Below are 104,099 nucleotides of genomic sequence, written 5' to 3' on the forward strand. Positions count from 1 at the left end.
CAGAATCACACTTCTTATTTTCATCTCTAATTTCAGCCTTCATATTTGGCTAGAAAGCTAAAGAGGGGAACCAAAGCAAGGCAAATTTGCTAATAGCCTAATTCTGGAATTCAGAGATAAAAGCATTGTGCTCGATGGCTCATGCTTAGTTAACTCCATAAAGATTTTGCTTTTCAACTTACTATATTCCAAAGATAAAAGAATTTCAGTTACTTTAATGATAAAAGAAGCCAGTGCAGCAATGTGGTCCAGTGCCAAAGGTTGACAACTGGAAACATTCACAGTACTTAGAAATACTATCCTTTTGATTGGATTATTTTCTTATTAAGATGAGATATATTAGACAGGAATTGATTACTCTGTGTTTTGAAGTTTTGTATGTGTTTCCTGGCTATATGGTGTTAGAAAAAGTTGCAAATTTTCCAGCTGGTGGACTGGCTGCAAATAAAAAAAGCAAACTCAATTATTCTACCTGCATTCTAGGTAGATTATTAGCACCTGTTTTTTGAAATCTTTGCTAAATACTTGTGTTTTATCAAAGCATTTTAAAAAATGCAATACGCACAATTTCAGCAATTCCCTGTGATGCAATTTCTTATCTATGGTCACCATAAACTATGAGGAAAATGCACTCATTAGTTTTCTATGGATCAAATCAACTGTCACTAAAGCTTATACAAATGATAATAATAGGCTGACCTAGGTAGAAAAAGTTGAAGGACTAAATAAGTAAAACTCAATTGCTTTTTCCTCTCTTAACTACAATCTCGGAAAATATTTTTTAAGAAGTAAGAAAAGGCATGCTTCCACTTGTTATACTGTGCACTACACTGTACTGTATGTGTTCTTGTAGGACCTCTCTGCCTCTCCCAACACTGAAACACTCAAATGCCTCGAGAAGTTGAAAATATTCCTAGTCTGTGAAATTACTTGCTATGTTCCTAAGTAATTCACTTAAAAAGTTAAGACAGTTGTACAGATTTGAAATGAATGTTGAGACACAGGGCTACATACATATCAGGTCACCACATGGTAATAACCTGTCAATATAATAGTTATTTATGTATGATCCTAGGTGTACAACAAAGTAACCTGGATTAGCTTAGCTTTTAAGAAAAAAATGTACATGTAAATGCATGTCACTTCTTTCCCAGGCAAATGTTCAGATTTTCAAGACTGAGTCCTCTGTAAGTTTCATTAACATTAAAAAAAATTTTAACACAAAAAATAAAACCATATTGTCATGCATACAATCTTACCCATGGTCTACTTTGAGAATTTTGTAACCATGAGCAATATAGCTAAGAATGTATTCCTATAATCTGTACACATGAAGTGTATTGATATTTTTTTCACACATGCATCCTATTCATTTCATAGTCATTCCAGGATGTCTCAAAATCACACAAAGCTAAAAATGGTTTCATTAGAATTTAGATTTTTGTTTGCTCAGCAGCTGTGCTTAGTAGCTGTACAGGCAGCTAGTCTCCCAAAGTACTAGTTCTTTTGGTCTTTTTCCATAGCAGGGTTCATTTTTAAAATAACTTCAGCATTTCAAGAATGATCCATGGGCTTGGGCTACCTTTAATTCTTTTCCATTTTATTGGGACACTTTTATTACAGGGTTTTTTTTATAGCTCCCCATACAGAAACTGCCAGCTTGACTCTACATCCAGGATCAAAGCCAATGTCTGTCATTCTATAATAGGAAGATCAAATTAAAAACAGCTTGCTCATCAGGATGTTTAAAACATCTCTATTTCACCTGCCTATGTCTTTTTAAAAATGCTTCTTTAAGTTTCTATGGACACCATAAGTTACCAACTTCTTTTTTTTTCAAGGTTATGGCCATAGAATTACATTTGATAAAATGAAAAAAAGAAAGAGAAATTATTAAGAAAAAAGCCTAGAATTTTGGCATCCTTTTCTTCTCAAATATTTTTAGGGACAAAACACTAACAGAAAAGAACAGAAACATTGTACTTAGTCAGGAAACAAAAAGTATGTAGAGGTCTTCAATACAATTAAATATATATTGTTCTGCTGTTGCAGAAGATGGAAATAAGATATGTGTCTAGCCCTCACAAGTTATACAGCATAATTGTATTATGTTTTTTCTAAGTTTGCACAACTCCTTCAAGATATTGCAAGATCCAGGAAGGCATATATGAGCTATGATCACATTGCTTTATACCAGCAGGAGAGCATTTTTTTTGTGCTAAGAGTGCTGTAGACAATTCTAGCTCTCTCAGAGTGGTACTATGAAATCCTTAATGTGAAAAACAGGATGCTTAAAGCATTCAGAGAAACAGACAAACCACGGAAACTCCATGGAGGAAGAAGTAAACTCTAACTTAATTTTAGCTAGTTTTCAAGAACCATTGTATTGCAGTTATTTCCTCTAGCTCACCAAAACAGCTCAAAAGAAAAGCAGAGTAGGTTGTAAGAAGGGATACATGAGAAAGCAAACAAGGAGAAAATTAAAGGAAGGCCTAAACTCTGAAGTTGTCTTGCAACTGGTTTTGTTGCTGCTGTCCAGAGAGGCACCACCTCCCTGCCTCCTGGGTCAAGTCAGACCTTTTACTTACTGAAAGCAATATCTGAGACTCCCAGTACATGTGTGAGGAAATAACAAATAAAATTACACTCTGTGGCAGTGAGAACCAAGGCCAGAGCTCTTTTGCCCAGGGTGAGCCTGATCCTGCCCACCCTGAAACCTCATGTGCCTTTTTCTTCCTATACCTCTTCAGTGCCACTCATACTTTGCCACATTTCTCTACCAAAGTCTGGACATAGTGATGGTGTTTCTTACTGTTTCTTTGCATTAGTTATTTTTTCGTTTGCTTTTTCTGTGGCTTTGTAACATGGTAGTATGCCAGCTTTCCTTTTAAGTGGTGTAGAACCTTTGATGATTTAATTAAACTAATATGATATTTAACTCATCTGCTTCCTTTCTACCAGTAGACTTCCTTTTTTTTTTTTTTAAATTAAATTTTCCTGATGGTGGCAGATACAGACAAATTACTGCATTTGCTCAACACATTTGAAAAATAAGGCCACTTGTTTAGGAGTCTCTATGTCTGGCTCTAGATTTTAACACTTGGGATAGATGATGGCTCTTGCTTCTCATCCAGGTGGATTTCCGTGCTCTTCCCTGCCTCAGCAAGGTACAGGTTTGTCTTTCCCCAAGCTGTCATCCATAACAGCCAGATCCATATGAAGAAGAAATGTGACAAGGTTTCAGTTGCAGTTTTTGCTGATGTACACCAGGCCTTAGCTACCCGGTCATCACAGACAGAAATCACGCAAACTTCACTAGCGTATATTTTGGAATGGATGGTGTCCAGTGCAATTAAATAGATTTAACTTTGTAGTAATTTTCATTCTGCACTCACTTTCATGTCATTCAGCAAGACAACAGCAGTCGTCTTTTTTTTCTTCTTACATTTACCAATTAATATCTAAGTTTGAAAATCATAATCAACAAGGAGTTGCATGGAGAAATAAATGTTTCTTCACAATTTTGGTATTTAAACTTCCCAGGATAAAACTCCAGCAGGAAATCCTACAAGCCGTTTCCGTACTCTCTACTCCCGATTTTCCCCCCAGGAGTACAGGGCAGAACATTGCCCCTTAATATTTAACCAGAGCTTATCCCCAGCGCAACCACTGGTGGCTTCCCAGCAGCCACCTACACCCAAGGACAACTCTTCTGCCTGGAGCTGCGGGCCTCCGACACCACCTTGCAGAGCACGGAGGTTGCCTGGCAGGCAGCGTGGCAGCACAGACCTTGCCATGGGACAAGGCATGGGGCTCCTCAGGCATCGCGGGGGCTCCTCGGGCATCGCGGGGGCTCGCTCGCACGCCTCTTCGGCACAAAACCCGGCGGACTGGGGCATAAAGGGCGCAAGAGCAGGGAAGCAAGCTGGGGCGGCGGGGTTTGGGCATGGCGCCCCACCGGCCACGGCTGCAGGTCGTCAGCCTTTGGCCGGTCCCACCAGCCACCTTTGCTCCCTCCTCCCCTTGCCCTGCCTCGCGGTCAGAGAGGTGAAGCGCTGCGGGCAGCGGCCCCGCGGGAAGGCGGGGGGTCCCCGCCCGCTCCCCTCCCCGGCCCGCGCCCCTGGGGGACGCTGTGCCCCACGCACAGCCCCGGCGGGCATGCGGGGAAGGCCGGCAGGGAGAGGTGACGGGCAGCCGGGCCTCACCCCCCCGGGCCAGCTGGGCCGGCAGCGGGGCGGGAGGGGGGCGGAGGGCGTGCGGCGGGGTGGGAAGGGAGGCGGGCGGGCAGGCCGAGGGGCGGGCGGAGGGTCGGGCTCTCCCGTTGCCAGGTGAGGTGCAACGTCTCCGCCTCCCCTCTGTAAGGGCGCAGCAGCGCGGAGCGCAGGCAGGCGGGCGGGCGGGCGGTTCGGCTCGGCTCGGCTCGGCTCGGCTCGGCTGGGCTCGGCGCCACTCGGCTCCGCTCGGCCCCGCACGGAGTGGAGCGCCCCAGGCCCGCCGCCCCCCGCTATGGCGAAGGCGGGCAGGAAGGGATGCAGCTGCCCGGGCTTCCTGAGGAAGAACTGGCTCCTGCTCAGCACCGTGGCTGCCGTGCTGATGGGTGAGTGAGGCGATGGCGGGGGAAGGCGGGCGGCAGGGTGGGAGTGCGGCGCCGCCGCCGCCCCCCGCCCGGCCTTGCCCGGCACGTTACGGCCCAGCCCGTCGCAAGGCCGGCGCGACGCCAGACCGGGGCCCGCGACAGAGCGCCGGGCAACGCCAGCGAGGGGCGATCCGCGGTGCCCCCCGCCACCCCCCCGATTCCGCCCGCCGCCGGTTCCGTGGAAGGCTAATGGCTCTAACGGCGGGCGAGGGGGGCCGGGCGCCCTCCCACGGCGGCGCGCAGGCCGGCTGAGGTGATCCGGGTCCGGGGCGTCGCGTAGCCGTGGCCGCGGGGAACAGGTCCGCAGGGGCACGGTGTCGTGGCGGCCGGTCCGAAACGGGGTTTCGCGTGGGTGAACGCAGGGCCCCCCGCCCCTGAGCGATCGGGTCGGCAGCGGGGTGCCGAGACGCGGGGTGCCCGGGTTGCTCTGGGCCAGGCCTCCCCCCAGCATGTGTCTCTCCAGCCGGTGTGATGAAGGTCTGGTAATTAGTAAAGTAAAAAAAACGTGTTACGAAAAATCGGCAAGTACACGGGATGACTGTGAGCCCTTCGTGCATGGGTGCTGCGGGTCTCCGCGGCCGCCAACCCACGGCGGGCTGTGCCCTGGGCCGCGCTGGCACACCCTGGGGGGGACCGCAGCATGCCGAGTCGGGACTGACCACGGGGGAACAGGGCGGACTCGGGGCGCCTTCGGTTAGTCTGCAGGTTGGAGCTCTGCTGAGATGGAGGCTGCTGGGCAGGAGAGCGTTGGTAGTGGCTTTGGGGTGCTTCTGATGGCCTAAGCGAGCAGTGCAGCTGGAAAAGTTTGGCACTGCCATCCAGCTTTCAGTGGGGTTTTCAGGGGTGTCATTGTGAAGACAGGAGGGTTTATCCTCTGCTTGTCGACAAGTTTCTGAAGGAGAAATGAGTTGAACGCCATCTTACTAAGAATAGGCGGGCAAGAGGGTGAAGAGAAGCTGTCCCATGACTTGGCCAAAGAGTCTTTTCCATGGGACGTAATTTTGGTCATAGTCACACGCCCTTTTAATTTTCTCCTGGTGATTATTTTGATGCTAGGCAAGGAGTGCTTCCTTCTCATTACAGCTCCTGTAGAGAAGTGCTGCTTTCAGTACATCATTAACAGCATTTGCTGTTTGGTGGGTCTCTTTCAGGTGACTTTTCTGCCGATTTGAATTTTGGCTGGAACATATCTGTTTCTGTGCATGTTTGTTCAGGAGAGAATTACTCTTTTGGAATTCTAGCCAGCTATTTATAAGATCAGAGGTGTACTTATATATACATGTGTGTTTTCCTCCACGCATTCAGTACTTGCCAGTTCTCAGTTCTTTTTCACCTCTTTAGTAAGTGGAAAGATTTTTGTGGAGTGTGTGTATGTGTCTGTATTTGTGTGCATACAATTGCTTTTTCATGCACTCCTGTCAGGTACACTTCTGTGAGTTGACATACTTACTTCCCAATTACAGAAGTGGTTTAGAAATATTCCCCTGTCATTATCTTCAATGAATGTAGGTAGAACTGAAGTGAGTGATGTAATCCTACAAGCTGATCATTCTGAAATAAGATTTCCCTGAGAGCCACGAAGCCTGGCAATGTGGGAACTGCGGGGACAATTTGACCTCGGTCCCCCTAATATCCAATGGGAATTCACAGTGAGGGGGCGAGAGGCACCCAAATACCTCCTGAGTCTTTGGACTTCTCTACCTGCTACGCTGTAATTAACAGTCCAGAACTCAGGGGAGCTCTGTAATATGGCAAATAGAGTCTTCATAAATATTCCTTGAGCTTTGGACCAAATTAGATTTTGCAATTAGCTATGTATGTGCTGCATTTTCAGTATTTCTTGGAGATGAAGTAAGTTAGGCAAGGAGAACAGTAAAACCCTTGTAAGGGTGGCCCAGTTGAGCTGTATCTTTTTATTACAGCTTGAGGAATGTTTGTAATATACCTGGAGTCCACAAAACCTTCATAATTAAATTTACGTATTTATTCTTTTTTTAATATACACTAGGAAATTGAGGTTTATTAATCTACTTAGTTTGGAGGAACAATTTAGCATTCATGAACAGAAGAGTGTTGCTTATCATTTTGAAGGCAGAAAATATGTTTAGACTTTTCAGAAAAGTATGCATGAGTGAGGAGTGGAAATAACAAATGCAGCAAGCTGTGGAAATCTACTGTGAAAGCTGTCCAGCTGTGCTGCAAAGTGCCTGATATTCCAGCACTATCATATGGAATCATGATTTTGCTCATCATTATCAGAGCCGTGTTTAGCATCCTAGTGAAATATGCTTATCTTTGCTGGTACCCTTACTAAGCTGAAAAATTTTCCTGATTAGTTGTTGTGTGCATCTCTGACAAGAGGAGAGAGAAGCAGACAGAAACCTCTCAGAATTCCAAACACTTCTTCCTTCAAGAGTAATTATTTTGTGTGTTGTATTTGAAGCATTCAATCATTGGCCTGTCATTTACATTTCCAAAAACATTGGAATTTCTTTCATAGCAGTTGGGGGATGGGGGATGGAATTATTTAAAATCCGTACGCAAAATATCTTTAGAATGTCACATCTTTTTGGTGAAAACACCTGTATGTATTATTCAAAGAAAACAAAACTTGAGACTCGAGAGGTTATTTTTCTTACCTTAGTAGAGATTCTGATTCAGACCACCAAAGGGCTAATTCTGAGGCTTGCGGTTGGTATAATTTTAGTGATAGGTTTGCCTGAATACTGGGCCTGAGAAGCGAGTTCATCATTCATTAGTTCTTGGTGCGTACTTCGGACATGCGGTCCGTCATCTCTGCTGACCAGAGCAGAGATTTGGGCTCATCTGCACCTTCCCTGTCTCACTGCCCTTCCCCGGGAGGCAGAGGGGCAGGCAATTAGCAGCCTCAGATAGGTAACTGCGAAAGAAGGGGTATCTTGCATCTTTTTGGTCCGCTGGCCTTACTGACCCCAAAGCGGCCAAGCTAAGAAAAGCAATTTAAAAGTCAACTTACTTCAAGTGCTTCTTCAGCCTTTAATAAAGAGAGTTATATTGCTTCCACTTTGTACAATCAAGTCAAAATAAACCAGAAATATCCCTGAAATCTACTCACCCTGAAACAGATTTCTAAAGGACAATTGCAAAGGGAGGGTTTAAGTCACACTTCACAGAGCATCTATTTTTTATCATCACTTTGTCTCTAAGAGGTCACTGCTGCAACACAACCAAACCAGTCATGAAGGTAAAGGGCTGATGATGTGTAAATACTTACTCATTCATTAGTCTGTAGGTCATAGCCTAATAGTTTGTAGTCCTGGTCAATTCTTCAGCAGAACAGCTTTCTTCTTACAGTGGAAGTTAAAGTGTAAGTGATTGGAGTACATACAGTCTTGGGCACTGAGTTGCAGTAGCACACTGTCCTAAAGCAGAGATCTTTTTAAGTACTCAGAGAGTACACACAAATAGGTTGCTTTTTTTTTTTTTGAGTACTTACATTTTTCAAATTGATTAGACCCGTGTCCTTTTGTAATGGTTCTGTGGTTGGGGAACATGATTCTGAGAAATTCAGGTTGCATAAATGTGCAGGTCACAAGTACTTTTTTTTGGTCGCTTGATGGGGTGTCTGTCTGTCACTTCCTAACCAAGTTCAGAACTTCAGATACCTGTGAGCCTGCCTGTGACCCTGAAGGTTTTTTGTTGGGGTTTTTTTTTTTTTTTCCACAGCACATGTGTGGGACACTGAAATTGTTCAGATATTCACGAGGGAGATAGGAGAAATGCAATGTTTAGATTGATACAGCCACCAGTAACCAGAGATTGTGAATGGCAGGTCTCCTTTCTTCAGGCAGCTGTAAAGCCTGTTTGCCAAAGGTGTATAAATGCTGTTTCGGTGTGAGGCGGTGATGAACGTTTTTGCGCTCTGCCATTAACTTCCTGCTTCGTTCTCCTCCCCACGGGTATGCGTGGCTCTCGGCACTCCCGCCGTACGTCTCGGACCTTCGGAGAGACGGGGCTTTGGTGTCCCGGCCCGCGGGCGGGGAGCGGCGGGAGCTGTCCGAGGTGGCTGCGGGGGGAGCCGGCGGCGGGGCGGCCGGAGCGCAGGCGGAGGGCGGAGCTGCGGGAGTCGGGAAGCGGCGGTGTGAGGCAGCCGGGAGGTGACCGGGAGAGGGAGGGCGTGGGTGAACGCCCCAGCGTGCCCCGATGCCTGATTTTTGCACCTCTGAAGTGAAGCTTATTCAGTCTCTGCGGGATCAGACATCTCGCCTGTGCAGTTCCCGGGTTGGAAGATTGAGGCTGGCCTCAGACCTCCTTTTCTCCCAGCATTTGAGAGTGACGTTAAAATATACGTAGTTCCTATCTGTAACACCAGCATTGGAGAAACTTTGAGTGGTGTGGCTGTTGCTGTTTGCCAGGATTTGATGAGTGCAGCAGCCACTGGAGCTTCTGTTTTGTGCTTTATGGTATCACCGCAGCAGTCCATATGCCAAAAATTTATTCTCTTTAATTTTAGTGAAAATTATTATTTTATATTGTAGTGTTAAGTAGTAATATCTCCCCACAAGAATATTTTTTGTTCACAGGTCTGTGTTGAAAAAAAAAATTGTCAGGTGCATTCACAGCTGCTAACTGAAACGTTAGGCTCCCTCTGTAAATAGGTATGAGGGGATTTGACAGCTGCTTTTAAAAGCACTAGTGCCTTTAAAATTCATCCATGGCAGAGTAGTGTCAGCACATGCTAGCATTCCTGGAAGCCCACTAGTGCATTCTTACACAAATGAATGTCTCACAGGGCGAAAGCAACAACAGAACAATTAGTAACCTATCACTCTGTTGACAGCCTCTCACCACGCAGAAGGCCACCCTGAATCCAGGGAGCTCACCATAGTCCTGAGGGTGGGAGTTATCTGTTGCAAATGTAGCCTGCAGCCTCTAAACCCCATAAACCTGTAAAGTCTTTCTCCCAGTAAGTTGTTTCTGTCTCTGACAAGTGTAATTTAGAAATAAAAATCCCATTCTGGATATGGAGTAAGGCTTCACTGTTTTTCATTTCCGCCTCCTCATACCTTTATGGAAAAGTGGCCTGTTAGCTTAGTTTAGGCTGTCTTTGCTACCATTTCCCTTTGCTTGCACAATACAGGGTGAACGTTGCAAACAATGAAGCAGATTAATTGCCTCTTGAAATACACTAGCAAAACCAGACCTCTTCACAGCAGGAAAAAAATTAAAGGTAATATACTGAAGCAAAGGAATTATTACCGTGTCAGTTTGTGACAAGTATAGTTGGAAAGCAAACATCTGATTCCTTTCTTGAATTCTGAAGCATAACATTTTATTAACTTGGAGTTTATGACAAGTGAAGTCCTGACATTCCGAATCAACTGTGCTAGCATGGAAATCTAACAGAAGACTCTGGTTTCTTCCTGGTGTGATTTAGAACAGCACAGGTGGTACTTGTGACTTTTTATGCCTCTTTAGGCAGTTGTGATGCTTATCTGTCTGTTTTGTCACACTGCATACAGCTCAGTACAGGATGGGATCTGTTCAGAAATGTGTGAAACCCAGCAATTCTGAAGGAATGGCTGAATTTAATTTTAAAGACAGGAAGTAAAATGCAGAATGGCTAACAGTTTCACCTAAGAGTTTCACATACTAGTGAGGATCAAAAATGCTCTGAGCCAGAAACTCAGCCAACAAAAGAAACCAAAGATAACTGAAGTTAAGCATGGTGCCTCTTTTGCTTTTGAGATGTTTTGAAGCAAAGAAAACCTAACTTTTATTTGTTCTTCTGGCATGTAAAGTGTTTTCCTGTTATCCATGTGTTTTGTGTCTTGTTTTAACATAGAGCCAGGGTTTCACTTTATGTAAATGAAGTGAAACTACTACTAGAGCTGAACTTTTAAATAAAGGGAGCTGTGGAAGGAGTGAGCCTGAGGTCAATTTACACTCTACAAAAGCCCAAAGCTACCAATGCCAATGAAATATTTCTTTCCATTTGAAACAATAACACCAATACTAATACCAGCAAAATATTTACTGTTTCTAGTTTCCCAGTATTACTTAAGGGAAAATACTAGAATGTAATTACAAAAATATTTTTTGTTTTCTGTTTACATCTTACAAAGCATAAAGACACTTTCTTCTTATAAACCCCAACAAATAGATAATGTTCAGGTTGAGACTACTCACAAACAACACTTGCACTGTTTGCATAGCTACCTTTTTTTTTTTTTTACGAAAGCCTCATAGGATTTGTGGAAAGCAGTCTTACTTATGGCTGCACAACAGTATCTCATGCTGTGAGATCACATCTCTATCATATATTATGCTGAAGATCAGGGCTGAATTGTATTTAGTGTTCCAGATTTATTCTTCTGCCTACCATTGTTCCACATATTGCACATTCCATGACAACCCTATCGCATGCCAGAAGATTAAATGTGACGTGATAACAATTTCTATGGATTATATATAATCTAAGTATATTTATGGTATATTGCAAAACACCCATTTCTTGGTCCTTTCATGCTTTTGGAACTACAAACAACCTGGCCTTGCTTAATCTGAAGTAATTTTCTAGGTCATATCTCTGATTTCTCAACGCTTTGATGTCTTCATTGGTTTCAGAATAATGATGTTTCTGCATGTCACTATCTGTCTCTCTTTAGTTTCCACTATATTGCCTTTCTGGCTGCTTAGCTCAATTTATTACAGTCAGAATCATTCCACTGCCCTTCCAGCAAGGGAATAGCTAGAACAGAATGTCCTGTTTACTGTCCTTTCCTCTCATCACAGTTTAAAACAGAAGCTGTAACAAGGGTGAGAATCTGGCAGATATTCCCAATTACTAGCCTTTCACCTTTCTTATACCATTGCCAACCATTTAGTTTCTGGTGTGTTTCAGGGGTCTTAAATAAAGAGGTATTTTTCCTGATGTGCTCTATTGAGCTAATATCTCTTGGGCTATACAGGATGTACAAAGGTGCTCATATAGCTTTGGGATAGCAAGCAAATATTGTGGAAAGAGAACAGAAGATCAGTAGGCTTTTATAAGAAAGGATGAGAAGCTCTAATTTTTTTGTCTGGCATCGGAACGGTGCCATTGGTGTTGTAATATGTTAGGCCATGTGAGCAAAACGTTAGACACTAGGAACACCAGAACTGGGGACATGACAGCATCTGAAATGAGTGACAAAAGAGGTCCAAGGGAAAGTACTATTTTGTAAAATTGAGTGGATTTGGACACATGGAGGAAACAACAAGACCTGCACATGTCTGGATGACTACAGAGGAGAGAGGTCATAATTAAGGCTCTCAAGTTGCAGATGGGCGGGGTGAAGGAGAATGGTAGTGGTTTTACGAGTGACAGCTGAAAGGGGTCATGGGGAAGGTCTGCAAAAGAAGAAGGGCAAGTTATCATTGCCATGTTACATTTCAATTTTACTGTAAAACACAGGAATATGAGATAGAAAGATACCTCCTGGGTTATCACATCTGGTCTACTGCTCCTTCAGGTTACATGATTTTAGATAAAGTTTTGTAACACATCATGCTCCACCTTAAAGCTGGATAGGCTTCTTGGTGCTGCATATCCTCCTAGGAAGCTATATTAATCAGTTTGATTGTTGAAAGCCTTACAATTTCCAGTCTAAATGTATCCAGGTTCAATATGCATCCATTTGTTAAAACACTTCTCTTTCTCTGCCATTCAACCATCTTCTGTATTTCTAGCTCACTCATCCCTGTTGGACAAGCCCAACTCTTTAATCTCCTTTCAGAAGGTAGGCTTGTCATTCTTTTCATCGCTCTACAGTCCTTCTTTGCCTGTGTTCCAGTTTGAGGTCGCTTTTTCTGAAGCCTTAACAAGTTTCACACAGTATTCCCCAACAGAACAGGTGCTTTCACCAGGACACATCCAAATTCATGAGGACATGCAGGTTGTATAGCTGCTGGGAAAGAACTGTCATTTTCCTCAGATTACTTAATTTATGACATAAACTTGATAATATGGTGTTTATTGTGTTAAGGTTGTAAGTACTGTACGTAACTTCACAAATCTAATGAGTCACCGAGTTGCTGAAAAGCCGTAAAAGAGGCAAATTTTATCTCTGATACAACTTAATTTATCTTAACAGACTTAAGGACTTACCAAGGAGGGTGTTCTTCACAATACCTGTCTGTATTTTTTCTGTATGTTAATGGGCTGTTCCTGTAGGTGGGTTCTGTACGGCGGTTCTTGCTAGTGTACTAAGATACATATACAGATGAAGCATGATCATAAACTTTTTTTCTTTCCTTCAACTGAATTCTTTTATCTTGGCTTTCTCAGGTAGAATTTACATCTGAATACTGAAAATATTTGGAAAATACATACACATGAAATTAATCTACAGCATATTTAAATAAATGAGAGGAAACTAAGAGTCTAGTAGGAGACACTGTTAAATTATCAAACTGCTTAGCCATCTGCATGTTGCTCTTCTGGGGGAACACTGGTTCAGCATTCAGCAGAACTGTGGTCACTCATAGTCAGAGGAGAATGGCCATCATTTCCCTTTTCCTGGCTGAATGAAATAACTGCCGTTGGTTTGATTAAGGGTGGGGTGGGTCCTGTGCAGGACTGCATTGCAGAGAGGCCGCTCTGGGTTACCAGTGACTGCTACAGGTTGCTCTGTGTTATAAGCCCTGCTACAGGTACCTGTGGCACAGAAAATAGCAGGAGTTACGTGACCTTGTCTGTTACAGCAGCCTTCACACCTGCTGTGAGTAAGGGGAGTACCCCACACTGGAGAAGCTGTTTTTTCACCCTCTGGTCAGTGCTCCACCTTGCCTTCATTCCTGAAGGTGCATCACAGGGAGTCACTGTCCACCCGAACTTCCCTCACACTGCAATCAGATGACAGCATGTCATTGGTGTGAAGGAATTTACAACCGCTGCACCCTCAACAGGTTAATCAGAGAGAGGACACAGCAGGTCTCACCACAGCAGAGGAATGAGCACACCTTCCTCCAATACATCCTACTGAATATTTTTCAGTAGACCAAGATCTGACTTAGGAGCTCTCTTCTGGAAGATTTCTGAGAGAACTTTTCTTCACATACCTTTGTAAGCAAGCTGGTAGTCTGGGCAACACCAGCATCCAGAGAGTTAAGAGCAGTTGCGATGCCATTGTACCCCAGAGACTCTAAGTCCTACCTCAGCAGTTGCCTGCAGTTTTCTAAGAATCTTGTTTTCTTCAGTCAACATCAGTATGTTTATTGGAAGGAATATTAATTGTCAAATAGAGTGTAAAACAGTAAATTGTGTAACATTAGAAAATATTAAAAATAATGCAAAGAGAGCTGAATTAATATGCTGAAATAATAAGTTTATAAGTAATATTATAAGTAATAATTTCTCCTACACCCTCTATTTTAGTGTTTTGTAGGTGGCACAGTGTATTTCTTTGTAGTTAAGAGACAGCCAGTGATATTACAGAAGCTCTAGAGAGAACAGAATCAAAATGGATTTTATAAAATATTACTAAAGGACTCAGACTGTATCAGAGACTGCAAAAATCTTGCCTGCCTGTCCTGCAATTTGACATGTGTATATTGAATGTTTTGTATTGTGTTTCAGATCAAGTCAGTGAACTTTGTTTGCCGGCCTTTTCAGTTCCGTGAATCATCTGCTGATAATCCAATTAAGACACACCAATATGATGGAAGTAGTTGTATTTTAGTCTGTTACATGAACAGCACGTGAAATTTTGAAGAGCTTAATTATTTTGTTAATAGCACAATCCATGTTGCTACAGTACAATTAAATAATATCAGGTTTGAACATGAGACATGCCCACATTTTTTTCTTCTTTCAATGCCATATCAAAACAAAATTCCTATAATTCCCCAAGCGTCTATCAGTATCAGCCAGAATCACTAACTCTGCTCCAGTGAAATGGAGTTCCTACATGCTAGAATTATATGAAAACAGGAAAAATAAATATCACAACTTTTTTCAGAGAGGGACATGGTATAATTCAGTACATATCATTTTACAAAACAGATTATTTGTTCTCAAAAAAGATATGCTGGATTTCTTTTCTCATTGTCTTTATGGTTAATTCCTAAGGATCATTCCCATAATAAAGTCAGCAGGATTTGAAGGTGATGTGCTGTTTCTGCAGTGTCATGCACACTGATGGAGTGAGAACTCCCTGCCAATTAACATCGTGCATCCCCTATCAGTGTTGTCATCCATGAGTGCAAATAACATGTTAGGGAGTCCTACCTGTTAGATAGCAATTTTATCTGGTTTATATTCTCTTTCAGTGAGAAATAGGACAGGCATGTCTATGTGTACACTTCAGTTACTTGTTTCTAAATCGTGATTTGTTTTACCAGTGAATGAAGTTAAAGAAAGTAAAGGTACGTAATATCATGCCATCTTGTTATCAAAGATGTAATTATGTTATGAAGAGCATCTAACCCACAATGGTAATGATGTAAAGCAAGTAACTAGTCACATCATACTGCATGTCTTGAACTGATTCAGCTACTCAGGGGTTCTGAGTTTTCAAATTCAAGATCTGAATTGTGTTTACCCCACATAAGTATACAAAAATGGCTTAAGGATTTAGCCATCACTCCCTGAAAAATTGTAAATAGTCTCCACATTTGGTTGCTCAGGTGCCTGCTGAGAGGGCAGCACATTTTTACAAGTTTACAATAGCTGTAGGACAATCTGTGACACTCCCCATGTCTGCTGGTATAGATAAACTCAGAGATTATGGAAATTGTTTGAACAGGATATGTGTTTCTTTTCTTACTCATTTCCAAATCTGTTACAAACTGCAGCACACTACTTGAAGAAAAATGTAGTAGCCCTGTAGTTGTTCCCATGCAAATAATTTGCCTTTTTCCTTAGACAACATTTCAGAAACAACAGCAATATGCCAAAAGACATACTCTAGATGTAGGGCAGATTGTGATTGTGCTGGTTTCAGCTGGGATAGAGTTAACTGTCTTCCTAGTAGCTGGTACAGTGCTATGTTTTGAGTTCAGTATGTGAAGAATGTTGATAACACTGTTGTTTTCAGTTGTTGCTCAGTAGTGTTTAGACTAAGTCAAGGATTTTTCAGCTTCTCATGCCCAGCCAGCGAGAAAGCTGGAGGGGCACAAGAAGTTGGCACAGGACACAGCCAGGGCAGCTGACCCAAACTGGCCAACAGGGTATTCCATACCATGGGACGTCATGCTTAGTATATGAACTGGGGGGAGTGGGAGCAGGGGGAATCACTGCTCGGGGACTAACTGGGGGTTGATCGGTGCGATTGCACTGTGCATCATTTGTACATTCCAATCCTTTTATCATTACTGTTGTCATTTTGTTAGTGTTATCATTATTAGTTTCTTCTTTTCTATTCTATTAAACCGTTCTTATCTCAACCCACAAGTTTTACTGATCTTCCCGATTTTCTCCCCCATCCCACTGGGGGGGGGGGGGGGTGTGAGTGAGCAGCTGCGTGGTGCTTAGCTGCTGGCTGGGGTGTCGTGGTTTAACCCTGCTCACACTGCGGTTAAACCACGACAGTGATAAATGAGTGTTCACCAGATACCCAAATGTGACAGAGTTAGCTCTGCAGATATGCAGAACCTAAAAGATAATGGTTTCCCAAGGCACATTTTATCTGATTTCTGTGGTTCGCTCACAGCACACACGTACATAGGCCAGACTGGTTCTGCCACCTTATTACACACAGACATCATCTCCTAGGCCCTGGAAAGCCTCAGGCTTGGCAGATGTCAAGTGCTACATGCAGTGCAGCCAGTTGCAGGTGCTATCCCCTTGCAGTAATTCCTCCTGCCCTTTCTCTGGGTAACACAATAAAAAATGGGTCATCCCATACAGAGGAAGCATGTGTTCCCTCTAACTTTTTATGCTGGGACTCCTGGGACTACCTGAAAGATGAGTGCCAACAGATTTCTCTTGGTATGCTCATTTTCAGCTGTTTTCTTCCACTCTGTTTTTCTTCTCTTGTTCTTCTCACGCTCACACCTCACTTCTCTTAGTCTGCATTTATGGCCTTCTTTGAAGGATTTTCTGTCCGTTACCAAGCTTGTAAAAAGACTATGTGCTACCTGGGAGAGTAGTGTCAAGGAGCCAAGGCATGTGTTGTTTCATATGGGCTCAGACAAGAAAATTGTCTTGTGGCCTATTCATGTGTTGCAGTCCCAGGGACCCAGACTGCATCTTTTGCTTTCTGTGTCAGTGGCTGCTGGGAGAGAAAATGTAGACACAATGCTACACAGGATGTGCTGTACTATGCACAGTTGCAAGGAGATATTTGCCTTAGAAAATTAAATTAAAGACATGGGATTATACTGTTTTTTCCACCTTCATTCTTCCCTTCTGCCCAGTATTGCAGAAGCCTGGACCTTAAGCAGTACTTGCCATTGAGCCGTAAGTAGAGGATTGCTCTTGTGGTAAAATTCATAACCTAACTTAGCCATGTGGGCAAGAATGAAAAGCAAGGAGAAGGGATGGAAAAGAAAGAAAAACAGTTTAGCATGGACAAGAAGAAAGGAGGAGTGGTTGAAGCTGAGGAAGGAGGAAGGGGACAAGCAGGAAAAGTGATGTTTTACTCTTTAAAAAAAGCAGAAGTAACTTAGTCCACAAATGAAAAAGAGAGAAATGAAAAGAAAGGAAAAATCCTAATATACAATAGAGGCCTTGCCTACTGTAGGGTGTTTTGTGGTTGTTAGAAGTAATTGCACATGTAAGAATTAGTTTCAGAAATGGTGGAGTATTAGTAGCATTCATGTAGAAAAAGTAACATTTCGTAAGACTTTCATCTGTACTTGCTTAGGACAGCTGTAATCAATGTGATATTAAAAGCACTGGTGACTATATGAAATATGTTTATGCTGGGCCACACTTCTTTCTATGCGTTGTAATTCCCAGGAAGAAAAATTCAGTTGAATTTGGTTATTGAGAGGAGGATCAAAAAGTTCTATATATGCTCATTTCCAGTACATAAGTAAATTAATTCTGCTTCTCTTGTTACTGTTACAAAATAAAGTTTCTTCTTATAATCCCATGCTAAATTCAAGCAGCATATGCTAGATGCTAGCTCAAATTAAAAGGTGGCTGCATTTTACTGTATTTTGGCATGCTTCACAAATTAATATGGATGTAAGTGCTGTGTCTGGTAAAGGAATAGCGTGAACAAGGAAGTGAAAGCAATAATGCAATTTCAAGAGATTGTTGGAATGAGGAAATCTATTCTCAGTTACTGCCACTAGATAAATAATATCCTTATAAAAAAAAAATTAAACTAAATATGTAAGTGAAAAAGATTAAGGAAACCCTGCTAAAATTTTGAGAGCATGTGGGATGTTTTTGTAGTGAAATCTAAAGAAGTGGAAAAGAGAACTCCGAACAATGAAAGTGAGGGTGAATCTTTCTACCTGCTAGTAATCCTGCTAAATGTACAGTGATCAAACTTCCCAGCTGGTCAAACAGGTCAGTCACCACCTGGAATGAAAGGCACATTGGTTAGAACATGTCATAGTCACACCTGCTCAAAGTACAGTGGCATTACACAACTTTTAATAAACATACAGTCCTGTCTTGCTGCAATTTGAGCATATGCCTACCCTAAGTCGTGTGAATAGTCCAAAAACATGGAGATTACCTGCATGCTTAGATTCAGCTATTTACATTGGTGTTTTCAGGATCAGAGCTTTAGCAACTTACTTCAATACATGTAACTATTTTGTAAACAGAGACTTATCTTGCTTGGTGACTTTATCTTAAAGTGTAGACTAATTATTTTCAACATATTCAGTTCAGTCACTAGATTAAAAATGGAGATCATTGTGTCTTATCATTCACTGATGAAGGGCTTTTACATAATATTGCAAATATCTTCCAGGCTATTAAGTTTCAAGATTGTTGCAAGAAATTTAAACTGTCTGTGTTCACTGGCACAGATGACACCTAAATCAGAAATCTTAATAGTTGCTTAGAGCAGCCTATTTGCATGAAAGTTAACTTGTTCATTTTCCATCTCTTTATTAACAGGAAAGACTTAGTAGGAGTTTATAATCTGCCTTTATCTTCTTTCAGCTTGTTTTTGCAGGTACAGATAGAGCACAGAAAAGAGGGTTCATTATCTTTTCAAGCTCTCAGAGGCAAATTCTGTGAAGGTAGCTAGAGGTTTACATTTTTGCATCAACTAACATCCAGATAGTGTGTGAACTAGGACAAACCACAGCCATGGTGAATCTTTAGAGAGGTTTTTTTAAAAAATCCTTACTTTCTAGAAGAGGATGTTAATGAGTTTCTTGTTTAGTAGAGAATTGGATATAGGATCTCTGTCTGTTTCCTTCAGTATCAACAGTAAGGACCAGTTTTCTGTGGATTTGCCTAAGTCTGGTTTCAAACCTGCTGGCATTGTCTGCCACCACTTAATCACTTAAAATAAGGAACATATCCTATAAGTCTGTTTAGTCAAACTTTACACCAGCTTCTTGAGCAATATCTAACTTTAATGCCTTGTATACCATCGAGAATAAAACTGGGGGAAGAGGTACATTTGGCTTGGGCACTAACAGCTTTCCTGGTACCCTGCAAGTTTATGTGAGCCACAGAGCCTGGGCAACGTTTACTGGTAGCACCTTCTTGTGCTGTTGTAACAATTCTGCTGCAAAATACACACCACTGATGTCACTAAAATACCACAGGAGGTAAATAATTCCATTAACTTCAGTGAGGCTATTCACATGAATAAGACCTTTCAGCACTCAGTGGGTAATGAAGGGTTCTGAGTTGCTGTGTCTCTTACTGAATCCAGTTAGAAATTGGATCCCTCACTACTCAGTTTAGCCAGGACTGAAGCATTACAAAGTTTGTATGTGAAACAACAGTCATAATGCTTTCTGAACGCTGATGAACACATTTCCTATACCAGTGATTTTCATTTGAAAATCATGTTGAAATGGAAAGTTAAGGTATTGCCTGTCAAACTGAAGAAATTTGTCTTTTGGCCTATGATTTATTTTCTTTTGGTAGAAGTCTTATCTGTGACTTGTCTCAGAAGCTAGAACTACCTGATAATTCATTTAATCCAAAGATAGGAAGTACAAAGGTGCCTTGTGCCATCAATCACTGATTAAACTTACAGTCTCGTATTTTGTAGATCGGTCATGCAGTGGAATGAGTGTGAAATAAGCTGAGTGTATTTTTGTCGATTAATTTCCAGGAAATTATTAAATTAATTTAGTGATTGTAGTCACACTCTTTTCTAATTGTGTAGAGCAGCAATTACTGAAAGTATTGCACTGGGTAGACATACTTTTGCCAATACAAATTATTTAAAATATTTATATTACATCACCTTATTTAATGTTTGCTAGTGTTTATATATTATATTGAATTTTTTTAATGCCAGTTGTGGGTCTTCTAGAGCTAGTGAAAGCAGGTAAAAAGCCACTGCTGAACTGGACTGAAAATCAGAGGGCATAATCAAGATTTTTCCAAAGACATTCCTAAAGACATCGTCCAAGTTCAGAATTATATGTGTTACTACTGTGCCTATCATCAATATATAGAACAGAAAAGGAAACATCTCTAATTTGCTTTAGAAGTTCCACCATGGCTGTGAAAATGTGTCTATTGCTTGCTGCTTTTGTTCTACTGTTCTCCTACTTTTCTTCCTTTTTCCCCATGTCTCTTACTATAAATTACTGCTAATTTTTGTCACATTTTTTATGTGCCTTTTAGGTATTGGAGTCGGCATGCTGGTACGGGAATATGGCAAACTCTCTAACTTGGATAAATTCTACTTTTCCTTTCCTGGGGAAGTGCTGATGAGAATGCTCAAACTCATCATTCTACCATTAATCATATCAAGTATGATCACAGGTATGACTGGAAATATACTGTTAGCTGATGAGATTATCATTGTGGTTTAGCTTTCTTCTAAAAGAAATAACCTTTAAAAATAATTTGATGGAACTCTATAATGAAAAGTATATAGATTACATACATTTAGGTTAAGCTTTTCTATATATAATGAGAATGAATTTCGAAGGATTAGCACCATTATCTGGTAATTAAGTTATAAAGACCTGTGAGATAATAACTTACATGTTTATAGATTCTTGTATCTCTCCCTGTTTTCAGGAGTGGGTTAAACAGTTGCAAATTGCAAGCCCAAAGCTGCAACTGCGTATTCTCAGGTACAGAGTTAACTATTGTGAGTAGTCTCGTGCTACCATTTCACAAGAAAGGGAGAGCTGATCTCATAGCTTACTGTCATAAAAGAGGAGATTCCTCACCTACACTTCCCTAGTCTCATCAAACTCCCATGAGGTACCTTGCATGAGCTCTGGTGTTTGCTAAATCCTTCTGTGAGTCCATTCAATTCAATCACCTGACAAAAAACTATAAGTGCAAGAGAGTGGGGAGGGAGACTGTGTGGCCAGGAAGGGGTTATGTAAAGCAGAGCAAAGCTTCCCTCTTTTGGAAGAAGCAAGCAGTCTGTTGGCTGGAACTCTGCCATGGCATGCTAGAATTTCTTAACAGCTCACCCGGTAGGAAAGATTTGGAAAGAGTTGCCAGAACAAACCCAAAGCGAAGAAACAGAACTGAATGTCAAATAGCCTTTCTGGGGGAAAAAAAAAAAAAAAAAAAAAAAAAAAAAAGCAAGCTGTACAAACTTGTCTTTATTCTTTAAGCCTTTACTGGGGGAATAAGGGTTGTGACTATTTTCTTTTAGCTTCCTAAAATGAATCAGGACACGTTTGTCATTATACTGTCCCCTTACATTGCCACAAAGCCTCTACATTGGGAGGGTATTCATGTCCAGGTGTTTGTTGTTTGGTTGGATGGTCATGGAAATACATCAGACATTTGACTGCAGAAAAGGAGAGCATGTTCTGATCAGAAAATGAAAGGGGATTTTCAATCATGCTGTGAAAGTGCTTTCAAGAATAGGATATTGAATACAAACTCCAAAGCCCCTCAAAATTCATGGCCAAAAATACCACTAGTTTCAGCAGCACACCCTAAAGTGGGCCTATGACAGGAAGAGCCTAAGGGAAGCTGCCAAGGCCTTTGGGGCATATCTGTAATGCAGGGTGATAGGAACCCAGTGTTAGAATTGAAATGGAGAATGTCAAGAGCTGCAAGATGGAGATATCCAGAAAGGAAAGCTGCAAGAGGCAGAGTGAGAAATGACAGCAGAGAGTAGTCAAGGGCTGTGTCCAGGGGAATGAAGGGAGGTGAAACAGGTGTTAGTACATAAAGGAGAGAAGAACAGAGAGAGGAATAAAAAGGGCTTGGTGTTTTAATTAATATACAGGACAGCAGCATTTTTATATAGAGGAGGGAATCAGACGGAAAGCAAAGAAAAACTGAACTCTACTTTTCTCATATTGAACTTTGGTCTGTGACAGGAGATCCAGGAAAAGCTGCCAAGAGAAGACTAATACATTTCTTTTTTTTGAACAAGCTTTTATTTCTGACTGAAGTTGGGCCTGTGTCTTCAGAAATAAATGATGTCATTAGGATAACCATGAAATGAATTATTTATTAAATGTGTCCCTATCCAGCACTTGCAAGGGGAAACAAGAATCATGCTGTTAAAAATATTATGCTGCTATTTAATGTTTAACATTCCAGTATGAGTAAACTGCATTTGTAACTAACACAAGCTTGGATTTTAAAGATTGCAGATTACAGGAATTAAATTCATACACAGAGATGTGTATAAGATGCTCTGATTCTGACCTTGGCATATCCAATTCACATAGAAAAAATAAGCCCTTCTTTTCTACACTTCCATGTTAGGTTTTTAGGCAAGAAAAAGGAAACAAGAGTGAAACAGAACAGAAGCTACTTCAATGGAATATAGCTTTGTGACTCTTGAAGGCAAAAGCACTAGCTGCCTGTGTGCAAGTAGTGCTGAAATATGTGGCAAGCAAATGGACTAGGCGTGTCTGTGCGTGATTGTTTTCACTGTTCACCTGCATCCTTCTTCAGGATGTTGATGAGATATTTTGCCTCTTGTAAAATAAATACGGTAGCCTTCCAAGCATCAGAAATGTGCATTTGAATTGAATAAGTAGGCTTGTATATAATCATAAAGCACACGAGTCATTTTTCTACTTTCATGCAGAGTCATACAGAATGGTTGAGGTTGGAAGGGACCTCTTGAGATCATCTAGTCCAACCCCCAGTGCTCAAGCAGGGTCAGCTAGAGCAGGTTGCCCTGGACCATGTCCAGTCAGGTTTTGAATATCTTCAAGCACGGAGACTCTACAACTTCTCAGAGCAACATGTTTGATGAGCCTCACAGTAAAACAGTGTTTTCCTGTTCAGATGAAATTTCATGTTCTTTAATTTTTGCTTATTGTCTCTTGTCTTGTGTCTGGGCGTCACTGAGAAGAGTCTGGCTCTGTCGTCTTCATTCCCACCCATCAGGTATTTATACACATGAGTAAGATCCCCCTGAGCCTTCTCTTCTCCAGGCTGAGTCCTGGCTCTCTCAGCCTCTCATCATGTGAGACATGCTTCAATCCCTTCATCATCTTTGTGGCCCTTTGCTGGAATCACTCCAAGTCCATCTCTTTCTCATAGTGGGGAACCCAGAACTGGACACAGTTCTCCAGGTGTGGCCTCACCGGTGTTGTGTTTAGGGAAAAGATCACCTCCATCCACATGCTGGCACTGCTCTTCATAATGCTGTCCAGGAGGCTGTTGGCTGCCTTTGCTATCAGATGTTGCTGTCCTATTGTCAGCTTGTTGTCCACCAGGACCCCCACGTCCTGCTCTGCAGAGCTGTTCTCCAGCCAGTCAGCCTCCAGCATGTACTGGTGCCTTGCATTATTCCTCCCCAGATGTAGAGCTTTGCATTTATCCTTGTTGATCTTCATGAGATTTCTCTCAAAAAAATTCTCCAGCCCATCCAGGTACCTCTGAATGGCTGTATAAGCATCTCATGTATCAGCCACTCCTCCCAGTTTTGCATCATCTGTGAACTTGCTGAGAGAGCACTCTGCCCCATCAGCTGCGTCACTGATGAAGATGTAAAACAGTATTGGCCCCAGTACTGACCTCTGGGGTACACCACTAGTGACTTGCCTCCAACCAGACTTCTGCTGCTGATCAAAAACTTCTGGGCCTAGCCATTCAGCCAGTCTTCAATTCACCTCACTGTGCAATTATCTAACCTATGCTTTGGCAGTTTTTCTGTTGGGATGTTACAGGAGACAGTGTCAAAAGCCTTACTAAAGTCAAGGTAGACAACATGACCTCTTTGCAATTCTGAATTTTAGCACAAAAGCAAAATTCACACTTTAAAAAAATACTGTAAAGAATAGAATAAGGGGGGGAATGAAAAATTTAAGGAGGATCCAGGATGTGTCTTCAGCCATGTCTGTAAACAAGACAGGCACTTCACTGTTAGTGGCAAGGGCACATGTCTCTGCATTTGGCTGTGAACCTTCCCTGGAATGAGACACAAAAGCATTTTCCTCAAAACTAACCTCAACTTTATTGACTAAACGCAGGATATACAAGGATAGCACCACAACCTGCAAGCTGGCTGTCTTTGGTGGGACTAGGTGTGTTCTGAGTATGCCCAGCTCCTCAGGATTTGCATATTATGCAGAACCCAATAGGGCTTATACCTGATGATCACAACTGTCAGACCTGTGTACATGTTCACATGCTCAGTGGCAGACATTTAGGGCCCCAATGCATATGAAGTTTCTGCAGTAAAGCTAGTGACAACACATCAGCTGGGCCTGAATGACTCCTTTTAGTTCACAAGCTAAGGGGATGGAGAGAAAGTTAAACATTAAGTCATGTTATTGTGCCTTTGCTGCAGGCTAAGAGGGTGCACAGAGACAGTTGCAACGGCTTATTTGATGCATAATTGTTACCAGACCATGGTGCTGGGTCCAAAGGCATCTAGGAAGTTTTGATGCTTACAGGAGGTTATTTTGTGAATCTGTGTCATGTCAGAATACTGGATTTTGGTGACTAGTAACATTTTTGTACAAGAATCACCAAGACGTTATTGAACATAGAATCTGTAGATTTCTTTTTTTGGATTATAGTGTCTTAAAAGGTAATGTCACATCCTGAGAAGCATCAACTTACACACATGCTTTTGAGACAGTGAGCTATGCACAAATACATGTCCCATGACCAGATCCCTGTCCATTTGGACATGATGATATAAATCAAGCCCAGAGCAAAGATAGTGATGGTGGACATCACTCCTTGAGATTCCAGGAGTTTCTGCAAAATTTAAACTATTAGTAATGTTAACTTTGGGGGAGAAATCCTATCTTAGTGGGAAAACTCTCACTGACTTCTTCAATTAGAGGAAGAATACAGTCTATTTTCAAACTGAAAGGCAAAATTCTCCCTCTGGTTAAATGGAGGGCTTTGTAGAGTGTGGTTTTCCTTCACAAACCTAGTTCCTCAGAGTATAAAAGAGGAAAGGCATTGTTTATGTACTTATTTTACATAGCGTACGAGTTGCAATTTGTGGAATTTTTCCACTGACCTGCCTAGAGGCTGAACTGTAATGTAGTAAAAAACTAACATAAGCGCTAAGCATTTATTTGTTTGGAAAAATTTGAAAAGAGTGTTTAATAGGTCCTTGCTTTGGGGACAGAAGAGTGTGAGTAGTGTCATGCTCTTAGATTATTCTTAGTCTACCTCAGAGCCGAATTTTAATTGTTCTTTTCTTCTCATAATTATTTTAATGGATTGCAGATGTAAGTTTAATTTACTCTGACCCATAAGCCCACCACTGATAATTCAGTTAAAAATATTTAGCTCTTTTGGATGTCCATGAGATTTCTATCCCTTAAATTAGCTAATAGTACACTAATGCATCATTCATGTGAAGGAGTTATTTATATTTTCTGTTTCCTGCTGTAGTGGCATAGGAAGATTGAAAATGAAAATCAAAAACTTAGAGTGTTACTCAAGACCATTGCTATGACATCCAGACCTACACCTGTACTGAGTGTAATAATCCACACTCCAAATCCACTTCTTTGAAGTAGTGCTCTAAAAGAATAAATTAGTAGGCAAATACCAGAAATATATTATTTTTAGGAGCCCTGCAGGGAGAAAGAATTGAGAGGGATCTCTTGTGTGCTTCCTGGGAGTTTTGAGGCTTAAATTTAGTCATTCTGGGACTGTTTAAAAGCTTATAAAATGTCTTTGGAAGTCTTGGAAATCCACAACTCTAATATAATTCAGAAAATGAAAATTCTCTAGAATTGTGCAGTATATTTCATCACATGTCTGCATACTGGGCAGACTAGTCCACTTCAATCACTTTTAGCCTTATTTTTCATGAACTGAGATTCACAGGATATGTAATGGCAGTAAATGTTTGCAAATCTGTTTTCTGTTTAGACTGCAACAGCACTTAGGCTGGAGACAACTGTCCAGTTTCCTGAACAGTTGTTCCCCTCTACTTGGATACAAGCTGAGGAAAATTACATGCGCAGCTTGGAACTACTTAATCCACACAAAGTGCCTGGCCTTCTTTCCCATCAGTCCCATGTTAGTAGCTAGTGTCAGGAGATCTAGATCTTAACCCAACACCCCCAACCCTCCAGATACTACTGAAGTGCCATGGCTCTGCTTCCCATCTCTCCTCAATCAGTCCTTCTAAACTGGGGTTATTTTAGATTGCCTGTCTCATAGATTATTCAGACTACAAGCCATGGACCATGATGTGGAGGTCTTTCTTTAGGGCTAGAATATTTTCTGTCAAAAACTTGCCCTAAAAGTTGGCATCACGTATGTGATAAATGACCTTTCTTTGATGATGTTTCCAGGGTTACCCATAAATGCCAGAAATCTCAGCTGTGTAGCAGTCATGTCTGTTCTGTTTTCTGCATCATGCTTTAGGTTAAAAAATGTGACACATAACACAGCAGGTCCATGTCTCAGATCTCAATATTGATGACAATTTTATCAGCTATTCAATATCTCTTATAAGTTCTACAGTAACCTCTCCCTCATTTCTTATCTTTTCTCCCTGACAAAACATTAATAAAGCTTTTCTTTATGTTTGTGACCTTCGCTGCACTTCTAGCCTTCACAGGCAGCTCCAAAGAGACTAGAACAGATGCATGGGAGTTTTCTGGCTCATGAATTTGTGCAGGGTCAGCTATGGGGAACACCAAAATCCCTTAAAGCAGTTGATGAGGTATTTCTAGGTTACACACTGCATACCTCAACAACAGTGAAAAAAAGACAGTATCAGTTGCCTTTCTGAGGTCAGCTGTATGTGACCTATAAATACAATATCTGCCTTGCTGTGGGTCTGATGATGCTCCAGCCGCTAGGTTTCCATGGCTATAGAAATAAACTCTTCCTTTACACCAGGGCCTGTTTTGATAACTGCTTTGGTACTGTCTGAAGCATCCTGCCAGTTCCACCTTTCCCAGTACCAACTGCATACTCTTTTATTTGCTCTTCCTGCTCATAGTACAAAGTTAATGGTTCCACAACAAATCTGGCTTATTCTAGCTGACAATGGCCTATTACAACTGCGTGAGAGAGAAAAATGTCCCAGTGAAGTACCTAGGCCATGTGACTTTTCCCATTTGCAGAAACCATTGCTTTCCCTGTGGAAAGAGGATGTTGAGCCGTGGCTAATGGATGGGTATCTTGAACAGATTATTTGTTCTTTTGCATTGTTCAAAATTAAAGTGTCAGTTTCCTACCTTGGATCTATGTTTGAGAAGTTACTAGTTTGCTTTATCACAATGCCACTGAGTTTGGTGAATGGAGACAAAATGTACAAAATGGGAGACAAAAGAGCTGGAATGCAATGAGAAAAAATCATTAAGTAAAGTATTAATCAGATTGTTCTTATTTCTCATGTTTATCTTTGAATGTCAGAACAGTTCAGACTTAAACAAGCTTTTTTTTCATCCACTGTATTAGTAAGCGAAGTTAAAACACACTGAGGCTTTGGCTATGCTCTGGAATAGACCTGCCAATTCCATTAGATATAAAATGTCCACAGATGTAAACTGCTGTAAAGGAGAACAGACAAGGAAATGGCAGGAGAACAAATCTATTTTATTTCCTATAATGCAGGGCTTCCTTTGGTATCACAATTCCTGGAGTGGCAGCTGCCTCAGCAGTTTCCATTTCTGCAAGTCCAAGAAGCACAGTTACTGAGATGCTGTGTGACTGAGGCATCCTTAACAGGCCCTGTGCATTACCAGAAGGCACACTAGTTTCCAGTCCTTGGGGAATCCCTGATCTAGCTTAACATAGTCAGAGATTATCTCTTGAGATACCTGCATGTTCTTTACTTGCTTTTCTATGTTTCTGAAGCCAAAAGAACCTCCCAGAAAGCAGGTCAATTGTATAATATTAGTAAACTAGTTTTCTGGGCTCAGGCAGGAAACTCACCTTGTCCCTTTGAATCATGTACGTTGTGCAAAGGACAGAAAATGTTTCACTACTGTTAATGAGTTTTGCCTTCAGTTGTACTGAGGGATGCTGGAGGTCCTGTCCCCGCTGTCCATGTGCAGTCACTGAGGCAGGGAGGACTGCAGAGTCATGGGCTATTAATGGGCAAGGCTTTGTGCCATCCTCTTTGGATTACTTCTGTCGCAGTCATCTACTCCTTTCCCATCAATATCAGTTGACCTTATGAAACTGAGACAGCCCCTACATTATTTAAGGTTTTAAATTATAGTAATAAAACTCTGAAGTGTGCTTCTGGTTCATGGAGCATGATTACCACCAGCTCTCAAGGGCAAAGAGCCCCAAAACACCAGCAATTTTGCAGCATTGGCAGTTACTGCCTCATGTCCCAGCTGTATCACTGGTGGCACCACTGTGGATGGGACTGAAGTGAGTTAGTGTCTTCTGCTCTTCTGTTCTGGAGCTCAGCATGCAAACAACAACTCCACTATGTAAACCAGATTGCATTCACTTTTTTACTCCATTTCCCTGTGTGTGGACTTCATGATCAATTAAAAAATGTAGTGTCATGTTAAAGTTTTCTTTTTAAGAGTCTAGATGCTAAAACTTGTTCACCCATATGTTTTACCACCAGTATTTTTGAGTTAAATTCAAGTACTGTCAGTACTCCAGGTTTTCTGTATTTACTTCATGCATATTTCACCTGCAACAGTGCAGAGGCTATATTTCTGCTACATCCATGAACTGAATCTGATTTCTGTTATGAATCTTGCTAGCCTGTCCATCTTGGCAGATTGATGTGTCATCTTCCATCCTTATAAGCTATTATTATATTCCACCCAAGGAACATCATATCTCCTGAAAAGGCATTAACTTGAGATTATATAACCTCTTAGAGCTTTCTAGAGGAAAATTAAAATTTTCCTACAAGTGATACTGTTTGCAAATAAGAGGAATGGAAGGCAGTAGTAATACCTTCTTTCTATGCATGTAGTCCAGTAAGGTCTCTAGGGAAAGATCATAATATAACACTGCAATGTTGTCTGTGCCAACTGCCTACAGGACAGCACAACAGTCCCTTAGCAAACTGATATCCAGGCTCAGAATTTTTTCTTTACAACTTACCTGAACTTCCTTCCATTTTATAATGATTTTGCCTCTTTCATTGCCATAAGCTATTCATCTCCTGTTTATTCTTCCCTTTCTATCTGGTATTTCAAAAGGTTCATAACTACTTTTTCAACCCCAACTTAAATTATCCAAGATATCCCCTTTCAGTATTTGGAATATTCCTTATAACTATTACCATATTCCATGCTTTAGTCTGTTGGTTTGTTTTTTTTTTTAAATCTTTTTTCAATGCCTCTTCAAAGTTAGAAGACCAGTATTTATCATGCTAATCCAATAGAAGTCTCACTAGATCATGTATGTAGGAATTGAGAATTTTCTGATTTAAATTTTTTGTGGTATTTGAAGAGCACTAACAGATGCTTATTCATTACCTGCATGCATCTATCTCTCTCTCCCCACTCCCCCAATTTGTTAGGTTTTTTCAGTTCATTTGTAAGACATTCTTCTGTTTCATTTACACAACAATACTAGTGGAATAACAATCGTTTCCTCCAAAGCAAAGAGATTAATTAAATTTCTATCAAGTCTATTGAAAAGGTAATTGCTACAAGCTGTCATAGAAATCCTTTTCCTTTACAGTAAGTAACAGTGAAATTTGAATAGACAGAATAACTGCTGTTGTAGAGGGACTGAGAGAATAGGAATGGAAGACTTCTAATAGCAAACACTAAAGACAGAGGTAGTGGGTCACCAAAAATCTCATTTGAGAGACTGCATATCTCAATGTCTTTGGGGCTTCCATTTGGCATAGATTCTTCATTACTGATCTTCACAGCCAACATCTCACTCAGAACTGTCCGCCTAATGAGACTTACCTATATATGTCATTCAGTTAGCTAGTGGAAGACTAGTTACAAAAGATAATTCAGAGCCCCATGACACAGTAAACAGGAGGAAAAAATAAAATTACATGAGATGCATATCAAGTGAAAGATGGTTGAGAATGATCTATAGGTAAAACCAGCAGCATCTGAGTCCTGCGTCTCAGGTGAATAGTGAAGTCATGCATAGAATTGTGCTGTCTGAAATCCTGAATGTGGATAGTATTTCAGTAGACAGTTGTAAATTACTTGTTTGGTCCTGACAGTCATGTTCTTATGCAAGGGATGCAGTATTGCATTTCCTCGAGAATTCCACAGAGCAAAGGGAAAAAAGAGCAAAAGATTCACCATTTAGCCCTTGGAAGGAAACAACAATAATTCCTGTTGAACCTAATTTGTAAACTTAGATTTCAGGGAGAATATGAAGAAAGTGAGCTTTCAGGGGATTAATCACAGTCAGGGTAAACTTGTACTTCAAGATCGTTACAACTAAAAGGGCAGAACAGGAAAGAAAAGGCTCAGAGTCTGGAATGGGAAGAGGGAAAAATCACAGATGGGTCAAAGATGGCTTCAGTAAAGTACAGGCTCTGAATTCAGCAGTTTTATGGTGATTCCCCTTGCAGCAGTTATTGTCTGAAGTGTATACAGCATGGTTTTCCTTTCAAAAAGTGAGCATAGGCCAAGGACAAAAGGAAATACTGGGCCAAGGACAAAAGGACAGATGACAGCTGGCTTTGGTACTCTTTCTTCTTTTTCAGAAGCCCTGAGAGGAGCATTCTTCACACAGGAAATGAAGAGGTAATGGTGGATTGGCTTGCAAAAGCAGACATCCAAAGTGGATGTAGCCATATCCCCAAGAGACTGAGAGACTGAATGGGTGAAAAAAGTTCAGATTAGCTGGTGAATTTAACATTTAGTCTATTGTCTGGTCTTCCTTTCTGAGTCTTCAGGGAGTATAACTGCAATATGCGCCCCTGTTTAGGAAGAACCACTGTGGACTGATGAGTCACAAGGGAGATGGCATAGGTGATGCCAGGCACTGTGAGCACAAAGATCTCTCCAAACCTGACTTCATGTTTATGAACTGTCCTGAATTCACAGGACAGCAGAGAGGACCTTTCCCTGCTCTGAAAAGGAAACTTTTCCCTGCTCTGTAAAAGAAACTTTTGCCTGCTCTGAAAAGGAAACTTTCCCACTTGTATCCATCACCCACCATCACCAACTATCAAATAATGATAAAGTTTACATGGAAATAGGATGAAATCTAATCTTATATGTGTGAGATTCCTCCCTTTCCTGGTAGTAGCTGACTAGAGCTGGCAGTAGCCCATGGAACTAGAATGCAAATTTGGATTCTCTTAGACACGTAGAGGAATAAGAAAATAAGCAATAAGCTTGCTACACAAGTCAACACTGGAGCTAGAATTTTGTGTTCCGTTCCTGAAGCAAAAATCATGTGTCACTCTCTGAAGATATAGGCCAAATACCGTTTTAGTATTAGTAGTGTTTCCCATTGCAAGTAGAAGAAAAGTATAGCAACTAATTCAAAATTGTCACTTGCCTTAAAGATAGATTGCTGTTATGACTTGACCACCAGCTCTGTGATGATCAGAGGATTAATTGAGAATGGTCAGCATGAAGTAAATGACATTCCAAAAAACAAACTAGAATGGAGAGGTTATACCACACAGTTAGATGCAGATGAAATTTTTTAAGCCAAGGAACACGCATTTCAGACAGCTATCCATTTATCAAGAGCACTCTGTCTGCACTGCTTCATTCTTTCCTTCCCCCCCCCCCCCCCCCCCCCAGTATTTTTCAAAGGTCTTGTATTTTTGCAACAACACATAACATAATGCACCCCTGGCAATAAAACAACACTACTATTTTTATATGAAACATTGTGGTCACTTTAGAAGGATTGCTTACTGAAATTCTCTGTATGCATTTTAAGATTCTCCTGTGTTTTTCTATTTTCATATGTCTGTTGCAACATTCTGTAAAAAATTTTTACATGGACCTGACTGTCCTGGATGTCCATTGTATCACTTCTATGACCTAATGACTGCACATTGCATCCAGAAGAGCCAAGCTGGAAGGGAAGAATTAAAACATGTACACCTGGGAGAAATTGAGAATCCTTTTGTGATTCCTCTAGCATCTGCAGAAATTCCTCAATTAAAGCAATAAGGCTCATGGCAGTTTGGAGCAGTTTTAGAACTGCATTTTGTCCTTGAATCAACACCTTAGTCATAGACAAGAAGGTGTAAAAGCCATAGCATTCTACTCTTCAGGAACTTTTGTTGCTATATTTTTGTTACAATAGTGAATTAGATATCAGAACCCTGAGAGAATTGTGTACCGTTGATGTGTGCCATACTTCAGTTATTTCTCCTCCGAAATATGATTAGCTCCTAAAACTAATGGAGAAAGCTACGATATGTCTGGCAGTTGTGTGGACGTGGAAGGCCCTTGAGCCAGACTCTTCCCTGTGGCTCTGAGTCACACTTAAGGAGAAGAGCCTGCCACCTGTGCTAGGAGCTGGCTAAGTGGCATCGATCTTTGTACAGAGAAGACTCACATCTTGATCATCAAGTGTAGCAGCATTGGCAGAGGGAGGTAAACAGCCCAGCCTTTTGCTGTTTATACTTAATGATCAATTTGTTGTGCAGATGAAGTGAAGTGGTGAAAGAAACGGGTCCTGTCAGCTTCTACTGATCTTCAGAAGCTTTGAGAACAGCTAAGAAGTACTGCAGGAGATGTACTTCATGATGACACTGAAATTTGTAGAGCAGAAGAAAAAAATGCCAAGGCCTCTAGGTATGATTGTGGCTGCTGAGCAGAGTCAGTCACAACAGTAGGTTGTAGATGTAGTCTTGCATAATGTGTTGAAAAAGAACACCTGGAAGCATAAATCCTTGTGCTCAGCTGCGACACCTCTGTAGAACAGTATGACAAACTCTAAGGATGTACGTATTACCCCGTAGGGAACCAGTAAGATGATAATCACTGGGAGTCAGAAGAGCCCTGTGATTGTTTTCAGTCCTTAAATGCAACCTTTTTCACTCCCACATCTCACAGGACCACAGGATTAATGAAGCACAGTGAACAACTCTTTACACTGTTACACCTCATGCCAAAGCCATTTGAACATGAGGGCATTTGTACAGGCCTCCAAAGTGAATACTGATACAAACCACACAACAACACAGTGCAATATTATCTTGTACAGAGAGCATTTTGCTTACTTGAGTTTTAATCATGTTGGGTACTGATTTGCTTGTTTCAGTTTAAAATATTTATCCCAACTGTACACATCTTGGGGAGGGATGGGGGGCAGGGAGGGGGAGTCATCTATAATTCATGGATCACTCAGTTTCAGTTTTTGACCAGGGTTGGTACCTGTGGTACAGAGCAAGTGTTCTATCCCGGACAGTAGATCTCTCAAGTGTTGGTAATTTTTCAGTGATGATAGCAACTGCAGTCAGTCACTTGGCTATCCACTCCATGTTGTATAAAAATGTAGTTCTATAATGGATTTTATTATGAGGTTCCCAAATGTTGATACCAGCATAAAATTTCTATTTTATGTGGGAAATGAAGGTCATTCTAACAGGCAGGAACAAAATAGGAGGAGGAGTTAATGGGGTAGCAACCTTTCAACATCTTTAAAGGTTTTATTAATACACTGTAAGTGGTTCCATCTCCTGCACTCCATTAAATAAAACAAAACAGTTAATATTAATGAGTACTTGATTCTTTTACCTGACTTCATAGGTTGGTCCTTAGGAACTGCCATCAGCTCTTAAGTCTGTGTTAATGGCCAGCTTCAGAGGAAGATAAAAAAGCTTTATAATATCCAGATGCAGAATAACTTCACATCACAGAGGTTTCAGTCTGATCTAGTAGCTTGATACTGCTATAAACTGAAAGAACTGGTTTCTTTATCTTTCATGTTATAGTAACTGCTGTGAGTTTGGGTATTTCTACAACCTCTGTACAGGTTCAATACATCTGTCTCCTACTTAGCTCTTGGCCTCAGCAATGCTGAAAGACGACACAGGCTGCAATCTAGTTACACAGGTGATAAAATGTATTTCCTTACAACTAGTTTGTATTGCTACATGGCAATGTAGCTAGTTTGTGGCACTTCCCACTCCTCTTGTGTCAGGAGAGGAAGAGAACAGGAATTCCCTATTTTCTGAATAAATGCCTCAGACACAGTGAATGAAGCATGTTGCTGTAGGATTTGTTGCAAAGTCCACAGGTCTTTACCAGATGCAGAGATATATAATTACACTGCTCCATAGCAGTTTTGCTGGCACACTAGTGCAGGGTTGAAAGACCTCAGCTGGATTTTTATCCAACAAATCTTGTGAGTATTTCACATTTCAGGGGCCATTTGGGAGTCACAGACAGGTCTGGTTTGTGATTATGAATTTGTCTGAATGATTTACCTGACTCAAGTACCTGCAGAGTTTTTATTAGCTACTTGGTTTCTTTTACCTGAAACATTAGGTGTTATTCGTATTCCCAAAGATCTGAGTAACTGTTTTTGAAAACTGAAGGGGAAGTACAGAAATCATTGAGAATCTTACTACATTTCCTAGGAAACAATGACAAAGCTGTAGACCAATCTGGAAGCAGTGAAAAGACGTTGACTCTCTTGGTAGTTGTATTAAATGGGAGTGGAGTTGTCATTAGCAGCAGAAAAGAGGACAAAGAAAGAAAACTTGAGGACTAGTTTGTGTTCAGAATGTTCCAAAACAACCTTTCCAAGCAGGAAGGCAAAAAAAGACAAGTGTTTATCACAAAAAGTTTAGAAAATAAATTTCCTGGATTTGAATGGAGTTTCAACACCATCAGTACCATTGAAACATATATTTCAATGATTTTTCAAGGTTTCATTATAGCTTTTCCAGCACTTTCAAAAGTATAGCTTTGTTTAGGAACATTCTCTGTTCCCCTGTGACACCAAAATGGAAAAAAAAATCACTCTTGTCAGAGAGAAAATGTACAAGTAAATGTTGGTCTTTCATGAAGTTGCAACCTTGTGTTATACTAAAGTGTCATTTTTTTAAGTCTGTGAGAAACTGAAAGAATAATTAATGTTTCCATCAGTGGCTACTGGTAAAAATCTCTGGAATACTGTGTTTCATATTTAGGCTGTTTTGTTTAAATCAGACTGGTCCCTTAGGTAAAGTAGCTTTATACAGTAGCATTTCAGAAGCATAAATATGTACAGCAAAACAAGATTATGAAAGAAATTTTAGAGGTACTTCAAAAGTTGCAAAGGACTGATGGTGCCATCATCCAGTCTTAACAGGACTCTTGGTTTGATGCACTTAACCAGGTAGACAGGGGTTCTAAAGAGTCAGAGAAGCTATGTGTCTTTAACTTTGGCAACACAACTTATTCCACATGCAAAAATCAGTAGTTGCACTCAACACAGGATTAAACTAGTCAGTTGTAATCATTGCAATTTTCCACTTCTGATTTTTTGCAAGTTTCACCATGTCCTCCTTTCTGGCTATTTTTTTGAAGAGGAAAGTCCTGGGAATCCTCCAGTAATAGAGAAGAAATAACAGCTATAAAAATATAATAAATTAAATTGGTAGGCTTCCTGGCAATACCAAGCAAAAGATTCAAGTAAAAAAAAGACCATGCACAGAATTTAAAAAGTTATCGCAGTGTGAGGAACAGCTGGATTAGAGTTTTCCTTTTTTCCTCAGCATTTAAAATGGGATGTCTATGTATCTTATCCAAAAGTATGTGCCTCTTCTGTTCTGTTGAGGGTCCTGTACCTTCCTTATCCCTGTTGTGCTTTGATGCCTTTGAATACTCTGTCAAACAAAATTGTTAACATCAGTCTTATTATTTATCCTCCCATCCTTTCCTCAAAAAAAAAAAAAAAAAAAAAAAAAAAAGGTGCGCATACAGTGCAGCATTTCATTTTGGTAGAGTTTTAGGTCCTGGGACAAGAAAGAGATGTGAGAGACTTGATTTCACTGATTGTTTCCTTTTTTATTCTTTTACAAATGTATGTGTTGCAAATTAGAGAAAATTGGGCAAAAAGAGAAAAACAGTACAAAGAGCTTTGAGAAAAATGGAAGCTGAATTGCAGAAGAATAGGCAATTGATTCCCAGATTTGGCTTCAGATATTAAAACCTTAATTCTGTTCTGCTGAGATGATATGGGCAGAGAGGTAGATAGATTAACAGTTTTTAACACCAGTTGGTGTCTTTTGTGATCATCTCCCTTAAGTCTTGTGTATCACAGCCACAGAATTGCATTCCATGCTTCAGTGGCTGTAGCTGAATTAGAATATCTCTTGCAGGAAAATTTAAGGAACTAATCTGAAATACTGCAGTTTTGAAATGCCCAGGGAGGGAGGAGAATCCATCATGCCTCTTTAAATTCTGTACAGAAGACTACATTTACAGTTTATCTGGTCAAACCTGTTCAAACAATTTAAAACTTGGGGAATAGGCTGAGGGAGGGAAAGAGCAAATACTTATAAAAGTTTAGTGGTAATCCACAGTCGATACTCAAGTTTAATTACACTGGGTTTGTGATCTTATCTTGACTTACATTACTGCAGGCTTACCATTTTGAATAGCATGTGTGCCATCTTAGTTTGAGAATTAATTTTTCTTAGGAACTGAAATCAGTGTTAGTTGTATGCTTTGTTTAATACATCTTCCATTAACTCTTTCAGTTATATCCAAAGAAATTATAAAGCCATGATGTTATTTCAAAGGAAAATTGATTTTCAGTTGGCTTGAGAAGGCGGCCAGTAGCTATTATGAATTGCTCACTAATGACAGTAGGATATACTTGGAGGGAAATTATTTTTAAATATTGTGTTTTCCTATGTGTAGCAAGCTAACATGAAAAAAATTTGCTTAGCAGCATAAAGAATGCAGTGCAAACCTGTGTCTGTGGCACTTATAGTGAATGCTACTGCATTCTCTACATGGAAGCATAATCCTGATTGCAGTTTTATTTCAGAGTACAGCAGTTTTCAAAAAAAAATCAAACCACACCTTGTCATCGTCAGAGCATACTCATACTTATTCAGTCATGTCCGCCTGACTGATTTGCGTGCTTTTGTAGCTACTCGCAAAGAAGCACCAACCTGACAGTGGAAGCACAAGATGAATTCTAGCACAGCTCACTCACTAACAGGATCATTATCCAGTTTAAAAAGGCAAGGGCAACGTTTTTCAATTATACCTCTGTAACTCCAGTGAGTGTAACAGTTTGCAAAGGGATTTAATTTGAAGCCAGAAGAAAGGCTGTCACAAGAACTTCGTGTCATACTACTTGTAGAATCTTTATAACAGAGTACTCTAGGGAAATAACGTTGTATGATTATTAGGCTCTTGGCTGAGTCAGCAAGACTGTCAGGCAAAAAAAAAATCTTAAGGCAAGCTTTGTGAAGCATTCCCTCCCATGAAAAGATGATTATCTTACCTCCACTGTCTGTCTAACCACTATTGACAGTTGATACAACAAGTTTTAGAATAAAATTCTGTGATTTCTAATTTTTATGAACCTTATATTAAAAGATATGATACTGTGGCGATACCAGTTTGCTCTCTTTTAAAAACATGATGTAAAGTCTTCTAAGTTAATAGCAGGTGCAAAAGTTTCAACACTGACAGCCTTTGAAACCAGCTCTTCTATTGTCCGCAGAACCCATTATTTATTACTATCCATTCTCAAGAGTTCTCACTGCCATAATTTCCACAGCTGACCCCACAGCAATGCAAAAGTCCTCCTTTCTACCTGTTTTTTCCCAGTTCCCAAGGTGAGAAATAAAAATGATGACCCACATTCTGTGTCCGTTCTGTTGTTTGTGCCTCAAACAATATCCTTAGGGCTGACAGCCTCCTGTAATAGCTGCAGCATTGCTTTTTTCTGTGCATTGGTCTGTATTCCCCTGCCATATGAATATTTCTGTTATTATCCTTATCTGCTGTACAAGTGAGATAGTCTTTACATCATGATTTCTGCATGTATATGTAGCTCTTCTGTACTGAGTCTGATGATACGCTATCCCATGGAAGACCCCAAAATAATCAAATAGATGATGAAATAAAATAACCTTAATTCTCCTCTCCCAGTACTATTCACATTTTGAGTAACAATTAACAAAACAAGTGAGGCATTATATGAATGCTCTAGGCACAAGTTGTTACTGCTGTTAATATACCTTCTGAAAGAGACATGAACACATGGTTGAAGTATGCTTGCTAAGATGAGCTCAAAGATCAATAAGTTATATTTGTGTCAGAAAGATCTTTTTATTTTTCTTCCTTCATTTTTGAAACTTCATTTTTTTTTCCTACAAAGTCATGCATCTCTGAGGTTAAATATCCTTGTGGTATTTTTGCTTTCCTATACAAGGGAATCTGGCCAGTCTTTGATAATCTAACTCAATAAACATAAAAATATAAATGGATCACAAATGTATAATAAAGAGATAGCAGTGACTTATTAACTAGTGTGGTTATAGACAGTCAAGTTTTACAGTCACAATGCTCGTTTTACCCTGGTTACTGAATTGTATGTGTACAGAAATAACTGTAAACCTTTTAAAAAATTAAAAAATACTTCATGAGCAGTTTGATATAATACTGTTGCCAGAAGTTAAGTTGACCTCAGTATAACACATGCCTCAGCACTTTCCCCACTTTCATTAACAAAAGTTGTCTTCAATTCCTGGCAATGAGGGATACAAGCACAGGAGTGCGAACAGCCCAGACTTCAGAAGAGCTTTAGTCAAAATAAAAAAGTGAACCTGTTAATGAAGGCAAGCCCACCAGGAATGTGCCTTACTTGTTTGCATGTGCCTTTGAGCAACCTGGTGTAACAGTCCTGAGCAGCTCCCTTCCCTTGGCTTTTAGTTTTAAAACAAAAAAATTACAGATCTGAAAAAAGCAAAGCTATTATTTAAGTGAATATGGAATAAATTGTAACATAATTTCATAAACCAAAGAAGTCTAATTCATCACGAACATCAGGGAATTAGAAAAGCTCAATTATCTCTCTCCTAGAAAAATCCAGGGAAAACGGATTTTGCAAAGAAGCAGAAGCAAATATGTTGGTCAGCTACAGACATTTTTCAGAAGTGCAAATGGCAATTAGGTATTTAGAAGGATCTTGAATAAGGAAAGATTTCCTGCATAGAAATAAGAGACAATAAATAATTGTCTCTACGAAAATAACAAGTTTCTTGTAAGAATGTTTTTTACTTTGTTTTTGTGGTTCTTTTTGCAGGTGTCGCTGCTTTGGATTCCAGCGTTTCTGGGAAGATTGGTTTGCGAGCAGTCATATATTATTTCTGCACTACAGTCATTGCTGTAATACTAGGTACTCTGTGATACTGTAACTTTTAAAATCCTCAACATCACCAAATTACAAGTATACAGCACTGTGACATTACTAATTTCCCAAGACAGGATGAGGAGAAGAGACAGGATTCATACCAAACATCTTGACATACTTGTAGCCAGATACAGGGAGAAGTTAGTCCCCCTGTTCACAGTTGGGCTGTATTAATATCCAATATGAAGCCACAGGCAATTTCACTGTACATTTCAGCTCAGGGAAGATGAAGAGCTGTCTGCTTAGGTAATCAGTGACCAGCAGTGGGAAAGCTGAATGAACATCAAAGGCCACCCTTAACTACAAAGTTAATTTCCTCAATAGCAGAATGATAGATTGTCACTGATTCTCAGATGCAAGAATGTATAATGTGTCTCACCTGAAAGAATGACAGAAAATATTGCTTTCCTTGTCATCTCATTTCTTTCTTAAAAGGTTTTTGTCCCCTCTGTCACTGCCAGGCTCTACTCCTACCTCTCTGAAGTCCACATCTCCTCTTGCAGGAAGTTCATTCCCTAAAAGCAACCTTGAAATCGTCCATATTTGCTTAAACAAACATCTTCAGCCGGCCTTCTTAATAAAAGAAGGCCTTCTTTAATAAAATTAAACCCTTCTCTATCAGCTGTCATGTAGTTTGTGGTTTATTTTTGTATTTTGTTGAGCCTGAGTGAATACTGTGCCTAGGTATCACCCACTAAAAAGAAATGTATTTATTTGAATGACAAAATGTACATTGTATGTGGCCTACTTGTAAAGCAAAGCAGTATTTAACAATAGAAAAAGAATCACATACAGGTGTATAAGGCCGGATTAATTTCTAGAGGTTGCATCATTGAGAATAATATATCACTGCAGTTACACCACTTAGGCTATCTCATCTGTCTGGGAATTTTCTGGGAATACATAGTGAGGAAAATTAATAAAGACTAACATTAATATCTATCTAACTTTGAAATTGTCCCTACCCTGAGAGAGGGGTTAAACCAGACAATCTCCAGAGGTCCCTGCTATTCTGAGTTATTCTATGATGCTATGATATTACTTGTTTCATGCTGCAGAGTTACGCAAATTCAGTTCTGCTTTTATTCACAGCTATCATTAGAAAGCCTTGTTCCTGGCTGGTTGGAAGAGTCATCCAAATGCCTTTTTCTCCCTACAGTGAGATGTAGTAGTTTCACTTGCTTTAGGATTGTTTGGATTTGGGGGAGAAAAAAAAAAAGAAAATAAAAAATAACATACATTTGGAAAGGCCTAGTATATCATATAATAGTAAAAATGCCTAAAATGAAGCCACTAAAGTAAATGGAAAATTTGTCATTGATTTTAGTATTCACAACGTCAAAGCTAGTATTTCTTGCCCATAATTTTTTATTTTAGTCTGTTTCTGAAGCCCTTCTTTTACGTAACTTTATTGCTAACTAACTTTACCAAAACATCCTTTTGTACTTTGAGGTCACAGGGCAATGCATTTGTATTCATATCTGAAAGCTAGTTAGTAACAAGAAGAGCTGCATAAGGGAAAAGGTAAACAGCAATTCAAAATACCACCATGCAAAATGTTGCAGACCACTTCAGCTGAAGCCCAGCTGAAGTAATCTACCCTCTTGGTGAGCAGTAGTGATTTAGTACCATACATGCAAAACCAAAGCTGGAGTGCACAAGTCCAGTGACAAGGCCACAAGTAGCTCCTGTGTTGGGGGAACCCACACATTTAAGGACACCACCTGTAGACTTCTCTTTTCTGAACAACCCTGCATGAGCACTCAGGGAAAGCATTTGGTGAGTTTAGCTCACGAAGAATTTAGCTACACAGGATATATTGAGGCAGGATGCACCAGTGCCTGTGCTTGCACTGTGAGCTCTTCTTCTGCTTCTCTTCCTGCAGGGATTGTCTTAGTTGTGACTATTAAACCTGGAGTGCCTCAAACAGCAAATGAGATCGACAGAGTGGGCAGTACCCCAGAAGTCAGTACGGTTGATGCCATGCTGGACCTGATCAGGTGAGATTTTCTTTTATAGTTTCCATAACCTTGTTGCAGAAGTCCAAACAAATACAAATGAAGTTGTGATGTGTAATACAATAAAAATGCTTTCTAATGTTTCATGGATGAATAAGGAGAGAATAACTTGTATTCCAACAGGTTAGACATTTTAGAGTATATTCAAAGCAGTTTGTTAAAATAATTTCTCTTTACACCATAGACTTCGGTTAATAAACCAATGACAATAAAAATTCCCTCCTTCACAGAAATTGATATGCAAGATTTACCTATTATGAAGAAAATATTCAGAAAGGATTGAATGGTTGGCAAGTTACTGACTGGCAGCTTCTGTGTCATCCAGCATAGACAACCACCTGAAATTGCAGTGTTATGTTTCCCTTCCTCAAGGCAGGATGTAGAGTAACAGATGCAGTACGCAAAGGTTTCTTAGGGTTGCACGGTGTGCTGCATCACTGGTATCTAAGACAACCTTATAATGAGTCTTTCCCCATCACCATCCTAAAGTGGTTAGAAGAAGGAAACCCCTAGAAAAGTCTGCAGAAGACTTGAGCAGGTTTTCAGAGCTAAAGTGTTTAATGAATTAGAAAAAATTCACAAAGAAGGGCTGCCTTTCCAGTAGCGACTAAGTAGTTCCCTAAAAAATGCTTCTGTGGATTATTTTTTTTCTCTAGCTGCAATTAATTTCTGTTTTATATCACTATTCCTGCCCACTATTTTCTTTTTGTAGAATTTTTACTTAATCTATAATGTAAGAATCAACTGCCACATATCTAAAATTGGCTTTCTCAGCATTTTTTATTTCAGGAAATGTGACTGACATTTGCAGATGAAACTCCAGATACACAGTTCTTCAACATTTGTAAAATATACACACACATATATACATATATATATATGCCCTGAAAAAGTCACTGTCTTATTTAATAGCAAATGTCTGCTGTCATCTGGGGCATCTCTGCCCCAGCACAGATCAAGGTAGACCCCTTTAAGAACAACTCAATTTCTCTGAGGTTTGTTTGTGAGATAGTTAATAGTCCTCAACCCCAAAGCCCCCCACAGCTCTTACCAGACTCTGTCTCCTTCAGCCTGTACATGACCAGAGTGGCATCTCCTTAGATAGCTCATCTCATTCCTCATGGTCACTTGCCCAGGAATCAATGAGGGAAACTCTTCAATCAGCTGCTTTATAAAACTTAATGCAGTCTGTTACCAGTAACTTCCACATGAACATCTCCACAGGTATTCACAGGGCTGATGTAGTTCCATGCACAAAAAAGTCTTCCTATAGTAAGAAGCAGTGTGAATTGTAATTCAGAGTAGTTTGAGTTTTTGCTACAGTTTATAGCTCAACTTCTTGTAAACAAATTTAAGACTGTAAATTAGGAGTTTGAGATCTGAAATTCTGTTTTAAAGGTATAGTTACTTTTCCTATTTTTTATGTTCATTAGATTTAAGATCCAAATCTGGACAGGCTTGTAAAGATTAAGGAAAATCCCAGGCTTGTACAAACTACTCTTGCCTTTGAAGAAATTTTGCTTTAAAAACTTGAAAAATAAAGGCAGGAGTTTGTGAAAGATCTGGAAGGGAGATAAAGCCTTCTGCTTCGATATAAAAACTGCCTTTTTCCGCACTGGACTGGGTATTCAATAAATACCTAATTAATGCTTTTTTTTTCTGCAATCATTTGAATCTGAAACTGGCAGTTGGAAAGGAGGCATACAACTGGATTGCACTGCTTCTGATCCAATTTCCTAATTTTTCAGTGTGCGAAAATGGTTCTTGACCCTGGAATAACATGGGAATCCTCCATCAGCCAAGATTAATTTCTGAATTCAAAACTACAATAGAGCACATCAAATATCTGATTCTTCCAGCACAGCATTTGGGTGTATGTGTGTGTGTTGGTTTTGCCTATATTTGACAAATCCTATAAAAATGGTGTGTCCTGTATTCCTCATGCAAATGTTGGAGATGATGCCTCAGGGAGAAACCCACTGGGTTTAGTAGCTTGCCAACAGAAATGTCAAAAACTGAAAAAAAAGCCTAAAAATTCAACAGCAGGAAAACAGTCAACTGATCGTTGAGAGTCCTGAACCCTTAATTTCTTTGGACTTTATATCTGATGGTGCTAAATACACTGCTTTCTTGATAAAGGAACACAACCTGATCTGGTTTTCAAGCAGCAGATTTTAACATTTTGTTTATATGAACAACTTGTTCTTAGTATGCTATAATGTTGAAATGCCTCTACTTTTTTAACAGGAATATGTTCCCAGAAAACCTTGTCCAGGCCTGTTTTCAACAGGTATGTTTGAACATTCCTCTTCGCTACTGTATTTTTCATTGCAGACTAAAAATTACTCTTCTTTTATGTCCTGCAAAACTATGTCAGCTAAGAATTATTTCTGAGAAGTCCAGGACTATCTTAATCTCCCATAAAAATACTTTTTTTAAGGTATCTTGGTTTCATTTCCATTGTGATAAACACTCTGTTATCAGCTATTAAGTCCTTGATGATCACTTGCAAAAAGACACTGTTTAGGAGCTGGGTGCAGAAATCAAGCAGTGTGTAAGACAAGATTTTTCCTTTTGGGACAGGCAGAGGTAGAAGAACCATGTCATGAGGATCTATTTCCTTGTTCTTAAAAACCTTCAGTGTCTGATGAAGTCCCCATAACTTAGCCCTCACCCCAATGTGTCTTGTGTCTAATGTCCATTGCCAGACCTGAAGATCCACCTTAAGGAAAAGGCAGCCAATTGGTAGAGTCTATGTGAGACATCTTTCTGAAAAAGTGAAATTTGCAAGATTAAAGAGGAAACTGCTGTTTATATATCAGATTTACTTCAGATTAAGTCATCTTTATCTGTAAATACTGGGTTTTTCTGCTTCCCTTTTTTGTCTTCCCCAGCAGCTGCCGACCAGTTTATCTGAGCTTTGTATGTGAGGTAGTTAACCTTTCCTAGGAAGTGATGTTAACTGTCCTGCTGTGCACAGTACTGAATGTATTTCCAGTTTATAAAATTTCTTCATGTAGTTTTTCTCATAGGTTAATTACTGTCACCCGACACTAAGGGGACAGACAGGTTCTTTTAGGGATCCTTGGCAGAATGATGACAGCACTAAATCATAGTTAAAATTAAAGCTTTATTTTCTTAATAGGATATTATCATTTGTATAGCACAGGATTTATAATCAGAATAGCACAGAATTTCTATAGGCAGAATCAGTGTAGTACAATTCTATAATAGTACCACTTAGCTTACGGTTTCTAATTGCCTGGACCCTCTGCAGATTGGGTCAAATCTTAATAGTTGGTTTGCTGTATCAATGTAACAATCATGATCTAGACTCAAAAAACTTATAAAAGAATATGAGTCAATCTCTCAGTCCTCAGAGGAAGCAGATGATGGTGGAGGTGTCCCTGGCCATTGGGGCGTCCCGGGTCTCACTGTCCAGCAGCAGCTCCGGTCCTAAGCTCCAGCTTAGGACTTGTAACTGCTTGATTTTATGGACAGTGCTTTGGGTGCTGTAACGCTTTCCCTCTTCTGTGATGGGGTTGTCACCACCAGCTGGCTGGCCAGGTGCCTGGGACCTTCAAGGCCAGTATGGAGGGGAGTAGTCAGGCTGGTGCCCAGGAATTTTGAGGCTGGTAGGGAGGGGAAGAAGAAATCTGTTTGGTTCGTCTGCTTGGTGCACAGGACCTTCAGGGACTCATAATAAGGGGATGTATCTTATCACCAGCAAGACTACAGCAGGTCCACAGGGCATCCGAAAGCCTGGGATGCAGAATTCATAGCATATTATCTGTGAATCACTTGTTTGATCTACAGCATCTGAAGCATAGAACCATGATGGCTCACATGAATTGAGAAATAACCTGTTCATCTATGTTTGATACGTTCAAGTCAGCTTGGTTCATTTTTCCCTTATTTTTACTGGGCAAAGGCTATGCCTTTGTCCATTCTTCAGTTTCCTCTTGTTTCTAAATAAGTTCTTCTATTTTTTAAAAAACTTTTCCAGTATAAAACCAAACGTGAGAAAGTTGAACCTACAACTGGCGTGGATAAAAATAGCTCCACATTTACAGAAGAACCTGTTACAACTGCTACGACAGCAGAGGCTTCAGAGGTGTGACCTTTATTGTTGTATTCCTTCATGATATATAAAGTGGGGAGAAAACGTAGAATAAATTTGGTTTAGGTGATGTGGTTAGTGATTGAGAAAAGGAAGGAAATGGTAGATAGATAGATTTTACCAAGGGCACAAAACTTAATAAGTAAATGCTAGAGGTGTATATGAGGATCTTCAAGTAGGTTTAAGCACACCAGAGGTCTCCACTGGTAATTAAGCAGTTCAAAGATAATGTGAGAAAACACTCCATTCATATACTCCATTAAATGTATATGCTAATGAACTGTCAATTTGCTGAGAAATTAGAGAAAACAGTCACTGTGGAAAGGCTAGATGTATATCAGCACAAGATGTATGAGCAGCAATGAGATAACTGTAAGCACTGCAGAAAGAAAGGAATGGAAAATCATAATTTTTTTTTAATGGAAAGCAAAACATTGGTAGGCATTTGTTAATTAATAGTTTGTTACTCTGCAAAAAAAATGTAAAGAGACAAAAGTGAAGAAGAGGTTTAACAAGCCTCTGATTAGAGGTCTGGAAAGCTTATGAGTGTTGGTGGTTTATAGAGCCTAGACTTACACTGGAGGAGAGGGAGAAAGGAATTTGTTAGAATATGAACACAGAACTATGAACAGTACTGAATTGATATGCATTTTATTATACTTTGAAATTTCATCTCATAGTAATGAGAGCATGGGAACACGAGCTATATGAAAAGACATAAATTAAACCTTGAAGCAGGATGTAGTGAAGAATCACACCCTTTCCTTCACATGTTCATACTGCACAAACACAGAGGAATGTGCGAATACCTATCTATTTAGTAAGATTTTTATGTTATGTGCATCCAGTTCTTCTGTAAATTGTGCCATTTCACTGATTTCAGCTGAACAATAGATTTTAAACTTGGACCAAAATTGGACACCATTGTCTCAGTTCTTATGCAATAGACTATTCATCTTAAATCCAGGCATAAACCTTCGAGTTCCTCAGAAATAACCACAAGGATTCTACATCAGCTGTGTTTTGCTCTCCACTGTAGGGAGTAGGTCTTGAGTATATTGAAGACATGACTGTGGATATATAGACCTTGCCATACTTTGTGTCAGAAGTCTATAGAAAGGGCAACATAAATTAAGGGGTGCTTTATCCCCTGCTAGGGTTTGGTCAGATCCTTGCATAGCTTTAAAATACAAAGCTTTCAAAGACAATTTAGTTCTACCTTCACTCCTGAACTTGCCCACTTGGCACTGCCAGAAAGGGAATAGAATGACTGGGGAAGAGCTCCATGTCTTTTCAAAGAAAGATCTAAATAAGTTTTCATTTTAGAAGTATTTAGAGTAAATTCAGTGTTTTCAGATAGTAACTTCTTTCTCTTGAATCTCATCTGTAGAACAAAACCCAAGAGTACAAAATCGTGGGCATGTATTCCGATGGCATCAATGTGCTGGGGTTGATCGTCTTTTGTCTTGTTTTTGGAATGGTTATTGGGAAAATGGGAGAGAAAGGACAAGTGCTGGTGGATTTTTTCAATGCACTGAACGAAGCTACAATGAGAATAGTTCAGATAATTATGTGGTAAGTCCAAGGACATATTGGCATTTTATAACAACTTCTTTAAGTGGGTTTTGTGATTTAAGAGGTAGGAGCAGACTCATGCTTCATGTTTGCTTTGTTATAGTGCTTTACAGCAAACAACTTTAAAAGAAAGGCTGGTAAAAAGTTTCCTTTCTACAGAATTTGATCCTTTTGAGGAAACTGGAGACAGGGCTTCCACTTACTGTATACTAAAGAAACAGTCCTACTGGTACACAAGAAACCTGAGTTTTTCAGGCATTCTTGCTAGAAGTTTATATCAAACCAGTACAACTGCACTAGTGATTTGAGGACTGTAGAAGCATTAACACCCACATGCCCTTCTCAGTCTTGAACACTATTCCCTGATAGCCATTATGTTACGGGATAGCTGTCCTTGGAGCTAAGTTCCTTTAGAAATATAAATTAATATACAAGCCACAGCACAGAGCAAAACCCAAAATGGTATACAAAATACAACTTAGCATCATTTACATTCTGCTAATAGGCTTTGTGAGACAATGTTCTCACAATATTCTCTGATAATATTCTCAGACAGGAAGAACAAATTAATAATGTAGCAACTCATCTGATAGTGTTTGGTTGGACTCCATAGCTGTTTTGTCCATGGTGATCACAATTACAGTATCAGGACTACAAGCACACACAGTCCTTTCCAGAGTTTGATCCTGCATATGGAGCACCTTGTGCCATTTACTACAATACTCTTCTCATATCCATGTGTTCACACAAATAGTAGCTTATCAGATCTGTCCCTTCCATGGATTTTTCTTCCATCCCAGCACACTGAGATGCCTGTAAAACAGTAAACCTGTCCAAGGTTTAGTTACACACTTCTTGCTGCCTTTAAAGAAATGTAAATTAGTTTCTGCAGCTTGTCCTATACTAGGCAGCTGGTTCAGTCCCCAGCTGAGTTACAGCCCCATGAAATAGTCTGCCTCACTCTGCAGCAAATTACAGCTAATGACACCTGAGAGTTAGCACATGCTGCAAATACAGGATCTGACCCATAAGCTGACTCTCCAGTGTCTTGTACGTGCCTGAAGCTGTGGCTACAGGCTCCCTGTGTTTCTACAGATGTGGGAGCGGTTGTCTTGAATAAGGTAAAGTTTGATGCTGGTAGTGTGAGGAATTAGTTCTGCTTTTACCCAGTTCAGGGCTCAGAAGGAACTAGGAGTCCTTGCTTTGGACAGGGACAAGGTACTATTTTATTTGTGACATAGCACTCACACATTTTATAAATTTATAATTTATATTTTCAAATAGATACATTTTATATTTTCACAAGTTTATAAATTAATTTATACTACTCAAAGCTCTGAAGTGGCAACATGACTCTGTGACAGCCTTCTCTCTGGTACTAAAAGAAATGCAGTGGAGCTGGTGCTAGCATAAGTCCTGATTTTTGCCTTGAGTTTTCTGTAGGCAGTAGCCCGTGCAGCTATTCGTGTCTGTAAGGTATGGCCTTGTGTAAATTTACTCGGGGATGAGGACCCCTCCATCAAGCAACACACTGATGACTGTACTATCCCAAGATACTAAAATCACTCTTATTCTGTGCAGGAGGCCCACATGTAGCCCCCAGTGCTGCAAGGCAGCTGCTGTAAGCACAGGAGACCTTCCCCATCTGTGTGTGATTGCAGAATGCACAGATATTGGTCTCAGCCCTGCAGACTTCCACCACCAAGTAAGCTTATAGCTATGCATAAACATTTGCTGCAGTAGGGTAAAGCTCACACCCCTTCCCAACTTCTCTATATTCTGTGTCACCAGGTCATACAGCACTTGTTAGACTATGCATAGGCCTACATTTACTCTGATTTTCTAATCTTTTTTCATCACCTCTATTGCAGTCTTGTTGCAAGTGAATAAAGTTAGTTGTATAATAGAATATAAAAAAACTTCAGTTGTGTAACAGAATGTAAAAAACCCTTCCATCTGTTGTAAAAAATTATACTGTGCGAGAAATTATTCCGTTATGAGCATGCCATATTTCTCAGAATGCATTTTTAATTGCTTTATTTTTGCTTTCTAGGTATATGCCCATTGGTATCGTGTTTTTAATTGCTGGGAAGATAATAGAAGTTGAGGACTGGGAAATCTTTCGTAAACTGGGCCTTTATATGGCTACAGTACTAAGTGGGTATGTAATTTCTCAAAGATTAAATTAAACACTTGCAGTTTTTAGAGCTCAGTTGATTACAACTCAATTATCTACAACACCCAGCCTCTTCTAGGTCAGACACAAAAATTCTTGTCAGTGAAAATTATGTGAGGATGTGTGAGGATGTTTTGAATGCATGTTTTGCTGAATGCACATTTTTGTTTAAAAAGTCACTGCCTTGCATTTTTTTTTAAAAAAAGCAAAGGCTGTTCTTGTGTTTGTTGTTTCATCTTCTCAGCTTGGTGCTGAAACAGGTAATATCATTGTATTTTTGAGAGCAGTAATGCTTCTGTTAGATACTAGAAGAAGTTGGAAAAGGGTGAGGTTGTGAGTTACATCTTATTGGGAGTTGCCAGCCTTTTGAAAATACACAAATATCTGGATTAAGTTGGGAACCTCCATGGGACCAGCTCCACTGCCCAGTACAAATGCATAGTAATTGCAGTGCACGATAAATGATGCCAAAGAGGAAACTGATCCCTTCCCACCACAGTGCAGAGCTGGCAGCTGACATCAAAAGAAGGCCTGGGAATTGCACTGTTTGTTAGTTACTCCTTTAAGGCAAAGGTAGCTGGTGAAGTGGCAAAAGCAGCAGTTGCTATCTGAATAACTTAGCCAAGCATCAAAACATTTTTTTCTATTCTTTTTCTAGACCCTTGGCTGTGTAGAACAGTCTGGGTGGAGGCAGTTACACCTGCACAATGTGGAGCCTTGCGCATGTGGAGCCTTAGAAGGGGCAACTTAACTGCTCCAAGTCATATAGGTTATAAATATATCTCTGAAAGTATCCTACAAAGAACCCTTTTGATAGATAGATGGATTTTACAGTCCCAATAAGTTAAATGCATTTAAATGTCTATTTCCAATTCAGTGAAGCATAACTTCTAGGCTGTCTTGGTTCATTGCCTTAGCATCCAGTCCTATAATTCCTTCAGTATGCTAAGGATTTATTCATGTTTTGTCTAGAGGCTAGATTCAGAGTTGTTCAAGAGCTTCTTTCCCACCACTTTATGCATATGCATGCTATTCCTCAAACATCATTCACACACTTTCTGATGAGCAAGCAGTGAGAAGGGTAATACATTAGTCTTGAATGCAAACTTCTCTATAAATAGTCCAGAAGGATCTCTTTTTTCTGCATTAATCTTTGCTAGATAATCATATTTATTTCAGAGTTGTTTTGGTTTATGCATAAGCCAGTATGTTTGGACTAGCTGTTCAAAAATAATTTGAGATATAATGACTTTCTAAGTAAAAATTACAGCTCCAGAAATAGCACTGAATCATGACTTTTGCAAATGTTACAGAGATGAGTGCAAGTTATGTTTGTCTAATGCATAATGCAGTTTTTTGTGAGTTTAGAATTGGAAAATCAAATTTTTAAAGGATGCAAAAGTTGGTGTTTACCAAGAGACTGTAAATCAAGAGACTAATATTTTCTATATAAATGATAAATGATACCATGACCACAAGTTAGGTAGAAGTCATTTATAGAATGACACTATCATTTCTGCAGGTTTTCTATGTTATTAACTCCAATTAACTCAGAGGAAGAATATGTTGGATGGATTGTTACTGCCCTTTGACTTCCGTTTTAGATCAGATAGCAAGTTTTACAGTTTTAGATCTGATAGCAAGTTTTATGACTTTTTACCTATTAATGGTTACTGTTTGTACTGTGACAGGGCTTATCTTCCTTAAGATGTGTGTGAAGACACAGTGCCTTCTCCAGAGTACTTTGATTGCAAAGTAAACTACCATTATATATAGTCTCCTGTTTAGCTGGTAAACATTAGCTTGACAGGCACAACAATTTGAAGTAGGTTCCCAGGTGCCATCAAAAAGATTGTATATAGTAAGGGTGCCTACTTTTACATCCCTGGAGATAAAAAGTCTCTGTTCCACTGAAATCCCTTGCACATGCCACAGTTTTCCCTGATAGGTGCTGGGGTAGATCTCTGCAGCTTTCTGTCTCTTATGGGATGGCCTACAGTGGGTGATGCTCAGGGTGGAGAAGGGCTAACAGCAGCACATTCTCTGAAAACTGACCATCAGGGAGAGCATGTTGTAATCAGATCACAAAAGCAAAGATGACAATGTACACACAAGGCCATAGGCTGCAGGGAAAAGGTGCTTGTTCTGCGTTTTCCAGCCTGCGAGAATACCCTTTTTCCCACCTCTTGGCAAACAGGAGAAGTTGTGCTCTTTCTTTGTCTTTGTTTCTTAAACACTGCTATTCCCACCATATTTTTGGGTTTCATCCTTATTTGCTTGACCTTGTCTGTTTGCAGTGTGTTCTGTTCATCAACATCTTCTATAGCTGTCTATCATCCTCCTCTTAAGCTTCATCCTGAGAATTACAAGTTATCTTAAACATGTTTCTTGTATTCCCTATCAGGAAAAATGTGCAAGAGAATGAGGGCTGGTGTGTCTTATCCTCCTCTTCCTTTCTTTTACCTTCCCGTTCCAGCTTATCTTCTCTCTCACCTTCTTCCCAGCTTTATTACTCATGACCTTCCACATTCTCAGCCCTACCAGCTTTCACCCATCATTGTCTGCAACACTTCTCAGTCTTTATGTCTCATTCAGGTCACCATGAGGGAACAGACTTCCCCCAGTGCCTCTGCTCTGGCCACTAAATATCTTCACCCTCTCACTTCTAATGGCTGTGGTGTCCAGATGAGGACATGTTAGCAGTCACAGAGGAGGAAAATCAAAGTAGGAGGCATAGTGCAAGTGTCAGAGGACTCAGAGTCTGAGGTGGAAAAAAAAAAAAAAAGAAGCTGCAGCAAGCAGAGTCTCCCTTGCCTATGCCTTTGTCTCTTCTGAAAGCAGCAAGGCAACTGTATCTCTGGACGCTATAAGGAATGCCAGTTTGGGATTCTGAGGGACAAGATTCTTCCTATGTTAAAACTGAATGCTATTAGAATTTCTCTTTTCAGTTGCTGATTACGATTTTTGGTATAAAAAATTTCTGCAGCTTGCTGTGAGTTGCATTTCAAATGGATCCATTTGTTTAACTAGAGCATTCTATTTTGCAGACTTGCAATCCATTCCACTATAATTCTGCCACTGATCTACTTAATAATAGTAAGGAAAAATCCTTTTCGTTTTGCCATGGGTATGGCGCAGGCACTTCTGACAGCCCTCATGATTTCTTCCAGGTAAACAAAAGAAACATTTATTTTCTGTAATGTTCTTAGTAGTAATTGCTTTGTTTGCACTCTGATTTTATTGCTACTTTGTTACATACCCTGATTTCACCTGTACAATTCTCAATCATCTGGAGGTTGAAATATTATTTTCATCATTATTTCTGTAGTACCCAGAGGGGCACTATAGACTGTGCTGGCCTTACACCAAATGAGAGCCTGCCTCTCCCAGGAGGAGACAGTTCTTTGCCATTCAGTTCATTAGTCACAGACTTGCTAAAGTTTAAGCTGTTGCACTGTTTCTGTGACTGTGTACATCATGACGGTTTTACTATGTTATTTTGAGGATAACTAAGACTTTGTTATTTCCTCCTGTAATTAGAAGAGATAACAAAAGTTACTTAGCTTTTTCATGGTGCACCCTTCCTACCTGCCTTAGATCCTAAGTCTTAGAGCAGATCAGGCTCTGAGGAAAAGGAAAGATAAGGGAAATGATATGCTGTTGCCTGTGCTTACTTTATGTGTTTATCTATGTGCCAGTTCAGCAACTTTGCCTGTCACCTTCCGCTGTGCAGAAGAAAAAAACTTAATCGACAAAAGAATTACCAGGTTCGTTCTTCCAGTTGGAGCTACCATCAACATGGATGGCACAGCTCTTTACGAAGCAGTAGCAGCTGTATTTATTGCACAGTTGAATGACTTAGAACTGGATATTGGCCAAATAGTTACCATCAGGTAAGACTAAAGCCATCACATGCATTTTGTTGGAAATGGGTTTTTTTAATGAATGGTACATTAACTTTGGATACCCCATGGGAAAGTTGAAACTATCATTCACAGCACAGAAAGAAATGTTGTCACTTCTTGGTCCGAGGCCTTGCCTGTGCAACCTGATTGGGAGGTGGGATGGGCCAGGACATGCAGCTGGTATACAGCATCGTTCTGGAAGTTGCCATTATTCTTCCACTGCAAACACTTGCAAACCCAACTCAGCCTCTATCTCTGATCAGTCCAGTTTGCTTGTTAGTCATGCATTGCCTGTTACTCTGCAGTGTAACCATAACAGTATCTATACTTGACTTGTCCCATAAACTTGTCACCAGACTTTGAGTTGATACTGTTCAGGAGGAAAACTGGAACATTTGGGCTTGCTTCTTGCAGTGAAATAAGCCTGTTTGTGCCAGAAAAATAGATTTTCTGTGAGCAACATGTATTCTGAATGCCTTTTCTGGGCTTTATGTGGGATTTAGTGTCACAGCTACAGCAGCCAGCATTGGGGCTGCAGGTGTCCCCCAGGCCGGACTCGTCACCATGGTGATTGTACTGAGCGCTGTTGGCCTGCCTGCTGAGGATGTTACTCTGATCATTGCAGTTGACTGGCTTCTGTAAGTTTAAGGCATTCAATAATTATTTTTCTTTTTTTTTAATGTTTACATAAGTTGTGGGGGATCATCTGGGTCTGAGAAATAAAGCAACAAAATCATTTAGGACTGTTGCAGGAATTGGAGAAAGTTTCTTCTTATGGCCAGGCTTATTCAATATAGAGTTGAATGCAGTAGTGGCTTTAATTCTGAAAGAAGTCCCACTGCATGGGATGGCAGTGAATAATCTCACATCCAGAAGTGCTGTCAACTTTAAAATAGTGGCCACAGCATTAATAAATCATGACCATAATACTCAGGAAAACAAATTTGACAGTACCTAGGAGTGCCTCTGGAGTGTCAGCTGCCACCATGTTATGCTAAATTTGTACGCCATTCATAAAAATGAAATGTAGCCACAAGCTGGTTTCCACAAAGTACATAAAATCCATACACTGGTGAATAGGTAGTGGACACAACATGAACTAAGAAAAGCTGGTTCTGGATGCCACATGCATACATGTAGCAGGCTGTACATGGGTCTGTGCTGCCAGCATTACTTTGCTAGGGCTTTTCTTCACTAAGAGTTTTTTAAAGACCCAGCCCTTTAATCAACAAGCACACACATGCAAGCTCAGAAAGCATTCCTTGTGCCTGATCCCAACCATCTCGCCTCAGAGCACATCAAAATCCCTCAGTCCCATTAAGCAGCTCTCTCTGGAGAAAAACATTTTTGCCAGAAATCTTTTCTGTTCAACTTACACAGAGATGTTTCTCTGCTACTTTTGCAAAAGCCCAGAGAACCACGAGTGTATTCTGGAGTTCAGAAGGACATCAGTATTCAGTTTTGTCCCATGATTCACTGAGAGAGTAACAGGATTCACAACTTAAGGAGTATAGCTTCAGTTGTAATACAGCTTTTTTGTGTCCTAAACTGCGAGCTTTAGTGCTTAGACCAAGGTCTTGTTCACCTGCAGCAACTCAGCATGGATGGTAAATCATTAGTATCAATGAAGAGATCTTAATCATTTCATAGTCTCTGCATGTCTTCTTCTTAGGCTCATATTTACACTCAAGGTAAATGCATTCCTGTTCCTCCCCCACCCTTTCCAATCATTTTCTTGAAGGATATCTGGCAGCAATCTATGTATTTCACAGATATATATATATAATTTATTTGATTATATAACTCAATTTTGCAAGCTGTAGAGAGATATGCCAATCTCCAGAAAACCAGGGCTGTTCAATGGATCTAAGAATGAATTCAATTTCTGTATAAGCATTAATTGCTCCAAACAAAACAGTTCCAGTACATTCTCCCCATCAGCTGTCTGCAACAGGGTCTAATAGGTTTGTTTGCTATGTTCCACAATAATTTCGTTTTGTCCAGCTCTCTTCTTTGCCCAGTTGGCATTTAATTTCGCTAAGAATGGTGAAGATCAGTACAAACTGCTGGGTCAGAGCAGGTATCTGAAAAAGAGTGTAAGAACAGAACAAAAGTATATTGTTCTTTTCCCAAAGTATTCTCCTAGCCTTCTGCAAATTGCATCTCACAGAATTCCTGAGCTAGAGGTGGGTTTTATTTTAACAGTTCTTAAGAGATTTCTTCTTCTTCCATGAATGCTTCACTGCTTTTGGGACGCATATAAACTTTTAGATTTCCACAAGTCCTGTGGAGAGGCATTCCACAACCTAACAATGTGTAGCACAGAGACATATTTAATTTTGTTTGTTTGAATCTATGTCCTAATCATTTTATTTGATGCCTTCTCTTTTAGGGGAGTGAGAGAGAGAAAGGGAACAGTAATTCGCTATTTCTCATAGAAACCATAGTTTTACAAATCTGATCTCATCTCCGCTTTGAAAGTCCACAATTTATGTGATTCTTAGGCGCAGTACAAATACATGGAAGCTAGCTTTTCCACCATGAAACAGACAAAGAATTCAAGCTGTTTCTGATTCTAATTGAGATATTTTTCAGATTAAAATGTCTTGCTGTGTAAAGCAAATTAAAGATTAATTTCATGTACCAGGGATCATTGCCAGTGCATTTTGCACCTCAGCAGATGGAATGCACATCATGATGCCACGTAGATTATTAACACTTTCGCCTTTTGTACTTATTGCCTAATATGTATTATTTTGCAACCTGCTACTAGTGGCTCATTAACAAATCCTCTAGTTAATTCTGAACTTACCAAGGTTTTATTACATAGGCTTGAGGAGTACTTCCATATTTGTAAAGAAGAATAGAAAAATTTTGAGAATAGAATCAAAGTATTATGAACATGGAGAGTACATGGGCACTTTTTAGCACTGGAGATCAGCAGTTGTAGTTGAAGAATATGTATACAAGACATGCTCATTTACTTCACTTTCAGTTTTGCAGTCCCTTCTATTTGTGAGTATATCCACCTCAACATCTCTCCACAGGCAGAGCAACTCATTCTGCCACAAAGCCCTTGCAGTGCTGGGTAGCTGAAAAGAAAAACAGGGAAGCATGACCTTCCACTGTCCTTACCTTACTCCCACACCAATTTTCAAACTTTGCTATATTGCTTGGTTTTGTTGCTCCTCTGACAAGTAGTGGCAGATTTTTAGGGTCTGCAAGTCACATTCCTTTTGGGAGAAAAATCAACAGTACAGAAGTATCATATTCCTCTAAGTGACTTGTTCAATGTGATTTCGTACTTCAGTCCATTAACAATGAGAAGCTAACAGAAGATAGCCTTTCCCATTTCCAGGGTTTGGGCCAGAATACTGAAGATACTGGGCTAGGCACGCTTCTGGCAGAGGAAATGACTGTTAGAAAGACAAAAGGCACAATGCAGACTTTTCTGCTGCACCCCATAGTCTCTCCTCCCAACAAAAGCAGTCTCATCACAAAGAGAACAAGCTGTGTAGCATATTTCAGGGCCTGAGAAGTGATCCCTACAACATTTTTTAAGGCTATGCACAGCAGTGTGATTACTGCTCTAACAGACTAGTGATGTGACTTGCAGTTTTGCACACCCTGTACAAATTAATTTGTTATGAAAGTGACTCCAGGTTTCTTCAAATACATGTGGGGAAAATTCTATTTCTTGTTCTACAAGATTTTCTCTTTTAATTGGAGAATTACACCAAATCTGCACTGGGGAAAAAAACAGCTCTGCGTTTGCTGGAGTAGCTTACTTTTTACTAAAGGATTTTCTAAGTAACTTACAGAGTGGTTTGTCTGACAACATTTTTATTCCATAGGGATCGATTCAGAACAATGGTGAATGTCTTGGGAGATGCCTTTGGTACAGGGATAGTGGAGAAGCTCTCTAAAAAGGAGCTGGAGCAGATGGATGTCACCTCTGAAGTCAACATAGTCAATCCTTTTGCCTTGGAAACAACAATACTTGATAATGATGAAACAGAGACCAAGAAATCGTACATCAATGGTGGCTTTGCCGTGGATAAGTCTGACACCATATCCTTCACGCAGACATCTCAGTTCTAAAGCCAGTAGCTTTCAGGTAGAACAGGAACACTAAAGGACATGGCCATATGCAATATCTCAAAAAGCTTAAAGAATAATTGAGAATGAATTGCATTTCACATGCATTTGATTTATTACACAGACTCTGATTCTCCTTACCAGTTCTGCCCCCTTCTCATCACCTCTCCCAACAATTTGAACTCACCACTTTTAGTCCTTGTTGATAAGTTGAAGAAAAAGAGAGTTGTAAAATACTTTTTTTTTTTTTTTTTTTAAGAATATATGCTATTGCTGAGGCTATCAATTGCCTCTTTGGAATCAGCATGCTCATAAATGGGTATCTTCACTGGAACAGCCAAACATGTTTTACTCAGGAGTAGCACAGCAGTTCACATCTTACCCACATTACAAAGCACCTGTATGAAATCCCTTTTAACATCCTTGCCTTCTGAACAGATTGCACTGTACTTGACACCTACTGTAACTTGATCACGTGCCAAAATACTCATTTCTGCAGCTGAGAGGATACCACTTGGGTGATTCAGGAAGGAAGAGACCAGAAAGGCCTTGTAATAAGTGTTTTACTGTGAACAGGGTTTCATTGTTCTTTAATTGTGAAATAAATGGGCATGCAAGGATTTCCAGTGTTTATGTAGCTAGGTTTCCCCATGCCTTTCACATGAATGCCAGCTGCTGCGATTGGCCTTCAGATGTGAAGTAGATTGTTGTGGGTTTGCTCTTCTGGCATTTGAAGAGTTGTTGTAAAGTGATGCTTCACTGATTTAGGTCCACTTTGATGGCCTCCTAGTACTTCTCCATCAGAAGCAGAAATAAGTCCATTCACTGTTGTTCACCTTTTACTCTAACCAAATATTAATCAGCCCAAAAGTAGGCAGAGGTCATGAAGATGAAAATAGACGATATAGCAATGCATAGTGCAAATTCTAAACCTTTCCTCCTTGGAATAAAAACAGGTATAATATCAAGAATATAGGAAGCATACCGTTTTCTAGAACGAAGCCACTGTTACTACACTTTTTACACAGACTGGTTGGTTTTTTGCTCCTTGGTTTAGTTTGCCAGTTGAACATGCAAGTTTGTAGCTGCAACGCTACTACAGTGCCAACGTGTCAGCTAAACTGTATCTTATGAAGCATTTCTGGACCCAGAAAGTCATGTCTTCAGGTGGCTTGCTATAGGATAAGAAGCACCAAGAACTTCCTTGTAAGAAATCTCCATTTTCTAAAACATTTTATACAAGATTTCCATGGTGCAAAAATCACTCTCTCAAGGGAGGAGTTGCTGTAACAAATTTTTTTTGCCTTGCACATTAAAGTTGATAGCCATTTTCTATGTAAAATAAACTGAAATTCATATACAGTTCTTTGTTTGTAAATAAGCTTGTGGTAAACCTAAAATTGCACTCATGCTAACAAAAAACCCTTCAAGTTTCTGCAGTGTTATATACTCAATTAAATCCTACACTTTTGTATTTAAATAAAATAAGCGTGCCAAAGAGAACTGATTAAGAGAAGAAGAAAATATTTACTGTAGGTTTTGATAAATTGCACCTTAAGTCAACAAGTCAATGAGACATAATACTGTATTTAAATTAAACATTGTAAACTATATGGAAGTGTTAATCTAAGTATTGGTATGTTTATACAAAATAAAGAAAATGCACAGATTGAGTAAATCAATCTTTTACCTGTGCAGAAATAGTATGAGATAGTCTTTATTCATACAGCTTTGCTTATGGGAGGGAAAAACCCACCAGTTTCCACAACTAGCTATAATCTATGCTTTGTCTTTGCTTTAAGTCACCCTTTTATGATCATCCCACTATGTAGTCAGCCTGTTATGATGTACTGTGAACAGTGTTCCTAATGTGTTCTAAATAAATAATTTCTCTCCTTACTCTTGTGTTAGCCTACCATCCTATCCTCACTGTAGAATATTCAGTTCCTTCAGCTATAGCAAGAAAAACAAAACCAGTTGAATTTAGGATTTATGTTATCTTCAGTAGTGGCTCAGCTGTAGCTTTGGCAAGAATTACTGTCTTCTTCCAATCAAATAAATGCTTAAGAGCACAGTGCTGAGATTGCAAGAACGTGCTCTAACTATGGATGATCTGTGTTGGGAGTATACTGTTAAAAACACACTAAGCAGGGGATTATTTATTATTTATTTATATGGATCAGATTCAACTAAGCAGGGGTTGATGATGCTATTTTGCCATCTATTCACCACCAAGAGACCAAAACATATATGAAAATAGTGTTAAGTCCAAGGATGCTTTTCCTGCATAGTATTCTGAGTATGTACCCTCTATATATGTGGAAACATCCTGCATGGGCAATGCATCCTCTTCTTATAGCCTCCTGGTGTGGAAGCTTTGGGGAGTGGTGGAGAGTCTCCTTTCAGAAAAGCACCTGCAGGTTTTGGGCTTTTCCACCATGTTGTTATGCTCCTGTAGGGTCTTTGGGGCTGCAGAAGCTATCACAGGATTGGACCCTGCATTTTGAATAGCATGTGGGGCTTTAAGTCCTGGGAGACAAGGTTACCCACTCACACATTCCTGCTGAAATACTCAGGGACTTGTAGTCAACTCTTAACACTAAGAAAAGAAAGCACCTGGACGTGAACATACACAGGTCTGTCAACATGCACACAGGTCAGCTGTTTCAGCTCCACCAGTGTTTAAACTGCATAAAAACAGTCATGACATGTGCAGTTCACTTGTTCTTTAGTCTTCCCTGCTAAGAACAGAAACTGCCCAGTTTGAGATCTTTAGAGGCACAACCAGTCACTCCCCCAGACTCATGTTAGGTCCCTCCTCAAAGTTACAGTTTCAGGCCCTGTTTGACTATGTACAATGTACCTTGGAGCATCTCCTGTCATCCAGCAAGTGAGATGCCAAACAATGGAGAATGCACAGCTGTGCAGAGCTACAGCCAGGCAGAGTTTTCCTGTTTTTCCTCTTTCCATGTTTTCTGCCTGCAGCTTTTCCATACCCAACACCTGGCAGCACTTGGTGGACTGCAGAGCACAAGGAAGGCAGGATTCACAGGGCATAGGAGGCAGTCCTGGCAAGGAACAGCAACCAAGTCACAGCACCTTGACGACCAGAAAAGTATTGCATGCTGAAAGGGTGGAAGGTGTAATGGAGGAAGGCCATGACCTGTCTATAAATACTCTTTTTGGAAGCCAGTATCTCCATTGGCTGTTGGCAAAGGCAAAATCTTGAGTAGATGAGATTTTTTTCTTCTGACCCACTACTCCTCATAGGGTTTATCAAATGTTGCACTGTTCTTGACAGTCTCAATTGGCCCCCAGAAACCTACATCATCATTGCGATTCAAAAAAATGTGTGAGGAGGAAGCAGCAGCAGGGAGGAGCTGTTACAGACTGACCTTAATCCCCATCCCCCTGTGCTGCTCATGGTGGGATGAAGGTAGTGGAGTCAGCAATGAAGGCGTGAAGTTGAACCTGAAGAAGTGGGGGATTGAGTGGGAAGGTGGTTTAGATTTTGTTTCTTACCATCCAACTCTGGTTTTGGTTTGCTGTAAATGAAATTAATTTTCCCCAAGTTGAGTCTGGTTTGCCTGTGACAGTAGTAATTGGTCAGTGATCTCCCTGTCCTTATGTCAACCCATGACCTTTCCCATCTTATTTTTCCCCACTGTTCTGTTGAGGAGGCATGAGAGAGTGGCTGGGTGGGCAGCTGGCAGCTAGCCAAGGCTAACCCACTAGAATAATATATGTAATATATACATATATAGAATTATAACTAGAAAGGAGTGTATAAATGTTTATAAATATACATTTTATTTATTTATACATGGGAACACTATACACTGTACTACATGATAGAGGTACTATGACTATCCTACAGTATATAATAGATAATGTACACACATTTATCAAGATACAGAAATATATGTAGCCCTAAAATCAAAGGTATAAAATGGGTAAAACATTCTTTAATAAGAGCTAATGAAATGAATAGGCCAGGTCAAGGTCCTGCACTTCACCAGGCTGCAGAACAAGTACTACATGTCCGGTGTGGGGGGGACTTGAAAAGGGCGGAGGGATGCCAAAAGGGTGATGGGGCACAGACATGTTGGAATGTGCCTAAGGGCTACAGACCCCTCCCAGAAGGCCACCAAGGGGCCCCTGGTGCAAAGCCTGTCACATGCACAGACGGATGCTATGAGCTGGACCAAGAAGGAAGAGACCTTAAGGGAATCCCCCAACTGACCATGTGAACCAGAAGAACCAGCCGATGGGCTTGTGAACCACAAACTGGATTTGGAGGTGTGTCACGCAGAGAGGGTGGGTGGCAGGGAGAGCTCCCTTTGCCCAGGACTGGGGGGGATCTTCCAGCTACCTGTAAGACCACTGTGGGGTGCAGGCTGCTGCTATATATGTTGCCTTATCCTTAGGTCAATGACCTTACAAAAGGTTTCAGGAAGCTCTGTCTGACAATGAGGTGGAATCAGGAGCATGCCATGACTTGTCTGCCTTCCTGTATGGGCCTTCAGCAGCCAAAGAAAGGAGCATGGGCACAGAAGTGACAGTGGTGTTCAAGTAAAAAAAAAGGAAAAATCCTGGAGAAGTCTGACTGCTAACCAGCTCTCCTCATACCCTGTTAGCAAAGTTTCTTTGTAATTGAGTTAAATTGATTGTCCAGTGTTTCCTTTCATAAGCAGGTGTAATAGCATGGGAGCAGACCTCTATGCCACAGCTTCTGCTAGCAGAGATCTACTGTCCTCCTGGGGAGGTAGGAAGCTTTGGGGATATATATCCCCTTTTTGAAGCTTCTAAAAGATGAACTGCTGATCTCTACAGAAGCTAGCTGACAACTGGCTTGCAAACCAGGGTGCTTATAGCTTAGACAAGGCAGCAAGAAAGTACTTTAAAAGAAACAGGTGGTTGTGGCAGAGGTGGATGCACCATGGGAAGCAGACTTGGTGGATATGAAGTTTTCCATCATCATGATGGTGTTTAGTACATCTTATCAGTAACAGACATATTATCCAAGCTTGCCTCAGCCATTGCTCCAAAAGGCAAAACATGTTCTGAGGTAGCTGGGGCTTTTAAAACAATCTCCGAAGACAGTGCAAGCCTGAGAAATTACAGATGGACCAGGTAAAAGAATCTTTAAACCAGGCTTTAAACATGCTGTTAAAGCAGATAATGTTCACCATGTTATTACTAATATTGATGTAAAAACCTCTGTTATAGGACCTTTTAACAGGATGCTCAAAACCAAAGTGTGGAGATATTTTACAACATGCAACACTTATTGCTATGTTGATGTGTTGTCAAAGTTCATGAAGAGCTATAACCATAACTTCCACCAAGCTATCAGAGCCAGGCCTATGGACATGAATATTTTAAACTCTGCAAGGGTTTGGAAAACCATATGTGGGGTTGAGTTTAAAGAATCTGTGCCTCTGCTCAAAAAGGCAGACCATATGAGGGAGTCTAGAACAAAAAGGAGATTTGAGAAAGGTTATGAGCAGATGTTCGCAGATGAGATTTTTGTAGTAGCTGAAATTGTGAAAAGGGGACAGCTGCCTGCATACTACTTAACAGATTGTGATCACAAAGCAATTGAGGGGACATTTTACCCTGAAGAACTTCAAAAAATGAATCCTGAAGAGGACAGAATCTACTGAATTGGGAAGAACATCTCTGCAAAAGGGAAAGGAAGAGAGAAAACAGCTGCTGCAGAAGTGTCGGGGCTGCCCCCAGAAATTTAACAGTTGGACAGGAGCTTCCCATGTCCGGAACATCTAGTGACTGGCAGCAAATCAGGGGAAAAAGGACGGGTGGCAAACAGGGGATCATAGAACATCATGCTTGCCAGCAATGCCAGCACTGGCATCGTTCCACAATACATCAGCATGAACTTTCCTGTAGAGCTAGTGAGGCACCTTGAGTCCTCAGGCAGGTGGGAGATGGGACTGGTGGAAATACTGTACCTGCACAGCTGGGATAACATCAGCAAAGATGCTACCTTTGAAATACCACTGCAGGGTAAGATATGGCAGTATACTTTGCAGAAAGGCTACTATCTATCTGTCCCTTTCATGTTGATGGAATATGTGAACCATCATATTAACCCCCACAAGAGAACTTCAGCCATCAACTCTCCAGCATTGGACCTGGTTGGTGACCCCATCATAGTAAAAACAAAGCTTAAAGAGGATAAAATCCTTACGCTTGTTCCACAAACAGAGATCTAACACATATTTTGGAGGCTTCTCTGCAGGTTGCTGCTAAGAAATTGCCCTGTCTGAAGGACATCACTGGAGGGTTTAACTTGCTCCATCACTACACACATCTTGCAAAGCACCAACTTGTTGGGGGATTTGTGATTCCATTATTAGTCTGTGTTCAACCAGTGATAATAACAATGAGGTCATTACAGTGACGTATGATAAGCTGCACTATGTGCTGGTAGAATGCCAACACAATCAGCATTGAAATAACGACTGACCAGCATAAACACATCTCATTTTGCTTTGGGTAAATGATTGTGAACTGCATCTTCAACCCTGGAAGTATCTAATATTTTAAGAAACCACACCAAAATGGTAGTGGTAAAAAATTATGGCAACCCATCCTTGCATGTGAATTATTACAGAGCCCAGGCTGACAATGGTGTCCCTGGTTTTCAAGCTGGTTTGTGTGAAGCATGGTGTTGGGTGTTGTGGGTAAATTCTGTAGCCTGTTTAGAAAGATCATCCCATGACTGAAAAGGGGTTTGGAAATTGTTAAGCAACACATTAACAGCACCACTCAGGATACTGCAAAACACACTTGGACATGTTTCCAAGGTTGTCCCAAACAAGTTGGAAATGCCAGCAAATCAGGAAGGCATGGGACTTATTCGTGTTCAAATAAAAAGCCGTAAAAGAAAGCAGTGCATGTCATGCCCCAGAGGGAAGGTCCACCCAGCCCCTTAAAAGAAAAAGGAAGGGGGACACCAGACAACAGCCTGGCCAGGATGAAAAGAAGAAAAAGAACAAGAATCCAGGCTGAACAATGCAAAAGAAACAGAAAACCCAGAGAAAGAGGTCCCATTCTACCTGTAGAAAAGGAAATATATTTTTAAAGGGATGGCTTTCAGTCATGGCTGCTCAGAAGAGCATACCAAATCCATGCTGGGTTTGTCTGAAGTGTCCCCAACACAGACTCGCTTTGACAAAAGCCTTTTTATTGAGGTGCCTTCACTTTTTACTGTTGCAGAAAGTCAGTACCTCTGGACTTTTCATAGCTGAGAATGGGGAAGATTATGTAGATCTGAACAACACCCTGCTGTACCTTTGCTGCAAGATTGTAAAAGCTGACAGGTCCAACCCATGTGCTGGTGAGGCTATGGGCCTTGTGAGTTACCCACTAGACTCTGTTTGCAGCTAGCTGGAGGTTACGCTGGGGGACCAGCTGTCACACCCTCATTAGGTTGCCTCTTGATTACAGTCATGACACATTGTCAATGCATTTCTCCATGGGATTGTTCTCCAATCACACAGCTGGGCAGCAGGAAGCGGGCACACTGGATTGCATCGGTAATCAGCAGCTTAGGCAATGGTTGGTTGGCTCTGATGGCCCAGAGTAGCACTGAGCTATTTGGACTGCTCCATGGTGATCTGTTCTTTCAAGGCAACCTTTTGTTGAACAGTGTGAATGTAAAAACGAGCTGATGTGCATCAAAGAGTTTTTGTTTGATCAGCTCCCCACTAGCAGGGTCAGGTCATTACATAGGCCTTGCTGTTTGTAAAGAAAGTGTGGGTGGCACCTGGAGCGCGTTTGGGGCACACTGGGGCATTGCTAATGTCTAGTGCAAAACAGCCAGTGCACCTAATGGGCTTGAAAGTGTGCAGCATACCAGCCGGCAGCTGTATCAGCAACCAGGAAAATTTGTTTCTGGAACAGCTGCACAAAATTCTTGTTATTGGGTTCATAGATTGCAATGCTTTTAAAGAGCTGTTATGCTAAGAACCCTTTCACCTTCAAGCATTATGATATAAATTTTGTGGCCCTGTATGTGGATGGTGAACTAATGCCAGTGAAACCCAATGCCAGCACTGCATTTTGAGATTGTCTGTGTGAGAGAGTACATACGGCTCATTCATATGATTGGCAGCTGTATGAAACCTGATGGTTGACAGGGAAGAGTTCACCAGTGGCTATACCTAGTTTGCCTTTGACCTATCTCCAGACAAAGAATCTGCTGATTGCTATTTTCAGGTAAAACCAGAAAACCTGAGAGCAGAAGTACACTTTACAGAGGCCTTGATCACTACTGTTAGTGTGATTGTGTACAGGGAATTTGACAACATGATAGAAATAAACCAGTGGAGACATGTGGTCTTTGACTGCATGTGAGGATGGACACTTAACAGCTTCCTTGAGTTTTTTCAGCAGACCCCTATGCCAGAGAAACATTTCTAGGTGTTTACCTGAGCAACTGGCTCCTTGGGACCTGTGTTTCTCCAGAACCAGTGCGCATGGTTATGAACAGCACAACTTCCCTGGCTATCCCAGGAAGAAATATGCTTGTGTTGCCCTAGTGTACTTGTGCATTCTTCTGATACTGTGTGTGTACATAATCCAACTCCTCCTGGTCAGAGGTCTCAGGAGTCTCAAGGGGCTTGTCCACTTCCGTCTGCGTAGGAAGCACAGGGAAAAAACAGTCCAAGAGGCAAGCACGCCTTTACTTTGACCACCCTAAAGCAGGTTGTCAGGGTGTCAAAATTCTCAAAAATAAATTTGGGGTGTCCAAAAGACTTGTTTTGTTTTGTGGATGAAGGGAAAGAGACTAGTAAAATCATAGAAATCTATCTTTTCATTGGAAGCTACTTTGTGACATGGAAAAATGGTATTTGTCCTGCCACCAACAAGCACATCTCTGGTGACCAGTGGTTTGGGCAGTTTGGTCCTGGCTAAGAACTGTGCAAGCTTCCTATCTGATTTCATCATAGCGGCCAACTCATGCTCCCACATAGATCTGATGTGAAAACCAGCTCTCTTTAGGTAGTCCCTCTTTTGTTGTGTTGTATAATGCAAATAGCCAAAGGTGGTCCCCACCAGAGGGTTCTGGTCATTTTCATGGTAGCATTTGATACAGTCATGGAAAAAGTACCCATTAAATTCAAAAGCTGTTGGCACCCCATCAATAACTGCATAGATGTTCAAGAAGTAGGATCCTATTTGATATTCACCACTTTGTAATGCTTGACAGATCATAAATTCTTCCTTTTCAGCCACATACATATGCCACTGAAGGGTGTTGTATATCTCTTTTTCCTCAAATGATAGCCATGTGAAGGAAGAGTGCTACCATGTTAGGTTTAAGAAATATAAACCAGTGTGTGGACATGCAAATAGTGGCCAGTATAGTGCAACTGTAAGGGATCTTCACCTTCACCTTTTCACTGTCTTCTTTCTCATAGAATGTGTGACAGGATATCACCATAATCTCATTCCTGTATGATTTCAAAAGTTTCTACATCTTGCTGGCAATAGTAACTCAGTTGGTTTTGCAAGTCAAAAATATCCTGACTAGCTGTGTGCCATGGCGAGAACTGTTTTTTCTCTTCAAGCATCATGCTATCTACCCCATAATATTCCAGTGGTGGAAGAGGCCCCACATAAATTCGGATTTCAGCAGTGTTGAAAAAATGGGAGAAATAACCTTTCCAGCCCTCAATACCCAAAGCTTGGGGAGGGCTGCTTAATTTCATGTGTAGAAAATTTAAAGTCAGTGAAATGTGTACTCAAGCTGGGTACTTCTATGGATATGAATTCACTGCCTTGGGTGATAAATTGCATATCCACTCTTACCTTCAGAAGCTGACTAACAACAAAGTGAGCATCCCAGCCTTTGGCATTATGTGCTAGGAAAGTGTAACCCTGAAACTTTGTGTCCACAAACAACTGAACAAGGGCCACAAGACATGTGTCCTTCTATTCTCATTCAGTTTTCCTTTCTGCCCCTTCTTCTTCATCCCAAGGGGCATCTGGTGCTAACTCCATGGCAAAAATGTAGTTTGGGTTATGTGTCCCAGTTTCCTGCCTATGTCCCATGTCATAGATAATACAGCCCTGCCCTGCCTCTGGATTTTTGATCATGGGCATCAAACATCAGTGTTCGTTTACGTTACACAGCCGGCACATCCAGACTTTACATTTGTGATGTTTTTCTACATAGGCTTTACATTTTTCACAGAAATCTTAGCCAAACAATCAATTTGTTTTTAACAGCCAGGGCTTTGTGCCTCTGCAGACATCTCGCAGACCTGCACAGCAGCCTCCAACTGGGGCACCTTATCTGTCCCCAAGTTAACGGCACAGTCATGAGACAAGGAGAGCCAGCAATAATATTTACTGCTGTGGCCATGGTTATACAATGTATGACAAAGCTCACAAAAGTTTTTATCCCAAATACCTTCCTAACATCCTTAACATCATAGTAATGTTATTCATGTAAAAGGAGGAAGCAGATCCTGAGATATCAAAGACCATCATTTGGCCTAAAAGTCCCCCAACCCTTTTTCTCCCCAGACAGGAGGATGATGAGTATATTTATATGTTGCTGATTCTCAGAAAAGGAGGTGTCACTCAACATGACCTTCCTGTGCACAGCCCACCCCAGTTTGTCACGTAGCTCTTTTGCTTTACATAACAATTCTGCATGTTAGATCCCTCACAGCTGTAAGGTCTGTCTAAGGCTCCCAGCAAAACAGAGATTATTGTGACTGTTATTTAGATGAATTAAATAACACCACTTTTTGTCCATAGTTCTGGAATCAAAGATAAACTGTAGGGTTCTGCATACCCCATTCCTAATGGCTTTTACAATAATGGTAGCTAGGTAGAAAGACTGATCAAAATATAGTTCTCTTTTACTTTGCAAAACAGTACTGACCAAGTCTAAAAATTTCACAGCCTTCATACAGCATAAATTAATAGTGTGAGTTTACAAGGATTTATGCATGCTGGCAGTTTCAAGACAGAGCTGGGCATAATCACCAGGTTCAAACAGATGGTGTAAATGATCAAAAATCTGCTGAACAAATCTTTCATAAGCTTCATGTAGTGACACCTGATCTAAATTAACTAAGCTGTATTCTCCTATGTATTGTCTCACCTTGAACCTCGGGATCAGCCATTCCCACTGCTGAATAAGAACCACAAAAGCCATGGGGTCATCTGCTACCTCCACCATCACTCCTGCTACATTTGAGGGTGGGGTAAATCTGGGTGTTCAAATGCCTCCTCAGTGCTTCAGAATGCAGCCAGTGGAACCCTTGGAAAACATCCTTGTTGTGTTCAACAGCCTCTTGCTTCAGGGTGCTGCAATAACTGGAAAATCACTTCCAGGGCATCATCTTCTACCCTAGTGGGAGACATGTTTATTGGCCCACTAGGTTCAGAAAAGCAGTTTGCATATAAGAGCCCTTATGGTCCTTATAACCACTTACCAACAAAACACTTGCTCTTGCTGCAGTGGCTGTGGTGTCTCAGAACATAGGGCTGCAGTGTGTGTCCCAAAGTCTGTGGATTGCTGCTTTTGCAGCAATTGCTGTCTAACATGCATGCTTGGTCTTCTGCTTCTTCTTTGTAGCATAGCCCTAATGATAAAGAGACATATAGTAGCACAGGTTTCTAGTTCAATACACTAAAAGAAAGCAGATTTGCATCATACAATCTCCTTGAAATATTAGTATTTAATCTGCTATTACAGTCTGTGTTAGAGTGGGAAACTCTTTTACCCAGACAAGAACAAGAGTGAGGCTAAGAAATGACTGGCAACCCATGACATTCCAGTCATTTCAGTCATCTCTGTAGTTAGATGTTGCCAGCCTCAAAATAGATCTTTAAAATGCATTTTAAAGTCAATTGACTGGTTTTAGAAGGAATATCTCTGAGTGTCTACAGAGCTGCAAATGTCCTGAGAGGGTAAAGCTTTGCTGCGGGAAGGGATTTAGGCATTTGGTGCAAAACTAGAGTTCGTTGGATGTCAGCAGAGAAATCCAATTATTTGCTGTTATTTTGTTCTATCAGAGGGCTTCAAGGCAGACTTAATGCTAGAACAGCTGGTAGATCAATACCAGCTGGGGACTAATCAATTTTTGTAGCCTCCAACTGGAGGTGACAAAAAAATCAGAATCCAACTACAGAGGCTGTATTAGGAAACTACCTTAAAAATCTTCTGTTATCGTCCCTGTTGAAACAGTGCCACAAAGGCTAGTAGCTAGAGAACAGTATATTAACTGCTGGTTTAGTCACTGTCATTTAATGTTCCCCAGAGCACATCTAGCTGAAACTTTTAATAACTCCCATTGAGTACTGATAATGGCAACAAGACCATTTTTTAAGAGAAAGGTATGAGTGTACCTAAGACAGGTGTTACACTGGCTAACTCAGTGTAACAAAATCTGGCCTATGATATTTGCAAATACAATAGAAGAAATTTTGGGTGGAGCTAAAAATTTTATGTGGAGATAAAGCAACAGCCATGGCAAAAAATAATCTTTAAGAGAGAAAAATAATGGTGGATCTTGGTGTGGACTCTGCTGAGCTGCAACCAGGGATGAGCAAACAGTTGTGGTAGTTGAAGAGCAGCCTCCTCTGAATTAAAGGCAAATGAAGGAGCTCTGAAATCAGTAGAAGCCCCAACTCACAGAATAGCTCAATAAAGGGAGAATACATTGTTCTAGGCAGATAGGGGAAAGCAGTACAGTGCATTGTAAAGATGTAGTGAAGGACTATAGAGTGGAAAACATGTAGGCTCCAAACTGGTGAAGAAACCACAATAGTGGAGCAAACACAAACTGCAAGCACAATCAGAGAGAATATGCACAGCAGTCTGGTTGCCATGGACCATTTCTGGAGGGCTACCCATCCTGCAGCTGTTGGCAGGAATATCAGTCCTACAGACCTTGGTCCCAACTAACCAAGATTCAAGTTTGGTATGCTAAGTGCATGACACATTGGCAGGACACACAGGAAGGGAAAAGAAGAGAAGAAAACATTGTATCTCATATTTACTTCCATTCCAAGATTGACTACTGGGACTTACTACTCTAAATATAGGTAAGTCTGGGACTCCTGCAGACCCAGAAGCATCTGTACTGACTCTCCTTTTCCGGCTTACACTAGTTAAATGAAAGATATAGCTGCACAAAGCCTGGGCCCTTGACTTGACCTCTCCACCTTTTCACATATTCTCCCTTTTAGGTGCCAAGATATGATATTAATTCTTTTTTGTAACCCTCCAACATTTTCTCTTAGTCACCCAGTAAGTGACTCTTCTTGCCAAATACACAAGTTAGCCCTGCTAACAGTCTCCTGCTTGAAGATCCCTGTAGGATGACATACTCTCTTTCCCTGTTCTCAGAGGTCCTGCTCAGGCTGTTTGTTTTATGGGCATATGTACAAACAGCCTCTTTTTGATCAATACGCTTTTCCTGTTTATTAAAGCAAAGAATCAAAGGGCCTAGCAAGGTAATTTTTTTCTTTATCACCAGAGTTGCTGGCAGCATATCTCAGACAATTTACAGTATTAGGCAGAAATACAGCTCTTCTCCTGTTCAGCAAGCTCAAGATAAGAACTGCACTGCACATTAGCAGGAAGGGCACTGACATTCATTTACCAAAAATCCTTTAATTTAAAATGCAGTGACTGTATGTTTTAGGAGGGACTAGGGACTTCAATATAACAGAATGTTGCAAGAATATTGTTACAAGCTATCTTCTGTAATAAAGGCAGACATGTGATTAGTATCTTCTATTTATCCCCTGCTATTACCATTAGGGGTCAAAAACCTGTGAAACCATGTCATCAACCACAACATTCAAAGACAAATCAAGAAAACAAGTCAGTAACCCAATTCAGATAAAGACAACTGTCACCATGATGCAGCAATAGGAGCTACAATTGTAAAAGCAATTGACTGGTCCATGGGTTTCCATGGTCACTGTAGCTTGGTAATTTGTTATTAAATAAAAAATAATTACATGGTGATGCTACTTTCTGCATTTTCAGAGGAAAACTAAATTTAAAACTGCAAGGATTACTTTCCCATGAAGACCCCCTTTATCTTTATAAATTGGTAGGGAAAACCTATCAATAACAAAAACTTACCTCCATGTGTTCACATTCAGAAATGTTGCCAGATTCAACTCCAGATTGGCCTTGCCTTTCCTAGTGCTACTGCTGCTGGGTCACCTGTCCCAGCTTCCAGTCCTCATACACTTCCTTTTTACGTCTGAGTTCAGTTAGGAGCTCCTTACTGACTCATGCCAGTCTCCTCTGCTGCTTTTCTTTGATTTCCTACTTGTTGGGATGGAGCTTTCTTGGTCTTGGAGGAGGTGATCCTTGAATATCAGCCAGCTCTAACAGAACCCTCTTCTTTCCTGGACCATATTCCACAGGATTTTTCAAAGCAGATTCCTGAAGAGGCCAAAGTCTGCTCTCCTGAAATCCAGGGTTGTGGTCCTGGTTTTTGCCTTGACATTGCCTGTCAGAGTCCTGAACTCCAATGTCTCATGGTCCCTGTAGCCAAGGCTGCCCCTGACCTTCATATCCAGAACCAGTTCTTCATGGTGTGAATTAACCGGTAATGTAGCATCCCATGAACTTCTTGAAACATCCACACAATACTTAGCAACAGACTCCTAATCTTGCTGACCTGAGTTTTGTCTTCATAGTCTTTGCCATCTTACTGTCAAACATGTTAAAAAAGAATCACGGAATCACAGAATAACTCAAATTGGAAGAGACCCACAAGGATCATTGCGTCCAACGCCCTGCTCCTCGCAGGACTACCTGGCTCTAAACCACATGACTAAGAGCATCGTCCAGATGCTCCTTGAACTCTGACGGGCTTGGTGCCATGACCACTTCCCTGGGGAGCCTGTTCCAGTGACAGACCACCCTCTCAGTGAAGAACCTTTTCCTAGTGTCCACTCTGAACTTCCCCTGACACAGCTTCCTTCTGTTTTCTCGTGTCCTATTGCTGGTCACTAGAGAGAGGAGATCATCACCTGCCCCTCCACTGCCCCCCGTGAGGAAGCTGGCAGTGAGACTTGCTGAGATCACACGAAAGCTCCAGCCCGTACCTGGCACTGGGGAACTCTACCAGTCCTTTGAGGGGATTTATATTTTAGCGTGGAAAGCAGAGGAAGTGTAGTGACTGGCTATCGGGACTATTGGTCTAGCACTAAGCGTCTGTCTATTGATGTAAACAGTGCTTGGAAGCGGGTAAAAGGAGTCTTTTTCCTGCTTGGGGGCAGGGATCAAGTCAACAGGTATTGGGAGCCGAGGACGTGTTTCTCTGAGGAGGGAAGAACCTGCCTCTCACAGCAACAACTCTGATTGCTTCTTTCATAGCAGCGTTTCTTAACTTCTGAAGGAAGACATCTTGCTTTAGACTGATTTTCACTGCAGAGAGTTGAGGGCCAGTGCAGGAAACTGACAGCAGAAAAGTTGTTCTCGCTTCCAGAAATAATATGTCACTTCATATTCCTAAAACTTGTGTATGTTTCTTGCTGCACATTTTGTCCTGAAACTTTGTTGTGTGGGAAGTCTCTAGTTATGAAATTAAATCCCCAAAGCAGAGCAAACTGTGTTTTTAGAGGAGGTGATTTTACAAAAAATGTTTGCATTATGCTGTGTACATACTTTCACACCTTTGAGGAGAAAAAAAAAAGGACTAGAAAGGGAGGACAAACGAGTTTATTGTTGTCTGTGAAAGCTGGAGATGCTTTACGTTAGAGCGAGGTTTTGTACGTTAAGAAGTGCATCTTCCTGTTACTTCTTCATTTTTACGTGGACAGGTCTAAATCATTCAGTGAAGTAACCTTGCTGTTACCTTACCGTAAGGTGAAGCAAAGTGCGAGAGCAGCACCAGATTCTCTTAAATTCCATGTGAAATGAGGTACTTGTAATTTGCTGCTGGTAAGAATGGAAGAGGGCTAATACCGCTGTTGATGTTACCACCTATCTCAAACAAACCTTTTTAAAACTATGTGCAGGCTTGTGCTGTTTTTCAGTTCAGATGAACTGTTCACAAAAGAAAACACGGTTTGGGACGGACAAGCAGCAATACCTGGCTAGAAGGGGCAGAACGTGAACATTTAGGCAGGAGTTCCAGCAAGTGATTTCCCCCTTGTTAAGCAGCACAGGCTTCTGAAGAAAACCGATCTTGAAGTCATTTCAGGAAAAGGGGATCCCGATGTCTTTCTTCTTCACTGACTGAAGCTGTATGTCTTAGTCCAGTTGTTTGTTGTTCCAGTGCAGACCTCTGAAGGTCCTCATCCAAAGTCCATTCACATGAATAGAAATACTTGGCTGGGGCGGGGAGGGGGGGCGGAGGGGGCGGGGGAGCGCGTAGCCGAATCCCTGCGTCAGTATGACATTGTACCAGTTTTCATGTGCCATCTGTTCTGCCCCTTCTCACATGCAAGCTATTCATAACCCAGTCAGCATTATGGGAAATGGCAAAGATGTCATACAGGTTAGGACGACCTGTGCACTTCTGTTCTGAGAAATAGCTTGGTACAAATCAGTCCTTATTCATGCATATTTCTTTAGAGTACCCAGAAGTTTAAGAGGCATTATCTAATGGAGGCAATTTCACAGTAGCAGTTTCTCCAGATGGAAAGACTGCAACACAAGTACATCATGTAACCGAGATTACAAAGAGCATTTCCTGTAAGAAACATTTTGTGTGGTATCTTTTTTACTTTAGTGCTAATGTATTGAAAGTACCAATATAAGATTAATTGCCAATCACAGTTGCAGAAATACTTCTTTTTTTTTTTTTTATAGCTTCATCTTGTTAAAACTGTGAAGCGTCAAATACAGTTAAGGTAATTGAAAAATAACAAGTCGAATATTGTGTCTCTTCTGTTACTATGTATTCTAACAGAACAGTTCCACGAGGAGGGTTGGTGGTTCAGAAGACAGTAATGGGTAATTCTAGTGATCTGTCTTGGAGAAAATGTGAAGGACGTGATACTTTGGCACAGGGAAGATGAAAGCCCCACAGAAGTAAGCAAAGGTATTAAAAAAGAAAAAAATCACCCCAAATCCTTAATTTTGCAAACATATAGTGACAGACGATACTGAAGTTTCCCTGCCCAACTCTACAACTGTTTACAACTTCACAGACCACATTTTAGTAAAAACTGTAAAGAAGCCTAACACCTAAGTGTCCTAAAACTAGGGCAGAAGAGAGGAGACCAAACGACTCTTTGCCAATGCCTGCATTTCACTTGGAGGCATAGTAAGTAAAAACTTACTCGTGTCAGCACTAGTCTAACTCGCTTGACTATTAGCAGCAGCAAAAACAGTGTAATATGATCTTGAATGGGAGTTTCTTGTGCAAATACAACCTTTGGTCTAGGATTTCTTGTACGGTTGCTAAAGAAAGTCACTGCTAGCACACTAGAAGACCTGAACTGACTTGAGAACCAAGTCAGCATTTTGTCATATGCTGCATTGCTACATCGGACTACACGGCAGTTGTACCCAAGAAGTTGTAGCTGTGTCAAACGTGCGGAAGTCTTTCACACAAAAGCTGTAGCTGGGATACATCATTATAGCAACACAATAGAGGGTTGCTTTGCTCTCAGTCATGACTTCAAACCTACCTTAGATTAGCAGAGCAGAAAGTAATTCGTGTTGGTAAGAAAAGGCTCTAGAAGTATTGCTCCGCATCTGCAGGTACAGCCATGCGCTGAAAGGTTTTGTGTCCTGACCATCTCTGCTGAGTACTGCTCAACCAAAATACCAAACTTGTAGCGGAAAAGCATGTTTGCTCTTCGTGTGTATTATTCTTGGTCATCCTCTGCCTGTCATTCATTGACTATCCTCTAGGTTCAGTCCGACTCCAGCCTTTGTCGCAAGGGACTGGTAGAGCCAAATATAAAGGTGTTTCATCTATTTTTCATGCCCGCTCATTAATAATTGAACTGTATCTGCGGTAACATCAGAAAGACCATTGAACGGACAACAGTGAAGTAGCAATCATCTAAGGTAATTACAGCCAGAAAAAGGTTTGACATCTAGTCTCAGCTAAACATCTCAGCTCTTTCCGTAGATGATGTTCCTTCATAAAATCACCATCTAAGGCAACTGGGGTGTATCATATACTAGCAGTTCTTACCTCTCTTCACTGATTATCTAACATGGACGACTAGTCAAAAGTGGACGCCAAGCTTTCATGTGGCCAATGTCCAGTGAGATGAGCAGCGCGCATACTAAACTGCAGCTGGTATTATCAGAGGAGCCAGATTAACTTTGAAGTGAACCCTACCACATCTCGTCACCTGTTCTAGAGACTAGTATTTGCCTTCAGCCATTTTCTTCATCCTCCTCCGAGTAAAGGATCCTTGAAAGGCATAAGATAAGTGTCTGATGAATGGCAGGCTTTTTGGAGAGATGGTTTTAGGCCCTATCAATTAATGCTGTTGTTTTTCTCTCAAATATCAGGCATGCTACTAATTATGTCTGGTATCAAAGATGAGATCAAACGGTCTTTCAATATCTCCCTGCTCTTCACTGAACCAAACTGCTTCCATCACAGAGTGGGCTGCTACTCTGTTTGTTTTTCATTGTTTAGTCCCAATCCACTTGAACTCCCACTTTGCAAAGGAAGGTGAAAGTGCAGGTTTTGCAAAAACCTCTCTCAGGGCGATTCCGTGTGGCACGTTTTTCTTGATTCCCTCACGTGTCAAGGGCCAGCACAACTAGTTGGGAGGGATGCTCATTAGCCTAATGCAGCAAAGTAAGCTTGTGTATGTAAAGACAGAAGCAGCTTGCTCATGTTTCCTGTGGTGTCCTACCCTTCTATGAATGAGAGGGTATCTCGCTAAAATAATGAGTTTGATTAGCTTTTGTCAGCCACTCATCAGCATGAGGAATTCTGCCTATTTTTGTTAATTATGGGCTATAGTTTTAAGGGCTTCCATTTCATGTGCCTCACAGTGGGTCTGCATACCGGGTTTACGTTTGATGTTACAAATTTTCAGCTCGCCTCTAGCGTCCCCCTTATTCTTCCTTTCCATAAAGTGGATGGCAACTTCTCCCTTCCTTTCTTTCCCCCGTTGCTCTCTTTAGGTATGTCATGTGTCAATTCTAGTTATGGAAATTTGTTTCCTTATTCCCCAGATGATCAGGGAACCATCTGAACAGGCTACTTCTGAACATGATTCATCATCTCTTGGAACAGATGGACCTGTGAGTTACTTGCATTATCCCCCCAGTCAGAGGGATTCAGCTTTTCACCGTGCAGCTTCTTCTGCTACCTCCCAACACCTCAAGTCACCAAGTCCTGTTGGGAGTCCCTCAGCTTTTCAAAACAGGTTACTAATTCTTAATCAAATCAGTTACCTGAGTGACTTTGTGCTGTGAGAACACAAGCTGAATGACCAGAAAGATTCACTTTCTGACTTCTTGGGTAAACTGAACTTGGGATTCTCAGGTAAACTTCAGTAGGAAAATTGTGACAACTCTTCAGGAAATGCTTTCTTTGTATGGCTATGTAGAAAAGCCATGGCTGACCTAGCAAGTCTCCTTCAGTGGCTAGGACTAGACACTTGAGAAGGGGGTGTGAAAACCCATGTAGAGTACAACTGCGTGAAGAAATACCCTGAAGAAAGTTCTCGTCTCCCCTGTCAATTGATAGTTGCCTTTATGCCCTGAAATGTGAGATTTATGTTCCATGCAAATTCTTTACTTCTGTTTATGATACGCTTTCATTATCTTGAAATAATTTTCTGCAGCTCCCTGGAGAGTTCCACGGTTGAGTGATGCCCCAGGTAGACAAATACAACGGATGTGTTCCCTTCCATTGGTTTCACTTTTATTGCTTCTGAATTTCACAGTGTGTGCTCATGGTCCTTGTCTGGAGAGGAGCCGAGATTCAATTGCCCTCCTCTCTAGCAGACAGCCACCTGTGTCATTCTGTTTGAACTGGATGACCCTCCTTTTCAATTTTTGTAGGAAGAACGCCACGCGCTCCATGCATGAATGCTCATTTGGGTCAGGAATTTTTTGTGGGATGAGCACACGGGGTTAAGATTAGTTTCTGAGGAGCATGAGCAACCATTCTCAGTGTTTGGAGGGGCATTGCCTAGCTTTGGGTTGGAAAACGCGCAGCATCTATCCTGTGCTCTCCTTTAGGCCCAGCTCTCAGAGCAGACGAGTCACTCTGAGCAGTGAAATACTAGACACGATTGGCCGCCAACTTTGGGGAGGAAAAGTAGGTAGACTCCCACTTCTACACAGAGTCGGTTCCTTCTCATGTATGTAGGGCAACTCTGTTATGCTGTTTCCTTGCAGGAGCTTTGGAGAGCAACGTGCAGTGGTATGCTGTGGAATGCAAGTTTGTACCAATTTCTCTGAGCAAAGGTTCAGGTTGGGTATCCGTCCTCTACCAATGTTACTGAGTGAGAGAGCGCTTCTCAGTGTGGCAGGTCTTGCTTAATAGACAGACAGATAGAATAATGTTGCTGATTTTCTGCAACCATATTCTGTCCCTTCCAGTTCAGCACCTGCCATCTACCCTCATCATGACTCAGGTGAAGTGAGTCTGGTCTAAAGTTACTCGCTCCCCAAGAGAAGAAAACGGCAACTGCACAGACAGTTCAACTTCTAGGCAGGCCGCATAAACAAGCCCCAAATGAACTCTGACCCTGGAGGATACAGTTTGGAAAAGTGCTGCAGGAGCTGCACCCATATAAATCCCTTGCCTTGCTGCTGCTTTGCACAGGGGAAAGTTTTACTGAGCCTTCATTATTCTGAAGCAGGACCGGATTCTGGTAGGCTCTGAGTAACAAAGTTTTGCCCCCCACACAGACTGTCCTGAAGGGACCATTTTGTTTCCCTTTATGTACTAAGCATACTGGGGATGCGTATTTCCTTCCACACCCATCATGCATCTGCGTGCAAACGCTCACATAGGCACACCAGGACAGAGTATTTTTTCTATCAAGGAAGGCTATTTTTTTTATCACCACGCTTTGAGACCTCAGTCCAGCACTGAAACACAGGTAATCTCAATTTCACTACAGTAAAAAACAAGACGACTCATGGGACTAATCACAAGAAGTGCTTTGCTGGAGGAGTCCCTTGGTCAGGAATGGTTTCTTCCTGACCATTCTGTAGTTGGCTAGCACCTGATTTCCACATCCTATGGAGAGCCTGTTGGACATGAGGGCTGATGGGGCATTTGGGAAAATGATGGCTAGAGTGGGCTGCTCTGCCTTTGGCAACTTAGGGAAATTTCTCTCTGGCATGGAGAAGCCCCAAGAATACAATGTTACTGTGCAGCCTTATGAACGGCCTTTTCAAGCCAATTTTACAGACACTGAAAACAGATTTCCATTAACCCATAACTTGGAAGAGCAAATGCAGAGGAGTAATAAGAATTGTGGTGTTCTGATCTGTTCTGATCTGTTCTTGTTTTGTTCTGGTTTGTTTTGTTCTGTTTTATTTAAGTGAAGGGGCCTTCTTTTGTAAATGTGATGCCTTTCCTTCAAAAATATGAGCACTCCTGCCATGCATCAGTATTCCACCTGGGTGGATTTTATCTGGGAGCCTGCTTTGTCGTATCTTTGAGCAAATGAATTACTCAACCTTTTCACAAATGGGTTTTGAATCACGGAACCACAGAACGGTTGAGGTTGGAAGGGGCCTCTGGAGGTCACCTGGCCCAACCCTCCTTTTTTTTCCTTAGGTCTTGAGGTTCACTTTTTGCTTGGGCTTTCTGATGCTTCGATTAAACCACATGGTATTTCTGTGAGGTGATTAAGAGAGGCATTATGTCCACCTTAAAAATAAATTGCGGAACCAGAGGGAAACGCTTTATCTTCATCCCAGCTGGATATTGAGGTAATGGCAGAACAGGCAGGAAAGCTGTTGAGAGATTCAGGTGCTAAGCACAGGAGCTTGATACCATTTGGGATGCCTCTGGGTTATCCTGTGTCAGCTGCTGCTGCCAAACATGAGCCTCCTGTCAGTCTTCCCTCATGTCTCGCTGCATTGCATGGGAGTTTGGGTGCTCTTTTCTGTCTAAAATGCCAGAAAAGCTTCCTGTATTTTAGGCTCCAGAATCTTAACCTCCCAGCAGGAAGGTACTGCAAGTCCGTCTTACCCTGTATCTTCATTTATTTGCTGTTTTCACCTTGGTACGGGTTCCCATGGCAGTGAAAGTCTTACATGGCATATATGCCCAGACTACACAGAGATTATGGCAATAACATGAACTTCACTTTGAGATGCCTGGCAGACTTATCTTTCTTGTGTCCTTCCAAAGGTGTAGACCCTGCAGTTTGCACAGGAGGGCAAGGCTGACGGGGTGGAAGCACTGTGTTTGCCCTGTGGAACCTTTGCTTTGGGCAGGGGCAGCTATCAGGAGAAGAGAGGAGGGGAGGAGGAAAGAGTGTCCAGGGAGAAAGAGAGGAAACAAAGGCAGAAGTGTGGGGGAAGAGACTTCACGGAATACGCAGAGAAGCAGAGAGGACTGGAAGAAAGGATAAGGTGGGGAAGCATGGCCATACAGGGAAGAGAGCATTGAATGCAGAGGAAAACAGAACAAGTCTGGAGGGCAGTAATGGAACAGGAGCTGGGAGTGAAGGACAGGGCACAAGAGCTCCACTGGGAGTATAAGACCTAAAGAAAATGCCATGAAGAATCAAGTAGCCAGAAGGGGGAAAGGGACAAAAGAAGAATTATTTGTGTCCCCCCCTATTTGGAGATTTGATATTAGGGGATGCAGGGATCATCATGATTTTATATGATGGTTTGAAGGGATGTGACGAATGAGGCATTAGAAATAATGTAACCAAAGGGATCAAATTATGTCACTCCAGAGGGGAACCGAGTTATGACTGTTGGATCTCTTTTGGTAGGTTAAATTCCAGTTTGGATCTCAGCTGGGAGAAAATCAACGGAATCTCCTCACCTCAGCACAGGCCAAGCAGCAGCTTGCTTCTGTGAGGATTAACATTACAGGTCAAGGGCCACCTGTGCTGACTGACAGTGTCTCCTGGTTATCTACCTCTTCTGGCATGTCAGGATTTTTGCCTATTTAGCTACTATTCTACTCTTGGTCCATACATATGCCTGTTTAGTTGTTGGCAGCCAGTTATCTGCCTGACAAGGTTGGCCAAGTCCAGGAACGCTCTGTTGCTACACAGTGCCACAGAACAGAGGCTAGAAGGGATGTCTTGGATTACTGTTTGTGAATGAGCACAGCAGTGGTGTCTGTAGCATCAGAAGAAAACATGTAGGTTTAAATAGCACTTGGGACCTCAAAAACAAAGGACTAAACCCCTGCGTCCATGTGAGCCCATTGCCATTGACAAGAGAACCTGTGAATCACTGTATTTGTTCTCTTTTTCTGGCTACCGTAATAATAGTTGGTCCGACAGAACATCGTCTTTCCCTAGAGTCCATGTGTCTCTGTTCTCCCCATCTTCCAAAAAGGCTACTGCAACCCTGCTGTTCCACACGGGCAGACAGAAGGCTATTTCAGTCTGTCACTGTTTTTTATTTCAATGACAAATCCAAGCCTGAGGTATTTATTTCACAGTCAAGGGAATGGCTCCCTCTTCTGTATAGGCTGTGAATGGGAGTTGCCCACCTCGGATGGCAGAAGTGACAGAATTCATGCTCTTGCTCTCTAAATTTTTGGGTTGTAAAACAGCCTAAACGCTTATCACCTTGTAGGAGTTAGATGGTAAGAGATCTTGTATGAGCCAGGCTTTTAGGATAAGGCCCTCCATTTCACTGAGGTGATTTCCCATTGTTTAGCTAATTGGTAGGATCTGTTTATGGTTTGGAGTTACACAAACATCGCAAGTCTTGGTTAGCCTTGAGTAGCCTGAAGGAACCACCCTAGAGAAAAGAAAGGGAACGTATGAATCAGTGTTGCTAGCCCAGTGCAAGACGCAGAAATCAAAGTCACATTTCCTTTCACTTTCTAGTTCTACAGACTACATTATTTAACACATCTAGCAATTGCTGTAAAGAGGCATGTGGCTCACAGCTCCCTAATTACTTACCAATTAAAAGTGTCTACAGGGATAGGGTCAGATGCTTCAGCCAGGGAAATTTACATCACCAAACCCCAAGCCCTCAGATGATATTTCCCACTAAATTTATCTATATTTACCTGGTATTTCCACTAAATTTGCCTGTAGCATGATTGCCCGCTGTTTGTTTCAGCACCTGAAATGGCATTTGCTAATCTGTTTATACTTAACAATACAGCAGTGGGAAAATTCAGTACCCAGTATAAACTTGTTTAGCAAGAATTTGAGAATGGGAGGAGGTGGAAAACTGCACAACTGATACTTCAGGCACAGCATCATGAATACACAGTGCTTACTGTCATAGATACTCAACTTCCACTCTCAAATGGAAGTCCTAGTTTTTCCCCGAGCAACATTTTATGCCAATCCCCTTAAGAACCTAAGAGTTTATTTTCACTCTCAACTATGAAACAGAGGAGGAAGAGCAATAAAACCTACGAACCTACTATTAGAAAGTGCTACACATAAAAGACAGCCAGCAGAAGCAATGGTTTATCTATTGGTGAGCATGATAGCAGCCGCTGTTGTCCTGTCTTCCTAATCTGACCTCAAACACTGAAGAACAAAATTCTTGATGAAATCAAACTGTTTTTTTTCTCACCAGCATTACATTTTCTAACGAGGAAGTCCATTTTCTGCAGTTGTCCTAAGTAGACTAAGATTTTGTGCAGCTACGTCTACTTCGGCGGAATTTATGCAGGAATGACTTTGAGATTGAGACTGACCCTACAGCATATGAGAAACGTATAGGAATGGGTTCCTAGGTTGTCTTCTGTCCTCTGACTCTCAGCGGCCCTTTGGAATGTTGATTGCCGCTTACCTAAGTACATAAAACACTCCTCTGGTGATAAAAAGTTTGTAATCCCAAAGAATCCCGTTATATTCAGTGTAGCTGTTCTGTCAGTCAGAGACCTTTAGATGGCGGCAGAGGTCCAGTGAATTTCTTTTGGTGTTTCGTTTGGCCCTGTCTTGCCAAAATATTGTTTAATAATGAGGCACCCAACTCTTGAGAAGGCTGCAAGGGGCAGAGGACAGTGTCTTTTGCCCTGAACTGGTTCAACTCTTTTGGAAACAAGTGAAAGGTTTACTTTGGACTAGATACTTTTATTAGTTCTCTTGCAGGTAAGCAATGAATTAAATTGAGGTGTCTTTAGTAGGGAGCTTCTAAGAATGAAACTAATGATGTCCTTGAAAGAAGGTCTCTCTCTCTCTGAGGCATTCCTTGTACAACAACTCAAAGAAGTAAAGTAGTTGTTATTAGAGAGGTAAGCAGCCTAAGCCTTAGCCTTTTGATACCCTTGATTTATTCCAGATCCAGAAAGATTGTAAGTGAGCTACGGTACCAGCAAGAGAAACTTTAGTGAAAATCTAAGCGATCCTATTTCCTCATTCTGGAACAGCAGATGATAGTGACTGCCACCTCTTCCATGTTTTTAGCCATCCAGTCACTCAGACTCTAAACTCAGGGTTCTAAAAAGGACGTATGAAATTCATCGGTTTCTCTCTCTCTCTGTTTTGTGTTTGTGCATGAAAACAGTTTTAAAAGTCTGCCAATAACTGCTTTCTGTAAGATTCACAGGCTGGGTGTCACCCTCATTTGTGCATCTTTGTCAGCATGGAAGATAGATTCTGCACTGGGAATTTTGTGTAGCATTTCTGATTAGATTTTGAAAGAGGGCAGGTGTTAAGCTATTGAACTTTGGCGCATCATAAAGGCATTGGAGCATCTAGCTCTCTTGGGCTTTCTAAGAAGTCTTTGTCAGCTCTGTTGTACCAAGGGAACGAGTAAAACTGGCAAAATACAGTAAAAACTACCGCCGTCCATTTTGGTGGCAATACAACTGAAAAACCTGTAATTGAGACTTGCTGAAGAGTAAGAGACCATATCTGCAGTGGCCCCTTTCTCTCCAGGGTCACATTCCTGCACATTTTTTCTTTGCTTGAGTCTCAGTTCTGAGGCGTTATAGTTGCATGCAGCCATCAAATCAAACGGCAGATACTCTTATCCTCCAACTCAGTGAAACTCCCATAAAGCAGTCTACGTAAATTCAGCACAGTTAACAATCGCAGAATCCGTGTGCATATTCTAATTTTGCATTAGCGCACTTCACTGCAATTGTAAAGGCCAAACATGGTGACTAAACACATCCTTCCCAAATGCCAGCAGATTCATACTAAGGGTTTTGCATCAGTTTTTTTTTCTTAGCCATGCTTGATTTTAATCTTCTTGTTGATATTCAACTTTTGTGAGTGAAAAATGACCAAATTCTGCCCCTGTGCAGTGATCTTACCTTTAGGTGATTTGCCTGCATGTAACTGAAAGCAGTCTTGAGCGTTTCCTTACACAGTCACTTAAACAGTGTCCTGAGCAGTGTGATAAGTGTAGCGTGCCTGTCGTGTGGCCAATTCCTCCCATGGCTTCTCTTGGAAACAAGGAGTTTGGACTGTCCCCTCAGCCTCAGAACCCTGTCTGCATGGCCAGGTTGAGACGGCTGACACAGAGTAATACAGAGTATGAAGAACCACTGGGCCACAGCCTGGAGTCTTCACCTATGCAAGACTTACATCAAATCTAGTGGGATTTTCGTTTTACTTGGGACACAGGATCAGTTCCTTTATCTTTGTGACACTGACTCTAGTAACTCTAAAAGAGCACATCAAAATGGTCTGTGCTTGAGTCTGAGACTCACACATTGATGAACCATCATCCTCGTTATTGTTGGGTTCCACTTGCAGAGCTTTGTACTTATTATGCCAGGGCACCTGGGAACGTGGGGTAGCCACAGAGGAGATGCACCTGCTGTGCCAGGCAGGAACTTTTTGCCATTGGCCCCTATCCCTTAGGTCACTGTGTTCAGCCACGTGGAGAGAGGATAGGGAATACTCTGTATCATGCATTCTGTCTCTCTGTTGGGCCTGTCCCGGGGATGCTATGGTGCAATTCCAGTAGTCTATCTCTCTCTTGCAGTCCCTGATACTTCTCGGCCTACTCACCTCCTCCCAGAGCACTATCACTAAGTGGAGGAGTTCCTCTCCCTGGGCGCACCTCCCACAGGTGTGCTCACTGCTGCACGCTGGTACTGGCGTAAGAGCAGGGCACAGCCTGCAGCCTGGCACCGGGGTGGTGGCATGTTCCCACCAGAGGTCTGCCTGGGCAGCTGTGTCTGTCGTGGTGGGTGCAGAGCTTAGAGAGGCCATGGCTTTCTGCCAGTTGGATACCATTGCTCCTTGGTCGAGCTGGCAGAGCTTCAGGGCCCTTCCTGCACAGCCTGCCACTCCATACCCTGTTTGCCCACCCTGGTCGCTAGTGCACCCCAGGGCCTTCTTTTATAGGTGTGATGGCTTGGCTGCCATCGCTCCTGGCCCTGCCCAGGTCCTGTCAGCTGCTGTGGTGCAAGCTGTGGGCTCCCAGCAGCTCTCTCGGCTCCCATGAGGTTCCCCCAGTTCTGGAAACACCCCTGTGCACTGCATTGGAGCACTCTGCTGCAGGTCCTGCCATCACCGGAGCTGCTCGCCTCAGCGACTGAGTGCTAGTTTTGGTTACGCCATGTTTAAAATATCCAGAACATACCTTATTGAGATGGTAATAAACCAGATATTGCTAACTTAATACCTTACAAAACTACCTCAGAACAAGGTGATCATTCTAATAAAAAACATTTCATTTTTGTATCCTGTTATATTTCACACACCAGAGCCTCCGGCCATGAAGAATCTTACGGATTAATTCAAAATCCCCTAAGTGATCTGCTTGCTTAAATGTATACCTTAAAGTGGTTTTGCATAAAGACCATTAAGAAGATTCCAAATTCAACAGGTTACTCGTTTAATCTACCAGGAGATGATCATATTCTCCTGCTCACCATCCCTCTTGATGTTATCTGTGACCAAGCTTCAGGAGCACACAGGTTATTTATCTGGGATAGTTGCCTGGAGAGGCTTGAGTATCATCCAGTATAGTTTGTGCTCCATTACATGTCTGCAGAAAGACTGCTTACAGAGAGATAAGAGACCCTCCCCTTGATTGCTGTCAATGTCCAGGACAAGTCCTTACTTGCTGTGTTGATTTTAGTCAACTGAACAGCTGCTCTTCAGCAATCATCCCAGGTCCACAGGAAGTTTTCTTCTATCACTATTAGAGTCCTGTCTGTTCATCTGCTTTCTGCTTCACTGTGCTGTAGGATCCCAGCTCCTTGCTGTGATGCTGTCCCTTCTTTTTGAAGGAATGTAGCCAAGAATAATATCTACATGAAGCACCCTGGAGGATTCCCTCTAAAAAGCTTAATCTTGAACTAGTACAGTGCCGTGCAGAAAGGCAGATTTGAGCTGAGGTCTGAAAACACTGTAGCCATGCGTCATGGTTTAACCCCAGCCAGCAACTAAGCACCACACAGCCGCTCAATCACTCCACCCCCACCCAGTGGGATGGTGGAGAAAATCGGGAAAAGAAGCAAAACCCGTGGGTTGAGATAAGAAGGGTTTAATAGAACAGAAAAGAAGAAACTAATAATAATAATGATAACACTAATAAAATGCCAACAGCAATAATGAAAGGATTGGGACGTACAAATGATGTGCAGTGCAATTGCTCACCACCCACTGACCAACACCCAGCTAGTCCCCAAGCAGCGATTCCCTGCCCCCCCTTCCCATTTCCTAAACTAGATGGGACATCCCATGGTATGGAATACACCGTTGGCCACTTTGGGTCAGCTGCCCTGGCTGTGTCCTGTGCCAACTTCTTGTGCCCCTCCAGCTTTCTCGCTGGCTGGGCATGGGAAGCTGAAAAATCCTTGACTATAGTCTAAACACTACTGAGCAACAACTGAAAACATCAGTGTTATCAACATTCTTCACATACTGAACTCAAAACATAGCACTGTACCAGCTACTAGGAAGACAGTTAACTCTATCCCAGCTGAAACCAGGACACCATGCCAGTGTGATACTATGCTTATGAGCTGTACTGCATCTGTGACTGGTGTCAGTCTGCACAGGAACACCCTGGGTGCTTCTCAGGTGTCCTGCTGAATCTCTAGATCAGCACAGGGCCAGCTTTTGCAGGGCATGTTTTTATGTCCAAATCAACTGGTACTACTCACTGGAGAAGGCTGGTCTTTGTTAGACCAAGACATTGCCAGAGCCGGTACTGCTCTCCATAGTTTTGGCACTGATTTCCCCTCCAAAGACTAAGGGCTTATTCCACTATTTATATATGGCATATGGTTGTGGTTTGTGTTTTGGGGTTTTTTGCAAGCCTCTTTTACTCTGAAAAACATTCTTACATAAAAGATTAACTGTGTTTCCCAGAAAATTTAACATTCAGTTAAGTCAAAAACCTACAAGATTTCATTAAAATATTTAAAATAAAATCCTGTATATTTCTCAATTACTCAAAGTATTTTATTAAAAGTGATGTTCCAACTACATCTATTAAAGGTCCCTTTCAACAAGGTTTTTTATGTAGGAGGAAGAATATATGATATAATTATTAAGCAGGCAAAGAGTCTTTACTCTTTTTATAAACATGCGACCCTTTCAGATCACCAGTTCCAGTGCTGCAGAATTTTAGCGGTAATTTCAGGTGCCTAGCCTAGAGAAAATACAGATGAGAGTAAGGACTCAAAGACTTCCATCTGCATCAGTAATAAGCCAGTAAGTTCATACCTTTGTGAAAATTCTAGCTGAGACCACAGTATAATTATTTAATTAGCCACTCTTGTCCAGCATCAGATAGCAAAAAAAAAAGAAATTCTAAAGACATCAAATTTAAATTCACATTTAAATTTAGATTTTGATATTTAAAGATTTTATCTTTGAGTAAGAGATATGACACAGTATAATACAAAAAGAAGCCCCCACCCAAGTGGAATAGAGGCATCAGTCTCAGCATATTCTGCAGGCCCGAATCCAGCAGTCACTGAGCTGTTCCACCTGCAGAAACAAGAATAATTTTTCTGCCTAAGAACCAGAGTATCTGGAAGAGGGCTTTATCCAAAACAGTTCTAAACAATGATCTCTGAGAAAACTGGGCTTAAGAGTAAGCTTTGAGAAACAGACTTTTCACAAAGGGTTTCAGACTCAAGCAAGACCAAAGCATCCCAAATGGTATCAAGCTCCTGTGCTTAGCACCTGAATCTCTCAACAGCTTTCCTGCCTGTTCTGCCATTACCTCAATATCCAGCTGGGATGAAGATAAAGCGTTTCCCTCTGGTTCCGCAATTTATTTTTAAGGTGGACATAATGCCTCTCTTAATCACCTCACAGAAATACCATGTGGTTTAATCGAAGCATCAGAAAGCCCAAGCAAAAAGTGAACCTCAAGACCTAAGGAAAAAAAAGGAGGGTTGGGCCAGGTGACCTCCAGAGGCCCCTTCCAACCTCAACCGTTCTGTGGTTCCGTGATTCAAAACCCATTTGTGAAAAGGTTGAGTAATTCATTTGCTCAAAGATACGACAAAGCAGGCTCCCAGATAAAATCCACCCAGGTGGAATACTGATGCATGGCAGGAGTGCTCATATTTTTGAAGGAAAGGCATCACATTTACAAAAGAAGGCCCCTTCACTTAAATAAAACAGAACAAAACAAACCAGAACAAAACAAGAACAGATCAGAACAGATCAGAACACCACAATTCTTATTACTCCTCTGCATTTGCTCTTCCAAGTTATGGGTTAATGGAAATCTGTTTTCAGTGTCTGTAAAATTGGCTTGAAAAGGCCGTTCATAAGGCTGCACAGTAACATTGTATTCTTGGGGCTTCTCCATGCCAGAGAGAAATTTCCCTAAGTTGCCAAAGGCAGAGCAGCCCACTCTAGCCATCATTTTCCCAAATGCCCCATCAGCCCTCATGTCCAACAGGCTCTCCATAGGATGTGGAAATCAGGTGCTAGCCAACTACAGAATGGTCAGGAAGAAACCATTCCTGACCAAGGGACTCCTCCAGCAAAGCACTTCTTGTGATTAGTCCCATGAGTCGTCTTGTTTTTTACTGTAGTGAAATTGAGATTACCTGTGTTTCAGTGCTGGACTGAGGTCTCAAAGCGTGGTGATAAAAAAAATAGCCTTCCTTGATAGAAAAAATACTCTGTCCTGGTGTGCCTATGTGAGCGTTTGCACGCAGATGCATGATGGGTGTGGAAGGAAATACGCATCCCCAGTATGCTTAGTACATAAAGGGAAACAAAATGGTCCCTTCAGGACAGTCTGTGTGGGGGGCAAAACTTTGTTACTCAGAGCCTACCAGAATCCGGTCCTGCTTCAGAATAATGAAGGCTCAGTAAAACTTTCCCCTGTGCAAAGCAGCAGCAAGGCAAGGGATTTATATGGGTGCAGCTCCTGCAGCACTTTTCCAAACTGTATCCTCCAGGGTCAGAGTTCATTTGGGGCTTGTTTATGCGGCCTGCCTAGAAGTTGAACTGTCTGTGCAGTTGCCGTTTTCTTCTCTTGGGGAGCGAGTAACTTTAGACCAGACTCACTTCACCTGAGTCATGATGAGGGTAGATGGCAGGTGCTGAACTGGAAGGGACAGAATATGGTTGCAGAAAATCAGCAACATTATTCTATCTGTCTGTCTATTAAGCAAGACCTGCCACACTGAGAAGCGCTCTCTCACTCAGTAACATTGGTAGAGGACGGATACCCAACCTGAACCTTTGCTCAGAGAAATTGGTACAAACTTGCATTCCACAGCATACCACTGCACGTTGCTCTCCAAAGCTCCTGCAAGGAAACAGCATAACAGAGTTGCCCTACATACATGAGAAGGAACCGACTCTGTGTAGAAGTGGGAGTCTACCTACTTTTCCTCCCCAAAGTTGGCGGCCAATCGTGTCTAGTATTTCACTGCTCAGAGTGACTCGTCTGCTCTGAGAGCTGGGCCTAAAGGAGAGCACAGGATAGATGCTGCGCGTTTTCCAACCCAAAGCTAGGCAATGCCCCTCCAAACACTGAGAATGGTTGCTCATGCTCCTCAGAAACTAATCTTAACCCCGTGTGCTCATCCCACAAAAAATTCCTGACCCAAATGAGCATTCATGCATGGAGCGCGTGGCGTTCTTCCTACAAAAATTGAAAAGGAGGGTCATCCAGTTCAAACAGAATGACACAGGTGGCTGTCTGCTAGAGAGGAGGGCAATTGAATCTCGGCTCCTCTCCAGACAAGGACCATGAGCACACACTGTGAAATTCAGAAGCAATAAAAGTGAAACCAATGGAAGGGAACACATCCGTTGTATTTGTCTACCTGGGGCATCACTCAACCGTGGAACTCTCCAGGGAGCTGCAGAAAATTATTTCAAGATAATGAAAGCGTATCATAAACAGAAGTAAAGAATTTGCATGGAACATAAATCTCACATTTCAGGGCATAAAGGCAACTATCAATTGACAGGGGAGACGAGAACTTTCTTCAGGGTATTTCTTCACGCAGTTGTACTCTACATGGGTTTTCACACCCCCTTCTCAAGTGTCTAGTCCTAGCCACTGAAGGAGACTTGCTAGGTCAGCCATGGCTTTTCTACATAGCCATACAAAGAAAGCATTTCCTGAAGAGTTGTCACAATTTTCCTACTGAAGTTTACCTGAGAATCCCAAGTTCAGTTTACCCAAGAAGTCAGAAAGTGAATCTTTCTGGTCATTCAGCTTGTGTTCTCACAGCACAAAGTCACTCAGGTAACTGATTTGATTAAGAATTAGTAACCTGTTTTGAAAAGCTGAGGGACTCCCAACAGGACTTGGTGACTTGAGGTGTTGGGAGGTAGCAGAAGAAGCTGCACGGTGAAAAGCTGAATCCCTCTGACTGGGGGGATAATGCAAGTAACTCACAGGTCCATCTGTTCCAAGAGATGATGAATCATGTTCAGAAGTAGCCTGTTCAGATGGTTCCCTGATCATCTGGGGAATAAGGAAACAAATTTCCATAACTAGAATTGACACATGACATACCTAAAGAGAGCAACGGGGGAAAGAAAGGAAGGGAGAAGTTGCCATCCACTTTATGGAAAGGAAGAATAAGGGGGACGCTAGAGGCGAGCTGAAAATTTGTAACATCAAACGTAAACCCGGTATGCAGACCCACTGTGAGGCACATGAAATGGAAGCCCTTAAAACTATAGCCCATAATTAACAAAAATAGGCAGAATTCCTCATGCTGATGAGTGGCTGACAAAAGCTAATCAAACTCATTATTTTAGCGAGATACCCTCTCATTCATAGAAGGGTAGGACACCACAGGAAACATGAGCAAGCTGCTTCTGTCTTTACATACACAAGCTTACTTTGCTGCATTAGGCTAATGAGCATCCCTCCCAACTAGTTGTGCTGGCCCTTGACACGTGAGGGAATCAAGAAAAACGTGCCACACGGAATCGCCCTGAGAGAGGTTTTTGCAAAACCTGCACTTTCACCTTCCTTTGCAAAGTGGGAGTTCAAGTGGATTGGGACTAAACAATGAAAAACAAACAGAGTAGCAGCCCACTCTGTGATGGAAGCAGTTTGGTTCAGTGAAGAGCAGGGAGATATTGAAAGACCGTTTGATCTCATCTTTGATACCAGACATAATTAGTAGCATGCCTGATATTTGAGAGAAAAACAACAGCATTAATTGATAGGGCCTAAAACCATCTCTCCAAAAAGCCTGCCATTCATCAGACACTTATCTTATGCCTTTCAAGGATCCTTTACTCGGAGGAGGATGAAGAAAATGGCTGAAGGCAAATACTAGTCTCTAGAACAGGTGACGAGATGTGGTAGGGTTCACTTCAAAGTTAATCTGGCTCCTCTGATAATACCAGCTGCAGTTTAGTATGCGCGCTGCTCATCTCACTGGACATTGGCCACATGAAAGCTTGGCGTCCACTTTTGACTAGTCGTCCATGTTAGATAATCAGTGAAGAGAGGTAAGAACTGCTAGTATATGATACACCCCAGTTGCCTTAGATGGTGATTTTATGAAGGAACATCATCTACGGAAAGAGCTGAGATGTTTAGCTGAGACTAGATGTCAAACCTTTTTCTGGCTGTAATTACCTTAGATGATTGCTACTTCACTGTTGTCCGTTCAATGGTCTTTCTGATGTTACCGCAGATACAGTTCAATTATTAATGAGCGGGCATGAAAAATAGATGAAACACCTTTATATTTGGCTCTACCAGTCCCTTGCGACAAAGGCTGGAGTCGGACTGAACCTAGAGGATAGTCAATGAATGACAGGCAGAGGATGACCAAGAATAATACACACGAAGAGCAAACATGCTTTTCCGCTACAAGTTTGGTATTTTGGTTGAGCAGTACTCAGCAGAGATGGTCAGGACACAAAACCTTTCAGCGCATGGCTGTACCTGCAGATGCGGAGCAATACTTCTAGAGCCTTTTCTTACCAACACGAATTACTTTCTGCTCTGCTAATCTAAGGTAGGTTTGAAGTCATGACTGAGAGCAAAGCAACCCTCTATTGTGTTGCTATAATGATGTATCCCAGCTACAGCTTTTGTGTGAAAGACTTCCGCACGTTTGACACAGCTACAACTTCTTGGGTACAACTGCCGTGTAGTCCGATGTAGCAATGCAGCATATGACAAAATGCTGACTTGGTTCTCAAGTCAGTTCAGGTCTTCTAGTGTGCTAGCAGTGACTTTCTTTAGCAACCGTACAAGAAATCCTAGACCAAAGGTTGTATTTGCACAAGAAACTCCCATTCAAGATCATATTACACTGTTTTTGCTGCTGCTAATAGTCAAGCGAGTTAGACTAGTGCTGACACGAGTAAGTTTTTACTTACTATGCCTCCAAGTGAAATGCAGGCATTGGCAAAGAGTCGTTTGGTCTCCTCTCTTCTGCCCTAGTTTTAGGACACTTAGGTGTTAGGCTTCTTTACAGTTTTTACTAAAATGTGGTCTGTGAAGTTGTAAACAGTTGTAGAGTTGGGCAGGGAAACTTCAGTATCGTCTGTCACTATATGTTTGCAAAATTAAGGATTTGGGGTGATTTTTTTCTTTTTTAATACCTTTGCTTACTTCTGTGGGGCTTTCATCTTCCCTGTGCCAAAGTATCACGTCCTTCACATTTTCTCCAAGACAGATCACTAGAATTACCCATTACTGTCTTCTGAACCACCAACCCTCCTCGTGGAACTGTTCTGTTAGAATACATAGTAACAGAAGAGACACAATATTCGACTTGTTATTTTTCAATTACCTTAACTGTATTTGACGCTTCACAGTTTTAACAAGATGAAGCTATAAAAAAAAAAAAAAGAAGTATTTCTGCAACTGTGATTGGCAATTAATCTTATATTGGTACTTTCAATACATTAGCACTAAAGTAAAAAAGATACCACACAAAATGTTTCTTACAGGAAATGCTCTTTGTAATCTCGGTTACATGATGTACTTGTGTTGCAGTCTTTCCATCTGGAGAAACTGCTACTGTGAAATTGCCTCCATTAGATAATGCCTCTTAAACTTCTGGGTACTCTAAAGAAATATGCATGAATAAGGACTGATTTGTACCAAGCTATTTCTCAGAACAGAAGTGCACAGGTCGTCCTAACCTGTATGACATCTTTGCCATTTCCCATAATGCTGACTGGGTTATGAATAGCTTGCATGTGAGAAGGGGCAGAACAGATGGCACATGAAAACTGGTACAATGTCATACTGACGCAGGGATTCGGCTACGCGCTCCCCCGCCCCCTCCGCCCCCCCTCCCCGCCCCAGCCAAGTATTTCTATTCATGTGAATGGACTTTGGATGAGGACCTTCAGAGGTCTGCACTGGAACAACAAACAACTGGACTAAGACATACAGCTTCAGTCAGTGAAGAAGAAAGACATCGGGATCCCCTTTTCCTGAAATGACTTCAAGATCGGTTTTCTTCAGAAGCCTGTGCTGCTTAACAAGGGGGAAATCACTTGCTGGAACTCCTGCCTAAATGTTCACGTTCTGCCCCTTCTAGCCAGGTATTGCTGCTTGTCCGTCCCAAACCGTGTTTTCTTTTGTGAACAGTTCATCTGAACTGAAAAACAGCACAAGCCTGCACATAGTTTTAAAAAGGTTTGTTTGAGATAGGTGGTAACATCAACAGCGGTATTAGCCCTCTTCCATTCTTACCAGCAGCAAATTACAAGTACCTCATTTCACATGGAATTTAAGAGAATCTGGTGCTGCTCTCGCACTTTGCTTCACCTTACGGTAAGGTAACAGCAAGGTTACTTCACTGAATGATTTAGACCTGTCCACGTAAAAATGAAGAAGTAACAGGAAGATGCACTTCTTAACGTACAAAACCTCGCTCTAACGTAAAGCATCTCCAGCTTTCACAGACAACAATAAACTCGTTTGTCCTCCCTTTCTAGTCCTTTTTTTTTTCTCCTCAAAGGTGTGAAAGTATGTACACAGCATAATGCAAACATTTTTTGTAAAATCACCTCCTCTAAAAACACAGTTTGCTCTGCTTTGGGGATTTAATTTCATAACTAGAGACTTCCCACACAACAAAGTTTCAGGACAAAATGTGCAGCAAGAAACATACACAAGTTTTAGGAATATGAAGTGACATATTATTTCTGGAAGCGAGAACAACTTTTCTGCTGTCAGTTTCCTGCACTGGCCCTCAACTCTCTGCAGTGAAAATCAGTCTAAAGCAAGATGTCTTCCTTCAGAAGTTAAGAAACGCTGCTATGAAAGAAGCAATCAGAGTTGTTGCTGTGAGAGGCAGGTTCTTCCCTCCTCAGAGAAACACGTCCTCGGCTCCCAATACCTGTTGACTTGATCCCTGCCCCCAAGCAGGAAAAAGACTCCTTTTACCCGCTTCCAAGCACTGTTTACATCAATAGACAGACGCTTAGTGCTAGACCAATAGTCCCGATAGCCAGTCACTACACTTCCTCTGCTTTCCACGCTAAAATATAAATCCCCTCAAAGGACTGGTAGAGTTCCCCAGTGCCAGGTACGGGCTGGAGCTTTCGTGTGATCTCAGCAAGTCTCACTGCCAGCTTCCTCACGGGGGGCAGTGGAGGGGCAGGTGATGATCTCCTCTCTCTAGTGACCAGCAATAGGACACGAGAAAACAGAAGGAAGCTGTGTCAGGGGAAGTTCAGAGTGGACACTAGGAAAAGGTTCTTCACTGAGAGGGTGGTCTGTCACTGGAACAGGCTCCCCAGGGAAGTGGTCATGGCACCAAGCCCGTCAGAGTTCAAGGAGCATCTGGACGATGCTCTTAGTCATGTGGTTTAGAGCCAGGTAGTCCTGCGAGGAGCAGGGCGTTGGACGCAATGATCCTTGTGGGTCTCTTCCAATTTGAGTTATTCTGTGATTCCGTGATTCTTTTTTAACATGTTTGACAGTAAGATGGCAAAGACTATGAAGACAAAACTCAGGTCAGCAAGATTAGGAGTCTGTTGCTAAGTATTGTGTGGATGTTTCAAGAAGTTCATGGGATGCTACATTACCGGTTAATTCACACCATGAAGAACTGGTTCTGGATATGAAGGTCAGGGGCAGCCTTGGCTACAGGGACCATGAGACATTGGAGTTCAGGACTCTGACAGGCAATGTCAAGGCAAAAACCAGGACCACAACCCTGGATTTCAGGAGAGCAGACTTTGGCCTCTTCAGGAATCTGCTTTGAAAAATCCTGTGGAATATGGTCCAGGAAAGAAGAGGGTTCTGTTAGAGCTGGCTGATATTCAAGGATCACCTCCTCCAAGACCAAGAAAGCTCCATCCCAACAAGTAGGAAATCAAAGAAAAGCAGCAGAGGAGACTGGCATGAGTCAGTAAGGAGCTCCTAACTGAACTCAGACGTAAAAAGGAAGTGTATGAGGACTGGAAGCTGGGACAGGTGACCCAGGAGGAGTATAGACTTGCTGTCTGATCTTGCAGCGATAGCACCAGGAAAGGCAAGGCCAATCTGGAGTTGAATCTGGCAACATTTCTGGATGTGAAGGGGAACAAGGAAGGATTCCAAATACATAAATAGCAAAACTATGGAAAATGTGGGCCCCTGCTGAATGGGGTAAGGGTGCTGACAGGGAAGGATATGGAAAATTTAAGATACTCAGTTCCTTCTTTGCCTCAGTCTTTACCAGTAAAACTGTCCTTGAGGAATCCCAAGCCCCAGACACCAGAGGTGAAATCTGGAACAAGACCTACCCTCCATGGAAAGAACAGATTAAAGAGAACTTAAACCGGACATACATAAGTTCATGGGGCATAAGAGGTTGCACCCACAAGTGCTGAGGGTGCTGCATGATGTCATTGAAAGTTCACTCAATTATATTTGAAACATCATGGCAACTGGGAGAAGTTCCTGAAGACTGGAGGAAAGCAAATGTCACTCCTATCTTCAAAAACGGCAAGAAAAAAGATCCAGAGAGCAACAGGCTGGCCAGCTTCACCACAATCCCTGGGAAGATAATGGAGCAACTAATCCTGGAAGCCATTTTTCCAAACATGTGAAGCACAAGACAGTAGTCAGGAATAGTCAGCATGAATTTATGAAGAGGAAGCCATGCTTAACCAACCTGATAACTTTCTAGAATGAGGTGACTGGTTTGGTGGATGAGGGGAGAGCAGTGGATGTTGTGAGAATATGACACTGGGGCACCTTGAATCACCTTCCTCCACATGGCCCATGTGCACAGGACATCCTCTGGATCTTTGGAGACCTCATCATCATCTAGATCACTACAGATGACTTCCAGCACTGCTAACTCTCTTAGGTACTGGATGCCCTCATCTGCAGTAGTCCACTTTCCTGAGGAGTTCACAAGATCTTCCTCGAATGGATATCTTGCCCTCAGACTTGAGAGAAGCCATCTCCAGAGACTGCAAATTGCTGCCTCTTTTCCAATTCCTCTCTCAATTCCCCAGTTTCTAGCAAGGGATCCCAGCTGTTGGGCTTCCTTACCTTCCAGTTGCTGACTGTCAGCCCTGTTATCCCAGCATTGGAGCAGCCAGGCAGCAATCCGCTAACCTGGCTGGCAGCTGTAATCTTTCCACATGTCTCGAAGTTCTGATGAGGTCAAGGACCAGGTAGTTTCTACTTCCTGTCTAAGTTCTCTCACTCCTTCCTCCAATTTCTTTGTGGAAGGACTGGCTCCTTGATCAAACCTTTCCTCTTCTTCCTCTCCCCTTACCAATTGATGATATGGACCTGTTGATCTCCTTGTCCACTGTTTCTTGTTCACTACTGAGGCAATTACTGTAGTTGTTGTGATTTGGGTTCCTATCTCAAGCATGGTGTCCTCAGATGCAGTTTGGGTCCCTGCCTCAACCACAGTCCTCTGAGAGTACTGAACTGAGGCTCGATAGGTACAGGCCAGGCACGAGTACAGTGTGAGAAGCTGCTGGTTTTCAGTGGTGTAGGCAAGGCATCCCTCTATCAGGTGCTGTGTCCATTTGCCAGGGTTGCTTGCCTGTTCAGGTGTAAAGTCCCAGGTTATGGGAGGTGATAACCACACTAAGAATCTGCCTAAATCCCTCCATACACCCTGCCACCCAGGGACCAGCTGCTTGAGGGCACATTTCAGTATTGCCTCACCCAAAAGTTGTCTTCTCTTATACCAGGACGAGACCAGATTCCACAAATCCCATAATATACCACCAGTATTAATTAGTAGTATTGAACAGCTCACATAAGGGTGAACAAGGACCTAGGGAGCCTGCATAACAAAACCATCCACATCAATCTCAGGTAGGGAGAGGGAAATGTATTCCCTCATCTCCTCCTCAAGATAGCTCCCTCAGCACAGCAAGGCCATCAATGCCAGGGCAAAGCACATAGCCATTGTTTGTATTAGCATATTCCCAAGTTCCTTCATCCTCCCCACAAAATAGCTCCCCCAGCACTGTAACGCCATCAGTGCTAGGACAAAGCACATAGCCATTATTTGTATTAACATGTTTCCAAGCTCAGCAAAATAGATAAGCAAAGCAGCCAACAAACTCCATGACCCACACAGGAGCTTGCCACTTAATAACTACTACACCTATAGCACGCTTAATGCAAAACCGCCATTGTCACGTCCCCGTTCAGGCGCCAAAAAGGACTGTGGTGGGTTGACCCTGGCTGGGTGCCAGGTGCCCACCAAAGTCACCCTCCTCAACTGGACAGGGGAGAGAAAAATATGACAAAAAGCTCGTGGGTCGAGATAAGGACAGTTTAACAAACCGAAAGCAAAGGTCATGCATGAAAGCAAAGGAAAAGAAAAGATTTTATGCTCTACTTCCCATCAGCAGGCAAGGTCCGGCCACTTCCTGGGAAGCAGGGCTTCGGTACTCATAGTGGTTGCTCCAGAAGACAAACGTAAATAACAAATGCGCACCCTCAGCCCTTACTTAGCTTTTATAGCTGAGCTGACATCATATGGTATGGAATATCCATTTGGTCAATTTGGGTCAGCTGTCCTGGCTATGTCCCCTCCCAAGATCTTGACCAGCCCCAGCCTGCTAGTGGGGGGGCAATGTTGGAGAGACAGCCTTGATGCTGTGCAAGCACTGCTCAGCGGTAGCCAAAACACCGCTGTGTTATCAACACCTTTCTAGCTACCAATACAGAGCACAGCACTACAAGGGTTGCTATGGGGAGAATTAACTCCATGTCAGCCAGACCCAATACAACCTACCTCGATTTTAGTAAGGTTTTTGACACCACATCCCATAACATCGTCACAGAAAAGATGACAAAGTATGGGTTAGATTGAGCGCACAGTGAGGTGGATTAAAATAGCCTGAACCATCAGGCCCAGAGGGTTGTGATCACTGGTGTGACGGTCTGACAAATTCAAATGTCTCAAACATCCGCTAAAAGAGCTTTGGTGGACAAAACGACCTCTGTAAAAATGCCGGAGTTTTGTGAACAGGACAATGTGGACAGAGGAGAGGGCCCCACGGAGGGTGGGAACGCACTTCTCCAAGGCCCCAATTCCTTATCTTAAGTGACCAGGAGAAGGAACACAATTTATGCCTTCCTGGAGGAAGAAGGCCCCATGGAAGTTGGGACTGTGCTTCTATCTTAAGTGGTCATGCCAGCAGGAAAAGAGAAGCAACTCCACAATGAACACCCCCCCCCCCAAAGCTCACTGATCGATTCCAGTGAACCCCAGGTGTGGGAACTGCGCATGTTGAGATCATCAACTAACACACTATAAAAGAGGAGAGAACGAATCCTCAGTGCGCACCCTCCGGAACTGGATCTCTACGCTGGCTGGACCAACGCTGGACCCAGGACTGGTGAAACCCTTCTCTTCTTTCTTTCTCCTTTCTCTCATTCTCTCTGTCTCTTTTTTCCTTCTCTCTTTTCCACAGTCTACACCTCATCCTTTGAAACATAAACCGTTGACCAAGTCTGAGACTAGGAGTGGATCTAGCCGCCCCTGAGCTCCTCTTTGAGAAGGAGTCCAGAAAGCAAGGGGGTCTGCTCTGAACCTCGTGACTCAACGGGAGGGCTCTCCTTCTGATACTTTTCATGTTCCTTTTTCCATTTCATTTTTTCTATACTTCCCTCCTCTTCTCAAACAGCGGCTTAATGACATGTTGCAAGGTTCATATTAACAAGTTCATGTGTACCTGGACAAAGTTAGCTAGGTTGAATAAATGTTGATTGTTGTTTGAACTCCCCTGGTGTCGTTTCACCTTAATTCTGACAAAGGAAATCCACGAACCTGAGTCGTTCCAACTTTGGGACGCGACAACTGGCTTAGAGGCAAGTCATTAGTGGCATATCCCAGGGGTCAATACTGGAGCCAGTACCATTTAACATCTTCACCAACAACCCAGAGTGCACCCTCAGCGAGTACACAGACAGTACAAAACTGGGAGGAGTAGCTGATCCATAAGATGCCATTCAGAGGGACTCAGACAGACAAAAGGATGTCTGAGAAAAATCTCATGAAGGTTAACAAGGATGAATGCAAAACCCTGCGTCTGGGCAGGAATAACCCCAGGCACCAGTACATGCTGTGGACTGACTGGCTAGAGATCAGCTCTGCAGAGAAAGACCTTAGTTAGGGTCGTGGTGAACAACAAGCTGACCATGAGCTAGCAATGCAACCTCATGTGAAAGGCAGCCAACAGCCTCCTGGGCTGCATTAGGAAGGGCATTGCAAGCATGTGGAGGGAGGTGATCTTTTCTCTCTACTCAGCACTGGTAAAGCCACAGCTGGAGAACTGTGTCCAGTTCTGGGTTCCCCAGTACAAGAAAGAGATGGACTTACTGGACCAAGTCCAGCAAAGGGCCATAAAAACATTATTAGGGGACTGGAGCATCTTTCATATGAGGAAAGACTGAAAGCGCTGTAACTGTTCAGCCTGGAAAAGAGAGATGGACTTACTGGACCAAGTCCAGCAAAGGGCCATAAAAACATTATTAGGGGACTGGAGCATCTTTCATATGAGGAAAGACTGAAAGAGCTGTAACTGTTCAGCCTGGAAAAGAGAAGTCTCAGGGGGGATCTTATTCATGTGTATAAATACCTGACGGGTGGGAATGAAGATTACAGAGCCAGGATCTTTGCAGTGGTGCCCAGAGACAAGACAAGAGGCAATGGGCGCAAATTAAAAACCATGAAGTTCCATCTGAACACAAGTGTCCTGGTTTCAGCTGGGATAGAGTTAACTGTCTTCCTAGTAGCTGGTACAGTGCTATGTTTTCAGTTCAGTATGTGAAGAATGTTGATAACACTGATGTTTTCAGTTGTTGCTCAGTAGTGTTTAGACTATAGTCAAGGATTTTTCAGCTTCTCATGCCCAGCCAGGGCACAAGAAGTTGGCACAGGACAGAGCCAGGGCACCTGACCCAAACTGGCCAAGGGTGTATTCCATACCATGGGACGTCCCATCTAGTTTAGGAACTGGGAAGTGGGGGCGGGGAATCGCGGCTTGGGGACTGGCTGGGTGTCGGTCAGCGGGTGGTGATGCCCTGCGCATCATTTGTACATTCCAATCCTTTTATTACTACTGTTGGCATTTTATTAGTGTTATCATTATCATTATTAGTTTCTTCTTTTCTGTTCTATTAAACCGTTCCTATCTCAGCCCACGAGTTTTACTTCTTTTTCCCAATTTTCTCCCCCATCCCACTGGATGGGGGGGAGTGAGTGAGCAGCTGCTTGGTGCTTAGTTGCTGGCTGGGGTTAAACCACGACAACAAGAAAACACTGTTCTACTCTAAGGCTGGTTAAACACATTGCCCAGGGAGGTTGAGGAGTCTCCACCCACAGACTTAATCAACACCCAAGTGGACATGGTCCTGGGCAACATGTTCTAGCTGACCCTCCTTGAGCAGGGGGGTTCGATTAAATGGTTTCATGAGGTCTCTTCCAACCTAAACAATTCTGTGATTCTGAGATTGTGTTGCTGTCTATGAGTATCTCATGTGAGGATGTAAAGAAGACTGAACCAGGCTTTTCTGAGAGATACCTAGTGGAAGGGCAAGAACAAATGGTGCAAGTTCCAATTAGATACAAGGACAACTTTTATTACCATGAGGGTGGTCAGCCCAGAGATTCTACGAAATCTCTGTCCTTGGAAATATTCAAAACTCAACTGCACAGGGCCTTAAGTAGCTTAATCTAACTGGATCTGCTTTAAGTGGGGGTTGGACTAGGTGACCTCCAGAAGTCCATCTCAAGCTGAATGATTTCAGTATTCTCATACAAAGCTGGATTTAAAGAATGTAACCTGTCACAGATTAACATATTTGTGCAAACACTTAAAATACACATGACTGTTAAATATAGGACTGGTAAAACATTTGCACACTGGAATAGTACTGCGGAATACAAGACCAGGACCCAGGCAAATGTAAGTTACTCTAGATAGCAATCAGTTTAGCCTCCAAGTACTGATCACCTGAGAAACACTGTTTCCCTCTCTCTAAACCAGGCAAACAGTCAGAAGTACACTGTCCTAGTAATTGTTAGTGCTTCGAAGCATGCAAATGGAACACCCCACTGGCTAAATGCAAAGGTTTATTGATGAAACCCCAGAAACACTCTCCACTAACTTCAGTGACTAACAAAAGACTTTGATGGATCTAAGTAAAACCATGGGAACTGACAATCACTGCCATATCATCAGGTACCTCAGCTCACTGGCCTGTCAGTAAGTACAACCAGCCCCAGAGATTTCAGAAAGAAGCAGAAGGACTGTCTCAAAAATATGAAATAAAATGCCCATGGATTCCTTACTAAGTACAAAAATGTACGGATTGGTTTATGTCCAAAAGAAAAGGGGAGGGTTAAAATGTATCATATTTTTATAGTATATAAATGTGTCTTTGAATTCTTTCTTTGTAATATCTTTTCCTTTCCTGAATGTTGTTAACTGACTGACCCGTTTTCCACCAGCTGTCAGTGAGTTTGACAGGCCAATTACATCCTGAACAAAAAAACACTTCTGTTTATATTTTCAAATTTGTTGCTAAATTTCTTTAGTCTTCTGCTGATCTAGTAGTTCAAGACAGGATAGACAAAAATGATGAAATTAATACTAACAAAAACTCACCTCCTCAATGCAGTACAGCAGTTTTAGAACTTACGTGTCTGACTACAAATGGTGGCCTGTTCTCATTTTCTAATTTGCACTCAGCAGACCCCAGGCTCAGTCTTGATGGCTGCTGCCGATTTTCTCTGCAGAGTTCACAGAAGTGGTCTCTAGTGTTTACAGAAGGATCTTGTGATTTTAAGGACCCTTTATGCCTTCCCCGTAGCTTTTACCCCTTTTCACAGATGTCTTGCATGGTGTTAGTGATGAGTTCCTTTGTTTTGGTGATGCAGATGCAGATCTTTCTTTGTTCTGGTTTTGCCCTGGCAGAGAAATTCACTGTTTCACAGTTACCTAAGAAAAAACAGGTACAAGCCATTTGCAACTCCCTGCAAAGAAGACTAAGCTCTAAGCAGAAATGAATTCAGTAGTAACTGACCATACGATAGCAGAATTTGGATCTTTGTATGTACAAAAATGGAAGAATCTGTGATTCTGTGTTAGAGTGTGGCAAAGTCAAAACCAGAAATAAGTCAACATGGGCTTATATATCCCAACCTCTTCCACATTATCTCCGTGGTGTAACCTCTCATGTAGGGCTCATTCCTGAAATATTGTTTCCTGGTTGTCACAGAGCTCAGAGAAGGATGAAGTACTTCAGAAAAACACTTGTGAGCTTAGAAAATTCAGAACTTTGGTTAAAATCTTGAAATCCTGACTTCTGTGGGAGCTTCAACTAAGCCTTTTAAGTATCTCAGGTCAAGAGACAATTTACGGGGGCCAAATTCAGCAGCTGTTACTTAGACAAAAGTACTTTATCTGCTGTGAGTATTTTGTTCCAGCAGGGAGGGCAGAATTTTGTCCCTGCAGGATATTATCTAACAGATAACCTATTAGATATATAGCCACTAAACAAAACACAGAAAGCACTGCTAGCACTTTCTCAGAGGAGGACTAACTGGTTGCAATTCAGTCTGGATCAGAGGATGCAATGATAAATAGGAGAAGCATGAATCCACTAAGCAAAAGCATGCAAAGAGAAACATTTATAAAAGCTAAATATAAACCGCTGTGAGCAACAGACAGGAGGCAGTGAAATGCCATCAAATCGAAACAATATCAAATCTTACCTTCCATAGAAAGCAATGCAAGAATTATTTGGTTTTATGGGCTTTCCCTGGAAAGAATTGCTTAATAATTAGGAAATGAGAGCATCTGGGATAGCAGATAACAAACCGAGAAATGCATGACTTCTGTTCAGTCGGTCAGATTTGCTGTTGTTACAACAAAATCTAGGACCCCTAGCATGGCCTTAAATCTTACCTACCATTGCTGTCTAAATTATCTAGATACAAAGGCAACAGTAAAGCTAAACTCAAATATACTCAGTCAAAGGTTATAAAACTGTAACCAGGTCTGCATCCTTACCATCAATACATAATTTGTCCTGTACTGAAGTGGAAGCTCTGTAATGGTTATTCTTGTGGAAAATTCTATTTTTGGTGTTATTCCCTTAAAAATAACAGTTAAGGGGAAAGGATTACAAACATAATCACTGCATATACATCCCCCTTATAATCAGAACACTTCAAGACCTTCATTGTAACTGTGGAATCAAAAGTCACTAAAAGAGGCGTATTTCCTCATAAAGCCAATGTTGTGAAGAAAGGTAAGTAGAATCCTTTGAACTACAGAGAAGACATACAGTTCTTTACCGTTTGATTAGAAGCTCCATTTGCATGCTAGTCTCCCTGGTGGATCAGGGTGGCCCAAAGGACACTTTCCAAAATGATGTGAAAAAGGAATTCCAGTTTGCCTTTCAAGGCAGGTAATGCCATGACAAATAGTGTAAAAGACACTACTGATCTCTAACAAACAAACAAACAAACTAACTAACTAACTAACTAACTAAAAATCTGTTCACTTGCCTTCAATTTTCAATCGTGCATTTCTAGCAGTTCCTCTTTCTTCTACAAGAGTGACAGAAATCACAGTACAGTACTTTCAAACTACATTTGCCTCTACCCTTATTTAAAGAGGACGAGAAAACAGAAGCAGCAGTGATGAAGAAGCAAAGAAACAAGCTGTCCATCTGAAGGCAAAGAAGATGATGACATATTGGTAAAGGAATAGGTGATGTGAGGGCAGCATCTGACTGGCCCAGATCCAGCCAGAGAAATGAGG

The 104,099-nt window shown here is 41.6% G+C and overlaps 1 protein-coding gene across 1 annotated transcript; it reads left to right on the forward strand.

The window, feature by feature from the left end:
* The first annotated feature begins 4,506 nt into the window (after positions 1 to 4,506).
* On the forward strand, positions 4,507 to 58,203 carry SLC1A1 (solute carrier family 1 member 1). The gene is made up of 12 exons (XM_075021795.1): positions 4,507 to 4,597; positions 20,382 to 20,522; positions 39,324 to 39,416; positions 41,317 to 41,431; positions 43,697 to 43,739; positions 45,456 to 45,563; positions 46,960 to 47,144; positions 49,198 to 49,305; positions 52,368 to 52,490; positions 53,019 to 53,213; positions 53,729 to 53,863; positions 57,080 to 58,203. The coding sequence occupies exons 1-12, from the start codon at positions 4,507 to 4,509 to the stop codon at positions 57,324 to 57,326; spliced, it is 1,584 nt and encodes a 527-aa protein (XP_074877896.1). The 3' UTR covers positions 57,327 to 58,203.
* The last annotated feature ends 45,896 nt before the right edge of the window (positions 58,204 to 104,099 follow it).

Source organism: Buteo buteo, chromosome Z, assembly GCF_964188355.1.
Source record: "Buteo buteo chromosome Z, bButBut1.hap1.1, whole genome shotgun sequence".
NCBI lineage: Eukaryota > Metazoa > Chordata > Aves > Accipitriformes > Accipitridae > Buteo > Buteo buteo.

Bases quoted from the DNA above. Each gene is read 5' to 3' on its own strand.
- SLC1A1 (XM_075021795.1), top strand. From the start codon at position 4,507: ATGGCGAAGGCGGGCAGGAAGGGATGCAGCTGCCCGGGCTTCCTGAGG. The intron at 41,432-43,696 runs GTGAGATTTTCT...CTTTTTTAACAG, and splicing joins GCCATGCTGGACCTGATCAG to GAATATGTTCCCAGAAAACC. The intron at 47,145-49,197 runs GTAAGTCCAAGG...TTTGCTTTCTAG, and splicing joins ATAGTTCAGATAATTATGTG to GTATATGCCCATTGGTATCG.